Genomic DNA, 144,179 nt, shown 5'->3' with positions numbered 1-144,179 from the left:
AATTTGTATAACTGTTTAAAGTTTAGATGTTTCTGTCTGTATAAATTCGTTATTTCGAATTTATCCAAAAATAACTCAATTATACAAACTCACCCCGAATTATACAAACGAGTCAGCTTAAACTATAGTTAAGCTCGTAAATATGCAAATTGTAGCTAAAAAGTATAATTAAGATACTTAAAGCCCGGGGGTTTTAGGATTATCATTAACCCAGCAAATACATTAAAGTAGAAGATATATGAGATTTTTTTCATTTATGATTTTTAGGATAATCAGTAACCCAGCAAATACATTAAAGTAGAAGATATATGAGAATTTTTTCATTTATGATTTTTAGGATAATCAGTAACCCAGCAAATACATTAAAGTAGAAGATATATGAGAATTTTTTCATTTATGATTTCAATTTGAACCTTTTAGCAATCAAAAATCAAATCTTTAAAAATATGTATAACATCATATGCACGGTGGTTTCTAATTTGATTTTAATATGGTAAAACTAAACAATTCAATTCAAGGCATGTTTGAATGGAGGAGATTGGATTTCAAATTCATAGCCATAGGTTTATATGTTTTCATCCATATTTGGCTCAATATACATGATAAATTTTGGATTTGAAATATCAAATCGAATCTTAGTTCATTGCAACCCTTAATTTGATTCATTTCAGTCCCCAAAAATTAAGACATGGGATCCATTTTTTTTTCTTCCTACTCGATCCGTTCATAATTACATGTTTATGTTTTGATTTGGCACGCCTCTGAAGAGTAATAAATAAAATGGTGGTTTCACTACACTACCCTACCCTTAATTAATATGAATCAATTAAAGCGTTGATAATAAGGTAAAACAGGTATAAAATGATAAATTATCTTTTGATTTTTAGATTGAATATATTAAAATAGACGTTTATTTTTAATGTAGTAGACAAGTAAAAGTAAACGTAGAGAGTATTTCTTTTGATGTTAATATTCTTTATGTTCCTGAATAAGTATCGTTTAAGCTAATTTCACTCTCGTTATCCCCTATTTATTATATGTTTAGAATTGAGCATTATTATAAAAGAACAAATCTTTAATAAAAATATAATTAAAAATAATTGCTATATTTTTATTTTGAATTTTTAGAGGGACACTTATTTTGATTTTTTTTTTTTTTTGTTAAGCTATATTGGAACGGGATGCGTGTACATAAAGTAGCAAAAAGGATCGTGGGGAAGTTGCACCATAATAATTGTCAAAAAGAAATGGCCACCCCATTAACAAGAAAGGAATAAGAATATTCGTGGGATAGCAGACTTGTTCTTTGTCTACATGCATAGTTCGAACCTTTCGGTAACCAATAAAGTGGCAAATAATGATGGGATTGTAAATAATGATTTTTTTTTATTTTATTGAAGTGGCATTTATCGTGAGTGATTTAAATTTTCAATACAAACACCAAAGGAAATCAAAAAATAAAGCGAAAAATAATTACTCATACTTAAAAAAGAAATTTAGGAATCTAGAATAAAATAGAGGTTGGGGTGGAGTAATTCATTTATTTATTATTTTGTTGTAATTCAGAATTGTCAGTCTGTTTGCGTTATGGTCCATCCAGATATAGATTTCTGACCAAGAAATTAATAAATCGTTTGGTTAAGCGGTCAGATCTAATGATTCTTTTGCTAAAAAAATCATTAAATTCTTATATTTTCTTGTAAAAGACGCTCTTCAATTCTAAGTAGGCATTTGGCTATATATATTAAATATTTTAAATTTTTTTAAAAATTTATAAATGAAATTGGAGTTGAAGATGGGGTTATATTTTGTTATATTTTTTAAAAAGAATACTAGAAGTAATGTTTTTGTTTGAATAATGTATTTAAATACAATTTCAAAAGTAAAAATGAAATGAAAAAACAGGTTATTATAAGTTCTTTTAAAAATTTGGCATAGAATTTCAAGTTGAATTTGGAATTTTCATGACCAAACATTAATCTTTAAATAAAATGATTAAAAAATCAAAAAAAAAATATTATGGCTAAACGGGTCCTATTTGTTATTTTTATATAAAAAAATTGTGAAGAATTAATTAAGTGAATCATTTTGAGACACAAAGAAGATCAATCATATGAATGAAAAAGAATAATATAAATAAAAGTTCAGTGTTAGTCTCTCCGTTTCAATTTTTTTTCTTATTTTCTTTAATCCGTTAAAAAAATGTATCTTATTTTTTTAGCAATTTTTTTAATTTAAATTTTTACACATAATATATTTAAGATCATAAATTAAAAAATATTTTGATACATTTTATATATCTTTAATTTAAGATTATAAAATTTAAAAACTATTTTTATTTTTTTAAATTACATATCAAATTAAAATAAGACAAGATAAATTAAAACCAATTGCTTCTCCTTTTTTTTTTATTTTTCCTTCACTTTACTGACCTCTTGATGAGTAGTTCTGACCAAAGTGCAAAGGAACACACAACTGCACAAGTACCCATTCATAGAAGTCATAAAAGATGCACTTGTCTTAATTAAGATAGCCAAAGGTACAACAAGTGTATGACTAAGACTAAACTAATTGGACATTCCCATGTTGAAAGATGATGTGGGATTTGACCAAATTGAATGGACTTTGAAGTTGGCCTGTTTTGAATTTCCTCTAAGCAATCCAACTAATTTGCAAACTGCATTGCATCTTTTCCCCCACTTTCTTTAATCTTTACTTCTTTTGTTCAACTCAACTTGAAGTTTTCTTGAAATGCTCCAAGAAACAAGTAAAAATGTTGTTAGTATCAATTATTGCAACCTAAAAAATATATTTGAGTGTGTACAGATATTGATAGATAATTTCGAGTTTCTAATATTTATATCTTAAAGATTTTTCAAATTTTCATATTTCATCTCAAAGAAAAAATAATTCTTAAATATGTTAGGTAGAATTGTGCGCGCACAGTAAAAAATTATGGACTATTAAAGTGAATTAGTGTTGAGGCAGTTGTCGTTGAGTCCACAAAGTACTGAAAGTACAGGAATCGAAATGATTGTTAAATGTATTTTAGGTGAATCAACCTAACTAAGGTGAGACATTTACCAAATAGAAGAGAAACACCATTTGGGCAGCAAACTTGTTGGATAAATAATTGTTCAAATATAAGCAATTGATGTATTGTACGATTAGTTGGTGATGGGTTGGAATGAAATAATGTTTACTGTGAATTATCATAATATTACGAGCATTAGTCCCATAGGTCACAAGAAACCAAACATTATCTTGTTACATTTTTATTTGGACTCTTGGAAACCACCTCATTTTGTCTCTCTAGTTGATTATAAAAAATGCCCAAAATGATCTTAGTTTGACCATTTCTAGTCGACCTATACTCCAATATTTTATTTTATCTTATTTTATTTTCTACAGTTGGTTTACTACATTATGGTCAAATAGTTACTTGTTATTATAAAGTAAAATTAATTACTACGTGTTCTACTTTTCTTATTCATGAAATAAATCTAGTATTTAAGAAAAGAAAGAATACATCTAGCAAATAGCACAAAAAAAACGCAGAAAATATTCATTTTCAAAAATAAAAATAAAAAATTGAGGTACGTTAGACAAATTCATTGGACTAGAATTGAGTGTATGAATTTGCAAGTATTAATTGTACCATATAAACTGTTGTCGAAGTTGCAAAGTATATTTTTTTTCATTTTAATATACTTTTTAAATATTAAAAAAATTCTTATAATTTCTTTCCCTTTATTCTTTTCTTCCATCTTCTCTTTGCCCCACATGGTATATATATGGGGCAAAATTAACTTTTTTTCCTTCTATTTTTTTCTTCACCAAATTACTTTTTCCTTTCTACATCTGTTTTTATGCCTCGTTCACGTCGAAATTTTTATCCTTTTATTATTTTTTTAACGGTTGGAGTAACAATATATAATTATTAACTGTATTTCTTATTAGGTACAACAAGTGTTTTAATTATAAAGTAAGCGTTATAAATGATTACACACTACTGAAACTATTTGTGTTACACTTAATAAATGTTCTATGGAACTTTTTATTCCATTTAATAAACGTTTTACTTCTATAATACTTAATAGATGGTTGCTTTAAATCTTTGATTTTCATTTTGTCCTGCTTTTGTTTTGAGTTTTTCTTTAATTACGTCATTCTAAAAGTTAAATTCTTACCAACTAATATTATCTCAATATTTGCTTATGTGAAGATGCCACTCACCAATATATCTCATAGCTTCCTTTTACGTTTCCAACAGGCAAATATAAAATCGTGACCATGAAATAACACTTTAAATCATGGTGTTTAGGGGTTCTAATCTAATGACCTTTTCGCTAAAAATTCATTACATTTTAATCTTTTTTTTGTTTATTATTACCTTTCAATTATAAATATTAGTCAGTTTTATAAATTGAAATTGTCTGTAAAGTAATAATAAATCGATTTATTTGGACAAATATTTTTACAAGTAAAGCTATTAAATGTTTTGATAAAAAAAGTACATAAAGATCATAAAGACAGAGAATATGAAGCGACCAAGGTAATAACATTAAAAAAAATCACTAACATTATACAAACGATTCAAAGATTATTGTCTTTAAAATTCTTCTATATGTCACTGATCATTTCAAATAAATGACCGACTAACTTTTATCAGAGTTAAAAAAATAAATTAAATGGACTTTGAAGTAAGGTATTTATAATTTTTCAAGAACATTTCTTTGCTCCATTCCTTCCCCACCAGTGAACTGAAACTTTTTTTTTGTCTCTTTCTTCTTTTGTTTAACCAAACTAGCAAATTTCATAAAATACGCTAAGAAATATTATGCATTATGGCCAACATCCAATTATAATTTTGTTTTGTTAACAATTATTACTGAGAACAGTTTTGGGGTTGGTGGTTTAGAAACAAGTTATAATTAGTAAGGTAGGAATTGTAATACAGAAATTAGTACGCAATGCATGATTATTATATTGAGATTGTTTTATTTTAGGTGATCAGTATGGCTATACTGCATAAAAGAATTTGTTTTTATTATTACAAAGGTTAGTTTTGTCATTTTGGTGTTTAATTCATACATTATTACTACTTTATTCTTCTTTCACATTATAACTTTATAAATTAATACAACATAAATTAATAAATTCATGTGTTATTGAGTATGAAGAAAAAGTACTCCACTTGCATTAACTAATGTTGAATTTTATGTGAAACAAGGAGGTTTGACACTTATTATTTTGGCTTATTTTTGCTATTGTGACTTAAAAAATGATTACTTAAGAGTATTTTTTAATTTTATTCAAACACTATAAAATACTTAAAAGTTATTTTAGTTTTAAAACACTTAAAATAAGTCCATTCAAATCGGTTTTATATCTCCTTTTCAGATCAACCGCTTAGAACCATTTAGTTTGCAGAGTAAATTATACAAAATTCTAATATTATGACCAATAGTATCTAGATCTTTTATTAATTATGATTTGTTTAAGTTATGACATTAAAATAATTGTTTGTTGTATAATCTAAAATATATATTTGATTTAAATTGGATAAACTTATATAATTTTGATTTTTAATTTTAACCTTGATCTTTACCGATAGTTTTAAAAGACTTTATAAAACAACTTACTATTTTACTTATTTTGTCAAGGGATGGTCAATTTTTTAAATTGTTATCTCACGTTAGATGTGTCATATTATAGCAAATTTTTAGTATACAATCACATACGTATTACTTACAACAACAACAACAATCTAGTGTAATCTCACAACGTGGGGTCTGGGGAGGGTAATTGTACGCAGACCTTACTCCTACCAAGGTAGGACGACTGTTTCTGGGAGACCCTCGGCTAAAAAAAAAGCATAAAAAACGTTAGATAAGGCTAAAAAGTGAAGAGGAAAAAAAATAAGTTCAAAGTGAAATGATAAGACAAATAACGGGAGCGCTACAAAATAAAATAGAGTAATCAAAGTAGGGAAAGTACGGAAAGTAATAGATAATAGCAGACATCAGAGAACTAGAAATTATAGTTTGCTAAAACGTCTACTAATATGGTAGACTACCGTGACTATGAACTAGCATTCTATCCTAATGTGGGTCCTCCACACCCTCCTATCTAAGGTCATGTCCTCGGTCAGTTGTATCTGCGTCATGTCCTGTCTAATCACCTCTCCTCAATATTTCTTCGGCCTACCCCTACCTCTTCTGAAACTACCCACGGCCAACCTCTCACACCTCCGCACTGGGGCATCTGGGTCCCTCCTCTTCACATGCCCAAACCATCTCAGTCGCATTTTTCGCATCTTGTCTTCCACCGAGGCCACTCCTACCTTGTCCCGAATAGTCTCGTTCCTAATTTTGTTGCTCCTGGTATGCCCACACATCCATCTCAACATTCTCATCTCGGCAACTTTCATCTTTTAAACGTGGGAGACCTTAATTGGCCAACACTCCGCCCCATGTAATATAGCCGGTATAACCACCACTTTGTAGAACTTGCGTTTAAGTTGTGGTGGCACCCTCTTGTCACATAACACACCGGAAGTGAGCCTCTATTTCATCCACCCTGCCCCAATACGATGTGTGACATCCTCGTCAATCTCCCCACTTCCTTGCATGATAGACCCAAGGTACTTGAAACTACTTTTCTTTTGGATGGCCTGGTCTCCAAGCCTAACTTCCGCGCCAACCTCCTGAGGTATCTCACTAAACTTAAACTCTAAGTACTCTGTCTTGGTCCTACTCAGCTTAAACCCTTTAGACTCCAAGGTATGTCTATAAGCTTCTAGCTTAGCGTTAACTCCACTACGAGTCTCATCGATCAAGACTATGTCGTCCGCGAAAAGCATACACCATGACACCTTACCTTGAATTTGTCGTGTCAATCCATCTATCACCAAGGCAAATAAAAACGGACTGAGAGCTTATCCTTGATGCAACCCCATCACAACTGGAAAGTGCTCTGAGTCCCCTCCTACTCTCCTTACCCTGGTTTTGGCACCCTCATACATGTCCTTGATCACCCTAATATATGCTACCGGTACCTCTTTAGCCTCCAGACATCTCCACAGTATCTCTCGTGAAACTTTATCGTAAGCCTTTTCTAGATCAATGAATACCATATGCAAGTCCCTCTTCCTCTCTCTATACTGCTCCACCAGTCTCCTCATAAGATGGATGGCTTCAGAAGTTGAGCGTCCCGACATAAATCTGAATTGGTTCTTTGAAATAGACACTTCTCTCCTCACCCTCATCTCCACCACTCTTTCCCACACTTTCATAGTATGGATTAGAAGCTTGATACCTCTATAGTTGTCGCAGCTCTGGATATCCCCCTTATTCTTGTATAGGGGGATCAGTACACTCGACCTCCATTCTTCGGGCATCGTTGCCGTCTTAAGAATGACATTAAATAGCCTAGTCAGCCACTCCAAACCTACCGAGTCCGCGTTCTTCCAAAATTCCACAGGAACCTCATCAGGTCCGATCGCTCTTCCCTAGCGCATCCTACGAACAACACCCTTAACCTCTTCGATCGTAATACTCATGCAACACCCAAACTCGCGACGCCTCCCTGACTGTTCCAAATCTCCCAACACAATCTCTTTGTTCCCTTCTTCATTCAAGAGTTTATGGAAGTAGGACTGCCATCTATGTTTAATGAGGGTCTCGTCTACCAATACTTTTCCATGCTCGTCCTTAATGCACCTCACTTGATCCACATCGCGTGCCCTTCTCTACCGCGCCCTGGCTAGCTTGAACAATTTTTTATCCCCGCCTTTCTCTTCTAGTTCAGCGTAATAGCGTTCGAAAGCTGTCATTTTTTTCGTCGAAACCGCCAACTTCGCCTCCTTCCTCGCTATCTTATAAAGTTCCCCATTCGTCCACTTCTCCACCTCATCCTTGCTTTCTATCAACTTCGCATACGCCATCTTCTTTGCTTCCACCTTCCCTTGCACTTCTCCATTCCACCACCAGTCCCCTCGATGCCGACTACGACTATCTGTCGAGACTCCCAACACTTTCTTTGCTACAGCCCTAATACAACTAGCCGTCCTAACCCACATACTGGTCGCATCCCCACTACTATCCCGCGCCCCCATATCCTTCAATTTCTCTCCCATCTCCAGGGCACTAGCCGTGGTCAAACTCGCCCATCTGATCCTAGGTCGGTCATCCCCGACCCTCTTCTTCCTCGTCATCTTGATCCCTAAATCCATCACCAAGAGTTTATGTCGAGTTGTTAGGTTGTCAATTGGAATGACCTTAAAAATACAATAAAACTCATAATAAAATAAATACTCCTACTAAAATTTATGTCTAGCAGATTACGGCAATCAAACAAACGTTTGATTAGAAAAATGAAAAAAAAAAAGAATTTCCAAAAGTTGTACATCATTTCATATGATGTTTGGTTTCATTTTCTACTTTCCACAAAAGCTTCACTACGATGTTTGATTTTTTATTTTTTTTCTTCTATAATTAATTTTCGCATGAATTATGTGTGATAGAATGCGATGATTAACAATATAAGTATTGAAATTACTAAATGACCAAACAAACTATTCAAAAAGATCAATATTATATTTGCCTACAAAATAAAATTTCATTTTAAAATATGCCTATCATAATAATTTTTAGCTTGACATATCAAAAATCTAATAATAAATAACAATGATTCCCATTATAATCTCGACATTACAAATTATTGCACAATTAACTGCTAAATCAAACAACCCTAAACTCGATGGACATGTTCAAATTTTAGAGGAGTAAAAAAATTAGTAATTCCTTCTTATTCATTCACTAATGACAGACAGAGCTATTTAATATTTATATGGTTAAAAAATAAAAAATACCATATTTGAAAGTGCGCAAACCGTTGGATACTACAATTAAAAAAAAGTAAAAATAAGATTATCAAACAAATAAATTCATATAAGAAAACTTAATTATGGGCTAAATTTAATTTTCACGTGAATTAATAAATTAATACCATTTATTTAAGTAAAGTCCCGGTATACCATTATAATTTCTTTTAAAATGTGTTTTGACCCAAAATCAATATGAATGACAATTAAAATCTAATGAGTAAAATAAAATAAATTTAAACTACTTTCAATATATTAAAAATATTTTTGACCAAAATCGAGACTTCAAAGCTGTCAATGACAATTTTTGATACTATAATAAACAACACGGAAAAAAAATAAAATGAGACAGAAAAACAAAATACTAAAATGGACTCCATAAAACAGGCGGTATTGAGAAGTATTAGGAAAGGAGAAAGAAAAGAGGTTTGTCATTGATATTGAGGACTAGCTTTTTCCAGAATTTAAAGAACTAAATTAAACGGACTTTGAATTCATGATATTTAGATTTTGTTAAAAACATTTATTTTGCTTCATTCATTTCCAACTAGAAAATGCAATATATATTAATAATCATTATTGAATAATGGAGGCATTGGTGACGTAAAGCTAAAATTTAAAAGATGTCGGGTTATTTAACAATATTTTACATATTTTATTCTCATATATTTTGAAAATACATGATAGTTGGTTATAATTTAGTAATTAATTATTCTTTTTTTTTCAATTCTTATAATATTTTGTAAGACACGAATAGGCATATATAAATTATTGTACGTTACATAATAACACAAATATTTAAATAGTAGGTAAGTTTTTATTGATTATAGTTTTGAAAACCTTTTCAATTCAGTCAATTGTTACACAAACAATCAAAATTATTTTAGAAGTATTTAACATTAAATTTAAGATTTTACTTGGCTGAATATGCCAATTAGAATATCAATTTTTACTTGTATAATATTTCGTATTACTTTTAATTACAAATATAGGTCTAAATCATCAATATTATAATAATTATATTGTTACCTTTAGAAGACATTCAAAGTTAAGACAATGTCTTTTTAAATTTAATTACTTGATAATATATGGTTTAAAACATATGTTTGCATTTAAGCAAAATAAAAGTATTTACTTCTATTATTATGAAGGCTAGTTTTGTCATTTTGCTGTTTAATAATATATATATCATTAATACTCTATTTCTTCTTTCACATTATACCTTATATAAATTAATATACAAATTCAGTCTAACTTAAATATGTATTATTAATTATGAGGAAAAAATATCAATTAAATATTTTTTTTGATTTGTCATTCGGTGTTCAGTACCTGTATTGGAGTTCGATTAATCTAGATTTACTACGCGTATGATCTCATTCGAGAGGAAATTAACTCTTCCTACCAAATATGTTTCCATATCTAGAGCTCGACCTAAAACTTTTGATTAAAGGAGTACGCTCATCCACTTCACTACATCCGTTGATGCTTCAACTAGACATCGCATTAACTAATGTTGAATTTTATGTGAAAACTAGATATCCCTCCTAGACCAACCCTTTATAATCATTTGATTTGCAGAGTAAATTATACTGAATTATAATATAGAATTTGAATAGTAAGATTGATAATATCTTGATATTTTATTAATTATGATTTGTTTAAGTTACTACGTAAAAATAAAAAATTGTTGTATAATATAAAATATGTACTAGGTTTAAAATTGGATAAACTTATATAATTTTGAGTTTAAATTTCAACCTTGACCTTTATGGACAAAGCTTTAAAAGACTTAGCAAAAAACAACACACTATTTTACTTATTTTGTCAAGGGATGGTCAATTCTTGAATTGTTGTCTCACTTTAGATAAATCATATTACATCAAAATTTCAATATATAATTACATATGTGTTATTTATAACGATAACAAAAATATAATAAAACACTAAGTAATACTCTTACTAAATTTATATCGAGAAGATCATGATAATCAAATGTTACGTTTGAGCATTTTAATGTATTAAGTTGTCTCATATTTTAATTAGCCTTGATGGCCATTCTCGTGAAAAAAATGATGTAGAGAACGTTGGGGAGTAAATTGCTTTTGGCTCATTTTCGGCAGAACTTCTCTATTGAAACCTCGCATTATTTCACTCATTACTTTTACTTGTATCATGAGTTGTAACTTATTCTTTTTATGTGCAATAAAAATTTTCTCACTTATTTTAATGATGATCTTACTTTGTTTAGAAAGATCAGAAGTATTATTATATTGTGTTTATATTGAGGTTAGTGCAGTGAAGGATAAAATTGAAACAAAGAAAAATATTTTAACTTTTCAACTTATTTACTATATAAAAGAAAGTAATTATATGTTAAAGGAAAGTGTTCTTTGAACTTTTCAACTAATCCAGAGTTGTTTGAATTGCATGACGTTATTACGCCGTAGTATCCCGAAGGGACAAGTCAAAAAATATACTGCTGGATTGGTGTAGATTATGCCACAGTGAATTTGAATTTCCTTAAAGAGAGCGAGATATCTGCGCTTCAACCTGAATATATATATTGTTTTTATTCATTTTGTCATATTTTTTCTCTATTATAATTTATGTAATTATGGTATATACACCAACATCAAACAAGCGTTTGGTTAGAAAAATAGAAAAATCGATCTCGACGTAAAAGTTGTTCATTTTATTCTTTGCTTTCCACGAAACCTTCATTACAATGTTGGATTTTTCTTCTTCTTCATATGATTAATCTTCGCATAAATTACTAAATGATCAAAATAACTCTTCAAATCTAATAATAATAAATGTATTATAATCCCCACTATAATTTTGACATGACTAATTATTGCATAACTAACTATTAGATTAAACCATCCCAAACTTGATGGACATGTTTAAATTTTAGCGGAGTAAAAAATTTAGGCAATTTTCTTATTTGTTTAATAATATGAAACAAAATTAATTGATATTTATGTTGTTAAAATAACAAAACAACGAAAAAATGGCGAGAATGCACACAAACATGTTCAAAAAATATAATTAAGTGACTTAAATTTGCTCTCCTTTCACCTATTAGACCATACAGATTAAAAACACCTATTCTACTACCTATTAGACTCAAGTTGTCCTTAACGTTATTTTTCAATTCGAAATACCATCATTTAACAATGAGATGATATATAAGGCCTTAATTAAATAAGAAAAACTAATTTGCTAGTCCATGTAACTTCATTTATAAATAACACGATAACTTCATTTATAACTAACACGATCCATCCGATTTAACCTAAAATAATTAAAAAATTATTTGAGTTCAACATTAGTTATTTAGCTTCATGGGCTAGAAACCACTAAGTTCAACAACTAATATATTTCAAATGTAAACACCCGAAGAGGTTTAACCAATTTATGACCAACTCAAGAATTCAAGAAAACTGTGACTATAATTCATTTTTGTGTTGGATTCCTTGAAAAATTAGATGTTTTGAAGCCAAATTCCCATACTAAAAAAATATCAAATTGACCTCGTAATAAATTTTCAGGGACTGAAATTCAACTCATCTAATGATCGTTTAATCTTGACGATCCATAGTTTTCTAACATAAGTATAATTTTAAAAATAAGTATTAAAATGATCAATTTAATAGTAATTTTTGCAGCCTCACAAAATGAACAAAGTTAAACAAAATCACAAAATTCAGACTTGTTCGTACTTGATTCTTTGATGTTCCATGTTTTATAATAGAATGGATTTAAAAGACATCAACGTCTTCATTGTTCGAAGTTGCAATTTTGGTTCAAAATTGTTGCAAATTTCAATCAAGTTTAGATCTAAGTTCAATTCAACTTGTTTAATGTTTAACGGATATTGGTGAATTCTTAAAAATCCAGTCCAAATAATTGTCAAACAAATACATTTGATTAAGCGAAATTATTTATAACTTAAATTTAATATTCACATAAATCAATAAATCAACATCACATATTTAATTAAAGTCCTCTATATATCATCATAATTTATTTAAAAATAAGTATTTTAACCAAAATCAATATTAAGGTTAGTTAAATCTAATAAGTAAAATAAAATAAACTTAAATTATTTTTGACCAAAATTAAGACTTCAAAGCGGTCAAATGTCAATTTTCGATACTACAATAAGCAACACGAAATAAAAAAGAAAAAAAGCTGAAAAAGAATTCCGATTAAGCCAAAATATTTATGAATTAAATTAAATATTCACATAAATCAATAAATCACATCATAATTTCTTTAAAAATAAGTATTTTAACCAAAATCAATATTAAGGTTAGTTAAATCTCAATAAGTAAAAAAATAATATAAATTTAAATTATTTTTGACCAAAATTGAGATTTCAAAGCGGTCAATGTCAATTTTTTGATACTACAATAAGGAATAAAAAACAAAAAACAAAAGAATAAAATATGGTCCGTAAAACGGGCTGAGGAGAGAGAGGAAGTATTAGGAAAATAGAAAGAAAAGAGGTTCACAGTTTTTGTACAGCCTCATCCATCTTCTTTCCCCACCTATCCCCAAACCGCTACCCCTAACGCCTCAAAGTTCCTTTCATCTCACCTACACCCTTTTGCTTAGCCTTCGTAATCGGATTCTCATCTATTTTTTTTTTTCCTTTTGCTTTTAATTTATTTTTCGCAATAATCTGAGATACTTTTTTCTTCTTCATTTTCTTGCACTCAGGAAGAAAGATCAAGATAATATTACGATTTTTTTTGTTGTGTAAATTAAGGTAGGAGTAAAAAAAAGTTGTAGGTTGTTTTTTCCAGTAAATTATGGGATTGAACGATGTGGATCTTACGGATGACGGCGACGGAGGAGGAAGAGATGGTGGTGGTGGAGAAGATAAGGCATCGGCGGTTGCGTGTTCGATTTGCCTTGAAGCTGTAACCGACAATGGGGATAGATCCTGGTCTAAGCTCCAATGTGGCCATCAATTTCATCTTGGTTAGTTCGTTTACCAATTTTTTAAATTAATTAAACGTAATTGGTACTTCTTTGTTTCGTTAGTTAGCAAAAAACTTGTTGGTAATAAAATTTAGCTTTGGATTGTCTGAGATCTGATTATCCCTAAAGTTGTGGACTTCTGGACTTATTCGTTTGGGCAGAGCAGAATTTTGATTTTAATGAAGAATTGTTGGTTAAGTTTGTGCAATCTCTAACTTAAACAAGGGGTTCTAGCATGTTTTGTGCTAATCTAGACCACAATCGCCCAATAGAAGGATATGTAAGTGGAAACTTTGAGGATTCATCCTCATGTATTTTCCAAAATTGCGACAACTGGGTAATAGAAATGAATGGGCTTCATCACACGATGATGATTATTCCCTTTACTTATTACTTAGGGTAGCAGTTTCCAAAGCGTGGCATTGCATGCGTCAGTTGCCTGGGTGACTTGTGTATGTTTTAGAGCAGCTCAGCGGCTGAAGTTGAAGGTACTGGATTTCAGCTTAGCTAAATTGAAGAAGTACCAAGAATGGCTAGACAGTCTCAGAAATTATCAATTTGTTCTTTGTACAGTAGAATACTGTTAAAAAAAATTACAGTTTCAAGGATTTAGCAGAATTCTGTTGATAAAATTGAAGATTCAAGTAGGTTAAAGGAGATGAAGTACTTGTACAACTTTGAAGTTACAAGGAGCAAGAAAGGAGGAGGTCAATCCATAAAGCAAGAAAAAAGAAGTTGATTAATCAAAGGTTACACTGATTATCATGCCTGTATTGTAAAGATGCAGTCTTTCTTTAGACATTACGATACTAAACAAAAAAACTTCAATCATACTTCTTTGTTTGGGATTGGTCCTGTCCAGTTCTTGAGTCTTAAATCTGGGTTCAAGTAGCTGTTACAATGATATGATTGCATGAGACATAGCCAATTCTATGATTTCCGTATATGAAGAAGGTTTTAGATGAAAACCAGGGAATTAACTTATCAAATATGAAAATCAGGGAATAAAAGGAAAAGAAGCGAATGAATCTTCATGCTGTTGAATCTTAAGATACAACATATTCTTTTTATGACTTACAATGTGATTTATGAAAATTTGAAATAAACAAAACTACAATCTTTGTTCTTTTTAAAGAATTAGTATTAAGTTACTATTTGCACAATCTTTTCTCTTGTGGTCACTGTTGATGATTTTCTGCTGTCTCTTCTACTTCATTCCTTCTCATTGTCCTCTTTAACATATTATCACCCTCATTTTTTGATAATACCCAACACTTTGGCTGCTTCTCTCAATATCAGTCATAGAACATGCTCCCTTCAGGTGTAACAAAAATTGGAGAGCACGTAGTAGTTTAGCTATCCAAGTTTCTTGTGTTAATAGTATTGCTTTCTCATGCTCGTTTGTCGAGGTGATTGACATTCAATCATCCCAGAATCCTACTCAGAAGATTTCATCTTTTTGTCTAATCGTCTAGATTCTTGAAGATCACGTTGGGACTAGATCAGACGTAACCTCACTGGGATCAGTTTTCTGTTGTTGTAGAAAGGATCTGGGGTACATATAGTGGAGTAGAACCCAGATTTTATCCCTGGCAAAGAGAAATTTTTACCATCTGACCATATCCGTTATGTTACTTTACACCCCACATTAGCTAGGAAGTATAGCAAGGCTGAGGTGCATGTGAGCAGGCATGCTGAAAGACATATTATCCATTAAAGAAAAGTGTGCTCGCTTTAACAACTTAAGCTTTTAGATGAGATAGTCACACATTTCAACAGTTTCTAAATACAAGTTTAGTGAATTTTTTTTGTGCTGTCTCTACTTAATTACTAACATATCCATTCATAATGGTTCCTCAATAACTAAGTTTTCAGTTTTCACTATAGTAGTTATATTTATTTGTTTAGAAGATGGTCTACGGGCAATAAGATGCACGTGTTAGCATCTCTGTGTCTGCACCAAGGCGATGCCTATGTGAGATGAGGTGTCCACTCTGAAGTAAACTTTGTTTCAGTGCTTAAGCACATTTTTGGGTGAGCCTTTTCTGGAGCTTCCCTGATCTTCAATTGTAGACAAAGCAAGTCCAGTGTCCTGTTTACCGACATAAATATGTTTGCATTTGTTAATGGTATCTGGACCGAGTTGTCTTTTGGATCATGAAGTGGCCAACAAACTTGAAGTTCTACTTGTCTGCCACCATTTTCTTTTTAACAAAAGAAAAACATTGTAACCAGAGTAGACGAAGAAATGAGGAGCATGGCTATTTACTGTACTCTCTCTTTTAGGAGATTGTTGTGCTAATATAGCTGATTTTCGAAAACTAACCCTGTATCTTGTAGTTTATATGATGTTTAACAGTTCCATTTACCATATGACGTCTGCCATTTGTATCCACTATTCACTTCTTTGATATCATTTTACAGTTTGCTTAATGGTGGAAGCCATTATCTTCCTAGTAAGTTCCTTTCAGAACCCATTGTTTTTATTAAGCATCACTTGATGGATCTTTGGAAAATTTAGGATTATTGATCCTTATCAATTTTGGGTTCAGATTTTTTTTGTGTGGGGTGGAGGGGGGTGGGTAGGAATTGTGTGTAGTAATCTCTCCTTTTGATATCAACAATTATTGTTGTTGAATGTATTAGGGCAAAGAAGCAGGGGACTATTGAGTGTAGTAATGTTTGTTTGTGACGTTCTCTAATAATTTTTTAAAAAAATTATTGTTGTTGAATGTGTTAGGGCGAAGAAGCAGGGGACTATTGAGTGTAGTAACGTTTGTCTGTGACGCTCTCTAATAATTTTTAATGAGAAGAAAATGGATGTATTTCATCTTGTTGACAAATTCCCATTTTGGCAATTGGCATGCAGATTGCATTGGTTCTGCCTTTAACATCAAGGGGCAAATGCAGTGTCCCAACTGTCGGAAAATTGAGAAGGGTCAATGGCTTTATGCAAGTGGTTGCCGTCCCCTAACGGATTTCAACATGGATGATTGGGCCCATGATGAAGACCTATATGATCTGAGCTACGCTGAAATGGTAAATATGAGTCATCTCTTACCTACTGTTCAGTATCTTAGTCAGTCTAACCTATAAAAATATATTGAAGGTTCTGATCTATGTGGTTTTAATGTGAGGTTCATTGGACGTTCCTGTTCCTTTTTCCCCCCTGATAAGGAACATTGGGGACATCCCTTTATCTGGACTTCATAAGTTTCTTGTGGATTTGAATGATGTGGTTCTCCTACTGGGAACTGATTGAAGATTAGTATTGAAGAAGTAGATAGACATGCCTTATCTGACTCACAATTGCCTTTTCAGTTCTGTTCTTGTTTATATATGCTTTGTCTATTTTGGAGAGTATTGCCTAATCACTTCTCCTTGTCATGACTCATGATATCTGTATTCAGTCACCCAAACCTCTATTGTTGGTTTTGTCTCTTTTTGTTAAGAATAAATGAAGTTCTTTGAGTGTAGAATGTTAATTTGGTATTCCAAGAAATCTAAACAATCCGAGTAAAATATTTTTGATATATGAGTTTGCATTTGCTGGCTTTGACAATTTAGGGTTATATAAACATTATTATTAATACAAACGTCCTATTAAAGTGTTTTCGTGGGAGCTTCTATTCCTTATTGTCCCCTGATTAATAGGATAGACTTTTGTTAAGATATCCTGTCTGAAGTAGTTGTTTGTGTTATTTACAATTTGTGTCATAGATATGTTATTTAAATGCACATCTTGTCCACCTGGGTTTGTCTCTAAACCTTTCATGAAACTATTAGGAAAAATCCATAACACGGGATATCCTGATCTTTCACATTTTTAGAAAGTCATCTACAGCAACTTATTGATAGGGTAAATGTACACTGGATTTCTGAATAATTTGCCTAAAGAATTCCATCAGGTTACGAGGTTTGTAAGACCATATAAGTCTTAGGATTTGTCGACAAAGGTGCTCCATATTTTGGTCCATCATAATTGCTGATATTATCTCATCATGAACATCCACTTGAGAACACATTGCCTGTTAGTGTAGCAACTGTGATATATACACTGACTGCTACAAAGTTGGTGAGGACTTTTCGTTTTCGAATGTAGTTGCCAATTATTTTTAGTAGCAAGAAACTACTGCAAATGGCATGTGTAAAGTTCCATTTCTCCTGTACTTCTACAAAGAAATCTCCATTTCTCCTGTCAGTTGCAACAGGGAAAACATTAAAAAGAAAATTCCTGGTTGGCTCATGAACATTTGTTATTGCATTAATAGTGCCTAAATTTAGCTTTCGCTTTTCTGTTGCCTTTCTTTTCTTTGTGTGATCTGTTTATTGTTGGTTGCATTTGTTTTCAAGCAAATTTAAATTTTACTTACTGAATGCTTATTTCTTGGTAGGAGTAAGGTCTGCGTACACTTTGCCCTCCCCAGACCCCACGTTGTGGGATTTCACTGGGGGGTTGTTGCTGTTGTTGTTGTAATGCTTATTTCCTGTGCGTGGTTTTGCAGTCATTTGGAGTTCACTGGTGTCCGTTTAGTGGATTAACTCGACTACCATCATCTTTTGAGTAAGAACGCTTTTACTCTGAATTTTCCTTTTTTACTTTGCCTTCTTTGGGCCGAGCATATCAGTTTTACTTTTTGGGTTGAGATTGATTGTCTTTTAACCTCTTTGTGATTTTTTTACTAATAATGTTGCCTCATTATGGGAGCTTGTAATGTGGAAATGTTACTACAACAACATATCCAGTGTGATCACACAAGTGGGGCAATGTTGAAATGTCACTGTTCTGCTTATATAGTCTTTGAAAGAGAATACTGACATGCTTAAAGTGATTTGCTTGGAATTCTTTCTGTTAGACCTATTAATGGAGGAGGTAGATTTCCCTAATCAACAAAAAATTGAGGTAGATTTTGGTGTGAAGAAAAATATACTTGTAAGAAATGTGTTGGTGTGTGTATAGAGATGAGATACTGGTGATGCCATGATAGAGTTCATCAGTTTCCCTCTACATAGTTGGAGGGGAAATACTTTTGCTTTCTTGCTTCTGTGCATATTGTAAATATTACAGCACTATGCAAGTGCTGTCTTATTTACCTTGTCAAGAGAGATAAAGAGAGGGGACATATTGGTTTTATTTATATATATATATATATATCGATATGTCAATGAAATTTGCCTCTCCCCATCTTGCTAAATATATTACCAGCAAAAGGATAGAAGGTTTGGTCCTTTTTAGATATAACTATGTGGTGACTAGTAGTGTCCCCTGGGGGTGGGGTGGGTGAGGGGGTTAAAAGCAGGATGATTTTTTTATCTAACAAGAACTGAGAGAGCCGCATAGGTTAAGCATATGAGTAGTAGTCTCCGATCCATTATATCCTTTTGGTGCACCCATAAAGTTCCTTGTTGTATAGAACATCAGGTGGAGTTTGTAGAGAATCATGTCTTACCTTTTGAATTTTGAGTTTAGTTTTAATACATCTCTTTGTATGCTAATTGAGGCCGAGTTTTGAGTTAAGTTTGAATACATTGTGTGAGGTGGAAGTAAACCATTCATAGAACATTTTATATCTTCCTAGATCTAAATGCTGGCCTATTTAGCTAGTTTGAGTTCAAGATGTTGATGGGTTTGCTGTTGGGACTAATTTGCCTCAAGCGCCTAAGTAGCTCATTGTTTGCAGGGGTCTTGAAGTATGAAATGCCTTCAGATTGTTGCTTTCTTTTTGATGGGCAAAGCGTTGTGATTATCATTTTTTTTTGCCTCATTTGGTTCTAGCAAATTTGATGCAAGTCAGGATAAGGAGTATAATAAGCTCTTAGATTTCAGCATCAATTCAAGTGGATCAAGCTTCTATGCTGAGGCTACAATAGGCCCATATACAACAACAACATACCCTATGTAATCCCATAAGTAGGGTCTGATGTCAGTTCAGGATATAAGAGAAAAATAAGATTGAATTCTTTTAACTATTAATTAGCATATCAAAGTGAACAAAGTATGACACTGATGATGTTCTGCTCTCTTTCACTGAGAGTGTTCCCACTAACTCTGCAGTTGGCACCTTGCTATAAGATGTTGTCCCTAGAATTGGCTGTGATCTGTATTCTCTAGACTGAAGCTGGAATTGTACCTACATAACAGTCCCTCAAAGGAGACACCTGAGACCTTGAGGCTTGCATACAAGCTCATTGGCAATATGTTTTGTACTTCCACTATTAGAACTGTTCCATTTGGTCAATTAGTGTTATTAGGGTTTGCAATTGGTTGGGCGACATGTGTGCAAGCTTTACTCAGATGGGCCTGTGTGACTCTTAGTGGGGTTGATTGGAGAGGCTGGGCCAGTGCAGCGTAAGCTGATTGAGGGAAAAATGAATGGAAGAAAATATTAAATTTGATAAAAGAAGGAATAACTGGGGTGGGATGGTTCAATGGAGAATGAATTTTAAAATATCTAATTTGATAGGAGCAAAAGTATCTCTTTTTTGTTAAGGTAATTGAACATGATGAAGCTGGCAGGGCGGAACAATGTAGGGCTGTTTGTAAGGGTGAAAGTCAGACATGTGTGGATAGGGATATATCACCAGTTTTCACCCGCTGTCACGAGCCTGATATTTAAATGGGAGCAGGATAGAGGAATGGGTTCATAATTCTCTGAGTTTCGAACATGTGAGCCATCTAAGGCTGGACCAAGTTCACGCGAGAGCACGTTATTACCCCATTTTATTAATAAATGGGAGCAGGATAGAGGAGCTGGGTCATGCTCCTCCGAGTTTCGATGTGAGCCAACTAAGGCTGGACCAAGTTTGCGTGAGAGCAAGTTATTGTCCTGTTTTTTTTTCTATTAAGGCAAATACATTCATCTTTTTGCTTTTAAAGGAGAACGGTTAGTAATAATTGCTTTTGCTAGAATGTTAGATGGACTTCTGTTTATCTTTAAGCATATTAATTATTGAACTCTCCTATCTGTTCCAATATACACGACGCTCCGTTTTTGATGATGTGTTTAACACCATTCTACTAATAATATTATATTATACAACTTCTTGCAGGTTCCAAATTCAAAATTCATTTAAGTAATTAACTTTAAAATTTGACGCGATGATTACTCTTATCAAACTACCTTTTGTTAATTCAATTTCTAAATTAATGTTTTCACCACTACAACTTATAGCATGAAAAGGTCAAATCAACGTCTTTAATTCTTCTTGCTGTATCGCATGGGTGGAGAGTATACATAGGACTTCCATATATCCTAATGTTCCCTGTGACATTAGAGTTAAATTGCGGATGCTAATACTCTCTGTTCTGTGCCTGCTTGCCAATCGGTGAGCAAACATTATGCGCCTGCCCTTGAGTTTCCTTTTATTTAGACAGAAGAAAACAAAGAGTAGCTATGAGCTAATGATGAGAATTATTCCTCAACTTTCTTTCTGTTGATGGAGTAAGGTTTTTTTTCCCTCTTCTCTTGCTTTCGCTGTGCTGTAGATTTTGCTTCTTGTGTTATGTCTAGGCCTATTTTTCGCCTTTTGCTTCTCTTTTATTTTCTAATAATAATTCTTCTGACCACTACAATTCACATGCTTGCAGCGAAGGAGATCTTTCATCTAGTGCATGTAAGATTTTCAGACTCTCCGAACTGCTGTGTAGTAAATCTTTTTTGTCAAGCTTCAATAATGAGAGGGTTTCTGTTACTACTTTGTAGATCACGATCTTCTTGGTCAGCATGCTATATTTGCTGAACACACGGCTGTATCATCTGCTGCTCATCCATGCCCATATATTGCGTATGTTGGAATTCACCCATCATCCTCAAATTCGAGTGGAAGTATCAATGATGGTCCTAATTTCAACAATCACTGGACTAGTCCATCCGTTCCCAGCGAGATGCCAGCTTCTTATGCTTTCCCAGGAATGGATGTGCATTATCATAGTTGGGACCATCATTCATCTTCTTTCCCTATGGCAAACAGTCGTGTTGGTACTGCTGATCAGTCCTCGGTTCCCTCTGTTACTCAGAGAGTTGCCAGAGCCAATGCTGATATCCCAAGACCAGGATCTTTTGTCCCTCCATTCCTTGTTGGTCACGGGTATGATATGTGGAATCACAGGCAATTATTTTGTTTCTGATTAAAAATAATTATCAAATTCTGTTAAACATGGTCCAATTGTATCTCACAAAAAAGGTTCCTCCTACATTCCTTTACCTTTTTATTTTTCTTTTTGGATGGGAGGACGTGTTAAGGAAGAGTGAGGGGTTGGAGTACAGGGCCTAAAATGTAAGAAGAAAAAGGGGTATAGAGTTGGAAGGAAATATTGAAAAAGGACTTTTGAGTTTTTTCATTCAATTTGCTCCTGCTTTGAGATTACTTGAATCAAGTCATTGTGTGGTGCTCCTTTTGGAAAATCCAAGAGTAAACAAACTTAGCTTTTTTGTTACTGTTGTTTTTGCATTTTACTGTATTTTCCCCCACTACTTGGGGGTTGGGAGTGGGGGAGTAATGTTGTTTTTGTACTGATATTTGGATTTTGATGTGCATCGCTTTTGCAGTTCTGCTGCCAGAGCTGGAAGTTCAGTCGCCTCACCAATGATACCTCCTTATCCTGGAAGTGTAGCTCGGGCTCGTGACCGTGTTCAGGCTCTTCAAGCATATTTTCAGCAACCAAGTAGTTCACCAGCTGTACGCACTCCTGTTATGTCTGCTACTCGACGATCCAGCAATCATAGAGGGTTGGCTCAAGTGGGGCCAGCTGCCTCATCATCTGATCAGGCTGGTGGCTTCTACTTTTATCCTTCAGGTTCTTCAGGAAGAAACTTTCAAGAAGCTGAAAATCCAGTATCTAACAGATATCATGCTTGGGAACGGGAACACTTGCCTGCCTTCCCCTTGAGTCAGGTTGACAGAGATCCTATTTGGGGGCCATTTCATCACACAGGTGCTGGATCTGATAATGGTGGCCGATCTGGCAGCTTCCGCCCAAGGCATGGGTCTGAGAGGATGCCGTCCCAGAATCGGTCATGAATTTCTTGTGCTGTTTTGATGAGAACTGTGATTACTATGAATGAACCCAATTTATGTATGTTTTGCGAAAACGATCTATAATGGTTGGAGTCTTGTCAATTTGGCAGATTCAAAACTGTTTCGTGGCCATGAAATGATCCCTTTCTGATGGCCATGAATTTGTGTGGTGGGACTGTGGTGTCCTCTTGTTTCTGTGCTGTGGGGGTATAAATAACATCATAATGTTAATGGCAAAGTTCAAGCTAGTGGTTTGCCTCTTTATCTGCAGTGCTTGGTTACACAGATTTCTGTCAGATTAGTAAATGGTTGAAACTTTATACGCCATTGATGAACCAGAATATAGTGTTGGTCTACAGAGCCCGTTGTTCAGCGCACCCACTGCATCCTTGTTCCAAGGGTAACAAAGAATTAAGTGTTGAAGCTATTGGACTCTTTAATCGTCTTATATTAGTGATAATGGTTCTATGATATCTTATGAATGAAATAATGCTTATTCTTCGCAAGTCTCTTGCTAAAAGAGGTAAACATAAGAAAAAAAAATGTTCAATCATGTGTAGACTTTTGCAGTGATGTTTTTCCACGAGCACTGTTTCAACCTTGTGGAATTGCAAATCTTATTGCTCCAAACTACATTTGGTATGTACAAACGTAGACCTCAGAATTTGATAATTTCATAACTATCAGCCTATTTTCCTGAAGTAACTTTCTCTTGTTAATTTTTTACTACTGGTATTTTGTATAAAACTAAAATTCTTAGTGAAGGATTTGACATGATCCAAAATAAGAAAAGAGATTTAATAGAAGGGTATTTAACATACATAAGTCCCCTAGTTCACTGTCAAACATTGATGCACAAGAAGTCTAGTTATCAGTGAACTCATACGTTAAAAGTGCTGAAGGGTAGTTGCCACATGAACCTGTAAAATTTGAAAACGTTCTGTTGAGAATTGAGATATTATCTAGTGATTTTTAATTTTAAAACACAATTTAAAGGCATAATACAGCCGTCCTACCTTGGTAGGAGTAAGGTCTGCGTACATTCTACCCTCCCCAGACCCCATGTTGTGGGATTTCACTGGGTTGTTGTTGTTGTTGTTGTTGTAATACATAAATATGACCTTTAATGTCCTTCAACTTTGACTGTGCACAAGTAGACACTTAAACTTGTATAGAATTGAACAAGTAGACACACACATCCTAATTGGCGTCCTATGTGACAATTCACGCCCTGTGCAACATCCTATGTGGCATCTTAAGTGTACTATGCCACGTAGGACGCTTATGTCTACTTGTTTAACTTTATACAAATTTAAGTGTTTACTTGTACACACCCAAAGTTGAAGGGCATAGATCTCGGCCAAGGGCAAGTTAAAGGACATATTTATGTATTATGCCTAATTTAAAAGAGGTGGAGAATTAAATAATGGTGAATAATCTACAACACTATACAGTTGGGAGTGTATTGTTCTAAATTAACAATAATAAACGAACAAATATATATTTTTTCCCTGTGTTATAACATACAACAATATAGATTTAGGAGTACACGAGATTGTTCTCTTAGATATATGTTTCAGTAATGCATAGTCACAAAATTTGACAAACAAATTAGCCTCCTAATCAACTAAACAAACAAGCTGAAGGTTTTTTTTTTTGTTTTTTTTTTTAAAAAAAAACTAAGCAAAAAATTCTTCTTACTGCGAATCTTTGTGTAAGAGATGTGTTTGAAGTAATGCAAGTGGAAATTGTTAATTATCATTTATGTGTTATATTATGTGATCCTTTGTCTAGATCTCATTAAGTTTATTTGTTCTTTTCCAAACTAAAATAGAAAATCACATTACAAAAATACTTGAATATATAGTGCGATTTGAACTTGAAGAGTAATACTTATATTTCAAATTTTACGAAGAGAGATATCTCTCTAAAACTTGCTTTCGCACAATATTATGATCTCCAAAAACAATTTGGTTAATTCATAAAGACATTTGTGAGAGTTGTGATTTTGATTAACAATTCATTTGTTTGAAATAGATTCAAGAGGGTTTATTTAAAAAAATTGTGAATCAAACATTTTTTAATATAAATTGACAGAAAGGTCTATGTGATTTACTCTAAAATCCGACAACGAGCAAAAATAAAACTAGTTTATAGTTTAATTGCAATTAGTTTGTGGTAACGTATTGGCGAGCCATGTAACGGTGGATGTTTGATAAATGGGTCCAATAATGTGGATTCCGTTGGGCCTCTCTACTTAGAGCTAGGGCTGTTCACAGTTTTGGTTAAAACCAAAACCAAACCGAAAACTTAACCAAACCGAATAAAAAAACCGACATTCAGTTTGGTTTGGTTTGGTTTGGTTTTAAATTTGAATAACCGATAATATTTGGTTTGGTTATGGTTATAGAAAAAAATAACCGAATAAATAACCGAACCAAACCGATAATTATATACTTAAAATTTATAATTATTTATATGTATAATATTAGTTTTTCATAAATAATTAAAGATATTTTATACGTTTTAATTATTAATTTAATATTAATATACTTATTTTTAAGACCCAACAATCCAAACCCAACTCTTAAGCCCAATTATAAATTCTAATAAACACTAAACAACGGTCCAAGTCCAACAATCCAAGCCCATTAGCCCAACTCTCAAGTCCAATTCTAAATCCTAAATTTCTAATAAGCACTAAGCACTTGAGCAGCAGGCAGCAACATAAAGTAAAAGTTAAAACTTTAAAACCCTAGTATCTGTTTTCCTTTTACATTTTTGTTCCTCTCACGTTGGTTTCTCACAAAGTCACAGACTCACAGTCATAGAGTAACAGTGAAGGCTCAAGAGCAACCTCAACTCCTCAACCCCAAGTATAAGATTGTCAAATTTTGAGAAGGTTTGTAAGGAGTTTTTCAAATTTTAAATTGATTTAAGTTGTTTTCTTTTTTTTCCGAATGTTTAAGTTGTTTCATTTTCTGTTTTGAACCTCTGTGAGTCGTGAGGAAAAAAGAGCTTCATAAGAATTTGAAGAATGTAGAGAGAGAATATTTGAATTATCTCGGCTAGTCATAAACCGAATAACCGAATCAAACCGACCCAAACCGACAATAACCAAACCCGTGGTTATTATTTTACTTGGTTTGGTTATGGTTTTAGACATTTAATAACCGATTAAATTGGTTTGGTTATGGTTTTAATCAATAACCGACCCAAACCGAACCATGAACACCCCTACTTAGAGCTGTGGCATTAAAACTCTTATGGTTAATGGGGTTAAGCCTCGAGAGGCCCCAAAGTTGCGGGAATAACTAGTGGCCCAAATGGTGTTACTAATAACTAATAAGCATGCCTGTTGGATTCAATCTAACATACAACCACTATCCTTTCTTATCATTGTCCGTCTAAACAAAAGGTTGCTAAGATGTCTGGTGAACACATTTATAAATAAAACATTTTAAGGAAAAATAAGTAAATAGAATAAAAACATAGCGATCTCGTTTTAAGTGTTTTGCTTATTATAAGTTGTTGAAGGATTTTCTTTTTTTTGGGTCTTTTGTTTGAATTGGTCAAGAAGATCAAAGAATTATGCAACTAGCTCCATCCCTTTTAGGTAGACATAAGTCATTAGTTCAGTAATGAGTAGGAAATAATGTAGAGCTTTTATTTTGGTTGCTACTTGCTACTAATTTGTGTGGGGTTGGTGTTTGGTGTGTGTGTAACTGATGTTACATTTTGTGGGTCTTTTATCTTTCTTCTTCCTTAGTTTTTTTTGTTGAGGAAATTGTTTTGGCATACCGAATACTAATAGGGATGGCAATGGGGCGAGGCGGACAGGTAGGGGGCAGGTTTAGAGTTATGTGGGGCGGGGCAAATGCGGAGCGGGTTGAAGTAATTATTAAGTAATGCGGGGCGGGGCGGGTTGTGGGTTTAAGGTATCAAATAGAAACCAGAAGAAAATTAAATTTTTGTAATTAGTAAAAATCAAAGATATAAACTTTTTATATTAAACTTTGACTTTAATTTTAACTCCTTTTTTAAAAATTTAAACTAGATAATTATTAATTAGAGCTAATTAGCGATTAAAAAACAATTGTTGAAATGTTAACTAAAAATAATTAATTAGTAGTTGAGACGTTAATTAGCGAAAAATAATATTTTTTTTATGAATTTTAGTTTTCATATTAAATTCAATTAAAAAGAAAAAAAACATAAAAACTTTTGCGGTGCGGATTTATGCGAGGAGGGTCTATATGGAGATAGGACGGATTAAAAACAAAAAAAATTATTATACGAAGTGGGACAAAACAATTTAAAAAATTTGCGCTCAACCCGCCCCATTGCCATCCCTAAATACTAAGCCATCAGCTTTATATTTTGTGTTGTAGAAAGCTCAATGCTCCCACATCGAGTTATTTCAATAAAATGTACTTGGTTATTATAAAGTACTCCCTCCTTTCTGTATTATCCTTTTTTACATTACTGAAAATAGTTATTTCAAATTACTTGTCAATTTATAAAATCAATATAGACTTGATCAATTCTTTTTTAAAATATAAACAATATTGATCACCTTGTAAAGTTCCAAAAAAAAACTCTCCATGGTTAACCTTTTTCATGTTCACATTTAGACAAAATTTAGTACATTTAAAGTGGACAAGCAAATATAATACGGAGGAGGAAGTAATTTATACACATTTACCAAGAACATTGCAAAGAGATATTCTACCCCAAAAAATAATTATAGTGAGGGAGGATGCTATTATAGATGAGAAGTTACTATAAAATATAAATATTAGTATAAAACAAGCTTATAGGGAGGTAGCCACATTAGCTTATAGATGTACTTTTTTGTTTCTCCTCTTCCCTGCTTTACTGCTTACCAAGAATAACATGTTTATTTCTTCTTTTTTTTCCCTCGGTCAACAGAAAGGCTATTTGCTCCTCCATTCATACTATTTGATAGAATAATTCACTTGAACAAAGAATAGAAGTTAAACTATTATTTCACACTTTTTTCTTACCTAATCGTAATATGTTAAACTATTTTCCAAGGAACTTCCTTTTATTCTCTCTCAAAAGCAGTCAAAATATCCTGTTGGCACCACCCGGCTGCCAGTTTCCTCGCAACATTATCGCAGTTTTCCTCCACAAATCTGATGGCTTAAACCAAAAACATTTGATAATGTGTCACACACTTGTAGCAGCAACAACTGAATCACAAGACAAAAATATAACAGATCTACATCCTCGAGTTTCACTTAGCAGTTCAAAAGGCATGCATGGCGATTAACCTAGAACAAGTTTATAAAACACACAACTAGCTAGCTAGAATTCAAAGCTCCTCCTCTAAATGTTACAACTGAAGAAATTATATCATCATATAGTAAACACTACAGTTCCTTAACATCCAGCAAGTCTGCATAATACTTTATTTTGGCTACTATCTCCTTGTTTCTTGTAGAAGTCTCAGTTGGACATCCCCTGCATATAGCATCCTCAAATGACGAACATGGAAACAGGTCTAATGATGAAATGAATGCTACAACCACAAAATGACTATTCAATCATACCGAAGAGCGAGAATAGGATAGACTCCTGCTCCTGCTCCTCCTCGGGCTCCTCGCGTGCCTCCAACGAGGCGGCTACAAGGCAGCAAAGATTATGAAAGCATAATAGCACAGTTGAACTTCAATAGCCATTAAGAGGAGATAAAAAAGCTAGTGCTACTTACTGGTGAAAGTGGAGATCTGGATCTTGATAGAGATCTGCAAAAACCCCAGAAACAATTCTAGTTAGTATCATAGAATTGTGTGGCCAAAAGGTTCCAGAATGACCTTTCCAAATGAATCCATGCTACTTCCATGTCCACAATCATAGTATTTAGCAAGAGCTGCCGCAATCTCTAACACCATTCACCCAACGGGGTCAAATTGAAACAAAAACCATTTGCAACACTCTTCCTGGAGGTTGCTTGTCCAATTTATAAGAGCCATAACGATACAAATGCCTGCTCTAGTCCCACGCGCTAAAGCAAAACAATTTTTATTTGTCTATTGGATTGCATTCCCATGTTCAGACGGTTAGCCCCAAAACAAGTTGATATATTGCTGTGAGTTAGATCCACCTTAATAACATATTAGAATGGAAATTACCATCCAGAGTTTGCCGGAGGTGCTCATCCACTAAATCAGGTTATAGCCACAACCAAACGAGTTGTCTGAATTTGAGCACCATTAACCATCACCTGTCTATATAGCAATCCCCAGATCGCCGCGGAAGCCAGATCTAGAAAACAAAAAAGGCAATTTTCGTAATCATCTTACTAAACCAAAAAGCTAGTCCGCTCAGAAGAAACCCTCATTCAAAAGGAATGGGTAGAGGAAGAAGAGAACAATTGAAACAGGAACTGCATCTCAATTCTTCCTGGAATTTTAGAGAACTAGACAAGAAAATTTAGATTCATCCACCAATATTATTGCTTCAGAATTCTTTCAGGATGTCATTCTCTATTGGTTCTGGAAATCAATTTTTAAGTTGGAGAATCAAATTAAACAAGTCTATCCAATCGTTCAACTAGAAAGGCCCAACTTACAAAGTCCTCCCTCATAAATCAATTGACAACCAGAAAATCTTCAATGAGAAACTACGAATTCGTGCTGGTTATGCCCTGAACTCCATCTCCCCAATCCCCCACCCCACCCCCTAACCGCAAAAAAAAACATTAAATTCTCCTGCTGTTCTCTTCTTTAACTATTCCTCCCCTACACCCCAAAACAGAGGAAATTTTTAGTCACAACCCTATATTGTGGCGAGAACCGTGTCACTTTACGAGAAACATAAAAGGATGGCAATCTTTACTTAATAAAATGAAGTTGGTGTTGGGTGTTTGCCCTGACTTTACTAGTATAATTAGTTTTTTCTTTTCCTAAAAGGAAAACACAATGTCTCCATATTTGGCTAGTCCTTTTTCTTATAGGAAAATGTTTATGACTCGATAAATAAAGGTTTATTCCTTCTAACTTGGTAGCATTCACAATGTAGTCCTAGGAGCTTTGAGAGTTTTGTGTAGGGGGAGAAACGGTGAGACACAAGTGTTACGTTAGAACTTGTGTGAACCTCTTTTTATTCCGAGTGAATTGTGTGAGGTTGTTTCTCTCGATTATTTGTACTCTCATATTTATAGTGGATTGTTCATCTCCTCTTGTGGATGTAGATTGGTTGACCGAACCACATTAAATGCTTGTGTCTCTTTTGGTATATTTCTCGTTTGTCTTCTTACTCATGGTCATTCGAGATTTACTTTGCTAGCTTCCGCATGACACCTAATTATTTTCGTTCCTAACAGTTGGTATGCGAAGAACAATAGAATTTCTATACAAAAACTTCAAAATACATGGTTCCTAGATACATATAATGCAACCCCAACAACATACCCGGTGTAATCCCACAAGTGGCGTTTGAGGAGGGCATGATGTACGCAAACCTTATCCTACCTTTGGATGATTATGATGCATACACAACAATCAAAAAATACAAACAATTATAGTCATAAAAAGTTGAAATATGGCAATTAATTTAAAAAATATAAGTTAAAGTCGAACCACATAATCAAGTTCAGAACCCGTTTCATATAAACAGAAACCTATTTAGATGCAAATATGCAGTTTTAGACATCTAACTCAGTTTGAGGGACTAGCTTCTTACACTAAGTTTCTCCTATTTCTAGTCAATATCAAACTCTTTCATGACACTTCTTAAATGTCACTTTACAAGCTATCTTAATTGTAAAGCAATATCCTCTTTAAAAGAACCTCATAAATTAACTTTAGATCTTATACCAACGCATTTAGTTAGCTGGTTATGGTTAAGACTTGAGACCCACAATTTAGCAGCATACACCTAACCTTAAAACCTCAAGTGCCTCTTAACAAAATCGAGGAAAGAACAAAAAGTATGAGAAGACTGCAAAAGAAATTTAAATAGATAGATGTACTTGGCAACTGTAAAACTAAGCATTCATATGCTTCCACTACTTAGATTTCAGAATCTTCTTGATTAAAAGAAGTGGAGGCATAGAAGTACAGAAAATAGAAGGTACAAATCCATCAAACTTGAGCAAAAAAGAGAGATAGGTCATCTCATAGTCTCATTCTTAAAGAGGGACATCTCCTTATATAACTTCTCGTCCAGTAAGGACTTGGTTGACTCTGATAACTTGGTGCCTGTACACATAAAAGACCAATCTATAACTTAAAACATTCTCTCATTCCTCATTCTAATAGCACCGAATTCCCAATTCCTCATCTATCTACTGCACGATAAGTGTCAAATTCATATTCCTCCCCAAATATATATAATTATATGGTCACTGCCATTCCTACAAATTTCCAGTAATTATGATATCCTACTGTAGCTCACGAAAGATAAAGAGAGACAGTAGATGTGTACTTCTCCATACATTCTGGTGATACTACAAGTGAGTCTTTTCGACTCTACATATCTCCAGAAAATGAAACATCAAACAAAAAGAAGTGATTGATCATCTAACCAGACATCACAGCAGGAAATGTAGAAAACAAGCCACCGAATAGAAAATTGTGAGTATCCCTTTCTCCAATAAAGGTGTCAACTCTTTAACCAGTCAAAACCACGAAGATAAGAAGGGCTAAAGATGAAAACAACAAAGAGACTCCCAAGTCCCAATTCAAGATAGATTTTCCAATGTACAGTCAAACTGCTATTCCTCATGCAGAATTTCTATCAAACAAGCATAAAACCACCACCAAAGAGGGGATAATGCTCAAATGAAGGAAATGAGGATCCTAAGAAGAACACTAGCAAGCACACCACACCTAGCAATTAAGGTAGACTGCATCTGGTAGACTTACATAAAGAATTCAAATAGGACATGCTCATATGCAATCAAAACATGAATTAGGACTGTTTAAAGAAACATCTTCAAAACATACAGGAACACATGATAATTTCGGAAGCATAAAAAAAAATGAACCTTGATGTGAAACAAAAAAGTACCTTGAAAGAGAGCGAGCAGGGGAAAAAGACCCTGAGGGTGAGACAGACACAGAGCGACGATAGTATTTACCCCTAGGAGATAAACTGTTAACTGACTGTTAGTAAACATGCTAAATTTTGTGGAGGTGCAAAGATGGAAAAGACAGTCGAGAATTAAACCTTCTGCTCTGGCTGCTATAGCTTCGTCGAGGACTCCTGCTTCTTGAGTAACTTCTGCTTCTTGAATGATATGGACTTGGACTCCTTGAATAGCTATGCCTCTTATCATACTTGTCCACCTAAATAGTAGATAACTGAGTTAAATTGATGCATGAACACAGCATTGGACCCAGTATTTCTAGTACCAACAGAAAACAGACCCTGATATATGCTCGAGAGAATTGATTGCGAAACAGAGAGTCATCAAGTTTCTTTATCTGCAAAAGAAAGCATTATTACTACATAGAAGATTTAAAAAAACCAGTGATGATGTTATAGATCAAATAAGTAAATTAAAGCCTTTATTAGCCTACCGCATATCTCATATCATCATAGTTGGTATAGTCCACAATCCCTCTCATACCTGCAAAAATAGCAGGTAGCAGTTAACATCAACTGATTCCATTACAATGTTTACACATCCTAAAAATTTTGCGCTCAAACTAGAAATAATGGAGAACAAAAAGAATAGACATCTTCCTATAATTGTCAAAAGCCTTGGCATGAAAACAATGCACCGAGATCTCGTGCCATACGGTGTCTGATTAGGAATTGTTTGCTAACTGATCTATACAGTGCTTCCCAATACTAAAACTTCTATGTAAATTGAGTAAACATTAGAAGACAAAGAATACCCTTTAAATGCATTTAGATGCTATTGAGGAGTTCCATTGGGTAAATGTTTTTTCACTAAATATATCTTGAGAGCAAAGCGGAACATCAGACTTAACATCGTAATTTGCTACTAAATATTTCTTTATACTGATAAATCACGAAAAATATTAAGCAGAAAATAAAATAAAGGAGCTAATATGGAAGTATTGAGCTGTGGAGACCCTTTTTTTTTGTTGAAAATCAACATTAGCCTGTTCGATTACAAAAATAAACATGTCAGGTTTCTAAAGTGGAACAAATAATAACTTTTTTCCCAGCATCAACCACCACATATTGTCCAAGCGCCTATTTAGTAAAGTCCCAAATCATTATTGATAGCTTAAACTAGAACAGATCATGATATATTTGTATAACTATATTTCCTGAAGAACTTGCCCTATTGCAAGCAACACTTCCTGAGGGCCATGCTTCTCGAGTCTTTCTAAGATGCAAGCACAAGATGATTAAGAAGTAAAATGATTGTCTCATGTGTTGATCTGTTATGTTAGGGACTCCTTCAGCAAAAATGTCTAAAATACTACTCTTATGTTTCAATTTTTTTTTTCTTACTTCCTATTTTAGTATATTTTCCAAAAGAACACCATTTACTATATTTAGTATTACTCTTTACACCCAACATCCTATATGACATATTTAGGACCACAAGATTTAAAGAACATTTTAGTACATTAGACACATCTTTTGTTTAAGATCACAAGATTTTGAAGTCTTATATACTTTCTTAAACTCTGTGTCAAGTCAAACTAAGACAACAAATTGAAACATAGGGAGTATAACTTAGAGACAAATGTACATTTCCATCCTTGAGAACATATATGGATGAATCAAACACATCAAGAATTGAATAAATGCAACCATAGAAACTCCCACAATAAACCTAACTCACCATCACGATCTCGGAAAACTTGAGAGAAGCAGACATCTCCAGCTCTTCGCATGTGATCCTAGCAAGACCAAGTAAAAGAAACCACATTGATCCAAAGCTCTAGGAAGAACCTAAATTTTTTTACTGATCATAACATGACAACTGTAACAAATTCTAACCTTCAAGTCTTGCCATGAAGCAGAAGATGGTAGTCCAGAGACCAGTACTGAAGATATTTACATTTTACCATGTAAGTGTAACCATATGAAATAGCTTAACTTTCAAGGAGGCAAAAATCATGATAACACTATCAAAATCAGACTAACCGCGATAGTCAGAGCGCCTAGAAAGTCCACCACGACTCCCACTACTGTAACTACTGTAGCGATCATATGATGATGATCCTCGCCCATCACGTGCAAGTTCAACCTACAAAGATCATAATAAACAACAATACGGTGAACATAATCTGACTTCCAACGTCACCACATCACTAAAAGAGGGAAGAGGCGCCCCGGTGAGGGGGGGGGGGGACCTATGTTGGGCTGACTAAGCCCACTATCCTACAGGGCCTGGGGGTTGTGAGACAACTAACTCGCAAGCGATGCCCATCAAAATCATAGCCATCACGCCCACGGATGGCGTCATCAGCATCCCGAGGATCTTCGAACTGAAACATAACAAAAGAATGACACCAATTAGATCTATGAAACTCTGAAGCATAAAGAAACTAATGCAGAAAATTGAGCTCTCTGCCGATACAATAAGGGATAGTTTGGTTTAGAGGCTAGTTACACCGGGATTAGTAATGTAAAGATTAATAATACAAGGATTGCATAATCCAAGGATTATTTCTTGTTGGATATTTAGTTTGATAATATTACATATTAAATGTATAAGTGTGCAATTTAAAATATATGCTTACTTTTAAGCAAAATAATTTTCTTTTAACTATTATGAATGATATTCTTGGCATTTTTAATCCATATATTACAAATACCCATATTCTTATTTCTCATTCTATCCCACGTAAAATGATCCCCGCATAACTCATGCATGTATTATTTATGAGGAAAGCAAAAAGGGGAAAATTAACAGTGTATTAATTAATGTTTATTTTTATGTGGAGACTAAAATCAAACCCCAATCAAATATTGTGTAAACTAAAGTTGATTTTTATGTGGGGATTATATCTCCCAAAACCCCAACAGAATGATACCTAAGGGAAAAAATAACATCTTAGTGATTAAATTCTTAGCAAAGAACTCACCTCTACAAACGCATAACCAGGTGGTCTAGGAGGAACTTTCAGATCAATTTCCACAATGGGCCCATACTGCAGGAAATTCACCGAAAATTCAAAAGTTTAGCACTTGGCATAGGAACCCCTCCCCCCCAAAAAAAGGAGGGGGAAGGGATTACACAAAACTAGTCCAAACAACCACAAGGTAAGTATACATATCAAAAAATCCATAACTTATAATATATCTTCAGGCAACCATCCTAGAAAGTAACCAAAAGGAATTACATTACTGACAAATATAATGACAGAAAAAAAATTTAGCAATAAATTTAAAACATGTCTCATTTATATCGCAAAGTTGTCTGGCTTTTCCATTAGGAAACAAACACCAAAAGTACCAAATTAGATGACTTTCAGGAGCTTCTTGGAACGCTGAAAGGCTAAATGGGTACTGTGAGAGTGAGAAGCTCACTGGGTAGGTCCAGACCATTGCAGAGAGTATTCTCACCCTCTAGAAAACCAAAAAGAGATGACTGCGCTTTCACTAGAACATGAAGTTAGATTACACTCCTCTTATCACTTTATTAGTTTGATATGGGACGCAAGAAACCTGAAAGACTAAGAAAGATAGACAAGGTACACGGTTTACTAATCCACTTAGGCACAGCTTACACAGATGCAACCAGATAAACACCATATTACAAGAATGAAAACTTGCATTTTAACCACCCAAACTTCCCCTTTGTGTTAATCAAGTTCATTCCTCCAATCCACCCAAAAGTACAACTTCTCATAGAACCTATTGGCGCTCTTTTAGTTGACATTAACATAAAAGGAGCAACAAATTGAAGGTAAATGTATAGCTTAGTGATAAGCAGCGAGCATATCAAAATAGAGAAAATATGTATCTTCCAGCAGCTAGTAATTTATCTAAATAACCTTGTAAAACAAATCTTCTACTTCTCTCTCCCGAATATCACCAGGAAGATTTCCGACGTAAATAGTCGGCCTTAGACGACCCATATTGCCTGAAACCATTAAACAAAAGAATAAGCAGCTTGTTCAAACATTGGAAGTAGTAATGTGGCCAATTTTTAAATTCATTTAACAAGGTAAGATTAAGCGGTAGTGTGGACAATTGGAAATGCAAGTAAGAGAAGTTTCTTTTCTTTTGGTTTGGATGGAGGAGGGGATTACCAGAGTTGACCGAAGCTCATCAGTGAAAGGCCTAAAGGAATGGCCAAACTAAAGAAGGGTCAAACAAAGAAGAAAAGTAAAGTAACATTGCAACAAAATGACAGAAGATGATATGGAACTATAACCGTTTTTGTTTTGTTTAACAAAAGCTACTAAATAATGAACAATGTTACAACCATCAAAATCAAAATAAATTTATAGAATAAGCACCAGAGTAGCAAAAACCATAAAATGATCAATCTAAATCAATTCTAAAATATTACGCTTGTCAGCAATAGTAGTCACATCAAACACCAGATATACAGAGAAAAATCACAAGTTCTTTTTTCTTTTCAGTGTACATGGTACGACGAAGTTAAGGTTATCTGATAATTGTTTTTCAACATTTTCTATCAAAAGAGAGAAATAACTTCCAATCATTTAGGGTCACTCCCTCCAACTAACACTTGGGACACTATTATCAATATATATAACCAAAAATTTCATCAGAACAATACCAAAATTGTTAATATTATGATTAATGTTTACTATATATTTTTTTGGGAAAATATTCACCACTCAAACACGAGAAAACATTTTTTAGGAAATTGATTTCCATTAAAAAAAAAAAAAAAAACTTCGTACCAAACACACATGTTGTTCCTTTCCTCAAAACTATGCATGTAAAAGTAAAAGAAATAATCGCCGGTTAAAAGGTCCGCGAGACAGAAATCAAGAAATTCAACCAAAATCTTTACTGATATAAATTCTTTGGATATTTTTAACCCTTTTGTACAACTACTTGGATATGATTAAAAAAACAGACCAACAGTACAAAACCCTAGAATTTCTCAAGAACTACCAAATAAAAAATTCTAGAAAACAGAGAAACAGAATTTTGCATAAAAAAAACCAGAGAAGCAGTGAAAAATTATATGTATTTGATTATTTTTTTTCTAATAAATTAGATTAGGAGAAGAGAGGGAGGAACAGTTTACCTTGAGGATACAACAACGAGAGATTGCGTAGAAGAAGGAAAAAAGGATTGGAGTAGACGAAAACAATACAAATGGCTTTTGAATATAAGCGGAACTTATATATAAAGGGAATGGGAAAAAAGTTTCGCTATCGTACGCTACATCTAGAAACTTGTCCTAAATATAAAGACGTCAGTACATGACATCTGTCCTAGCACACTTTTGAATATTTAATGATAAATAACCCCTAAGAAAGAGATAAAAGGAAAATAAAATAGACTTTTCTAATGGTGGTTGTTTTTACAACAAAACCCACTACACGTCTACAAGAGATTGAATATGAAGAAATCATTTTTTAGGATGAGACTATAAATATTTTCCTCCCACTTAGTGTAATTTATCTTATTTTCTTTGCAAACAATCAAAGTACTGTATAAGCTCTCAGTTTAAGAACTTTATGGCTTAAAGTCAGCATTAGGCAAACACGTCCAAAAGCTAAAAAGGGGTTTTAAGTTGGTTTTGACCAACTTAAAGCCAATCCAAACGGGCTCATAATAAGATTTCTCTTACTCTTTTGTTCAACTACTTGATAATTGATCCTTCTTTATCTGTTTTATTGTTGTCTTTAAGCAAGCCCTTAGCATTAAAAAGTTAATATTTAATCACTATAATTTGGTATTCTTAATATACAAATATAAATTCAATTATTATTCTAAATAGTTATTTAGAAATAAGCAAACACCAATATATAAAAACTCTTTAAAATGTAGGCATACGGGGTTGGTTAAGGGAAAGGACAAAGGATTAGATGGTGAATTTCAATAAAAGGGTAGATTAGACGCAGAGTCGGATCCAAGCAGGTGCATTCGTTAAGTTTTTTTAAAAAAATGGGTACACCTTCTTTAATGGGGATAGCTAATTTCAAATTTGATGCCTCATAGTGCAAAGTGAAGTTCAAAACTATCACTCCACATAACAAACTTTATCTAATTTAATCATTTAATTTATATTTATACATTAGTACATTAATCTTATATTTCTATGTTTAATAAAATTATCACACGAATCAATATTGAATAACATACTTTAACTAACATGCATTAATTGTTGTTGGTATATCAATATCTTCAAATCTTTAGTTCGCCTCTAATTAAACATATATGAGCAAGTAATAAGATCACAATATGATCAAACAACTCAATCCAAGTGCATATATACAATCAAACAGAAGAAAATATTATCAATTAACTAAATCTGATCACACAAGTCATTCCTATGAATTTCTCCTTTTGCACCAATGAGAAACCACCAAACAAAGTCTTTTTAACAACTAAATTAAAGCATATATGAAATGATCTAAAGATCAATAAGATCGATGGAAAAATTAAAGCTTCTCTAATCTCGAATACTTCCGGAGAAAATGTAGAATAAGCTAAAGATAATTGTGAAACTCATAAACCATATGTGAAATTGTCAGCCATTTTTCTTTATTTTCAGGCACAAAAAAGAAAACTTTGAAAAATGTTATTGTTTAGTAATTTTATTTTGTAAAAAATAAGAGGACAAAAGTGTTTTGCCAAGTGAAGTCGTGGCATATTGAAAGAGAGCAACTTTTTTTTTTCTTTCCACATGCTAAAAAATATGTGGGTCCCGTTGCTTCTCATGTTGCAAATTTCACCTCTTCTTTCTCCTTCCATTTCTCTAACAGCAAATATAAAAAGCGTAACAGCAATACAAATTCATCATTTATCTGTTGTTTTTCCCCCCATCTTTCTCTGACAAAGATTAGATTCTCCATCTTTGTTCTGTTCTAAAGATGGAGGCATCTAATCAAAAATCTACATTTGAATCTGCTAGGGAATGGATTTCCGACCACAAACTTCGCACAGTCGGTAATTTTTCACAAATTCCTTTCAATTTTTTAAATCTATTTGTTGTTAATTTGAAATTCATATGTTGTAAAAGGACTAAACTGTAGGGGTGTTTCGGTAGGGAGGAGTGAGGATTATATGATTGATTGGTTGAAAGGTTCTGAAAATATAAAATAAGAGAGTGTTTGAATTGATTTATTTTAGTGATTTTAAATCAAAATAATTTTAAAGTATTTGAATAAAATTTAAAAAATGTTTAAATATTTATTTTTAAAATTAAAAAAAATAATTAAAAAGTTTAAAAAGTTTAAATTATGACTTTTGACTTGTAATTGATGCTGCTCTAAATTGGTTGAAGAATAGAAAAGGCATCTTCATGTTGGATATCCGATAAAATATTCCACAACCATGTCTCTTCCTCACCCCCATCCACCACTTATTGCTCATATAAATATTTGTCTAATTTTTATACAAATACTTTTGATAATATTTTCTATTTATTTGTCATATAAGTAAGTTTATCATTTATTTAGAAAAAGAATATTTTTTAGAAAAATATTTCCTTTCTTATTAAACACACCCTTAATCGCTTAGATCTCATTTTGGGGTCTCTTACAATAAATGTGGAGATAAATCATATTTGGACTAATGATTCGGCATACGAACAGTTATTCCATGCACATCTTATATAATTTTAAGTGCGTATATGATCGTCCAATATAGGCAGAATTCATCGATGGCCCCTCAAAGTTGGCACCAACTTTCACTTAGACACTTGAACTAAGATTTGTTCATTTTAGACAACTCAAGTAAGGTTTCGATGTGTCATTTTGACACTTTTTTTTACAATCACCCAAATATCTAAAGTGTGTGTAATACACTTGCCGCTGATGTGTCAAAGTGACCAATTAAATGAAGTTAATGACCACTTTTTTTCTAATCAAAAGTCATTATTTTAAAATTATTTTTGATATATCTGTCACGTTTCTTCATTTAATTGGTCACTTTGACACATCAGCGTCAAGTGTATTACACACACTTTAGATATTTGGATGATTGTAAAAAAAAGTGTCAAAATAACATATCAAAACCTTATGGGTTAGGCCTCCAATATATTTATCAGTACTGATCGATTTGTATGAATATTTTCCCAAGGAACTTTGTGGCTCAGCGGGGTAGCGGGATCGGTGGCTTACAATTGGTCAAAACCCAACATGAAAACCAGTGTCAGGCTCATCCACGCTAGGTACCAATTAATTTTATGAAATTACTATGGTTTATTGACTCAGTGCTAACATCATTTTTTCCCCTTCCAATTAAAGTGCCAATGAAAATAAACCATACACAAATAGTATAGCTTAGTTAAAATTGTCATTATTTTTGGTTGTTGATGTGAAATTAGGTTGCACGCACAAGCACTCACACTCGCCGCGTTGGCTGGTGCTGCAGCAGTTGAGTATTATGATCATAAAACCAGCAACAATGCCGAACGATATCCCAGATTCATCAACATGAATTCGTATGCACAAAAGAAATAAACCAAGGAAATTGGCTTCATCATACAGTAGGCTATCAATGAAAAAAGCAATATATTGTGCACACTATTCGACTTTTGTAAATTTTTCTGGGTTTACCTTTATGTCAAAATTCTTTATGGTAACACAAGCCCTATGCTAGCTTGCTAACATGATTTTTGTAATCTAAGTGTTGAATAAGAAAATACTAAAACATAGAGCATTTTTTCTATCCAAGTGTTTTTGTTTCTTTCCCTTTTCCTTTTCTCTTTCCGGTCCATCGAGCGAATGGGCAAAATTATCGTTGGTTGAGATTTTGAATGGCAAGAAAAATTATAATAAAAGTTGTGATAATTTCCTTTTGATTCACTTGGAATTTGGCTGTTAAAGGAAGTTAGAAAATAATCAAAATTCTTTCTTGATAAAAGTATAGAAAAGCAAAAGAGCAAAATAAAAGTATAGAAAAGCAAAAGAGCAATACATGAACAATCTTCATCCGGTGCTTTTGCCGGTCTTGGTGGTAGGGCAGTAGGTCGCTAAGAAGCTGTTGTTAAAGTAGTGTGGCAGGAAAGATGCAATAGCCGGGAACAAGCGGAGCTCGTAAGTAAAGTACGAAACGAGCCTTGTCTACAAAGAAGAGCGACCTCGTCTTGCTTGCTTCTGGCGAAGCTTCTAGCTCTAAATAATAGGAATTCAAGTATGGCAGGAATACTGTCGACCATTACGAGCGAAACTATTAATTGATTGACTATCTGAACTTCCACATTATTGGTGAGGGAAACCTGTGATTTCGTACTCAAATAGTCAAATGTGACAATTTAGAAGGGATATTTCCACCAGGCATAAGACATTGGCAATATGGTAAAAACAAAATCATTATAATATCCTTAAAACTCCTCCTAGAGCAAGGTTGAAAAACAGAGAAGGAATGAAAAAAAAAAACACGAAGAGCTTCTACAAGAAATGTACAATTTGATATTCTATTTTCATGTTCAGGAAAACAATATGTCAGAGTATATGTTAAGAAAAGTAAAGTGAAACTTTATGAAACTTCTTCGCAAATATTCTTGGAATAAAATCTGTGTGCGTTTGTGCATTATAAATTTATAGTTGTCAACCAACAACAATTGTAGCAAAAAATAAATCCTTTAATAATAAAATAAATACATATATTTAAGACACAAAACGATCGATAAAAAACAATTTCGTAGAGATGAAATTAAGAAAGTTTATCCCTTAATAAAAGTTTGGGAAGAAAATTTATAAGGGAAACATGGTAGGATAAATAACTTTTGTCTAGTTGAAGACATCTACAGTGATAACCACGCTACCTATTTGATTGGTGAAGTTCATTAATAATGAATTACTTTGGTTGATATGTCGTGCATTATTAAATATCATATAAAATAAATACATATATTTGAGATACAAGGTGATTGATAAAAAAAAATAAAAAATCTCCATGTGATGTGTATAGTAAAAAATTATTAAAAAACAGGTAAAATTCAAACAAACTTTTACCAAATTATACAAAAAAATAAAAATAAATTGTGTATTAACATATAAAATATACATGATCAATGAACCTATGTTAGTTTGTAATAGAATCGTTCCTATACCACAACTTGCTTATGACCTATTAGAGAAAATCATGAAAAACAACAAAGTTTGTAGGGTATAATGTAAAACAAGTAGAGTCCTTGGTTCATAAAGATTCAAAACTTCAACAATTATTTGAGTGGAGTTTTGGAGCAGCAGTAAAGTTCAAATTATACAAACAACTACTAATGTTTATATTAGAGTAGACTGTCTATGTCACACATTTTAAGATGCGATCTTTCTCAAACTCCGCTAATGTTGAATGCTTTGTGCACCAAATTATTCTTCTATATTTTAATGTAATTATTATTAATATCCAAAGTATTTGTAATTTGACCATCTTACTCTTTCTACCGCTCTTTTGTTATCCCCAATTTATATAGGATGGGCATGGTATGGTTTATACCGAATTACCATACCATATCAAAATTTTTGATATCTTGATTTTGATATTATGGTATTTAGTATGGTATATGGTATACATTTTTTTGGGTATTCTGTATGGTATTTGGTATTTAAAAATAACATACCGAAATATCGAACACCATACCAAAATATATACATTATTAAAATACTAACAAATATGTAACCTAATATTAGTATAAACTAAATGTTTAGAAGTTAAAACTCTAACTATTATATTTTGATTGAAATATATTTTAAATGTAATTGATTAACAAAATGAGTTGTTGTACTTTCTTTTGAATGTATATTTCTACATGTATAATATTTTAGTGTGATACTATTGAGGTCATTTTTTGAATCGTCGAAGTCATAATACTCTATTATATGAGTAAATATTAGTCAAAGTCAACAAACTATGGTTAGCGATTTACTGTATTGCAAATACCAAAATAGAACTTCAAAATACAAAACCATACTGAATCAAATTGATATGTTAATGATATAATAGTTTTAATACCAAATACCAAAATTACCATACCCAAATTTGAAATACCATATCATACCATGCCCATCCCTACTTTCTAAGGTACACTTGATTCTTACTAATATCAATGGGCCTGGGCGAGTGGACTCATAACATTAGCCCAAATGCTGATGGACCGCAATGACGACCATAGAGATATAAATCTCTCCCAGTAATATATATATACCCACGCTCAGAAACCCTAACCATTTATCTTCTCATTGTTCTCCCAAATCGCCGCAGCTTCTCAGGTCAGTTTTCTGATTCTCTATCCCTAATTTTGTTTCACAGTTCGATTCTTCGATGTGTAATAGTTATGTGTCTTTCGTGGAAATGCAGGTAGGGTATTTTTTTCTGTAATCGTCGGAGAAGATGAGTAAAGGAAGCAGTGGAGCCACCAAGGGTGGGAAGAAGAAGGGAGCCACTTTCGTGATCGATTGCACAAAGCCTGTTGAGGATAACATTATGGAAATCGCCTCCTTGGAGAAGTTTCTGCAGGAGCGCATCAAGGTTGGTGGAAAGGCTGGAGCTCTTGGTGACTCTGTGACCGTCACTCGTGACAAAACCAAAATCACCGTTACCTCCGAGAGCACCTTCTCCAAGAGGTATGTCTTTCACCTTTGTTGTTGACCCCTGCTTCTCTCATGTATCTGTTTATAGAGCTGCAGAACTGTTACTATTTAGAATACTGCAGCGATGTCAGGTTGTAAATTTATTGTATTTTGTTGTTGCCATTTGATGCTGAAGTGAGATATTTGGATAGTGTCAATGTACATAATTCAAATGTTCAATCCATTGCTAATTTTTAATATGCGGTAACTGATGAAGAAAAAAAATAATAGAATCAGATGTTATGATGATAACTTGGTGTTTTGGTTTAGGTATGAATAGAAATTATGTGAAGATGATAGACAGAAAAAAATTCTCAATAGAAGACAATAAAGTCATTTACTAAGGAGGGCTGTAACATATGAAATTACCTGTGTTGGATAATTGGATGGATTATCCAAAACAGAATAAAGTCCTTGTATAAATGAGCTCAGAAGGGTGACTGGTGGATTGTATCAAATCACTGGATAAAAGTGTTGGTTGGCATAATGGTGATTTGATGGAGGAAAGCAATTCATAGTGTAGTGCAGGGTAGAATAGATATACAAAAGTCAATTTTCATTGGTGTAGAGCAACATCTTTGTTGGATTCATCAATAGCTCGATTGGCAGTTCAATTTGCTGTTCTTTAATCTCGCACTGCTTAGTCGTTAAAATCCTCCTTGTATGTTAGGCTCATTTAAGTGAATCTAATCCTTATCAGATGAACAAAGCTCTCATTTCTCCTTGTTTCATTGTAATCATAAATCTGCTTGGTTAATCCAGTTGTATTCAGCTAATACTTATTTTGCAGTACATGGGTAGCTTAATTTTCTGTCATAATAGCTTACTATGGGCATATTTTCAATGTAATTTTAATATTTAAATTGTTGTGATTTGCCATATTTTGCTGGCTGATGCATTTTTGTTATAATATGTATTGTCAACCATTGTTTGTTCTATGTTGTGATAGTTGCTTGTTTGACCAGGTATTTGAAATACTTGACTAAGAAGTATCTAAAGAAGAACAGTGTCCGTGATTGGCTCAGAGTTATTTCCTCAGACAAGGACCGTAATGTTTATGAGTTGAGGTACTTCAACATTGCTGACAATGAGGCTGAGGAGGAAGAATAAGATGCTGGAATTGGTCAATCTTGATATTTCATCCTTTGTTGAACATTAGTTTTGTAGTTCTTCATTATCTGGAATTGTTTGCCTTATGAGACCGTTATTTACAATTTTGTCGGTGAAATTAGAACTTTGCACTTTGCACTTAAATGGAGAATGTGATTAGCTATCTTGTAGTTGGTTTATTTCTTCTGCACTGTTATGTTTTTGTGGTGAGCTATATCAATATTCTCCCATTGTTTTCTAAACATTCCTATTTAAAGATTACATCTGATCTTTATCAATCAGCTTGAAGTTCCTAAACTGTTCTGGGTGAGGACATCCTCTTGAATGCTTAAATAACTTTTTTTAGTCTGCTATGTTATGATTTCTTTCTGCTTATAAAAACTTGAATTCATTATAGTATTAATTGAATTAGAAGAAAAGCATTGAAGTTTAAGATTCCAAGTCTTTTTGGCTAGACTAAAACAATCACCAATAGAATAATATAAAACGTTGATTTCATGCAGTTTCTTTTTATTGCTACTTTTCCTCGATCACAAGTCTCCCGCTGGATGCATTAATTAATAATTTTTTAACCTAAAATTCTATTTTTGTTTTTATATTTTGGACCAAGTCGTGTCAAAGAAACTATGTGCCTACTGGTTTTTTTTTTTTATATAATTTTAATTTTACTAGTTCTACTTTGTAGGTTTCTGATTGTTGATAATTTTACAACCCATCTGAGCAAAGAAAACACGTATGTTATCAGATGAGAGTGTCAGCGATTATTAAACTTGTAATTTCTGTCTAGAGTAAATAAATGAGGAAGCTCTTCGTTACCTATAAGATTGGTATTTCTGGTAGATCGTCCTATTTTCCAGGCATGGGTGCATTCCGTCTGCGACCTGGTATGCAGTAATTTCGTGTTTTTTCCTTCATAAGATCTACAATGGAAATGATATCTTCACATGTTGCTATTACTATTGTTTAGGGGTGCCAAGACGGAGTTGCCACTTTTATTTTAGGTTACAGGACAATCGAAAGAATAAATGTTTCTATTTGAAACAAAAGGATTAGCCGATAGGTATATAAAAACCTGGTCCTAGAAGCAAATCAGTAATACGCTTCAATCTCTGTGGCATGAGTTGCAAGTGCTAATAATCTTTCAGTTAGCTGGCTGGAGCAGAGTTGACAAAGATTCCTTCTCATCAGTTTCTACTGCTTTGAATGGGAGAAGCAGGACAGAAGTGCAGGCAATGTAAAAAAAAGTGTAATTACCATATATACATTTTATGATGTCGTCTGCGCGTAAATAAACAATTCCAACAAATTTCAGTCACTGCATATTAGTTAGTTGTGTGAAATCAAATGAGAATTTTATATAGCTAAAACTCATGCTAGTAAAATTTACTACATAGCAAGAAATCTGCAATGCTCTGTAATAGTATGTATTAAATGAGATATCCCGCAAGTTGGATATATTCCATTAATCTATTTTACACATCCATTCCTTCATCTTTACCGTAACCAAATTATTTCTTCTATTTAATTTGTTGTCCTCACTGGGGGATCCATAATTTAAATGCTACAAGTTCTTGAGAGAGTGGCTATGTTATGTTCGTTACTAAACTTGTTGAAGAGATGAAATATAAAGATATATCTTTTTAATCAAATATAAAGATATATCTTTTTAATCAGAGGTTGATTGGGAAAAAATTAAGACAAATTCTGGAAAAATAAAACTTTCATTGAAGAGAAGCAAAAGAAAGAGTGCCTGACTCTCTATGTAATGTTGGATACAAATTCTGAGATGATTAGAGCGTCAATTTACCACTAAAATTTCATTTTTGCTGACAGTCCAAAAAATTGTTAGTTTTTCAATTTAACGATAATTTTTTTAACTTGTTTTTTGCATGACAAGGCAGTTTAAATTCCAATTTCAGACAGTAAAAGGTAAATTTGGATACAGGATTAAAGGATTGAAGTGTGTAAAAAGAGGAAAACGACAGAGTAAATTCATTAGAAAGTGACTTAACTGGAGAAAGACAATAAAAGGAAGAAACAGAAGCATTGATGGTCTCATCTGCTCTGTTGTACTATTTAATCTAATGTAAGCAACATTTAAGAGTTTACTTGCTTTTCCATATACATATATATCATACAGCTCACTGACTTGCTAACTTGGTTATTCCGAGCTAGTATCTCAAACCACAAACCGATCTAAAATAAGTTATGTCGTGATTACATATTGCTTTCAGCTCGAATTATGTATATACATATGTGAGAAAAAATTAAAATGTATTTGTATAATAAGATCAAGCTCATCCTGAACACGTTCATCGTAGATATCAAATTCATCTATCTCACATTGCTATTTTCTTCATTTCCATATCCAATTGGGTCCATAATTTCGACGTCTAGCTCTAGATGTAATTTGTAAGCATTTTTAAAAAAAATATATAACCAAGTTAAACCTCCTTTACGAAAAAAGTTATGATATGAAATGATTAATTAATTGTAAATTATTCTAAAGATATATGAGACGAACTGTATATGTATCTCTCATATCAAACTTGTACTGAGTTATTGCTATATATGAGTTATAGGCGGAATTAGAATTTAAAGTTTATAAATTTTAATTTCTAAAATAGTGATATCAAATGTTAGTAAATGGGTTCTGATTTCAACTTATATACATTTTAATGGAATTTTTAATACAAACACAAAATTTAAACTAAGGTTATTGAATTTGGTTAAATCCATAGCTAAACTTCTAGCTCTGTCCCCTGTGACCATGGGGAAAAAAAAATAAGTATATTGAGCTATCGGTATGATCCAAATTGTCAAAGAAGTTCAAAACAAATTGTTAATACTCAAATAAAACATCATCAACTTAAGGATTATTTTTCTTATGAATAACAATTGTACTTTCGGTGTCACTCAGTCGAAGGAGAAAATAAAATCGTTCAATACGGAGGATTCTTATTTCATAGAAATATTTAATACCCAACTACTCAATGGTAGGGGTGGCAAATAAGCAATTTGGATTGTATTTGCTGGGATCAAAATAGGCTGAATGAATAATTGAGTCATTGTCCAAACTTAATGTCCAAAAATTAATTAGACTAAGATAGAGTAGGTCAAAATGAACCAAACAAACCTGGCCAATTCTTATTAAATTTTGATTTTAAATTTTTGTTGTTTTCTCATAATTCGTTTAATTATCAACCAAAATTAATTTGGAATAATCAAAATGAGCTAGCCGAGTTAATAAATGGACAATTCATTATCGTCCAAACGTAAAGGGTTTGGGCATATCAAATTTAAATAAATATTACCTTTCAGTTTTAATTTGTATGACGCACTTTTTATATAGTTCATTAAAAAAAAACATTTCATATTTAGTAACAATTTAGTTTAAAAATGCTCATTTTACTCTTAATGAGATGATTTATGACTACACAAATATCTATGATTTATTTTAGGCTATAAATTTTAATCTTAATTTTTTTCTTGAACTCCGTATCAAGTCAAACAATATTCGTAAATTAGGACGAAGGGAGTACTATTTTATTTAACGTGAGAAAGAAGTATTGAGGATGTTCGTGTCAAGTCAAACAACATTTCATAAATTACGACAGAGGGAGTACTATTTTATTTAACATGAGAGAGAAGTATTGAGGAATAGGGGTGATTCGGTAATTTGATTTACCGTGGATTTTAAAAATACTGTATCATTACCATACCACATTAATTCAATATAGTTCACTATTTTAAAGTTCGATTTTGATATTTTGTGGTACGGTAAATCAGTGATCATAGTTTGATCAATTTCGACTTACATATATTCGTATAATAAAAATTTATGATTTTGTTTTTTCAATAAATGTCTCTATTATATCATACTATTAATACCTTACACAAGTAAATATATTCAAAATAAAGTACATACAATTCTCTTTGTTAATCAATCACCCAAAAAAATATTTAAATCAACGTAGAGTAGTCAAAGTTTTAACATATAAATAATTAGTTACTATTTTATATATTTATTAGTATTATATATATATGAATTTTATATATAACTACATATTTTTGTACGATATCGATATTCTGATATCATATTGAATGCCAAATTTCTTTAAAATGCATATCAAATATTATAATAGCCGAATCACAATATTAAAAATTCTATTTTGATATAATATTTGATATTTGCCGTACCATATCCATCCCTATTGAGGATGATTGATGAGAGGAAAGATTTAATGTGATAAAGAGAAAAGACATAAATTACCCCTCAGAATTCATGGGGGAAAAGTGCTTAGAGTTGGAGGTGGTATACTGGAAGAAGCAAAACCTTTCCCTTGCTAAACTTAGAGAATCATATCTATCTTGGGATTCTCCCTGCCTTCCTCAAAAACATATATATGCATTATGCACTATGCCAAAACAAATAATAAAATAAAAATTACAGTCTGCACTATTCAAACATCGTGTTTTACCCTCCACCCAAAATATAAATAAAAAAGAAATATTGGTTCGCCATTTTAATCTGTTCTTACAACTATATATGAAAAGGCATGTCTCAATTTAAATGTCTTATATATTTATTTTTTTTGAATTTTGTATCAAACTAAAATTAGAAAAATAAATTAAAATTGAGGGAGCAATTAATAGTGAAGTGAATAACTCGCGCAGAACACGCAACCCCTCTACGTGCATTTTCTTACATTGCTCAGGGAAGACTTGTATTCTTGCTACTCACCTCCCTTTTTCTCTTTTCTTTTCCTATATCTCTCTCTCCCTTTCTTGCAAAAATCAACGAGTCTCTCTCTTACCATCTAATCTTGTCAATCCAATTGTACAATTATTTTATGAAAATATGATCCGCTTAAGTTTAAACAATTAAATTCAGTTTATTTAGAGAGAATTGACGATTTATCGAAAATAATTTTTTTATTTTCAAAAAGATAGAGAAGATTGTTTGCAATAATTTTTTTCAACTATAAAAATATACTGCAATCACAAAACAAATAAAAACTATGATTTTATTTATCAAGATTATGAGCACAAATATGTGTATTTTCTTGATTCTTCTTTTTTAAAATTCCTCCGTGATTCGGATTACGTTAATGGCGTAAATCTCGAATTAGGATGATTGGACCTCCTTGAGATTTATTTGATCTCCATGAAAGGATTTTATGGACTTTCTTGAAGTATTTGATTGTCAAGAAAAGTCAGAAATCATTGTGATAATTTCGTGAATTAATGAAATTTATCGAGATGCCTCATTAAGGGAATTCATTACGTTTTATATAGGCATGAACTATAGTTTAAGATTGAGTAGCCTCCAACAACCCTAATTGAAATTAAATTCAACTTGTAGGGTCCCACAAAATTTCAGCATCTACAAAGATCAATGTATATCTCGTCCTAAATTTCACTTATAGAATTGCAGGAAATATGTTGGTGCTGTTATAGTCACCACTGAGGGTGACAATTTCAACCCATATAAGTAAAATGAATTCATTTATCCCATATTTATTTAAATGTATTGCTCATATTTTTTAAAATGGGTAAATATGAATTGACCTATTTCAAAAGCTCATACAAATATGGATAAAGTGGATAAAAATATGAGTATCTATATAGACCCTTAGATCACCCAAAATTTTAATTGCACTAAATTTTTTATTTTTCTGTTTTAAAAGAAAATTTAAGTGGGGTGGGGTAGGGGCAATTTTTTTTTTAAAAAAATATTATTTTTTGGGGGGGGAGGGTTTGTGGGTAGGGGTCCATGTAGGGGTGGGTGGGAGGGGGCTAAAAGAATTATTTTTTTTGAATTTTTTTGTATTTTTTTAAAAAAAATTGGGGAGGTGGGGGTGGTTTGGGGTAGGGTGGTTGGGGGGAGGAATTTAATTTTTTAAAATTCTTTTAATTTTTTTTTTTAAAAAAACCTTGTATTGGGGTGGGGGTAGGGGGTCCGATGGGGAAGGGTAGGATGGGAGAAGGGTCAAAAGATTTTATTTTTTTTAGTAATTATTTATTTTTTCTTTAAAAAAATTGTAGTGGAGGTGGGGTAGGTGGTCCGAGTGAGGGGTGGGTGAGAGGGGGATTGAGGTGGACAAATTGTTTTTTTGACTTTTGTTTTAAAAAAAAATTGAGGTGATGGAGGGGTTAAGCGAAAAATTTGGTCGGTGGATGGGTGTGAGGTGGGGGTTGGGGTTACGGAGTAGAAGAAAAATTAAATTTCATTTTTGTATGAAAAATTAATTATTTTAAGAATAATAATTTATGAGTGGATTGGGGATTGTAGGGGTTAGAGCATTAACAGTTTTATTTTAATTTAATATCTTTTGATTTAAATGATTAAAGTGGGTTAGAACCATTTATTAAAATTATATTTGATCAAATTTATATTTATCGATATTTTATATGAGTGGAGTGTAATTCAATTCATATTTAATCCATTCAAATTCGATTCAATCCAACCATTTACCACCCTTAATGAACATTAATAATAATTAAAAGTCGTAAATATATAATTGTTTGTGACACGGTTGTAGTTCTGAATTTGGTCAGTCGTGGCAACAAAATATTTATTATAGTTTGGCAGAGTGCAGGTTTAGCTGCAGCAGGAACATTCAGTACTCTTGTAGCCTTCAATATCCCTTTGCTTATAGATGTTGCCCCTCTTATTTCCTTCTCAAAATCTTCCTTTCTTTTTGCTATTTTTAGTACCATTTGGTTCAATCCTACACTGAAATCAATTAAGCCCAAATTTGCATGTTAATATAATTACTCGATTCTTATATTAATACAATCCCAATTTATGTGATATTATTTTGTTTGGTTCAAAGGAATCAAGACATCATGCGAACACTTATAATTATAAGAGTCCGTTTGGATGAACTTAAAAAAAGTAACTTTTATATATAAAGTGTTTTTTGAACTTTAAAGTGCTGAAAATTATTTTTATAAATAAGCAGTTGAGTGTTTGGATAAAAGTGCTTAAATGAGGAAAATTATGTGAATTTTAGGGTTAAAAAAATAAAAAGGGTAGTTTGGGAATTTAGTTAAAATATAAGGGATATAAAAGTAATTTTCATGGTCAAAGAAAATGAATTTAAGCACTTAGAAAAAAAAAGTTAGGAATCCTAACTTTTCATTTTGGACTGACTTTAAGAACTTTCTGGCTTAAAGTTAGCATTAGGCAAACACGTCCAAAAGCTGAAAAGGGGTTAAAACCAATCCAAACGAGCTCTAAATCATCTTGATGATAAATTAGATGAGAAAAATTATACTAAAAAGCATTATATTATTATGTGATTTGGACAATTGGCCTACATATGAAAACATAATCTAAAAGAAAATATTAAACTGTTGAGAGAAAATCTCCCCCTAAGCAAAACTCTTATACGACCACCTTGTAGATGTTAAATGTGTTTTTTATAATATGAGAAGATGTGTTTTCAATTTATAAAGTTCCAAACTTTTCCTCTAAAAAACAATAACCAGATATGGAAGAGAAATATATTATTTTTCATGAAAAGTTAAATCATTTATGGTAATACTTTGATTTTTTTTTCAAGAAAAGAGTAAAACTCAAATATGGTAAGAAAAAAAAAACTATAAAATCTGTTGTCTAAAATAAGTCAAAGATATTTGTGTGGATATAAATCATTTCATTACGAATAAAATAAGAATTTAAAAATTAAATTGTTACTCCTTCCTTCCCAATAATATCAAAGGTTTGATATAATTTGAATTAATTAGATTGTTTTTTTATCTCATCCCCGGACCCTGCGCATAGCGGGAGCCTTAGTGCACCGGGCTGCCCTTTTATTCAAATAAATTCAATTGATTTTTCTAATAATGAAATACTTGGCTAAACAATAGCTTGTCACAGCCACTCAAAGAAAAGCAAAGAAAATGGTCATAGACTCATATCCAATTTCAAATGTCATATGGATAAGAAGGAAATTAAAAAGAACTTCGCTAGTGTTGAATTGTGGGGGGAAAATGGAGGTGTCAAATAGAGGTCAAATCTAATAATATTTCGTGCTTTGATAGGTTTGAAATGCAAGCCATACACTTTGGACATGTAAACGTAAGCAACACGTCCACACAAACAAGGCTGCAACCAAAAGAGATTGATGTTTGGGCATTAAATATAATCTATAGTACTTGTGAATATTTTTCCCCTCTGTTTTGAAATCTCCCTTATCCCATCAATCCATTTTTTTTTCTTTTCTAGTAAGTTGTAGTAATAGTATAGTATAGTGTGGTAAGAGTTATAAAGAGTGGGGGATGGGGTGTTGTGTTTTAATTTTGTTGCAAAGTCATGGATAGACTTTTTACTCCACAGCATCAATTGGTATTGAAAAATCAAAATCAATGAGCCAAAAGACAATTGTGATAGTCCCTTTTCACTTGTTTACTTGATTGCTTCACCCATAGGGTCTTTAAAGATTTGCCCACTCCAAGACTCCAAGCTTTAACTCTTCTTGTCCCTCTTTACTTTAATTCTGTCTATCCTCTCTATAGAACCCCCCCCCACCCCACCCCAATTCTTAACACCTCCCATCTTTTTCCAGCTATAAATACTTGAGCTACCCCAAGTTTCTTATTTGTCACCTCAAGTTCAAAAATGAACAATTCCCTCCCCTAAGAAAATACCTTCTTTTCATTTTTTTTTGGCTGTTGAAGTTGTAGAGTTAGCTTTGGTACTTCATGGAAATTTTGGGATAATGGGTGGGTAACTCTGGTTGGAGAAGCAGGGCACGTGCAAATTCTTGAATTCAACTATATATATGCGTTACTATTCGTCCTGCATGAATTTTGCACGTGTTCTCCTTCTCCAACCCGAGTTTCCTACCTCCTCTGCTCTTAAAGCTTGTTCACAATTCAGACGAATTAATTATTTCTATAGGTAATCTCAACTTATTTTGACTTAATGTGACTCGAGACACGTCAATATTGTTTTCATAATTTCATTACTTTTTAAGGTATACTGTATATACCAAGGCAATATTAACGCTAACGGCATGCATGACTATGCCCTTAATTAAACAGAGTAGTGCAAATAATTTTCATTATAATATATTACAACTCTTTTTTTGCAGGCTTTCTATAGAGAATTGACAGTGGGAGTTTCTGTTAGTACTAAATATAATGTGTAGAAAGAAGGAAACCTATAGATCTATTGGTCATTTTTGACATGCTATTTTTAGGTGGCAATGAAGGGAGTTGGACCAAACATGGAGCTAGTGGTCCCATGCAGTATGGCTTAAAGCAGTCTGTCTAGGCTCTAGCTTAGCTACAACTTAATATGGCATTTGACATGATTTTTCGAGTGCATTTTGCTCTCAAGGATTCTTGCATTTTTACATCATGTACTTGGACTATAGTGTAAAAAATTCGTTCTATTCAAGTTGTATTTATAGATGTTAAACATAAACACTTAAATAATATGTTCCTTATATATACAACGCCCGTTCCAAATTTAGCAAGTTCTTGGTTTCAATTTGGAACTTCAGCTCGTTAAAATTCTGTTTTCTTTTCCTAGTGTAAATGTATTAGCCACTTCTTAATTGATAAAAACTTTAACAGAGAAAAAAAAACTTAAATGAAAGGCGTAAACTTCCAGATTCCAAATAAGCAATGGATGTAAGCGAAGTAGTTATTTTTTGAAATTTCGCTCATATAATTTTTTCAAGTAAAATACATATCGAAATACAATTTCAAGTTATTTTCGTATAAAGAGGATAAGTTTGTTGGTGGTCCACAAAGTATAGTGTATCTTTTGATAGATTTTGTTGGAGGGGAACAATTAAAGGCAGGGAATTTGTTGCACTCAAAGGTGGTCCACGAAGATCGAAAGCAGCCTCGTACGTACCTTAGCCAACATAAAACAAAGTTTCCTGCTAACCTGACGTTCCTATGCCAGTTTTTACATATATACTAACACATTCGGCAAAGTCATTAGAAACTACTGTATCATTTAATTCCCACTGACTAATGAATTAGGAAAATAATAAAAAAAAATTCTGAAAAAACAACAGATCAATTTCACAAAGATGGGTCTCAATAGTTTCTTGTGAATCTTTATTTTTTACTAGTTTGCAATTATCCGCTAAAAATATAGCAATCTATTTGCAATAGTTTTTTCGAAAAATTATATCAAGCAAAATTTTGTAGTTTCTTAAGTTTAGACGTCCTTCAATTTCAAAGCTGAATTAACAAATTTTTGGCATTTCTCTTTATATTGTTGTTACTATAGTATATTGAATTGTGTTTATTAGTTTAAATACAATATTTATTTTGATTATTATTTATATTTATTGTACCATATAGTAGATAACTACGAAAAGTTTCTTTTTGTATAACTTGTTACATTTTTCTTCTTTTTGATCTCATTTTAACTTTATTTATTATTTAATAATCTTATTTTTATTATTACCCATCTTTGGAGGCGAATTACATATCCATATTCACTATTTAAGAATTAGTGAGACTCCCTTTTTTTTATATCTCCAATCTTATTAAATTTTGGAAGTCAACTCTTATAGTAGCTAGCTCTCTACACCTTACTTTTCTCGTAGGTTAATCTTTCAAATTGTTAATGTCATTTATCTAAATATTATACACATTGAAAGAACACAATATAATACATTATAAAATAATTATAAAACAAACTGTAACAACCATCCAAATTAAACAGATCTAGAGTAAAGGTTATTGAACATTTTGACTACTCGTATTAGTTTTGGAGTGATGATTATATGAATGAAGTTGAAACTGATAATTAAGGTGGAATTTAAGAACTTAAAAGTATTCAGCATACTATTAATTGATCTTTTTCCAACTATTTAATTTGAAAAACTTTTATATTATACACATCTTTTTTATTTTCTGACAGGAACCTTTAATATCTTGTAGCAAATAAAACCTTAATGATTATGGGGGGAATTAGCCGATGTAACATTTTCTGTTTAGCTGCGAAGTACCTATATATATTAGATTAACTAATATAGTAATTTATGTAGTTAGTGGCATTGGGGGAAATTTAGTAATTAAGTACTACTGTACGTATAGTAATAAATATATTACATGTATATATAATTTTACACATAAATTTAATTTTAGCATTAAATTATAATTAATTAATATATATTGTTTACTTTATTGCATCATTTAATCATGGTAAGTTTAATTCATTAGGTATAAATAACAAATATGAGAAAATATTTCTAGACAGAAAAAGAAAAAGGTTTAGCCGTAGATAGTAATGGAGGGAATTCCCTCATTTCCATAAACCAATTTAAAGATTGCTAATAATACATATTTTCAATCGTATGCAAAGTTGTTATCATATAGAGAGGAGTTACTAAAAAACAATCCAGGATATTTTAATTGTTTCGATATTTATTATATTGAAAACAAAAACACATGGAGTAGAAAAACATTGCATTAATAAGTTTGTTTTAGGACAATTGTGATGTTTTTGTGTGATTTAGTGAAAGCCTTATGATTTTTATGTTAGAAAATATAATTAACCAAAGCATATTTTCCGACAGATCGGTATTGGCGATAGGTATTTTGTGATGGGCAGAATATTAGCAGAACCCGCGGTGAGTACGGACTGTCTATGAGCAAAGACACACGCTTGGATCTGTTCTATATTTGCAGGGATATATAATCTCACATATATATTTTCTCCGCTTCATTTTACTTCATCTCTATATTAAAAATATTTTATTTATTTATTTTAACAGATTAAGAAAGTTTTATCATTTTTTGTTCTTTCATATTATTCTTAGTACTTTATCTTGTCCATATTAAGAGAATTGTTGAAATATATATGACACACCCTTAAAAAATGTTTTAAAAACCCCTTTTGATTATTTTTAAATTAGTCTTCTAGAAAAAATAAAACAGTTAAGAACTTTATTAAACAAACAAACAACAACAAGAACTTTATTAAATGAATGATAAATATAGAGAAAAAGTCGAACTATGAAAAAAAAAAAAAAACCTTAATATGAACTTGAGGAAGTATTACAGTATTAATCAAATTTATATTTTTAAAATATTATTAATAAAGTTAATTTAGTAAAATATATTTCTAACAAATCAACATAAATTAAGTAATACAAAACGGATGAAATCCATATATATGCATTTCACTCTGGCTTGCGTAAGCAGCTATATATATAATCACATCTCACACCAGTCATTATTTTGTGACTTGATTTGGCAGTCAAAATGAAAGTGGAGGGGTTATTATTAGCCTAAGAAAGTGGGGGATTTTCTTGTAGCAGTAGTATCAGTGGAGACTGGAGAGGGTTTCTTTGCTATAGGGCCATTTACTTGTTGGAAATTGAAATGGAGTTAATTAAAATAATGTTGCAGAAGAGTTAGAATGAATGACGACCCCTTACAATAAATAAATAAATAAAAAGAAAATGGGAATAGCAATAGCGTAAAAAAGTGAAACAACAGGGGAAAAGTACTAAAGGTGCAGTTGCAGAAATGGGAATCAATGTAGTTACTACTCACTAGTTGATGTTTGAACACGCAATGCACGCACCTCGGGGCCTTTGCCATATATTTTCTTCCTATTATATTACTTGATTCTTATTGATCTGATAGATTCTTTAAATTTTTTTTATAATTAGAGGTGTATCTTGTTAAAGTAATTAATCTTATTAATGATATTTTTAAGTTTAAATTTATTTGATATTTTATATGATTGTTTAATATTAAGGGTAGTGTGAGGGAAAAAAAAATGAATAAGTAATATAAAACGGAGAGAGTATAATACAACAATACTTACTCAATCTATATTAAGTGAATTATTGAGATATGATCGGAAAAAATTTTCAAGAACATAAATTTAAAGTTATTTTCCACAAACTATTTTCTTAATTAGAGCACGTAAACTAGTTAAGAAGAATATTATAAATGAAGGATTATTGCAGCCATTGGACTAAATCCCAAAGTTTTTTTTTGAACGTAAAATAATTCGCTTATTTTGAACTATAAAAAAAAATTCTAATAATTTACTTAATATAGACCACGGGAGATAGTACTTTTTTGCTTCATCTTAATTGCAAAGGTCGATAGCTTCAACTGATGAAACCCAAATTTATTTTCCCTAGCCTTTGTTCATGAATCATGATTATCAACAATTATAGTATAGTATGTGCATTCAGCACACATACGTGCCCTTCCCTTTAATCATGTTCTTTGCCAGTCTCATTTACTTCTCTTTTGAAAATAGGAGTCTTGTAATTAAGTTTGCCCAGTATTAATCGAGATCGATTTAAGATGTAAAATATATATATTTGTATAGTAATTTTAAATTAATATATAATAATAATAATATTGAGTTTACAAATAAATATTGATAAATATGTAATGAATATTTTAATAAATATAGAAGTAAAATTTTAATAAATATTATTGGGTCCCTTGAATCCACGCACACATCGGGTTATATAATGATTAGGGATGTTCATGATTCGATTTGAATCGGTTATTGATTAAAATCATAACCAAATCAATTTAATCGGTTTTTAAATATCTAAAATCATAACCAAATCAAGTAAAATAAAAACCATCGATTTGGTTATTGTCGATTTGGTTCAGTTTGGTTCGATTTTTCGATTTATGACTAGGCGAGACAATTCAAAAATTCACTCTGTACATTCTTCAAATTTCTTATGAAGCTTTGTTTTCCTCACAGCCCATAAGGGCAAACTTTGCTGCATTTTGAGGGAAAGACATGCTGATGGCAAATCAGGTGGACCAAACTTGCAACGCAGTTTAGATTTAAAAAACAAGTCAAACAGAGGTTCCAAACTGCTTAGTGCTTACGACTTATTAGAATTTAGAGTTGGGCTTGGATTGTTAGACTTGGACATATTCTTTTAAGACATGGGCCTTAAAAATAAGTAGATCAAAATTAAATTAATGATTAAAAAGTATAAAATATCTTTAATTATTTATGAAAAGCTAATATTATACATATAAAAAATTATAAATTTTATGTATATAATTATCAGTTTGGTTCGGTTATTTATTCGATTATTTTTTACTATAACCATAACCAAACCAAATATTATCGGTTTTTTAAATTTAAAACCAAATCAAACCAAACCAAACCAAATGTCAGTTTTTTAATTCGATTTGGTTAAATTTTCGATTTAATTTTGGTTTTAACCAAAATTGTGAACAGCCCTAATAATGATAATGTAAATTTTATGTAAAATATTACTGTAATTTGTTAGAATAAGTTAGTTGTGTTATAAATTAACTAACTCGACAATTAATAAAGGAGAGGAGAGAAAGAGAATTTAGAGAGAGTAGAATTGATTTTCTTGTTTTCGTCTCTGTGTCTTTATATGCATAATAGCAGTGGCTTTTTATAGCCACTGCAGGAAGAAAATATAGCAAGTTGAGGGGACATATAGGAGGAAAATAAGGGGAAAAGAAAGTGGGAAAGGGACAAGAAGAAAGGAAAAAGGAAGTTAGTGGAATATCCACCTCTTAATACTCCCCCTTGGATGTCCACGTATAATGTGCCTCAAAAAACAGTTACAAGAAATAATTTACATAGTTATTCTGAACATCATGGATGTTGTGTGCCCCGTTAAAACCTTACTAAAAAAATCAGTGGGAAAAAGCCTAATGAAGGAAAAGAGTACAGACATCTGGTAATACGCCTTGATTGCTGCCTCATTAAAAACATTACCAGGAAAAACCCAGTGGGACAAAACCATAGTTAAGGGAAAAAGAGTGCAGCGCGTATTTTACTCCCCCTGATAAAAACTTCATTTGATATTTTGGAGATGATGCATTCCAATCTTATATCTTAGCTTCTCAAAAGTTGACGTTGATAATGTCTTTGTGAATAAATCTGCAAGATTATCACTTGAATGAACTTGTTGTACATCAATATCACCATTTTTTTGGAGATCATGTGTGAAGAATAATTTTGGTGAAATATATTTCGTTCGATCTCCTTTTATGAAGCCACTTTTCAATTAAGCTATGCACGCGGCATTATCTTCAAATATAATTGTGGGTACTTTAACATCATTTTCCAGACCGCTTCTTTCTTTGATGAACTGTATCATCGATCTCAACCACACACATTCTCTACTTGCTTCATGAATTGCTATTATTTCAGCATGATTTGAAGAAGTAGCAACAATGGACTGTTTTGTAGATCGCCATGATATAGCAGTCCCTCCGTGTGTAAACAGATAGCCTGTCTGAGACCGAGCATTATGTGGGTCTGATAAATAACTTGCATCTGCATAACCAATAAGGTCTGTGCAACCTTTGTTAGTATAAAACAAACCCATATCAATAGTACCCTTCAGGTATCGCAAAATATATTTGATACCGTTCCAATGCCTTCGCGTTGAGGATGAACTATATCTTGCCAGCAAATTAACAGAGAATGTTATATCAGGCCTAGTTGCGTTAGTAAGGTACATAAGTGCACCAATAGCACCGAGATATGGTACTTCAGGACCAAGAATTTCTTCATCCTCCTCTAGAGGTCGAAATTGATCTTTTTTCACTTCAAGTGATTGAACAACCATTGGAGTACTTAATGGATGTGCTTTGTCCATGTAAAATCTTTTTAAGATTTTCTCAGTGTAGGCAAATTGATGAATAAAAACTCCGTCTCTTAAATATTCAATTTCCAGACCTAGACAAAGTTTTATCTTTTCAAGGTCTTTCATTTCAAATTCTTTCTTTAGCTATTTAATTGCCTTTTGGACCACTTCAGGGGTTCCAATGAGATTTATGTCATTAACATAAACGGTGAGTATAACAAACTCTAATTTCATTTTTTTAATAAAAACACATGGACAAATGACATTATTTATATAACCTTCATTTATTAAGTACTCACTAAGACGATTATACCACATGCGCCCTGATTGTTTCAGACCATATAATAATCTTTGCAGTTTTATTGAGTACATCTCTCGAGACTTATTACATGATTCAAACAATTTTAATCCTTCTGATTTTCATGTAAATTTCATTATCAAGTGAACTATAAAAGTAAGTTGTAACTACATCCATTAGATGTATTTCAATATTTTTATATACAGCTAAACTGACGAGATATCAAAATGTTATTACATCCATAACAGGTGAATATGTTTCTTCATAATTGACCCTGGGTCTTTGAGAGAATCCTTGTGCAACAAGGCGTGCCTTATATCCTACAATTTCATTTCTCTTATTTCATTTTCTAACAAAAACCCATTTATAGCCAACTGGTTTTACACCTTCAAGGGTTTGGACTACAAGTCCAAAAACCTCACGTTTAGCAAGTGAGTTTAATTCTGATTGAATTGCCTTTTCACATGTGCGGGTACGTGAATCAAAATGTGATAGTGATGAAACTTTCCACGCAATTTCTTTTTCTTTTTCGAGTTCCTTTTTCTCTCTCCCTAATGGCGGGGAAATTGTTTCATCAAATCGAAAATCTGCAAATCGAGCAGTGAATAAATCTCCAGTCAACGGTTCAAGGTATCGAATTACGGAGGGTGAGTCAAACCCAACATATATGCCCAACCTTCGTTGAGGGCCCATTTTTGTACGTTATGGTGGTGCTACAGGCACGTATACCGCACAACCAAAAAATCTTAAATGGGCTATATTTGGTTCATGACCAAATACTAATTATGACGGAGAGTATTTATTATAATGTGTCGGTCTGAGACATACAAGTGCTGCTGCATGTAAGATAGAATGACCCCAAACAGTACTTGGCAATTTTGTTTTCATTAGTAGAGGTCTTGCTATCAGTTGTAGTCGCTGTATAAATGACTCTGCAAGACCATTTTGAGTATGAACATGAGCAACATGATGTTCAATTTTTATTTCAATTGATAAGCAATAATCATTAAAAGCTTAGGATGTAAATTCTTGAGCATTATCAAGGCGAATGGCCTTAATTGGATAATCTGGGAATTGCGCTCTCAATCTTATTACTTGTGCTAACAACTTCGCAAACGTCAGGTTGCGAGATGATAACAGACATACATGAGACCATTTAGATGATACATCTATTAGGACCATAAAATATCTAAACAATCCACTAGGTGGATGAATAGGTCCACATATATCTCCATGTATACGCTTTAAAAAGTTAGGAGATTCGATGCCAACCTTGAGGGTCGATGGTCTGGCAATTAATTTGCCTTGATAACAAGCAGCACATGAAAATTCATCATTTATAAGAATCTTTCGTTTCTTTAACGGATGTCCAGTTGAATTTTTAAGAATTCGTCTCATCATTATTGATCCAGGATGACCTATTCGATCATGCCATAACATAAATGTATTTGGATCAGTAAACTTCTAATTTACGATCATATGTGCTTCAATTGCACGAATTTTTGCATAATATAGGCTAGATTACAGAGTTGGTAATTTTTTCAAAATATATTTCTGGCCTGAGACACTCTTGGTTATACCAAGATATTCAATATTCATTTTATTTAGTGTCTCAATATGATATTCATTTTTGCAGATATCTTTAAAACTTAACAAGTTTCTTGGGGATTTAGAAGAAAATAGTGCATCTTATATAACAATTTTTGTCCCCTTAGACAGAATTATAGTAGCTCTTCCGGAGCCTTCAATTATTTTAGAATTACCAGATATTGTAGTAACATTAGCTTTTCTTCTAAGCAAATTGGAAAAATATTTATCGTCTTTAAAAATAGCATGAGTTGTTCTACTATCAATTACACAAATATCCTCTTGATTTATCATTGATCCAAACAAGATCTGAGGCATTTCCATATTTTCTTCAATAAAAAATAAAATAAGTATTAACAATGGTATGTTACACAAATTTTATTTATTTATATTGACTAGGAAAATACAAACATCATATTTAATACAGATAAAAAGAAAAATATTTACATATTATTAGTTATGTCAATATTCATATTTTTGTCTGGAAAATTAAAGAAATTAGCAACATTCAAATGCATGGGCTCAATATTATCTTCAGAGATAAAATTTATCTCTGGATTATTTTCTATCCTCTTTAATGATGCCTGATATAGCTGAACCAGACGTTTTGACGACCGTCAAGTCCGCGATCAGTGCCCACACCTCCACATTTATGACATACTCGTTCTGAATTATTCTTCGGTAAAACTTCTGACTTTTTACCCTGCCTTTTATATTGCTGGTCATTTCTCGGTGTCAGCCGAGCATCATGATTAAAATTTTTTCTTTCACCACGACCATGACTAGGGCTATGGCTTTTTTCTCGTTGGTTATAATTTATCTGATTCACTTCAGGGAGTGACAAAGAACCAACTGGCCGACTATCATGATTTTTCAATAATAGTTCATTATGTCTTTCAGCAATAAGAATGTGAGATAATAATTCAGAATATTTTGTAAAACTTTTTTCGCGATATTGCTGCCGTAGGAGCATATTCGCGAGTGGAAATGTGGTGTATATTTTTTCGAGTTTATCTTGCTCAATGATGTCGTATTCGCATAAATTTAACTGAGCTATAATTTTAAATAAGGCAGAATTATATTCAGTTAAATTTTTGAAGTCCATTAGTCTCATATTTAACCAGTCATGGCGTGCTTGTGGAAGCATGACCAACTTCAGGTGGTCATATCTTTCTTTTAAATTTTTTCCACAATTTCAAGAGATTCTTTAATGTAAGATATTGTAATTTGAGCCCTCGTCAAGATGGTGCCGGAGAAAAATCATAGTTTTTGCACGGTCTTGACTAGATGCCGTGTTATCATCTTTGATGGTGTATGCCAGACCCATCGATTCTAGATGAATTTCGGCATCTAGTGCCCATGAGGAGTAGCTTTTCCCAGAAATGTCCAGAGCCACAAATTCAAGTTTTAAAATATTTGTCATTTTATGAAAATAGAATTAAATAAAATTCTTACCACTTTTTTTTACCTTAAAAATAGCCGAAGCTTCGTGCTGATAACGTGTTATAAATTAAGTAACTCGACAATTAATAAAGAAAAGGAGAGTAAGAGAATTTAGAGAGAGTAGAATTGATTTTCTTGTTTTTGTTTCTGTGTCTTCATATGCATAATAACAGTGGCTTTTTATAGCGACTGCAGGAAGAGAATATAGCAAGTTGAGGGGACATATACGAGGAAAATAATGGGAAAAGAAAGTGGGAAAGGGGCAGGAAGAAAGGAAAAAGGAAGTTAGTGGAATATCCACTTCCTAATAAGTTGCTATTTTATTATATTTTCATCAATAATACTTATTAAAGATATCTATATGGTGTATATTATAGGCTGCCTATACTTATAAATATGTTCTCACGTTACCAATACGTCTTATACTTATATTCTTTCATTATTCTCCTTACAAATCGATTACCATTTAATTTTAAAAAATTTAACAAAAAAAATGACTTCCTGAGCTGATAGAATTATCCATGAGCTAACCATTCCTCATGAGATTTTGTGTAAAGTTGAAAGTGTCACTGTTCGTCTTTTCTTAGCATATCCACTTTATTTCCTCAGATTTTGTTGCTTTAATATTTTTCATGGGAAACAATGTCGAAGGAATGACACTGTTTATAACTTAACCAGTTTTTAAAAACTATTTCATAGAAACTATGCAATTTTTCAACTATAGACTTGAATGTTTGAAGTTAAGCCGGCCAAATTTTAAAGATTTTGTAAGTTTTGACTATTTTTTAAATATGTGCGTCATAAAGGCCTATTTTGTGCACTTTCCCAGTACTATATGATGCTTTTATAAACTTAAAAGACGGTAAAAAATAAATAAATTATGCAAGCATCTTGTTTTACAAATCACCCTGTTAACTAGTAGTCAATAACTAATTAGTCAAAGTTAAAAAACAGTTAAAACAATTAAGAAGATTATCAGCAAATAAATCGTTAGATTATTTCAATAACAACAACATGTAATGATGCAGTTTTGATGATTCAATAAACTATGAGATCTAGTAAGGGACCTGATCCCATGAGAGAATGAGAAGTCCTGGTACGAGAAAAGGACATCTATAAAAAGTACAGTTCACACTCTGCCACAACTGTAGTTTGTTGGTGTCCGTCGTTTTGTAGAGCGATAGACTCTCAACCAATGGCATTGCTCCAAGGGTTGTGTCAACCATCTATCTATGTTTCTTCTTCATTGACACAACCTAGTTTTTGCATTTGGATTTCACATATAGCAAAAGTCATTCTCTCAATAAAATATCTACTCGAAAAATAAGGGACCTGATTAAGTTATCATTGTTCTTAGTTGTTTTAGGGTTATATTTCAGTGCTCATTGTTGTAGATCTATTCCAAAATTATAAAGGAATTAGATCAGTTAAAGTCTTTCTTTATCATTTTGAGTTGTAATTAGAGTTAGTTATGGTGGTTTCCTGAAGTCTCAATCGACTACAGTTAGTTGATTTTATGGGCAATAGAGTTATTGTTTTGAGCTTCTGAGTAACAGAGGTGTTACAGTGAGGGAGAATGAATTAAGAGTTTAATTTCTAGATTGGATGAGCATGTAATCAGAACCTTTGCTCCTTTGCTGATAATGGAGTTTAGTTGAAATTTTGTGAAACAAATCGTGATTTTTTCCTCACTTGAGTAAATGGATTTTCACGTAAAATCTTTTGTTGTTTTACTTTGTGTTATTTAATTTTCTGCATTATTATTCTGTCGAGGGACCTGATCTTTGACTAGTAGTAGACGCATACATTTTATCACAACATATTCAATGTAATCTAATAAGTGGAGTATAGAGAAAATGATCATGCATATTTAGCTTTACTCCACATTATAAAGATAGAGATGGTGCTTCTGTATTTGACTCAAGTAAGAATCAATATAATTATTATATTATTAACTGTTACAAATTTTTATAAGAACAATTATTTTTCCTACTTACATATCTTTGCCAAACCAAAAGTTATCAATAATTGAAAGACCTGAATCTTGATTGTTTGTGTAATTTGGTCCAGAGACGTGTTAAGGCCCATCATAAAATTGTACCAGGGCCCTGCATCAGTCTTTCCTTCGTCTGTTGGAGCGGACCAACGTAGCTCGTTATTTTCATGGGGTTGGTCTAAAAGCGATGATAATAAATTATGTTTCGTAGTTTGTTAATAAAATACGTAAATAATCAAATTCTAATTTGTCTATTCAAAATTTGTTGTTTCCAATTATATCCTTAAGAATTCAAAACTAAAGTTGACAACTATTTTCAATTATACCCTTAACATCAAATACAAAGTTATTTTTAATACTATTCAATTCTCCAAAAACATATAATATACTGGACCAATTTAATAAATTATATATATATATATATAAAATTTTTCCTAATGAGCGTGAAAGAATTAAAACGACAATTAAAATAAAACGGATGAAATAGTACTTAATATAGGTACATTGGGATACTTTAATTGTGGACTTAAAAATTTGGTTAGAAAAACTTAGCAATGCTATCTTATAAAATTATGTTTTTGCATTTTGATTTTCGAATCTGAATTTTTAAAAATATATATTTTATTAAAAAAAGGCTGGGCTAGTCAACCCCGCGAGCCTCTTAGGGCTGGTCTAACATTTACAAGGCCCATTCAAAACCGACCCAACCAATCAATTTTAAAAGCCCACATGGACGGTTGGATTGGGTGTAGCCCGCCTTTATTTGATAGCTCCATTTCTAGTTACGGATGACTCAACATTTTACAAAAGGTCTTTAGTATCCTTCCACATGTAAAGCCAGATAAGAGTGACAAATTATCTTTGTTTGAGAATAATATTCCAAAATTTATTTGTGGAAGGAAATGTTTCAAACAACTAAAAAATAGCTTTGAAACATATTAATCAAATTTTTATGGTTCAAAAAATTTTTAGTAGATTGATTGATTATTTGAACTTTTACTTTTACAATCTTGGTATATATATATGTATCATATGATTATTTCTTTTTTTACGGACCTCATTTGTGTAGAATTACAAGTATTTTGTTGTTATTGGATGGTTATTTCTTTTTCTTTATTGGGTATGGTGTCAAATGGAGTATTAGAAAAAACAAAAGGGTGGTGGGTGTGAGGGATGGGGAAGAATTGTCTTCTTTAGGTAGCACTCACTATGATTAGACATAATTATCCTAATTATATCATCTTATCTGTCTTTGATCCAACATGTGCTTGTCGATTGGTAGGTTGTCAATTGTTAAAGCCTTGAATAGGAAGGACAATTTTCTTCCTACCATCCACCCCCTCCAAAATACTACAAGGATAAATATAAAATCAAGACTGCTAGCTGTTTTTATGTCGATAAACTTTTAGGATAGCCAATGGCGAGTGGCTTGATTAAAATGCCAATTATTACAACATTCTATCATCTGTTTAAGCATAATAGTTTTTTTTTTAGTTTTTCAAGAATCAATTTCAGTATCTATAAACACCTTTAAAATACTATTTTCTTCGTTCAAATTATTTATCGTAATTTCTAAATATACTTATCTTAATATATTTATTATTTTAAAAAATCAATACAAAATTAATTAATTTTTCCATTTTACCCTTAATTAGTGGTGTAATAATTATTTTGAAAATTATAGACGCGTTAATTACGACATATAATTTGAGACGGAGGAAATAGAGAAATATTGAAACACTTGTTTGAAACATATTTCAAGTGAAATAATGTTCTCCACTCTCAAGTCTTTTGATGTCTATACAAATCAAACTTATTTCCTAACTAAAATTCAAGTCCAAATTATATAACTTAAATTTTCAAATATATTTTTCTAATTACAACGAGAGACTTACTTCTTTTTCAACTTATATATAATTAATTAATGACCAAATAAGTTTTCTACTTAAAATTAATGCCTAATGTAATATATGAAGTCCTGGCGCGAATCTAAGTATATCATTTAAGGGTTCATGTGAAACCAAATCTTTTTTATGCATTATATATATGTGAATTTAATGTATTATTTCCTCCACTTCAATTTATTTGGTCTATTTTTTTAAAAAATTCATTTCAAAAAAAATAATCCTTTTGTTGTGAAATAGTTTGTGAGTTTGTGGTTGTCCATTATCACTTTTTCCTACCACTAATGTTTCTTCTTCTTTTTTCCTACATAATGATGTTATCACTTAATGACCATAATTGTGTTTCTATAGCTTTCTCCTTAACACATTTGGCTATAAATAACCTTATGTGTTATGGAATTAATACACACTGACATCTTCTCAACTCTCTCTTTTTCTTACTGTCTCCCTTTATTATTTTGCTAGGTTAGTTAATTTTATAACACGTTATCAGCACGAAGTCTCTCATAAAATATGTGAAGTTATCTGCATCTTAATATTTTTGAATGGATGATTTATTGTATACTGCAAGAAGTAGAATCTCTTCCCTCCCTTCCACCATTATGTTTCCGCAAATAATTTGGTAGAAACACAGATGACCGCATATTGAAGTGGTTAGATGAAACTTTCTCAATGCTTTAGTTAGATTTTTTTCTAAGACAGAACATAAACACCAGGATATTCCTTAACCAAACTAATTAGCAAACAAAGGCATGAATTTTTGCAGAACAACTGGAAGGTTCATTGTGCTGCAACAAATTAAGGCCTAATAACATGGTACTTGACTCATTGTGCAGACAAAAAATGTTGATTTAATACAAGGATCAAAAGAAACCACTTAGAAGCAGCAAGAGGAATTATGAAAAGTATAAAAGATAAATAAAATGAAAGGTCGATTATTAATACCGAAGACATATTTATTAAGTGACATGGAGTTTGAGATATATTTTCTTGAAATTTAATTCACTTATTCATATAATATAAGGTGGTAGTAGACTTTATTAATTAATGAAAATAAATTTTTTTATTAAAATACCATATAAGTTGTTCTTAAATTTCAATAGTTAAAATTTTATAACAAGTTTAATCTAATTTAAATATTTTTATGATAATTTTCATCATGTCAAACTTATCAAAATTAGAGTTCGTGACACTTGATATTTCTGGCAAAAATTATTTATCATGGGTACTTGATGCCGAAATTCACCTTACTGATGAGGGTCTTGGTGATGCTATAATCGAAGGAAATGAAGCATCAAGTCAGGATAAAGCGAAAACCATGATTTTTCTTCGTCATCATCTGAATGAAAAACTGAAGGTTAAATACTTGACAGTGAAAGATCTACTTGAATTGTGGAAAGGTTTAAAAGAGAGGTATGACCACCTTAGGGCAACGGTATTGCCAAGAGCTCGTTATTAGTGGATGCACTTACGATTTCAAGATTTTAAAACTATAATTGAGTATAATTCTGTTGTATTTAGAATAACTTGTCAATTAAAATTATTGGAGAAACTATAAATGATGAGGACATATTGAAAAAGACACTAACTACTTTCCATGCCTCTGATGTGATATTAATGCAACAATATAGTTAAAAAGATTTTTAGAAATACTCTGAATTGATCTGTGCCTTCTGGTGGCTAAGCAACATAATGTTCTTTTAATGAAAAATTATGAAGTCCGTCTAACTGGAACTGTTCCATTACCGGAATCAAATGTGGTAGAAGCACATGGCCAATCTTAAAAAAGGATAAAATAAAAATTGAGGCCACAATAAGGTGCGTGAACGTGGCAATGGCAGAAGATGATATAATAATCGTCGTGGTGATAGTCAACATAAAAAGGAGAACAATATGAATTACCAAAGTGGTCTTTCAAGAATGTCGGATGCCTGGACATTTTGTCAAGCTTTATCAAAATTTCTTCAAAAGAAAAGTAAATAAAAATGGTGCTTTTTCTTCTAATCCTTGGATAGAGTCACACTTGACATTTGAAAATAATGTTAAGGCAGGACCTTCGCAAGTATACAATGATAATATTGAAGCGAATTTGGCTTTTAAGGATGATGATTTTAATGTCCTCAATACTCATTTGGAGGCTGAAAACTTCTTTGGGGATCATAATTGATGCTCAATTTTATTGTATGATTTACAATATGTTGTTGTTTTTATATACTTTTGATTATCATATTTTACGTTTATTATTTAAAAGAGGGGAAAAATAGGACTTATGTTTTCTAACAATATTATTACTTATTTTATCTCTTATAATATATTTTTATTTTATGAAGATATATAAATTTTTGATTTCAATTGGATTTAAGATGAGTAATGGAGATATGTGTCTTTTGGATAGTGCTACAACACACACTATATTAAGAGAAAAAAAATATTTCTCCCATTTGATTATGAAAGGGGCCAATGTTAATACAATATTCGATAGTTCAAAAATTATTGAGAGTTCTGGAATAGTAGCCTTATCACTATCTGGGGAACAATATTGACTATTAATAATGTTTTGTATTGTAGTAAGTTTCAAAGAAAGATATTTATGTTTCAAGGTTATTCGTCAAAAATGACTATCATATTGAAACTACTAATGAAGGAAAAATTGAGTACCTTTATATTACTACAATAAAAGCGAGAAAAAGATTTATGCATGAAAAATTATCTGCACTTTCTTTTGGGTTATACCACAGAAGTATTGTAAAAGATTTATTGACCATAATGATTTTATCATTTGGTAGGACCGATTGGGCCATCTCGGTTATAATATAGTACGCAAAATTATTGAGAATTCATATGGTCACACTTTGAAGAATCAAAAAATTCTTCAATTTAAAAAATTCTTTTGTGTTTCTTGTTATGAAGGAAAACTAATTATTAAACTATCAGCAATTAAGGTTGGGATTGAATCTCCTGTATTTCTAGAACTTATACAGGGTGATATATGTGGACCAATTCACCCTTCATGTGGGTCATTTAAATATTTTATGATTTTGGTAGATGCATCTACAAGATGGTCACATTTGTGCTTATTATCAACTCGCAACATGATTTTTGCGAGATTGTTAGCTCAAATTATAATGTTAAGGGCTCAATTTCTAAATTATGCAATAAAGACAATTCATTTTGATAATGCTGGTAAATTTACATCTTAATCCTTTAATGTTTATTGTATGTCGGTTGGAATAAAAGTTGAACATCTGGTCGCTCATGTTCATATTCAAAATCGTCTAGCAGAATCATTGATTAAACGCCTCCAATTGATAGCTAGACCATTGCTAATGAGGACGAAACTTCCTCTTTCGGTATGTGGGTATGATATTTTACATGCAGCAGCACTTGTGCGCATAAGGCCAATAAATTTTCATGAATTTTTCCCATTACAGTTGGCTTTTAGAAGGGAGCCAAATATATCGCATCTTAGAATTTTTGAATGTGCGGTATATGTCCCAATTGCTCCACCGCACTGCACAAAGATGGATCCCCAAAGAAGGTTGGGAATATATGTTGGGTGTGAATCTCCTTCTATTATAAATATTTGAAACCTATGACTGGAGATTTATTTACGGCAAGATTCGCTGATTGTCATTTTGATGAATCAGTATACCCAACATTAGGGGGAGAACATAAGAGCCCAGAGAAATAACAAATGGTGATACCATCAAGGAGGTCCAAGTACCTGAAAATAATGAGAATGGAGAAATCTCAATAAGTTATGTCTAGACATGAAAAAGGTGGAACTGAAATGATATTGTGGTCGATAATATTTTTGCTTATAATGTTGTCATTGAAATAATGCAACAAGATGAGGATCTTAAACCAAAATCTGTCGATTAATGTAGACAGAGAAATGATTGGCGAAAATGGAAGGATGCAAATCAAGCAGATTAATTTCACTTGAAAAATGTGAAGTTTTAGGATCAATAATCCAAACACCTAAATGTGTCAAGCCAGTAGGATACAAATAGTTTTTTGTGCGTAAACAAAATAAAAAGGTAAAGTCGTGGGATATAAAACACGACTTGTAGCTCAAGGTTTTTCGCAAAGACCTCACATTGACTATATGGAAACATATTCCCTTGTGGTGGATGCAATTACCTTCAGGTATCTAATGAATTTGACAGTTAATGAAAAACTTGAAATGCACCTAATGAACGTGATCACTTCTTATTTATATGGCTTATTGGACCACGATATTTTTATGAAAATTTCTGAAGAATTCAAAGTTCCTGAAGCATACAAGGATTCTAAAGAAAATTATTCAATAAAGCTTCAGAAATCCTTATACGGATTGAAACAATTAGGACGCATGTGGTACAACCGTCTTAGCGAATATTTGCTACAAGAATGGATTAGAAATGATTCAATTTGTCCTTGTGTCTTTATAAAAATGTCTGAATCTGAATTTGTCATAATAACAGTATATGTTGATGATTTTAATATTATTGAAACTCCGAAAGAACTTTTAAAGGCAGTGAAATGTCTGAAAAAATAGTTTGAAATGAAAGACCCGGAAAGACAAAATTTTATCTTGGTCTACAAATTGAACATTTTGCAAATGAGATATTAGTCCATCAATTAACATATACATAAAATATTTTAAAGAAGTTTTATATGGATAAAGCACATTCATTGAATACCTCAATGGTTGTGATATCTCTTGATATTAATAAATATCCTTTTCGACCTCATGAAAATGATGAAAAACTTGTTGGTGTTGAAATACTATATCTTAATGCAATTGGTGCATTAATGTATCTTGCCAATAATTCTAGACCAAATATAGCTTTCTCTGTAAGCTTGTAAGCAAGATTTAGTTCTTCTCCAACACGAAGACATTGGAATAGAATTAAGCATATATTTAGATACCTCCGAGGGACCATTGATATGAGATTATTTTACTCAAATGAATCCACGTCACAATTGATTGATTACGCAGATGCAGGATATTTGTCTGATCCCCATAAAGGTCGATCGCAGACAAACTATTTATTTACATGTGGTGGTACAGCTATATCATGGCGTTTAACAAAGCAAACTATGGTTGCCATTTTTTCAAATCATGCAGAGATAAGTCATTTATGAAGCAAGTCGAGAATGTGTTTGGTTAAGATCAATAACTCAATACATTCAAGAAACATGTGGCATTTCTTTGAAAAGAGACGTTCTAACAATATAGTATGAAGACAATGCTGCATGTATAGCTCAACTGAAGGGAGGATGCATCAAAGGAGACAGAACAAAATATATATTTCACCAAAATTCTCTTTTACTCATGATCTTCAAAAGAAGGGTGAAATAGATGTCCAACAAGTTCGTTCAAGTGACAATTTAGCAGATATGTTTACCAAGGCATTGCCGACTTCAATATTTGAGAAAATGAGATACAAAATTAGAATGCGTCATCTTCGAGATATTAAGTGATGTTCTCATCAGAGAGAGTAAAAGACGCGTTGTACTCTTTTTCTTTAACCAAAGTTTTGTCCCATTGGGTTTTCCTAGTAAGGTTTTTAATGAGGCAGCAATTAAGGCGTATTAGCAGATATGTGTACTCTTTTTCCTTCACTATGATTTTTCTCACTGGGTTTTTCCTAGTAAGGTTTTAACGAGGTATAACATCTATGCGTGTTCAATATAACTATGTATATTATTTCTTGTAAAGTTTTTAATGAGGTACATTACATGTGGACATCCAAGGGGGAATGTTGTGAAATAGTTTGTGAGTTTGTGGTTGTCTATTATCACTTTTCCCTACCCACTAATGTTTCTTCTTCTTTTTTACTACATAATGATGTTAGACCACAAGATTCAAAAGTTTTTTTTATTTTTTTAAAATTCCGTGCCCAATTAAAATAGGCCAAAAAATTTAAAACGAAAAAAATATTATATACTAATTTGAAAATAATATATAAATTTTAAATTTTAGATCTACCTTTATTATGAAGTTGCACTTTCGACTATTAGCCAAGAAAAAAAAGGTATAAGAACCCACAAGCTAAAGAGTTTTGTGGTGGTGGGGTGGGATGGATCTTTAATTTATGCACAAACCTTGAAGTAGAATCTAAAGATCCATGAGCATGACATAGGACCTATATTGATAATGGCTATCACTTATAGTGTAATATGGAAGATGAACTTATCAGTGCCCTCAAAAGTCAAGTCTTCACTATTAAGAGTTGTCCAAATCACAATTTAGGTATAGTTGATCAAACGGTGGTCACAAGATTCTTGTGGTTTAGGGGGTCTTTTAAATGTCAAAGTAGTTGAGATATTGTTGTTTCCATTTATTGGTATATAAACTTTGAGGTTCATGATTAATGCCCCTTAGACATGATAAAAATTTATTAACAAGTCAGACCAAGCATTTGAATTTTATGCAATACAGTACGTAAATAATTGGACTCTAACGTTGGACTAAATGGGCAGACAATATAAGTAAAGTAGAATCAATAGGGAGATTATATTAATCAGGCTAATAACAATATATAATCATGAAAGATTTTATTCCATCAAACATAATGATTCTTCCTCCGCGAATGATAGAGAAAGAAGTAAAAATACGTTCAAAAATTCAAAATGTGCCCCAAATAGAGGGTTTGGACATTAAATTGTAAAATTAGTATTTATTTTCAAGTTGAAAATAGCATTTGAAAATAAATATCAATTAAAATTATTTTTAAATTTTTGTGAGTGATTTGGAGTGAAAATTATTTTGGACAAATTACACCCAGTGGCCATTCGGCCAAATTAATTATCAAAAAAATGGTCATTCGCTATATAGGCATGTATAGTCAAACTATATTCAGTTTTTGAATGTATCATAATATATATTCGGTGTATAGCTCATGTATAAATAATCTATATTGTATAATCAGTGCATAGTTACGGTATATTTTCTATGATTTTGACTATTTTTTATGTAAATAAAATATGAATATATTTATTTTTAATTAATTAGTTTATTATATAAATTTGAAATTATCTCTTATCTTTTTAAAAGTTTTTTTCAATTTTTAATTTGAATTCTGAAAAATTATCCATGGTTAAACGGGCAAGAAGTGCGGCCCAATGGAAGCTTGGTGGAGCTCACATGCTTGATCAGTATCCCGCAAGGCCCCAACAAGAGAGAATTTGAACCATAACTTGAAAGGTCGGTTTGCTTATAATTAAAGGTATAGCACCACTTGCCTAATTATTAAAACACATGTATAGCTTATATAAAACAAAAGGGCATTACTGATTAGGTAAGGATTTATATTAGAATAATAGAGGAGTGCATCTTTGACCTTTCTAAGCTATTGAAATGGTTTGCTCAGTTTTCACTAACAAAGTTTAAAATATAAAAAATAAATAGATAATTCAATATCTATTATATATAAATAAATAATTATTTTAATTATGTATAAATTATATAATTTTTCATCGAAAGAAGTTCATTCGCTTCTCTTTCGACCCTTGATAGATTCACTTCTACTTGGCCCTTGGTTTTACCAACAAGTGTTGTTAGGAATCGCTTTACCCTCAAAATAAAATAATTCGATATGAATCTAAATTTAATCGAAGCTCAATATAAATATCAAATATTAAAGAAAACAAAAACACACACAAAAGAAATGGTTTGGCCCTAAAAGGGACCTACACCTACTAAGTATGGCATGATTGACATTATTCAGAATTAATTTTTTGATAGATAAGTAGGTATACTGGTATAATATAACTTTGGTTAACATCAACACACAGCTTATGGAAAAAAGACGGCGTAGATAATGCTGTTTCTTTTTCCTTTTGAAATAAATATAACTACAAGTAGCATAATGGTCATTTTAATTATATGACGATACAAAATACAGTCCCCAAATTGTAATTTGCCTCTTGGGCTTGGCTAGATACTTTCTTCAGCCCTCCCTGGTAAATTCGTGGTTATGGACGGCATTTATTCTTCTGTAGTGGAATGTCTATTTTTTTATTCCTCCGTCAAAGTTAATTAATCAAAAACAATAAAGATGAAAAAAATAAATGCAAGTTCATAAAATTTACTGTATGTCCTTAAAAAAATTTAATCCCCTCACGGTATCTGAGGTTATGAATTATTTCCTCCAAGATAAAATGGATAAACTATTAAAGAAGTAGCGGTACCTCAAAATTCAATAATTTAAGCAAACTCAAAAGCCATAACGAAATCACACAAAGACTCAATTTTGTTTGTCGGAAAATATATCCAGAATAGGGAGAAATTCAATGTTTTTAAAATGAGAGAAAAATACTCTATCTATAAATAACAAAGGATAGTGTGAACATGTGTTTATTGTAGCTTATCAGGAAAGTCACAACCCTTCGCAAAAATCACAATCTTTCATAAAAGTTGCAACTCTTCAAAAAAATCACATTTTTTTTTGGAAAAGTCACAACCTTTCGGAATGGTCACAACTCTTTAAAAAATTCACAATATTTTGGAAAGTCACAACCTTTCGGAACGGTCACAACTCTTTAAAAAAATCACAATCTTTCGTAAATATCACAATTTTTTATTTTCCATTCACACCTTTAAAACTCTATATTCTGGAAGCATGCATGTCATTCCCAGTTGCAAAGGAGCAAGTTAATGAACTGCTTGTTTCTGTCGCTAGATTTATCAATTCTTGTTCTGCAGAGCAAATCTATTTGGCGCCCAATAAATTCATTTCTGTTTGTAAAAGGTTTAAGGATCAAGTTATCTTACTGGAAACTCCAATTCGTGGTGTGGCTCCAATGCTGACTGCTATTCGTAAACTGCAATCCTCCTCTGAGCAATTAACAACATTGCATGCCGATTTTCTTCTTCTTTGTCTATTGGCAAAGTGCTATAAAACTGGCTTCTCTGTGCTGGAGGATGACATATATGAGATTGATCAGCCACGGGACTTTTTTCTCTATTGTTACTACGGGTCAGTTGTTTCGGACTTTCAGCTTTGAAGTTATTTCAGTTGTGGTGGTTTCGTGCCCTTGCTAACATTTCTCTTAGTGATCCCTTTTTAAAAAAATTGGAATATTTTTTGTGGACATAGGATAGTTCAAGACATATTTAATTCATTAAGTCACGCTTTCCTATCAGTGTGTTTTATAATAACAAGAAATAGGAGAAACTTTGCTCTCCAATGAATATAGTATTTGCTTTTATAGTTATCTGGCAAAAGAATTAATTTTGTTCAAAAGCGTATGGTATTGGTATATTACATTTATCTACATCTGCCTTTTACTTTTGATATTGTTTACTTCTCCAAGCTAAAGACAAAGTTCTTAACAACCCCATCCTCAAAAATGTAATTGTTTGCTGACCTTGCCTTTGGTGAAGGTCCTTAGTTTGAAGTGGGTCATGATAAGGGTGAAGCTATAAGGGAGAAGGAAAGTGAATCACAAGTGATGCACAAATTTTAGAATGACATTTGAGTAATTCAATATTTTCTTAATTAATTTCTATTCTGTTGCTTGGATTTGAGGCACTTGAGCCGAGGGTCTTTCGGAAACAGCCTCTCTACCTCCTCGAGGTAGTGGTAAGGTCTGCGTACACTCTACCCTCCCCAGACCCCACTTAGTGGGATTCCATTGGGTATGTTGTTGTTGTAGAGTTATGTTAACCCTTAAAACGGTATTATTGTATTTATAGATGTGGCTCAAAGACAGAGATTGAGATGATAGAAAATATATGATTTGTGTATTTTCTAACGTACTTGATTAATGTGAACAAAATAGAAAAAATAGTGGATATGAAATTGAATAAAAATAGTAAAGTAAAAGAATAGAATAGAAGGAGCTTGAGGTCTGATATTGATTGTTGACAGTGTTTATTGGACGAACTTGGTTTTATTAATTAGACAATTTAGAACAATAAATTGCAAGACACAAGGGCTTAAGAATATAAAAGATCAATGTATTGTTTAGTGAGTCGATGATAAATTGATGATCTAAAATAGATGATTATAGAATCACTATTTATAACTAAACTCTATATATAGTGCAACATTCGTGAAACTCTTCCCTAAAGATTCTCACTTACTCGTGTTTGAATTAATTGAATAACGATTAATGGAAATCTCAGACCTTTTTACAACAACTGGACTGTAGATATGATTTCATGTTCTCGGAGTTAGATGGGCCAAAATGTGCTACACCAAACTCAGGTGTTTTGGATCCAAATCCTCTGAAAAAGTAATTAATACTTTTTTTAATGATAATTGTGGGAACACTTGGTGCCTGTGTAATGTTGAGTGGATCTTGACTTGTCCATATTCCCCACGTGATTTTTCCTAATTCGCCCTTTATTTAGCTCGAATTTCACCCCATATAAATTTATATACAAGGAAATTTCTAATTGGATGTTACAAATTCAAACTCACTAAGTGATTAAATAAATCAATACAAATGATGTACTTTATTTGTTTCAAATTTATTTGATAGTTTTAGATTGGTCAAGAATTATGGAGTAGTTAAAAGAAGAGAAGATCCTTAAGACATGTGACACTGAATATATGTTTAGTAATAAGTATAAAAAGTACACTTTAAAAATATTTATTTCTGTAACCATGTGAATTCTCTATCAGAATAATCAGTAAACACAAAAGTAGAATTGAATAACTAAATAGTTTCTAAAAAATAATGTTCATCCTTTTCAAAGGGATAAAATAAAAATAAGAGTGTTTCACACAATTGAGAATAACCTATATTATAAATAATAACAACCACCACAACAACAATAGATTTATAGTAATCTAACAAATAAAATTTGTGGAAAAAAAATGCACATACAATCTTATTTTTTTTATAAGAATAGATACGATTTATAGGTAGAAAAATCATTGACTCAAATAAAAACAAAGAGCTATAGCCTATATGTTTATGATATACGAGACGATTGAATGAAAAGGTAACGAACGACTTGTCCAGATTCCACAACATTTCCGGGTCAATCGCAGAAAAATGCAGTACCCGAAATCCAGTTCAACACCATTATCCGGATAAAATAAAGGACATATCCGACATTTCATGCAGATAACGACCGATCACGTGACATTCCCGATCAATTCAATGTTCATTAGCCACGTGGCTAAAAGCCAAAGGTAGAAAGACGCCGGCTTTGTCACGTCGATCTTATCTCCATATACGTGCTCTTAAATCTGACCGTTCATTTTCATCTCAGATCTGAAAGATGAAAGTCAACGGCCTGTAATCGATCTTATCTCACAAACCTGCAAAAGCCTTAACGCTTCAGCCGTCAATAAATATCACTCCCCATGGCATCACTTCCTCCCTCTGTAGAACAGAACAATACCAGAAAGTTCTATCTCAACGGACGTAGCTTTTTCATTTTTCTTTTTTCCTTCTCTTCTCCGCTTAAAGTGAGCCGATTCATTAACCTGCACTATGAGCTTACTTGACAAGCTCTGGGATGATACCGTTGCCGGTCCCCGGCCAGATAATGGCCTCGGGAAACTCCGGAAGTATTCTACGTTTAGTCCACGTTCAAATTCCGGCAAGGGTACGCTCTTGTAGCTATCTCTCGCCGGCGTTTGCTAATCTCTATTAACAAACAAAAAACAGTATCTATTATAATTCGTTTAGCAAATTCGTCTTTTTTTTTGTCAGAGTAAATATGAATTATCACTTACTATAACGTATTATATCTGTCTAGTAACGTTCACGAATTAGGGCGATTTATATAAATTTAAATGTAAGATCAATGATAGATGTAAAACTTATGGCTATCTATTATTTTCTCAAGGAGATCTGATCAGTAATTTAAGTTTAACTGGCTAAAATTGTGTGTATCTGAGGCAATTCATTTTTGTCTCAATTTGATTGCAGAAAACATAAAATTATTTTTTCCTCAATAAGAACTGGATGATATAACTTATCAAAAAGAGAAGAAAATAAGGCGATTTTGATTGATAATTTATATGAGGATTCTGCAAATTTGATTCTCATGAAGCATTTTTTTCCTTTTGCTTCAGAAACAGAAGTTTCGACACCGAGATCCTTCACTGAGGAAGCAACTGAAGATGCGGTGAAGGTGACGAGAAGTATCATGATAGTAAAGCCTTCCGGGAGTCAGAATAGAGATTCACCTCCCGTTTCTCCGGCCGGTACTACTCCGGTATCTCCTTTTGCCGGTAAGCTGCAACTTTTCATTGATAAGTTTCCGATCTGACTCGTTCCTATTACCTGTTTTTCCCGCCGTCACTGCATCGCCGGATGGTACCAATTCTTAACCTCCAGTACCCTCCAGTAAAAGAGGAGACGTAGAGATCTAGAAGAATCTTGTAGGGTTATTATTGTAAATTGAGGTTTAGGAAGAATCATTTGGGCGGATGGAGTATAGGGGTAAACGTGTAATTTCATATAATTGACGTAATTTAGCGGATAATGCGAAGCAATAATGCGTATATTAGGTGGACGCAATTATTTTAAGTTGGTGGTGTCCACTTTAGAAAGTGATTCTTTCTAGAGTCCATTGATGTGTTTTAAAAGACAAAATTGGTGTTCGGCCACACCCCTCCACATATACGTACGGTGACTACTGTGCATGGCTGCTTAGCTTACACATATACCCTATAATTGAATAACTAGCTATCCATATAACACTTTGGATATTGGTCCAGTTTACTTTGATTCCTCTAATACTGCTCATGACTAGGTCCACGTTTCCATTTTGGTCAAAACATCAATTTGTAAAAATCTATGTAGCTGAATGGATATTATATGCTGGAGTTCTTATCTTTTTTGTTTTGTTAAAATATAGTATTAATTGAGTTTTGTTAAAATATAGTACTAATTGATTACCTATGGGGGATCGAGACACAATCTAGGGGGAACAGAATAATTGAGGCGAACCATTTACTTTGTGATTAGTATAATACAAGGAGTTTCTACTAGCTAGTTTGTGTGTTCTAAAATGAAAATAGTTTTATATATTGTACTAGCATAGATTCCATAGTTTATGCTGGAGTTAGAGGTGTTATCTTATTTACATTTTAGAACAGTCTCGTGCGAGACACAGTCTCAAATGGGAAAATTAGATGCAAATTGATTGTCCTTTGATAATGGTCTCTACTAGTTTATGTATTCTTGGATTCTTGATCTCCCTTGCCGTCCTCTGACGCGGTAAGATGAACATTACAAACAATGAGGTCTGCAAGTCTTACATGGAATAATACTGAATCCTATAGTCTATGCAGGAGATATAGTTTATTCCCTCCCTATCATCAAAGTAATTGATTAGCGTAGGAAAAGTGAATGACCATACAAGGGCTGGGGTTTATCTGGCTGTTCATTCTTTACTGTTTGATTAATTAGTAGCATGTATAGCGAAGTGCGCAAAATGCATGATGCAGAGAAGTTTTAAATAATATCATTAATTAAACTATTTCTCATCAAGATTCAGCCCTGGAATAGTTCTCTTGAAACTCATTAGAAATTCAGCTAATTAACTAAAGAGATCCCAATATTAGCTTTTTATTCACTTGGATCCAAAAATTGACCTTTTGCATTAGGAATTAAATTTTTTTCATCGTTTAATTTGGACCTGGTTATGCAGAGTACTCTGTAGAATGAGAGACTAATTATTTGATGTGTAATGATGATGATGATCAGGTTCCGCTGGAAAAGAAGCATTTCGGTTCCGCCGACGATCAGCGTCATTTGCATACGAGAATGCCAGTGGGGTTGGACCCAGAAGCCCTCGTCCTCCTTACGACCTGTGATATATAGTCGGGTTTTCTTTGTTTTTTTTTTTACCCCTCTTGAGGCGTCTGAATGTAGTAGCTAGTCGACATCCTCGACGTGTTCCTGGTTGAGAATGTTGTTTTGTGTGGACTTGTGGAAGGTGCTGTTTTGTGTGCTTATAATTTTGTAAATAGTGTTAGTGGTTTTTGTTCTAGCGGATGATTCGACGAAGGTTTAGCTTAAGATGTAAGCGTCAAAGTTCGTCATGTATTCTGCTTTGTATTACGAGTTTTCCCTTAATGTTATTTTGGTTTCCTTATCTTACAAATGTTAAATGCTTGGACCTGTCCTTCAATTTTTTATTTGGTCACAATTGGTCTCTTGTGATGGCGAAATAAGAGAAAATATCTCAACTTTAGTCTAACTAGGAGTTAATGGGTGAAGAGAGAAAGAAGGGTACGCAAATGAGTAATGACTATGGAGATTTTATTGGGATCTTTGTCAACACACTTCATTAATGCGTTCTCTTTCCTCGTTAGGATTTGAAAAGTTATCCGTTGCTTACGAAAATCAGTCTATGAATTGCTAAATTGACGACGAGCCATACTAACTAGTTGTCCAATATCTGAATCTGGCATAATGAAACACAAAAAAATATATGATTTTTTTGTATTTGGGGAACAATAAAATAAAAGGTTATTTATTGAAATTGCTGAATTATTTGCCATTTCTATCCTTAGTTTCTGTTATTAGAAGTATAATTCTCCTAGATGACTAATATTTGAAATGTGGTTACAAATGTCAATTGTCAAATGTACATGTGTTGAAACGTATTGTTCGTTAAATGCATATTATTACACCATATGGGGAACTGAACTATTAATAGTATTGCAATGCAATATGAGGACTCAAAATACCATAACGTTGATATTACGGGTATGCGGTATATTTCTTACGTCCGCATTTTGGTTATCAGTTTAGTTGGGTACTCTATTGAGGATATTCGTCAGAATGAATGTGTGAATAATCTTATTCGTGCATGTTACAATTTTTTTTTATATTCAAGCAAAGCATTGAGCATGTTTCAATCAGATAAGATGCAAGTTTTTTTCTTTTTTTCCTTTTCCTTTTTTTGGGGAGGTTAATGTTGTTTCATTATTAAACATGTTCCATTACTTTTTCTATGGGTAATCAACTTTACGACTTCATCCAGCTAAAAATGCTTATAATGAGTTTGAAATAGCATGGTATGAGCACATAAATGAGAGGAAATAGACGCATACAATCTTCGAAATATGTGATTTTAAATTTTTAATCTTTACTTGTTTATGAATAAACCTTTAGGTTAAAAGACAATTTGTTAAATTTGAAATTTTATTCATGGAGCAAGTAATGTCGAAAGTTCATGACTATTCACGATAAATGATTGGATAAATAATTGGTGTATGAATGCTTCACTTGGATAAAACAAAATGATGACTTTAAAGGATGCCACTTTTCTGTGACCAAATTAGATGGCAATGACTTGACTTTTGGACGTTATAGGCAGGGGCGGAGCCACAGGGGTGCGAGGGGTAGCGACCGAACCCCCTTCGTCGGAAAATTACACTATATATATACTGCGAATTTTTTTATTCATGTACAAATATTATTTTTGCATCCCCTTAACAAATGAAGATTGTGGATCAGTGGATAAGATGCATGTTATTGAGCCCATGGTTGCGTGTTCGATTCTCAGCAATGACATGTTTTTTTCTGTTTTCATCAGTCCCTTAATTTTCTTGAACCCCCTTATCAAATATTCTGGTTCCGCCCCTGGTTATAGGGCTAAGTCGAAGCATGCCTGAACAAAACCTTTGGTTATTTGGATTACGAAAATAATTAAAATAAAAGAATTGATAATTATTCGTTGTCTTTTTATTTCTAATGTGATACACACACAAATTTCCATATATATATATATATTCATATCAATTATCATTCTTAAAAAATATTTATTGTTTTTCTAAATGTTTAGTCAAATACTTTAACTCTTTAAACTAAGTACTTTTTGAAAAAATGAAAACAATATGTTTGGCTTTTCAAAAACATGACCAAACATACTATTGTATTTGTTTGAATAAAAAAGAAAAATATCGAAATTGTGAACATTTGATTGGTGGAAGTTAAAAAAAAAAGGCTAATGGTTTTTACATATTTTATCAAATATGGTGGCATAAATGTGTTTATTAGCACCAACCATAGCTCTAAATTGCCTATAAATAGTCATCTCCACCATTTACATATAACAATAAAAATTTAGAGAAATACATGTGAGATTTAAAGAATTTTCTCTTGGAAATCTCTTTGGTGTAGTATTTTAGGTATTTGAAAGTGAGAAAAATATTGTGTATTATATGATTGTAACAATTTTCATATACTAAATATTTTTCTGAGTGGTCCGAGGTTTTTCTTCAATTGAAAAGTTTTCCACGTTAAATCTTTGTGTTATTATTTTTTTAAAATTTCTCTGTTATTTTCTGCTTGAAGACAGTCCAGAAGAGATGAAAAACAGTCGATGCTTTTTTCCAACACATACTCTATATATATCCTAATATTTTCTTTTTTAGCAATGAGGCAGTTAATTTGCCGATTGAGCTATTGGTTTATTAATAGTTTGATGACATAAGTATTTTTTTAAAAAAGATATATTTACTTCCAATTCATAGTGATGTGGAAATTTAGGGTCGGGCATATATACCGAAATATCGAATCAAATTGAAAAAAATTAGTTTTTTTATTTTCGGTACATATTATTTGTAATTTTGATTTTTCAATATCACATTTTGTTGTATTCGATATTTTGATTAACCAAAATTTAGAAAAGGTGCATTTATGTAAGTTTGCCTAACCCGTTTGTTAGCCCCAAAAAACTGAAAAATTTATTTTTGACACTACACAGGTTATTGTTTGAATATTGTAATAATATAAAAGGGTGTGTCAAACCTTCATTTAAATCATTTACTTAGAGAAGCAAAAGAAATACAAAGGAGAAAACTAAACGGCCTTCCTGCTTTATTTTTCTGCCAATCAAACAATGACGTTGAACTTTTGGTGAAGGGTAGAAGCTAAACTCTATGAGAACTGAGAAGCGAAGTATCTTTGTAATGTCTTATTAATCCAGATGTGGCAATAAGTTACGTAAGTTTGCCTTAATCTGTGTAGTGACCAAAACAATAATGAAATATATATATTTTGACAAACTAGAAAAGATACAAAAAAACTGAATTTAATAAATCGAACCGAATCGAATTATAAAAATTCGAATCGAACCAATTCGATTCGGTATTCCGAAACAAAAAAATCGAAATCGAACTGAATTATCGAATGTCCAACCCTATGTGAAATCCAGTAAAAGTATATTTATATTAATTGCTGAATTACTTATTTCCAAAAAGCTTATATTTAACCTTAATTATACTTTGTGGAAGAAAAAAAAAATTCCCTTCCGGTAGCAATTTTTTTAATTGTGTCCCTATTCCTAACCCATAAATCCAATAAATATTAATTTTTGAAAGTAGGAGTTTAATATAAAACATGATTAAACTATTTAAGGTTACATTCTAGATTCACTTTTAAATATTTTCCTCAAAGTCTAAAAATAAGAAAGAAAATATTATATACTTGATAAAAAGAAAAAAGAGGGAGGAAGGAAGAAAGCGGTGGTTAAATTAAAGAGGGAAGAAGTAAGAAGACAAGTGGTAATGAAGAATGGACTTGAATTGTCAATTCAGTTTGGTGCTGTTGCTGGTGGTGGCAACATCCCTTCACCTTCAACTACTCTACGTTTCAGGTAACATCCTTCTGGGCAAACTAAATGTCTAGCCCTAGATTCAAATGTCCCTTTCTTCATGATTTTCTGTAAAATCAGTAAATTATTTGGTTGAAATTTCCATAAATGAATGATTGTAGTTAGGGAATCCAATTAATTTATCAGCAATTAGGCAGTTAATTTTGCCGATCGAACCTATATTGGGTTGTCATTTTTTCGATGTATTTACTTCCAATGGTGGATTAGTCAACAACTGAGTAGTGTGTCGACTGCAATTTTATTCTTGATGAAAAGATGTTGATAAGACCTGCCTAGACTCTATCCTCCCAGAGTCTACGTCTACTTTGTGGGACTACAGTGGCTATGTTATGTTGTTGTTCTACTTATTCATCTATCTAGTGTATGTAGTGTTTTCTAAGGATGCATGAGCCTTCCATAGTGATATGATTTAGTATGTGAATATGTTAGTCTAATAAAAAAGTAGTATATGTGTAGACATTAGTTTTCACCTTTTCAGAATGTTAACCATAGCCAAACTTTTCACATGTGACTAGCATGTATAGTGGTCTACAAAACCAAACTCACAAGATTCTCACTTTATTTGGAATTCATATTATTATTAGCGAATTAGAAAGAAATGCCTAGTGTTTGGAGTGTTTTCTGGGGGTTATTATGGTCCTAGATCATGTGGATACATAATGACGTCAAAGGAGGCAGCATGCAAAAACTGATCAAATTCATCAAAAAGAGGTGGACTTTCCCAGCATGCCAGAATCAGATGGGTAATGGTAGTTGTGGCAAGGTTCAGAAACGTTGGGTAGAAATCAAGGGGCCGCGATGCAAATGCATTCCAGGTGTTAGAACTTAGAAGTTATATTATCAGCTAATCAGATTGGAAATTTACGTTAACTATGAACTACACTTCCTATTTTTAGGTTAGATACTTGTTGAAGAAGCATCAGAGGAAATATTGAGGACATTTTGTTGGAATGGATCCAAAAGTATATGTGCACATTAAGAGATTGCTAACACATTTGGTATTGTAGATAATAAGAAAGTTTGTTTGGGCATGAAGTTGAGGCTAAATGTGTTAGCATCACCTTACATATCTTTTTTTGATGGATTTCCTACCTCTCCATGAAACCAGCTTTCATAAGCTTGCTTGATATTGTTTGGCGCCTAGGAAAGTACGAAAACTGATGAAAACATATTCCAGATGTCAGCTGCTACTGTACGGTGTAGAAATATATGTGCCATACTCTCAGATTCCATTTAGTACTTACCACATCTATTAACAAGTTGAATGCTTCACCTGTTAAGATTGTCTTGAGTAAGAGTCAAGACAAGCTTCATATATAAGGTTGTCTAGATAAAACCAATTACTTTTGTGGGTAGTTTGGTTTTCCTAGTTGGTTTTCCATATAACATTCTAATATAAGTGCTGGCACTTTTGACAGAAAAGAGAAAGACAGAAGCACTAGCAGGTTATGCAAGTTCCTGGAACCTTATTTGGTTTGTGGGGTGGGTTTGGGGGTTGAGGGGGTTGGGGATGGGAGTGAGTGAGTGTGGGCATTAATATGTTCTTTCCTCAAAAGATTGCTACTATTTATGTTCTTTCCTCAAATGATTGCTACTATTATCATCTATAGATCTAGGTATTGGTTTGTACAGAGCTATAGAAAGATCTAAAATAGCTTCGCAGCTTCCAAAATATGTTTTAAATTTCATTGCAATGATGTGTATTACACCTACTTGCTTTATTCTTTATCTGACCTTTCCAGTTTGCCAAAAGATTTCTGTGATCAGCTTATAATACTGGACTAACCTGAAGAGGAAAGAACCAAAGACTCATAAATGCATCCACCTGCTTGTACATCTTTGGAAATGCTGGATGTTTTGGGTTTCCAGTGCTGGTCCACAATTTGGAACCTTAGGGCTGTGCCATAAGTTAGAGATTGACGGTATCTTTGTCAAATTGACTGATTGGTTCTTTTAGGAATTTTTCCATTTATGTTTAGTAAGGGGCTTTAAAACTCTTAGTGATGATTAAAAAATAAAAAGAAGGGGGGGGGGGGGTGCGCTCTTAGACTGTTGAAGTAACTCATTCCCGCCCCCAGATGTGAGAACCTTCTTTGACAGTAAAAGTCAATTGACTTAGCAACTTCCGTATGAGACTATTAGCTGTAACAAATGAAAAAAGGTGTGCACAATCTGTTAATTCTTCTTTGATCTCTTATGTACAGTTATGAATTGATGAGATTTTTTGTCTAGGCAGCATTTTGTTGTTATGGGCTGGAAGAATATTCGGGCTTCTTAAAAAACCTTCTCCATTAAGTTTCATAAGTGACTCCGTGCAAAGATTGAAACATATCATGGTTTTGAAATGAAGCAATTCAAATATATTTTGATGGTTCTGTCTCGTGAAGTGACTTCATGTTTCCTCATCTCCTTATCTTGTTTGCTCTTTTTATTTGGGCAGCGAAAAAAATTAATTTCATAAGATTCATAGGGATGTCATCAAGTTTCTTGATGATAGTTTATAGGGTGAGGAAGAAGGATCTACACATAATATTCATTGACCTCGAGAGAGTAAAATTTAATGAAGTATCAACCCATGTCCTCTGGTGGGTATTGTAGAAAAAAGAAAAGCATATTAAATTTGTAAACACTATAAATCATGTGTCAAGGAGATGTCACTAGTTTAAAAACGGTGGGTAGAGGGTATAAAGGAGTTTTCTTTTACCAGGGGCTTATTGTGTCAATACTTGTTTACCCTAGTTATAATGATCTAACTAACCAGATGGGGTCCCATGGCATAAACTATTTGCTGACAATATTGTGTTGATTGAAAAAACTAGTGAGGGTTTCAACCAAAAGTTTGACCTATGAAGCACTCTAGAGATAAAGTTGTTGGGATGAGTAGAAGTAAGAATGAATATATGCACTGCAAGTTTTGCTGACATAATAAGAGTGAAATGAAGTGAGATTATATGGGATTGGAGTGCATAAATGCTAACAATTTAGATACCTATGTTTTATGTTTTATGTTTTATGTTTTACGTTTCAGCAGAATGGAATGATAGAGGAAGATATAACAAGGAAAGTGCTACCGTAGAATTATGCAATAGGAGGATACCTACTAAAATTGAAAGTGCTACAGCAGATGCAAGTTGCACGCCTAGAGGTTAAATATTATATATAAAAAAAAACCTAGGAAATAAAATTAGAGAGGTCGCTTGAGATGGCGTTAGTCATGTCCTATGTCGACACAAAGATGCACTGGACCGTAGGAGTAAAAAATGGCGACTGAATATATTAAAATGGGATAGGTAGAGTGGTGGACCTAAAATCACTGGGAAGAAATTGTCTTTAAAAACATATGATCTCTTGGAACACGTAGCAAAGAAATAATGATAATGGAAGAAAAATTTCATATAGGTGATACCAAGTAATTGGGATTAAGTTCATGTTATTATGCATATTTAGGTTTGTTCGAAGTAGTTTAATCTTGTTAGATATTTATGTGTAACCTATAATAAAAAAGATATATGTATGCCAATAGCAAATGTGGTGACTACCCCTGTTAGAGAGCATAAATTATTTAATTTAGCAGGGTCTAAATATATGGGCTTGAATAGTGAGGATTCATATCTCCAACTCCAACTAGTTTGATATTGATGAACAGTTGTTGTGTAGGGATGTTCTCAAAGTTTCAACTGATTGTAATAAATGCGAAATAAATCCTAGTACTTCTTGGATATTGGGGGCTCAAGACATTATGATCTGATTGTGAAAAAAGGTCGAGAGTAGTATTTTTGAAAGATCTTAAAGAAAACATTGATGGGTCTCGATCAAGATTTTTATTTCTAACATCTTCTTTTCTTACAATGAGTTACTGAATCATTTAAATACAGGTAAAGATAATGGAGTTTGCATTTCACCTGGTGGTCGCTTCCCTAGATTTTCAAATGAAGGAAAACCTCCAAGAAAAGTTAAAAGGGGCCCGAGAGATTTGAACCTCTGTAGGGTATTTCGCGGAAAAACTTGCTGTGATGTAACACAGACACATCCTGCTTTTATATCCATTAGGAGGCTTGCTTCAACTGGAGAAGCGAGCCAGGAGTGCTTGCACTTATGGGAGATGTTAGAATGTTCAATCTGTGATCCACGTGTTGGTGTGCAGGCTGGACCCCCTGTTTTATGCACCTCTTTCTGTGACAAAGTTTACGAAGCTTGCTCCAACGCATACTTCTCCATTGATGCTAAGACACAGGTTTGTTTCCAGTTTGTTAACAGATTTTTTAGATGATTTATTCAGAAAAGTGAAGTATCAAAATCCACCAAACAATAAGCTTTTATTGGATATTTTGAGTTGGTATTCTGGATCTTGTATACTGTCTCAAAGAAGATGCTTTTTGCCTCTTTGGTTGAAGCTCAATGAAAGCTAAACCAATTATTTTCTCATCATGTTAGCCGTATCAGTTATTGTCACATTTCATATCTGATTAGAAATTACATGTCAGGTTCTAGCACCCTGTGCTGTAAACGACTTTGTCTGTGGTAGAGCATCTGAATGGATCTCTAATGGGACAGAGCTCTGCCACGTTGCAGGTTTTTCTGTGAAGTCTTTGTCTGATGATCCAGAAGAAGTTTCTTGCTATGGTGGAAAATCTAGTGTGGATTATATTGCTGATTCATGGAGGACTTCACGATCCAGGGTGCAAGAGAAAGCTGACAGTTCTGGATTAGTGGAAGATTTCAAGCAATGGGTGGAGGACATGACATTTAAAGAGAGAATATCTTGGGCTGTAGGAGGCATGGTTCTTACAGCAGGACTTCTATTTACCAGGTGAGGCAACTCGTTTTTAGTAGTTATTTTTCTGTTAATAGAAAAAGAAAAGATAACTAAAGAGGGTCTAATTTAAAGCTTTGTGGACTCTCGCTCGCACTGTTTGAGTCTTAGAATGTTAGTTGTTACTAAGAGCCGTATAATCATGTGGACTCTGATTCTTACTCGAACAGAGTGATCATCATGCATTTGAATGTTTGATAATGTCTGCATACTTGTGATATCATACTTCATCACTGTCATTTACGTTTACCATGCAGTCAAAGGAAAAGCCATAGGCAGCGCCAGAAACTAGCAGCCCTCCAACGTACTGCCAAGAAATTAGAAGGAAGGGGGAGTCCGAGATCTCCTACAACTTTAGGAAGCCGAAAGGGAAGTTAAAGATGATAACTAACTCCTTAGTTGGGAGGAATTTCATCTTGTTACTATACTCCATTACAAAGTTAACAATGAATACAGATTTTAATTGTTATTGTACTTCAAATGTAAACCAGTGAAGAAAGTTTTGGTGCAACTCTGATGTCGCTGCCTCTCTCTCCCTCTCTTTTATCTTGCTACATATGGTGCTTTCACAGAAATCATATTGATCTCGACATTTTTCTCTCTGTAGCATGTGTGTGTGTGTGGGGGGGGGGGGGGGGGTCCCTCTTTTGACTTGATTGAAAAGATTCAAAGGTAAGTTTGATAACACGGAAGCCGCTGGAACCTATTAGCCATTTTTAGTTGCATTGTGATAGCAACAAGTAGGTTCTCTATTGAACGGTGCAGGCACACGAATCCTATTGCAGAAAAAGATCAGTAACAGTGCTTAATTTACACTTGTTTTTATGAAGCGATGCTGATGTTTTACCTTCTTGTGCTTTAGATGGGAAGACAGGAATTTCAAGAATCTGATATGTTCTTGATGGAATAACCACATTATTATACGTGGATCTAAATAGTTCATCCTGCTAACTACAGATTCCAAATGAAATTTATGTTCAAACAGCTTAATACTCTTTTTCAGCTTCAATTTCAAATACTTTTAACTTCCAACTAAACACATCGTTCGGCTCTTTTGGCAAGTCTGATAATTAGTTAAAACGCCTACCACAGAGATCATGTGCCGCAGTTGAGGGCCTGAGGGTGATGGGCTTGTAACATTCTCATCACCAAGTCATTATATTGCAATTACAAAATAGTTGCGTTATCATTAAAACAAGTGATTCATAAAACTGGTAACCTTACATAATTTTGTAAACTATACGACGGTAAAAAGAAAAAGAGTGCAACTCATTCTCGATCAACAATTGTGAAATTTCTTAGTGCTTGTAAATACAAGTAGTAAACAAAAAGTGTCTAAATTAAACAACTGAAACATCTTACATCTTCTCAAGTTGCCGATTTACAGAATTCTTTTTTCCTTTAGTCGTAATAATAATGCCGATGGCCTATCCACAGTTCCAAAGCCGAAAAGGTATTTGGAAAGGATGGATTGTGTCAATAAGAGAATATAAGAGTAGTGCTTGTCATTCTTCGCTATATACTGGATAAATCTCCATGTACACTTTCTACTGTATCACATCCCTCCAGCCTTGGGTGGCTGTTCAAATGAAGAAATAAAACACGTAAGAAATCTAGTAAAATTTCACTGGAAAAGCTTACCAAGATCGCCACAGCTCAACAAAATCATTGGCCTAAAACTAAAACTTGATAAAATATCATAAATATTTTTATGAATTTCACTCTCTTAAATTTTTTAAATGCAATTAATTCATTCAAATATTTCTTTCATGGACAAATAAAATTAATTGATTTAGAAAAGATGAGTTTAGTTTGGAACAAATGTACAGGAACCAAAAAAATCAGAACCAACAGGATAGATATATATATAACACTAATTAATGAGAGACAAAAATATAACCCAATTTGCTAACCTATTTGAACAACTCAAACTAAAATCTAAAGAAATGAAACATTTTATTTATGATATAATTAGAAAAATTATATAATATATAGAGTTAAATACCACGTCTTTTTAATATAAAAAATTATAGTTTTCTTCTATAGTGACATTGGTAAAGCTTTAAGTTAAATGAGGGTGGAGCTTTTGTTTGATATTTTTGAACTTTTATTCATTTATTTTTAATTTTTAGTAAAATGACAGTAGAACTTTGTGCAATATTTAGAACATTAAATTAACCACTTAAAGTTTATTATTGGGGTCTTTGAATCTCGGGGGCCTGAAGCAGATTCTTATTGGCCTTATCCTTGAGCCACCATGAGCAAGACAAACTCTTTCATGTCAAAATCACAATGGTAAGTGGTAACTTGAAAAAATATATGCAAGATTATCATACCTTCTTAAGGGGTAGCTTTGAACTGCTGGATAACACTGGTTTCAATATTTCAAAGGAGCATACAAGTTGCTCATCAACGCTTAACAAGGCACCTGCATTATCAAATTCTCCACCATAATTGGGAGCAGAAAATAGAGTCACAAGTCTTCGCTTAGCAAAGAATTCATATCCATCCTCAACCACCTAAAACAAAATTTCAGGATCAAATTACATACGGGGCAAACATATAAGTTGAGCAAATTGAAATACTGACGGCTTAGAAGCAAACCCGACAACTACTACAGAAGTAACATTACTGAAGTGCTTCAACAATAGTTGTCGTTCAGAATTGTTCCAATATTTGAAAAGAACAAAACAGAACTCTATTAAAACTTTTCATGTCATAAACTCGATAAATGCTTTGCTAGATGTTTAAGAGTTTCTAGAGCGATAAAACTGGAAAATGAAAACAATTTTTTCATGAGAAACATATGAAATTCCGTAGCATAGACATTTTTAAGAAGTGGACACAAGAAATGCATCGAAAGCATTCACTTGTTAGTGAATAAGCTATTCATTTTAAGAATACACGGCTTTAGTAGATGTTTAGAGTTTCTGTAGCTTAACAACGATAATGAAGTTCTGTTTTTTGACCAACCAGAGTGTGGAATACCTGATGACCCCGGCAGATGAGGTCTAACTCATTCTTAGCCAAAAATTCAGCAACAACATCAGGTCCAAAAGTACAAGAAACACCTCGATCACTATCTGACCAACCCTTAATTCTAGGGTCAGGATCAGCCCACAACAGATCACACAACAAGCCACCATCTGGAATCTCAGCTGGCCGCTGAATTTCGTTTATTAGGTCCAGACTTTTTAGCTCTGGAGAAATCCCACCATGCATGCAAAGGATCTTTTCATCTATAAGTGCAGCAACAGGCAAGCAATTAAAGCAATCTGTAAATATCTTCCATAACCTAACATTGAATCTCCTTTTGCATTCATCATAAAATCCATAGACCCTGTTGATTTTCGCATCTTCATGGTTCCCTCTAAGAAGGAAGATCTTGTCGGGGTACCTTATTTTGTAAGCCAGTAGCAAACATATTGTTTCTAAACTCTGCTTGCCTCGATCAACATAATCTCCAAGAAAAAGGTAGTTTGCTGAAGGAGGATAGCCACCATATTCAAAAAGTCTTAATAAGTCTTGGAATTGCCCATGTATGTCCCCTGTAAGAATGGCAAAGGAAAACGATAAATTTACGAGAATATTAACCAGCAAGCAACATTTATGACATCCCAATTGCAACTAAGTGTTTTATTACAAGCAAAACTTTTCAAGAATCTGATAAAGAGCCTCCAAAAATTACATTTGAGATGATCAAACATTTTACCGACACCAGAATTTTGGCAATGCAAGTCTATTACTACCTAAGACGTCAAATTTACCCAATTTGGGAAAAAGTTACATTAAGTTGCATCAATTTTCCAACATAGTAAACCACAATTTGCCTACAGAATACCATATAACCAAACTCTATGAATACTTATCCTGTTATAAACCAAAATTTACCTTCAATCCAATAAATATCTTATTTTTGTACAAGGACATCAATCTTTTCAATCCAATATATAGCTTTTTAGGTCACAACAGTGAATTAGAAACATCCATTTTTAAGGAGCAGGGAGAGAATAGATGTTTTCTTAATCATGAAAGAATAGATCTGTCGAAATGGGAAGAGAAAGAAGGGACATACCGCAGATCCTAACGGGGGCACGAATCTTGAGGAGATTGGGCTGAGAAAGGAAAATCTGTCGAGCATTAACACAAAGCTGTCGGATCTCAGCCTCAGATAGCTGAACTTGTTTGCCTCCCTTCTCTTCTAATAACCTCCTTATTATATCATCCAATACCCCTTTTTCCATCAATCCCTCCATTTTTCCTTGGGATCTACCAAAACTCTTTTCACCAAATCGAATTGACTGACTCAACAACCCACCCACAGAGAAACAAGAAAAGGGGTATTACGTATAAGTAGGAAAAACAAAATGGATTTTATGATTAAGGAAAAGGGATTGTGGCGGGGAGGGGGGGCGGGTGTGTGTGTATAAGGCTTAAGAATGAAGGTAGAAAAATGGGTAATCTCTAGGATGCGTGCTATGCTCGTCTCTTCTCCTATTATCTCTCTTTATTTTTCCTCCATTCTTTTCTTGAATATTATTTTTGGTTGATCATTATTTAAAGTTGGAATCAAATATACCAAACAAGATTCAAAAGGGTTGAAATCTTCAAATTGGGACTACTCTCGTTGTCTTCTTGTCTATAAGGAGCGGCGGGCACGATCGTTTTGGCACAAACACAATTTAATACTTACATACACGTGCTCACTTCGTGGGAATGAGAATGTTGTATCATCAACCTCTTGTCTTTTATTATATGTTTTCTCTTATTTCAATTTATGTGATGTTTGTTTAAGTTGATTATATCTGTTGGATATAGAAACAAGGAACAGTTCCAATATCAAATTGAATAGAGACCGAACCAATTAGACCATTTTCCTGTCTTTGGACAAGTGGGATAGTCCATAATAACATCATTGGGCTTTTTACAATTTCAAACAAAGGAAGGAATTGCTCCCATCTTATCCATTCATGAGCAATTAAACAGTCCGAATTGTAGATAAATTTTCTTGCATGACTTTGATTGATTCAGGTGAGTCATCAAGCCTGTGAGTCAATGTGATAAGATAAGGTTGCATATTGTAATAGGCCTAGATATAACAATTTGGACAGTTGACGCCTTTGATTGGTCCTTGTTTTAACTGGGACATTTGAAAATGTGGCACCATCTTGATAGCTTTGAATTTGACTGAGATAAAATGCGACGTTGAATATGTCGCACAAGCTTGGATTTCATGATGAAACGAACTTTGGGCTTGAAAATAATAGAACAAAGTTATTTAATTACTAGAGTCCATATTAACGGTTCAACTCAAATGAAATTGTATGCAAACATGTAAACAATAGGCGTTTGGCCATAAAAAAATTTCATGTTACTTCAAGAATTGAACTCGAAAAATATGTTTTGTCATAAAATTTCAAATTTCAACTTGAAGTTGAATATCAAATTTTCAAGAATTTGAAAGAACAACAAAAAAGTGTTTTCACCTTTTCCACTCCAAATTAATTACTCATAAAAAAGTAAAAAACAATTCCAATTTATATCCATGGTCAAAGCCAACTCCAATTTTCAATTATAATTTTTCATTTAGAAAACAATTTATTTTTTTTAAAAAAAATCTCAGTGAAACATGATCAAACGCCCGCTTAATACTCTTGGGTTGAGCTGGAAGAAGGTGGCAGCAGGCATTCCGTTTGGTCTTCTAATTGTTCGACGACTTGCTTAGATGAATTGGGGTTCCGGTAAATGGCATATATAACCAGCTGCACTGCTCCCAGGAGCCATCCCATAACATTTGGTACCTTTATGAAATCGCATTATATGTGATTAATTACCAGTAATTAAACTTAATTAGGGCATCCATATATATATACAAGGCATTGTTGATTGATTGTACTATTTTTGTAATACCAAATTGTGACAATATATAATATAACCTAGTAATTAATATAGTTGTATAATAGAATGTACGTGTAGAAACTTATCGTGCATACGTCTGTTAAATAAAACTAAGTACTTGTAATTTACCAATACTATAGACCATATTATAATAAAACCAACTTGTAGGTAGCTGAAAAGAGAAGTCTTCATTTTTAATTACAAGTGGCCTGTGTATTCGGTACAAAGGTCTTAAAAAATGTTTTCTAGTCTAGGAAAATGAGTGGATTTTTTACCTTCTTTTTTTATTGGGTGGATAAGCAAAAAATTATAATCCTAAAAATATTTATTCATAATTTATACAAATATTATGAGAGGTTGATGTAAGAAGGTAAGGGTGTGATCAGTGGCGGAGTCAGAATTTTGAATAAAAAGGTTCAAAATCTGAATAAGTAAACACACAAACTAGTCGAAGGGGGTTCAACATTTATTTTATATACATAAAAAATTATTTTAACCATGTATAAATGATATAATTTTCAGCCGAAGGGGTTCATCCGAACCCCCTCGGCACAAGGTGGCTCTGACACTAGGTGTGGTCGGGCGGAATGGTGGGGATGAGATGTATTGGAGGACGAGGAAGACATAATTAATGTGAAACTTGTTTTTTTCTACTTTATTTACGCAAGTTATTTACCTCATTTTTTAGATTGAGTTAGACTCAAAATACATTTCGCGTGCATAAACGTGATAAGGATTTTGCAAAATATATCATAATCAGATTTTCTACTAATTATAAAGCTATGATGAGGAAGTTAAGAGAAAACTTACTCCAAGAAACCAATCAGCCATAAGCAGGGCGTAGAAAGTCCAAATGGCACCATTAAAGAATAGGAAAAGCGAAAGAAGAAATGGCATATACTCTACACTCTTGCTTGTCACCACTGTTTTCTGCAAAAATATTGTAAAAGTGACTTCAATTAAATGAAATTGAATTTAACTTGTTTAAATTGCTTTTATAAAGCTGGTTCCCCAAATCTAGGCTAATTAATTTGGATTTTATGTTGTAATCAGATCTGAACATCTAAATTTTGGTAATATATATACTTCATTTAGAACATATAGTACAATTCACATTGCTTATGATGCATAACAAAATCAGAAGAATTATTTTGGAGAAAAGAGCTAATTACCATAACACCAAGTGGGGAGATATACATCATGATATTTAGAGCTGTTGACAAGAAACCAATAACGTTAATTCTCATCTGACCATGTAATAGAAAGTGTGCCAATAATATAGCTGTTCCTATAAGCACCACATTCAGAACCCCAACTAGGATGGCTGTCCTATTCTGTGAAAAAGGAAAACAAAAAAGGAGAAAAAGATAAATAAGTTCCAAATATGTTTTTTTTTAAAAATAAAATCAAATGTATAAGTTAACGAGATAAATAATTATGCAATAAGTAGTTATTACGAACATTACTTTTAAAATGTAGTCACTAGATATATAAACACACACACTGGCTGATAAAATTATTTGTTAATTTGCTGAGTGAAGCTGGCCTTGATTATAAAAAATCATTTAAAGTTATAAATTAATAAATTTATTTTCTTCTTATTTGTCATCTTGTATTTCATGGAGTTATAACTACGAGTGGCAAAGCCAAAATTTTCTCTAAGGATAATCTAAATATAAAGAAGTAAACACGCAACTAACTGAAGAACATTCAACATTTACTATATATACATAAAAAAAAATTAACTAGGTATAAATAAAGTAATTTTCCCCAAAGGTTGTTCAGCTGAAGCCCTACAATCTGGCTCCGGCCCGGTATATAAATGAATATTCTCTATGAAAAATTGATATTCCACGTAAAAGAACAATTTCCTTCCCTAGGAGTAATTTTTAGGTTAATCCACCTAAATGAAAAGCCTCAAAATAGTGTAGGAATTTTAGCATATTTTTTTCCGTGTAAAACAAAAACAAAATAAGCTCACTTTTTTTTCTACCCAAAAGAGGAAATATCAGAATGTCAATTCTTCCCAGAGTCAACTAAAAAATAAGAAATCGTTTTCTAATAAAAAAATCAAATGCTGCGTTAGAAAAAAAGTAAGAATAATATAAGTAGAATAGATGATAGATCTGGCAGGTTAAGAATAATATAAGTTGAATAGATGATAGATCTGGCAGGTTAGATATTCCCTTCCGTCTCAATCTAACTTGGGTAACTCTCTCCTTTTTTCTTTTTTTCAGTATCAGACTATTTTTAGTAAAAAAATAATTTAGATATTTTTAATTTACGTTTAATGAGATAATTTATAGTCACAATAAATATGTATTATAACTCATTTTGATGGTAAATTTTAAAAATTATACTTTTATTTATAAAATTCAGCGTCTAATCAAATTAAGTACAATCACATAAATTGAGACGGTAATAATTTAGACTGACTCTCATTTTGGGGTGAGCAAATTGAAGGAACAAAGCAATGTAGACAGTCTGAAAGATGACTCCAAAGCCATTGACAGTGGCAACAAGGTAGCTTCCTGGCTTAATAATTCCATAGTAAGTCCACAAAGATGTATTGAGCAATATACAAATATATGGAAGGCTATCAAAATCCTCTGTTGATCCATTCTTTACTATTCTTCTGAATGTTCCTCTGCACATACATTTTTTCACAAATCAAACTACTTCATCACAAAGGGATCAGAAGAATAAACAACTTTAACTAACATTATGCTAAATTTTTTTATGTCTTGTAATTAATTAATTACTTACACTGGCGAAAGAAACATGAGAACTGAAATTATGTTGCCTGAAATTGGAGAAAAATAAACACATTTCAGCAGAAAAAAGATATATCATCAAATTAGTGATCATTTGAAATGAAATGCTATAACAGTATAACCTATGACTCCAATAATGAAAGAAAGATTTTCCATCTTGACCCTTTTGGAATTAAGAGGAGCACCTGGCAGGACAAATGTGTGTGTGTGTTTGTGAAAGAGAGAGAGAGAGCAAAATGAATGGTATATATGAGCTATAGCTACTGTTTTTCTGGCTTTATAGATATATTTGGTAATTGACTTAGATTATATATGCACCAATGGAATGTTGAGTTAGAAGGAAAATGTTTTCTCATAAAACAATTTGATTTTTTACTTATTTTTGGTGATAGGTAAGTAAACACACAAATATTATCTCAAAAATATTCAGTTGTAATATACTCCCTCTGTTCCATTTTAGAAAATTTTGAATAATTCTTAAGAAAATATTAATTAGGAGTGTTATTTGATTAATATACGCTTTATTAATTTTTTAATCCTTATCTATTGACGCACATCTTAATTTTAAAATAATTAATGCTAAGAACAAAATTAGAAAAAAATAATTAATTATTTTTTAATTATTTAAATTAATAATTATTTTGAGACAAGTATTTTAATAAAATGATAATTAATATGAGACAGGGAGTAACAAAATAATATGGGGTGAGTGTGGCAGTACGAGGGTGGTGGGAGTGGGATACATGGACCAATGAGCAAGGGGTTGGGGATAACACCTGAGTTAAAAAAAAAAAAAAAGTTATTGTTTGTGGGGATCATTACAGTTGTTATTGAAAATAACAATTTAATGGCTATTATATAATTGGATCTCCATGAATATATACTAAATATCTCCTTTTCGTGAAAAACAAAATTTTACTGAAATGATATTTGTGACATCAATAATTAGCAGTTGCCATGAAAAAATAGGCGTGGTTATTTTTGTATTGTGGTTCAACTAATTTAACTCACATAATTATTTTTCTCAAACCATGATGGAGTTAAATCATTGCAAAGGAACCCATTGCCATAATTTGATGGATTGCTGTCAAATTTTATTGCTGGCCTGTTTCACTAGTGGGGTCGGACAATGGTGGAGCCAAACCTTCCGTGAAGGGGTTCAAAGTATAAAGAAGTAAACACGTGAAAACCACAAGATGAAAAATAAATCAGGATAGGAGGGAAATAGCAATTTTAACTCGCTAAATTTAACTTGTCTTATCATGCCGCGTTTAGGCTCTTCCTACATTTACATTGCTCCATAGCTTTTTTATATTTCTTCAGGGTTTTTTTTGTACTGTTCTACCTTAGTTTGAACTTTTTTAAAATTCTGAATTAGTATCCATTTAATCATATGTTACTTTAAAAATTACTAAGATTCTTTAATAAGGTGTAAGAACTGAGTTACTAATATTATAATGTATATTCAGAAAATAAATAAATGACATCGTCAATTTTTTTAGTTCATTTCATTCAATTTACTAGGTTAATCATCTGTAAAAAAGACAAATGAATAATAAATCAAATAAGTTTAGTTTAGTTTTCATTTTTTAGAATCGAATTGAAAAAAAAATAAGAAAGAAATACTATAAAATTAAGAAAAAAAATCAATTAAACAGATTTTGTTAAAAGAATATTCACGACTTTTAAATTTCTTCATTCGATTAATTTTAATTTACTTTATTTTATATACTATTTTTTCTAACTCAATTCAAATTTAATAATAATTCATCATTTTTTAAAAGAGTTTCTACTAGTTAGTACATGGAAAGAGAGTTATATAGAAGCAAAATGAGCAATATAAATAAGAAAAATAAAACACAAAAATTATCAAAAATGTATCTAATAAATTTAAACAAAGACAAATTAAGAAAAATAAATAGTATAGAGAGAAAAACAATGAAAAACAAAAATAACCTGGAGCTTTATGGTAAAGAATGAACCCCTTAGCCATTGAGCCATTCATTTCTTTAGATTTGAGGGGGTCCATTTTAATATATATACTTATAAGATCAGAAATTGACATTATATATACAATGTAATTTTCGTCGAGGAGGTTCGGGTGAACCCCCTCAACTTCACGTAGCTCTGCCCCTCAGATCGAAATTGAGTCTCAGGTTGTGTCAAGGGTCTAATATACCCCTCAACTTTGTTATTTAGAGTTGATATGCTCATCGTTATTAAAGTGACTCATGTATACCCATATTGTTACACAAATAACTCACATATATCCCACCCAGCTGGTGGCTCCGACCCTGCCTATTGTTGACCAATTTGTATCAGAAACCACTTAGAACAAAAAAAATTGTGCAACAAAAACTTTTGTAGAACAAAACTTTTGTATAACAAAAAATTTTGTAGAACACAAGCTTTTGTGTAACAAAAAACTTTTGTTGAATAATTTTTTTTTTTGTAGAAATAATAAACAACAAAGTTTCTTGCAAATTTTTCTAAACCAGAATTTAAAACTAGTCATTAAAACAAAATATGTAAGAGAAACAGGAAACAGTATAACAAGAAGAAAATCGAGCCCACTGAAAGCACAGTGCGTCTTTAAGGAAATTATTCCCCTCAAGCACTCGAGGTTAACAGAATATATCCTCTTACGATAGAACGATTATACTCACCAGTGTATCGATTGTGTGAAAACTTTATCCAAAAAATAATCTCTCGATCATTTTCCAAATCTAAAGTCAAAGTCAAAGCCAAAGCCGAGCGATAACGGCGATGATTTATTAAGTAGTAAAAGTGTTTTCTTATTTAAACACGTGAACTTTTCTTTCCACCGAGGGAGTATTGTTTCTTACTAAAGCACAAGAGAACTCTTAATATTCCCTCCTTTCATCTTTCCTCCATTTCCCATTTATTCTTACTATATACCCAACACTTATTACATTATTACTTGCTCTTTTAATTTGTATGTGGCTCCTACACATGTTTATATATATATAGGAGAATCATAGAGGAGGTGATGTGACACTTTTTTATGACCTCCATTCATATTTATCTTTTTTCTCTTTTTTTTAACCTTTTTTTTATTTAAATTAATTATTTTTTTATTAAAATAAATTACTTAATTTATTAAAAATAAATATTTTATTAATGGAGAAATAATTACAACTAAAACTCTTCACATGCCAATGAATAACTATTAATAACTCACATCTCTCTAATTTCCACTCTTAATAAATTTATTTTTCTTTTTTCTCCTTTTTTGGAACTTCTTCTAATTATAAAATGATTAAAAAAAAATTAAAGATTTTTCTCTTTATTATTTTATTTATTTACAATCAATCTATCTATCTATATGTGTAATTTTTAGGTTTTCTAATATACATACTTAGGAGAGGTGTGCGGCATGCTTCTAAACCCAAAAATAGCATTTATCTTTTTTCTCAAATTTTTAATATTTTTTCTTAATTTTTATTGGTTTATATGATTTGTTATAAAATCTAAAAATCATTTCTTAATTACATTCTCTTAAATATCCATCTAAAATGTTCAGTTTAGATAGTGCAATAGTCATTGTCATTATTTGTGATTGTAATGATCATTTATAATATACTAATAAAAGAATATTATTACTTTTTCATTATTTTTTGTTTTGGCTACTCCCAGTACCACCGTTTTTTCCTCCTCCTGTTTAATAGTGCAAATTCAACACCTAAATGTTTATCCTATTAATTACATCTCATTTTACCTCAATTATGTCATTAATAAAAATGAGATTATTTCACATTTATTTTGTTATTATTTTTTATTCTTTTCATAATGTTATTTTAGTTTAAACCCTCATAAGTCATAACTCACATCTATTATTTCCATAATTTCTACTTATTATATGTAACTCCAACACCCTTCATGTTCATAATCTCCAAAAAATTATTGTGTAAATTTATAACACCTTATGATATTTTCCTATGAAGTAATCATATAAATTCATATTTTCTAATTATGTTGCAAAGCAATTTTATTTGTGGTAATCTTGAGAATGCATCATTTTGAATATCAATGACATGTACCGAAGTTTGGTAATGTGTCTAATTGATTTTCTTGAATCTTCTCATCATGGAAGTTTGCAGGTACACCTCCCATATCTTATCTTCTATCCAATTGCATATATTTTCTTTTGTTAATTAGTTATGGATTCAGTAATATCTAACACACTATAATAAATTAATGTAAATGTATAAGAAAAGTTCGTAAAACAAGAAAAGATGTGTTATCAAGGAATTAAGGTTCACTTCATCAACAGTAAAAAAGGTCTTGTGGCTTTGTTTTTGTTTTTTTGTTGAATGTTTTTACCTCAAATAATAGAATGAATCTCCAGAAATATGAAAAATCTCCTTACAAGTCGTACACACAAATTTCACAAAATCTTTATTCTCTAAAAATGTATGATATTTAGTAGAATGAACGATGTGTATATTTTAAGGATAACGAAGAACTGAAGGAGCATAGCGTGATTTAATAAGATTTGTTGAATTATCAAATACTCAATGACGCCGTCTTTTTAAATAAATTAAACTTTAATTCATAACAAGATTCAGGGGTTGAAGTGAGAAATTAAAGGCATTTCACTGCACAGAAGGCCAAGACTATGATGGATGCAGAGTTTAGCTTCTTACCTGATAAAGATAAATTGTATCTTCTATATTATATATAAATATAAATATAAATAAATGAATGCAAAGTTTACTGATTTTAGTAAATAGTACTGCTATTTTTTTAAAAAAAAATTATCATGTGAAAGAACAAACTTTATTGCATAGTGACGATTGAATTTTCACATTTTTTATTGTCACTCAAATATTCTAATTTATTTTTTCATAACTAAGTACTAAGCAAAGTTTACATTATAATATTAAATTAGTTTATTACATTTCTCACTCAGTACTAACCATGCATGTGACAAGGAGAAAATATATTTAAACATAATGGTACAGTGGGTGGGGAGATATTTTTAAGTGAATTAGAGAGGAAGCAGTAAGTTTCTACATTTACTTACAAATTTTAGCCACAAACGATTTAAAATAAATATATAATTTGTCGGAGGATGAAAGTAATAGAATTTTCTTTAAAAAAATAGAAAAGGAGGAAAATGAATGCTAAAAGAAACAAATAAAAAATATCGTATTTACATTTTGCCTTTTTACTTTGTCTTCCACTTATCTTTTTATTTATATATTTGAAAGGGGATTTGTTAAAAAAACTAAAGTTGTGACTATCATATAAATAAATGAAATCAAATATTTTATACATATAATGAATGTATATTAGATATACATATATATAGTTGAAACATAAAATTTTAAATACAATATTAATTTTAAAAGATTTATAACTTTGAATATTATATAAATAATAATTCATAAATTTAATAAGATTGATCAAGACTGCGGAAGTGCGGTCAAATTTACTATTTTATATAACACGTTGGACAAAGCTCCCTGCAATGAAATCATCCGGAGCTTCACACAAGAAAAAGTAGAGTAAAGTGGACGAAGACGTACTTATTTTCATGGTGTCTTCTTTTTTTTCCTTCTTAATTTTAGTGTGGATTTGCTTTCTAATTGGTCAATGATGACAACTCAGCAGTGGGTGATGTTCATGCATTTTTTGTTGTTGGCTGATTGCGTTCAATAGACACATTATGTCCATGTATCAAGTGTCTAATAAGTCATTTCCTTAATAAGGTACGTAAATGAAAAATCGTGACAAATTTTAAAAACTATGGATGCAAATTAAATTTTAAGGGATTGTTTAGATTGATTTTTTTTAAAGTATCTTATAAGCTAAAAGCAATAAATTGGTAATATATCTCATATTCACATTTTTGCTTTTAACTTATTTTGGTCTAAAAGTAAGTGCTTAAAACACTTTCTGTTTGTTCCAAACAATACCAAAAATAAAAAAGAACTTAAAAGTCAAAAACTATGTACTTAAAATAAGTCAATGCAAATACCCTCTAAGTCTGGCCTAAAGTGCAACTTCAAACTCTTATATCTGAAGTTTGTAATTTCATTTTCAAATTTTTAACTTCATTCCTATCAATTTAGAGTTGATTTTGAAGCAGCATAACATTAAATATTATTAAATGTAATTATATATATGGTAAATATTGATTTTGTATAGATGGTGTCCGACACCTGATTATTAAGATACATATTTTTGAGTTACTTCAGGTCAAATGTGTACGTACATGGGTCCATCTTTTTGAAATATATCAAGAAAAAGTTCCAGATAATATTAGAGCAAATGAAATATAGTAATTAATACATGTTACGTACCTTCATTCTTCGAAGTAAATAAGAAAAATGTTATCTCAAAAAGATACCAACCTTAATTAGGCGGCCACGGTGACACTAAAATTCAAAGCAATTTAAAATGAAGAATTTAATGACATACAAGTATTCATGTTTCCAAATTCTTGACAACATCAATTCATTTCATGTAACAGCTATCAATAGAATAGAGTTATTCATCTTCTCTTTGCTTCAACATAAAATAATTACCCTATTCACCATTTGACCTTATGTTTTTACTCTTGAGTTTGTGAGCTGGAAGAAGGTGGCAGCAGGCATGCCGTTTGGTCTTCTAAATCTTCGACGACTTGTTTTGATGAATAATTAGGGTTCCGGTAAATGACGTATATAACCAGCTGCACTGCTCCCAGAAACCATCCCGTCCCATTTGATACCTATTGTGACAATATTGCATTATATATATATATAGTTAATTTAGTAATAAAAATTAATTAGGACGAAAATCATCTAATTTGACTATTAATTGTGCATTACTAACATGAGAAAACAGAATAGTATTTGAGAATCTCGTGTAACTTGGCAAAGCCGTTAAAGTCACTAAAGTAGTGATAAATCATGTTATAATTAAATGGATCCTATGAAAAGTCCTTCTATTCCTAATTTCCGATGAAAGTAAAAAAAAAATGATTCATTTATAATCCTTCACTAGTTAGATTAATAATAAGTGGTAACTATCTTGTTAGGTTTGAGAGTAATATAATACTCTTTGACTCTATTGAACATAATGAAGATTAAAGGTGACATTTTACCAATGTCAAGTCGATCATGACATATATAGTACTTTTATTGAGAAATTAGCTTCCTATGATAATAAAGCTGATCCCAGCCCATAAAAATGTAACGTTTTCAGATAAAATGCCTACATTAATTACTTGTCGTGCAGAAACGTGATGATAATTAAATTGCAAAATATATTATCAGATTTTTTGTCTACTAATAAATGATGAGTGAGTATTATATTGACAGAAAACTTACTCCAACAAACCAGTCACTGACAAGCACGGCGTACAAAGTCCAAACGCCACCATTTATGAAAAGGAAAAATGATAGGAAAAATGGCATATACTCAACACTCTTCGTTGTCACCACGGTTTTCTGCAAAAATATTAGTCATCCAAAAAAAAATGAAATTAGATATACCTTTAAGTAATTAATTATTTCCCAACTTAAATCATTACACATTTAAATTCTGAATATGTCGTTGTATGTCTGTACTTAGGTAAAACGTACATAGTTATTTCACATTGTTTATGATGCTTAATAAAATTAGAAGAATTAATTTGGAGAAATTAAAGAGGCTAATTACCACAACACCAAAAGGGGAGCTGTACATGATGATGGTTAGACCTGCGGTAAGGAAACCAATAACGTTAATTCTCATTTGACCATGTAAAAATAACTGCCCCAATAATAGAGTTGTTCCTAAAATGCCCACATTTAGAACCCCAACTAGGTTGGCTGTCTTATTCTGTAAAAAAAAAATATAAAAAAAAGACATCAGTTTGTATATATAGTATAGTCGTTACGAATATTACTCTCTCCGTTCATTTTTATTTGTCACTGTTTAATTTGGCACATTCATTAAGAAAACAATTATTGATATAAATATTTTAGCACACTATCCCTATTAACTAATGTTTAGTACTCCCTGTATTCCATATTAATTGAATTTTTGAGAGATTTTTTATTATTAAAAATAATTGAATTGTTCAGAGTTCAAAATGGATGTTTGAATTTTTTTCCATATTTGCCCTTTTATTTATTGAAGTTTTATATTTTCTAGGAGAAAAATCACATTACTTCAAAGTAAGTGAAAAGTATAGTTCAAATTATATCCTTAAATGTTTTTCTTAATATGTGTGCATTATCTCACAAATTCAGTTAATATGAAATAGAGGGAATATTAAGTCTTGAAAAATTATTTGAAAAATAGTATTTAATGCTAAGGCTAAAACATGAAAAAAAAAATTATCTTTTTTTAATATGTTAAAAGTGATAAAAGTAAAAATAATACAAACACACTGCTGATAAACAGTGGCACGACCATTAACTTACTACTATATATAGACGAGTATTTTGTAGTTCCTCTTCGTTTATTTTCTTGATAGTAGCCTATTATAAGAACTACTAATACAAGGTACCAATTAATTTTTTAAAAATATCTTCTTTCTTGTCTTAACTATCTTGTATTTCATGGAGTTGTAACTGAGATATATTAGTAATATTTTATTTTATGGACTCACATATGAATATATTTATTTATAGATATGTTATTATTAAAGAAGCCCATGGTATGATCTACTGCCTCTAGTTGTCTAATACATGTTAAGTGAATTGTTGAGACTTTTTTTATAGTTTAAAATAGACTTTTTCAACTTGTGATCTTAAATTAAAGTTATGTCAAATATATTAAAATATTTTTTAATTTTATTATTTTAAATATGTCATGTGAAAAATTAAAATTAAAATTTTATCAAAACAAAATTATTTTTTTAAACATATTAAAAAGGAAAGGAGACCATTTGTTTTTTAATGGAGGGAGTACATAAGAATGTGGTCCTTAATTCTGATATAAAGCTTCTTTTCTTTTCGAACTACACAAATTAGAGCACTATCAAGATTAGAAAATATTGACTTTCTTCAATCGATTTTTCCAATGAAATAAGGTTAGTCATGTTCTTACCATTCTTCTAAATTTATTATATTTCTATCTAATAATCCACTTGTGATCTTTTGTGGAGCGTATAAAGTTTTCCAAAAATATATTCATGTATAAATTATTTTTCTTTATGAAAATTTTGTCGGTTATGCCTGGTGCAGAATTACAATCTTCAGTTTGTATGGACACAAATAATGAACAGAACCGACAGCCTTTAGTAGCCTAATTATAGCACATTGGAAAGAACTTCAAAATATTTTTCTGTTGCCACAAAATCTTCTCCTTCAATAAACTTTAATTATTTTTGACTTGGAACATATACTGGTTACTAATTATTATTACTAACGACCACATATGTGTAGTGTCGGTTCTAATATTTAGAATTCGTAATGTCACCTTCATGAGAGCCTAAAATAGCTCCAAACAAACGTTCCAAATTATTAAACTAACAAAAGCAGGGTAAATACTTACTCATATTGAGGGTTCACATCAAACTACAAAAATTTATTACTATCTCTATCCATTTTTGTTTTTCCACTATACTAAAATTATAGGTCTAACAATATGTTTCTAATTTATGAAATCAAGAGATAATTTATACTTAGTTCATAATTTATTCCTATCATTAATTAGTAGTCATTTTCCTATTACATTTTTCAAGACATTGTTTTTATTATATTCAAAGGGTGATATGATAAAATTACCCTTCTATTCATAATTTTTTAAAAATGGTACAAAATCAATAATGGACAATAATTGCTGGACGGAGGGAGTATTCTTGATAAGGTGAAAATGCATATTAATTGATGTATCATTAACTGCATAGAGTTTATGTGGAAACACATGATGTGTGATCTGTAAACTTAGAGAATAAGTTTTTGCCCAAATTAAACAACTCATTTAAAACGTAATCCAAATTTTTGCATTTGTTTTGTACCCAAAAAAAAGGTATATCAATTTTCCAAAAATAAACTCAAAATTAATCATTCTCTAGTCAAAGTGCATCTTTAGAAAGAAAAAAAAAATTATAAAATCACTTGAACATATAGATCTGTCAAGTTGGATATGTTTCACATAAATTCCAAATGTATTACGGACGGAACTAGAGAATCAGAAGCATGTTTGGTATAGCACCCAATAGTTTTGGCTGAAATTTTTGTTTTTCCTTAGAAAAAATTCTTGTAATATGTACGAATTATTAATTTAGAGCCAAAGGACTAAAATTTTAAACTTATAAACCTTAAATTTTAGTAAAGCCCGTAATGCAAGATTACTCACTCTCATTTTTGGATGAGCAAACTGGAGGAACGAGGCAATGTAGATAGTCTCAACGATGACACCAAAGCCATTGACGGTAGAGACAAGGTAGCTGCCTGGCTTAATAATTCCATAATAAGTCCACAAAGATGAATTAAGCAATGTACAAATGTAGGGAAGGCTATCAAAATCCTCTGTTGATCCATTCTTTACTATTCTATTGAATGTCCCTCTGCACATTTTTTACAAATTAAAAAAAGTTTATTGTACAAATTAATTAGGGACCAGAGCCATAAAACATAAAGAATTAACAACTTTAAGTAAAGAATACTCATAAGTTGAATATTCTTTGTCTTGTAAATTACTTACACTGGGGAAAGAAACACGAGACCTGAAAAGATGTTGCCTACCAAAAAATTAAAGAAGCAAAATTCAGCAAAAAATAAAATAAAATAAAGAACATTTGTATTAATCCCAAATGATTCTTTCTTGGCAAAAAAATAAATCTCAAAGTGCTGTGAATGATTTAAGATGAAATAGTAATAATACCTATGACTCCAATGATGAAAGGAAGATTTTCCATCTTGACCCTTTAGGAAGACGAGCACCTAGCTAGCAGAACAAATGTGTGTGTGAGAGAGAGATATCTAAAGAATATATGGTACCATAGTATTTTTTATGATTTGATATGAATTGGCTAGTTGACTTACATTATGCACCAATGGGAAGTAGAAATATGTTCCTGGTTGTTTAACCAACAGGGGGGATTTTCTAATCACTTAATAGCAAAGAAAAAGTAATTCTTTTATGACTCGTAGCATTTGGGATAACTTGTATTTATCTTGATTAATTCTTCTAAATATTATCTCTTTTACTAGCATAAATATCTAAAAACTCTATGTCCATTAAAATTTGAACACCTCATAAAAACAAAAGAATTTAGTAAATATACATTTTTAAATGTATAAAGTACTATCTCAGACTATGTGATTTTATTTTATTTATTTTGACCATGAGATACACATTATCTTTAATAATTTCTAATACTAACATTCTTTTGATCGGTTGCATTGTTGTATTGTACATGTATAAGTTAGTGTTGTACTGTTTTGAATTGTTAATTATTGTGACTAATTAAATATAGTATTTTTTGTATAGTTTGCACTTTGCAAATAGGTAATATTATTTTTAAAAATTATTTGTCTGAATTCACTTTGAGCATTAATTAATACCTTAGTACTATGAATCAAACCAAACAAATTGAAAGAGATGAAGTACATATGCAAATATCTTTAAGGCACGATAAGAAACGGGATCATAAAAAGTTATTATTTTACTGACAATCGTTACAGTTATCATGAAAAATAACATTTCAATGACAACTATAATTAGATCGCCATGGACATATACAAAATATATCTTTCTCGTGAAAAACGAATTTGTTTGGAAAAAAAATCTCGCGATCAATTAATGGTCACCATTAAAAAATATTTTTGTGGCTATTTTTTATCTTGTGAAATGAAAATATGCAAGTTCCTTGTTTGATTTTATCATACTGAAAGGGTAAATGTCTTTTTACTCTATCTGCTCGAGCCTCTTTGAACCCCTTTGAGCACTTCTAGCTTTACAAATTGACTATAACTCGTTAATAACAAACAAAAGTGATCTGGTTGCATAAAATATTTTTTTTTATCAAAGATATATATTATTTAAATTTTACGACCACGTTTTAAAAAGACTTGCGAATAAATATTTATCTTTTGAATAATTTAATAGTGTAAAAAAAAAAAAACTTACCTAAATCACGTAGTGTAAAAGACTAATCATTTATCATATATATGATCGTTAGTACTTGATATCACAAACTCATCAACTCTTGTATTTTACGTAATCAACACTGTTGGGAAATATTACGTGTTGTCTTTAAATAAAATTAATTTTAAAAAAACATAATAATTTCACCAAGTTTACACATAACAAATACACTATTTTACTCCAAAATTAGCAATATATAGTCATTAATATTGTGTAGGTTCTTAAATCCGAGCTAGAGCAGCTGTTAGGGTAGATCGAAAACATTGTTTTAAGAGGAATTTTTAAAAATAGCAAAGACTTAAAATATAATTAGGCTTCTTAGCGATAGTTTGCCTAATTACGTTTCATACTATAATTTTAGTTGTTATGACAATTTTCGTTTATATATCTCGCTGCATTATACAAATTGGGTTTTTTCATATGTATATCTCGTTGCATTATACAAATTAGGCTTTTCCATTTGTATATCTCGCTACATTATACAAATTGAGCTTTCAATTAAATTGTATATACAAATACAAATTTACTTTAGAAATTTATATATGAGCCCCTACAGATTTGTATATGAATCTGAAATATACAAATACAAAAGAAAATACAAAGTTGTTCTAAAGATTTGTATATGAGCCCCTAAATTCATTTCCAGATTTGTGTATATGAGCTCGCAAATTTGTATAATAACAAATTTCATTAAACTGTAATCGCGATTCATAATTATGTGAAACTATATCTATATTAAATAATACACTAGTAATATTTGTCAACTCGGCTAATTTATCCTTGTTTTAACGACATTACTGGACTAATAGCGAGGCCACTTTTGGCAAAAAGCGAAACGAAGGATATAAGTAATTATCACAATATTTAATTAGAATAATTAGAGTAAATATAGGTCAATATTTTTTGATAAATCATACAAACAAAATTTCGATGCAATTTAGACAAAATGAAATAGTACATATGTTACATTCAAAGAAGAAGAAAAATGGTATCCCACAAAAATACTCACAGCAGATTAAAATGAATATTGTGTGTATGTGTTTACTCTTGAGTTGGGATGGAAGAAGGTGGAAGCAAGCGTTCCGTTTGGTCTCCTTCCTCTAAATCTTCGACAATTTGCTTTGATGAATTAGATTTCCGGTAAATTGCATATATAACCAGCTGCACTGCTCCAAGAAACCCTCCCGTTCCATTTGGTACCTGTTGTGAAATCGCATTAATTAAAAGATAGTTATTTAACTTAATTAGGTTATTCATACATACATCTATTCAGATATATTTGTGTTTAACGCGTTGTTGATTGATTGAACGTAAACTCCTTCTTTTATGATACCAAATTGTAACAATATATAATAGAACTAGTAACTACTTTAATACTGTTGTATCTGAAAAAAGATCAATGTGTAAAAGAAACATTGTGCACACCTGTGTACGTAAGACTAAAAAAATTGTGTGAAATCTATCGTGCATACGTGTGTAAATAAGATTAAGTACTTGTAATTACAAATAATATAGACCAAATTATGATAAATCCAATTTGTGGTAGCTGAAAAGAGAAATCTTCGTTTTTTTAATTACAACTGGCCTAAATGTCAAATAGTCATAAATATATATAATTATATAAATTGATTGTGTATATATATATATGATCATTTTGAATTAAAAAATTTTCTTCGTGTTCCTTATTCCAAATAATTAATTATTAACAGGATTACGTTGATTGCTTGTAGTGTAGATCGAAACGTGACAAGGACTTAGCAGAATATATATATATATATATATATATATATATATATATATATATATATCATCATCAAAATTTTCTACTAATGAATAAAATAGATATTTTGATGAGGAATATAAGAGAGGACTTACTCCAAGAAACCAGTCACTCACAAGCACGGCGTACAATATCCAAACGCCACCGTTTAAGAAAAAGAAAAATGAGAGAAGAAATGGCATATACTCAACACTCTTGGTTCTCACCACTGTTTTCTGAAAAAACAAAAAATGTTGCAAGAGTGACTTAGGTTAAAAGGTAGCCCACATAAAACTGAATTAGTTTTTAATTATTTTTCTTTGGCTTTATAAATTATTTGACTTTCGAAAAATAAAAAGCGTGACATAACTTGAAACAAAAGGAGTAATTCGTTTAGACCATAATTTATGTATAAAACATATAGTACAATTCACATTGCTTATGATGCTTGAAGAATTATTTTGGGGAAAGAGGCAAAAATGAATTACCTTATCACCAAGAGGGGAGCTGTACATGATGATGTTTAAACCTGTGGACAAGAAACCAATAACGCTGATTCTCATCTCTCCATGTAGAAGGAACTGCGCCGACAATAGAGTTGTCACTAAAATCCCCACGTTCAGAACCCCAGCTAGGATGGCTGTATTTTTCTGTAAAAAAGGACAAAAACAAATAAAAAATCATAGTTTTTGAGTAACTATGAGTAATTTTTATTTATTAAATATTAAGTCTGCAAAGCGATGATAACTAATGTATATGAGTTTTTTTCAACCATTTAGTGATATTTCTCACGACAAATAGAAAAATAATTTAAAGAAATTTAAAAAGTCGTTTAAGATCATATTATTGGGAACATTTCCCCTCGTGCTTAATTTTACTCTTATCAAAATCAAGTGTGCTGTCATTTGTGACAAAAAAACACTGTTCTTATCAAAATTAGGAACAAGTCCATTTGTGTGGATATATTAATGCCCACAGAAATGTATAGTCCAGCTGGACATTAACTGAAAATAGTTAGTTATAACTAACTAGACACTCAACTCACATTGTTAGGAGTGAATATGTTAGTAGGGGTTAGTTGGAGCAAAGTTAGTTAGAGCAAGTTGTTACAATAACTTGTAGATTGAATTGTATAAATAGTACTTAACAGCAACTCACATTTTTTGAATAAATAAACTATCTTTTCTTCTTCTCTAATCAAACTCTATCTAGAATCAATGTAACTTAGCTTGTTCTATGAAATTTCATGACAAATTCTAACATGGTATCAGAGCAGCGATCATGAAGGACTGATCGATCTGCGAAGAAGAAGAGAAAAGAAAATCAGAAGTTGATGTTGTGAAGCTCTGAACAGCTCCTACAGTCGAGCATCAATGGCAGAAAATGAAGTAACGAAATTAAATCATAATCATCCTCTTTATCTCCAGGCATCTGATACGCCTGGAGTTGTTCTTATTTCAACTAAACTGACAGGACCAGAAAATTATGCATTATGGAGTCGATCGATGAAGTTAGCTCTCAGAGGGAAAGGGAAGCTTGGATTCGTTACTGGATCATGTGCAAAAGAAGATTACAAAGGAGTGTTAGAGGAACAATGGGAAAAATGCAATGCAATAGTGTTATCTTGGATTGCAAGCACTGTTACAAGTGAGCTATTGCCAGGAATCATGTATGCTTCAAATGCGAAGAAAGTGTGGACAGATTTTGAAGAGAGGTTTGACAGGTCAGATCTCATAAGGACTTATCATCTATGGTCTGAAATTGCATCTTTGAAATAAGGTACTGACTCTATTACTTCATATTACTCGAAATTGAAAGATCTGTGGTCAGAATTAGATGTGATGATTCCATCACCTGGATGTAATTGTGAAAGTTCAGCTCCCTATGTGGAGCATCTGAAGTCTCAGAGATTACTTCAATTTCTGATGGGAATGAATGAAAGTTTTTGGAACATTAGAAGCAGCATTTTAGCTAGAAAGCCTATAGTAACTGTGAATGAGGCATATGTTGTGGCTGCACAAGAAGAAAACCAAAGAGCACTGGGAGTTATAGATAAAACAAGGGATGCATTGACACTTCTAGCAGATAAATCTCAGGAATACAAATCAAAGGCTAAGAAATTTGTATCACCTGGTACAATTTGTGATCATTGTGGGTTCAAAGATCATTTTAAAGCCGATTGTTATAGGTTGGTTGGCTATCCACCATATTTCAAAAGTAAAAGGAAGGTTGCAGGTGATTTTAAGCATAATTTCAAACCTGCAAATGCACATCTCACAAAGAATGCTGATGATTTTATCAATACTGGAAGATACATGGAGAATTAGATGTCATCAACATATATATCACCAACTCAGTATCAGAATCTAGTTGACAAAATAGATAAAACAGGAACATCAGATTGTACTGCTAATATATCAGGTATCATCTCCTTGCTCTCCAAAGCTAGTAAGGTTTACGAGTGGATAGTTGATAGCGGAGCTACTCATCATATAACACCTAATAAAGTTTTACTAAATACCATTAGAAGATTAAAAGATGGTGATTCTAGTGGTGTACAAGTCCCAACAGGTAACAGATGTGATATCAGTGGCACAGGAACCACAACCATCTTAGAAGGCAATGAACTTAAGAATGTCCTATATGTTCCAGACTTCAAGTTCAATCTACTGTCAGTCTCTAAGCTAACTAAGGAACTTTCTTGATCAGTTTCATTCTTCCCTGATTTCTGTGTATTTCAGGGACTCTTCAATGGCAAGGTATTGGGGATTGGTAGGAAGAAGGAAGGTCTGTACATACTAAAGGAATCAATAAAGTCCACAATAAATACAGTAGTTGCTGCGAATGAAAATGCAGATGCAAAGCTATGGCACTTGAGGCTAGGACATCCACCACATGGAGTATTACAACATATTCATTCATTAAAGCACTTATCAAACAAGAGTGTCCAACATAATTGTGAGATATGTCCTTTAGCAAAGCAATGTAGATTGAAGTTCCCTGTCAGTAGCAGTAATATATCTAGACTCTTTGAATTAAGTCATGTTGATGTATGGGGTCCATATAGCAAGCCTACTCATGATAAAAAGAACTATTTTGTGATAGTAGATGATCATAACAGGTATACATGGATATGCTTGATCAGTTCTAAAAGTGAAGTCATTGTAGTGTTGAAGGATTTCATTGCTTTAATAAATACTCAATTTGCCTTGTCTTTGAAAACACTGAGATCTGATAATGGATCAGAATTTTTCAACTCCTCACTTACTGATTTACTTGCATCTCATGAAATTATACACCAAAGTAGTTGTGTTTATACTCCTCAGCAGAATGGGACAGTGGAGAGAAAATATAGACACATTCTAGAGGTAGCTAAAGTACTAAGATTTTCGAGTTTATTGCCTATGCAATTCTGGGGGAATGTGTTAGAACTGCAGTATATCTGATCAATAAACTACCCACTGATGTGCTTGGAGGAAAGACACCTTATGAGATGCTACATAAGAAATCACCTAGTATTGATCATTTAAGAGTGTTTGGTTGCTTATGCTTTGCAACTAGGCTTTCAAGAGGGGATAAATTTGCACCCAGAGCTAGAAAGGTCATTTTTTTAGGATATTCAGAAACTCAGAAGGGATATAGACTTTATGATTGGATTGACAAAGTGTTCTTTGTAAGCAGAGATGTCTCATTTAGAGAACATGTTTTTCCTTATCCTGAAGGCAACTCAGAAGTTCATCTTGACATGTTTCAGTTAGTTACTTCAGGGGACTCAAATCCTTACTCTAGCTGTGATAAGCCTATTGTGTTGGATCAGTCAATAGAGGTGGATAATGATGATGATCCCCACCCTGATACTATTGATACTGCTGTTGAAGAATCAGATCATGCAAAAAATTCCATTGACAGATGCCTAGAAGAGGCACCACCAGTGGTTCCTAATTCCATTCCATTGGAGGTCCAGGTAGCAGATCATACTAGACAGCATACCAGGCCATCCAAGAGAACTAAGCAGCCTAATTGGCTCAATGACTATATTACTACTTCACGAATTTCTACACCATCTGCTAGTTGTTCCTATCCCCTTTCAGATTACATAGGTTACTTTCATTTGTCCTCACCTTACCAAGATTACTTGTGTGCTTTTTCTTCATCAATTGAACCTAAGTCTTTTAAGGAGGCTTCACAAGATGGCAAATGGATTGCAGCAATGACAGATGAGATAAATGCCTTAGAAAATAATCACACTTGGGAAGTAGTTGACTTACCTCCTGGCAAGCGAGCTATTGGTTCAAAATGGATTTTTAAAATAAAGTACAAGCCAGATAGGACTGTAGATAAGTACAAAGATCGACTAATCGCTAAGGGCTATAGTCAGAAAGAGGGTTTGGATTATCATGAAACATTCTCTTCTATTACAAAAATAGTGACAGTGAGAACTGTTATCAGCATTGTAGCTTCCAATGATTGGCCTTTGAGGCAAATGGATGTCAATAACGCTTTCATCCAAGGTGATCTCAATGAAGATGTTTATATGTCTTTACCTAAGGGATTTCACAAGCAGTGGGAGACAAGGGTGTATAAGCTTATGAAATCTTTGTATGGTTTGAAGCAAGTGTCCAGACAATGGAACATAAAATTGGCCACAGCCTTGATAGAAACAAGGTATATACAGAGCTCACATGATCACTCTTTGTTCACCAAACATGCAGACAAGGATATTGCAATAATGTTGGTATATGTTGATGATTTGTTGATCACAGGAAGTATTCAACAGATGATGGATGAAGCTCAAAGGACTTTACATAACAAGTTCAAAGTGAAAGATCTAGGACAACTCAAATATTTCCTAGGAATTGAAGTGTTGAGATCAAAAATAGGAGTCTTACTTAATCAAAGAAAGTATACATTAGAGTTGCTTTCCACAGTGGGATTGAGTGGTGTCAAACCAGCTTCTACCCCTATGGAGATAAATATGAAACTCACTACAGTAGAGTATGATTCAGTAGTTAGTAGAACTGATGATCCAATTTTGGATGATATTCACAGTTATCAACAACTAATTGGGAAGTTGATCTATTTGACAATAACCAGGCCTGACATATGTTTTGCAGTTCAAGTTCTTAGTCAATTCATGCAGAAACCAAAAAAAATCACATTGGGATGTAGCTTTAAGAGTCCTTAGATACTTAAAGAAATCACCAAGACAAGGAGTGCTACTGAAGAGAGGTTCAATCACTACACTAACAGCCTTTTGTGATTCAGACTGGGCAGGTTGTCCTAACACCAGAAGATTAGTGACAGGTTATGTGATACAACTTGGTGAATCAGTAATCTCATGGAAATCGAAGAAGCAACATACAATAAGTAGAAGTTCAACAGAAGCTGAGTATAAAAGCATGGTAGGAGCAGGAGCAGTAGCAGAGATTATTTGGTTAGTAGGATTGCTCAAAGAACTCAAAGTGGAGGTCACTACACCAGTTAAACTTTGTTGTGACAATAAAGCAGCTATGCAGATTGCCTCTAATCCAATCTTTCATGAAAGAACTAAGCACATTGAAATTGATTGCCATTTTGTGAGGGAAAAACTCAAAGATGGCTTGATCAAGACAGAATATGTTGGGACCAAGCTTCAGTTAGCAGACTTACTTACAAAGGGACTGGGACTAGTACAACATCAGTTTTTGACTGTCAAACTAGGAGTTCTCGATGTCTTTCATCCTAGCTTGAGGGAGAGTATTAATGCCCACAAAAATGTATAGTCCAGCTAGACATTAACTGAAAATAGTTAGTTATAACTAACTAGACACTCAACTCACATTGTTAGGAGTGAAGCTGTTAGTAGGGGTTAGTTGGAGCAAAGTTAGTTAGAGCAAGTTGTTACAACAACTTGTAGATTGAATTGTATAAATAGTACTTAACAGCAACTCACATTTTTTGAATGAATGAACTATCTTTTCTTCTTCTCTAATCAAACTCTCTCTAGAATCAATGTAACTTAGCTTGTTCTATGAAGTTTCATAACAGATTCTAATAGGATATAAATGAACACAACAAAAGATGTACGCAGTGACAGCCCTCTCAGGGCTCAGGTGCCTGATTAGGTATATATAAATATTGTAGTATAATATTTGATAGCATATTTGTAGAGAAATAATTATCATATAATTCTTTATATATTTGGTAGCATATTTGTAGGGAAATAATTACCATATAATTCTTTATATATTTGATAGCATATTAAGGATATATTTAATTTTCTTATTTCAATATTGTATCACATATATATTCTCGCTTGGGCTTGGGGAATGAATAAAGAGGAGTAAAGATTGTAAATTTCTTTTCATGGTATCTGAGCCAAAAAAAAATTCTTCATCATAAATTTCCATGACTGGTGACGATGTACCTCCTCCACCACCATTAAATACCGCTATCGTGGGTCAGCACTTTACTTCCGATCAATGGAAGGTTATTACGGGATTGTTTGGTAATGCTATAATTCTAGAAAATTGTCTGAATGGTAAGTTTGACGTTTCTTCTTGGATTATTGACAGCGGTGCTACTCATCATGTTACCGGTGAGAAATCTTGGTTGTTTGATGTTCATACTGTTGATTGTCCTGTTGGTTTGCCTAATGGTGAAAATGTGTTTGTTTCTTTGGAAGGTTCTACTCGACTGTCAGATAAAATCACCTTACATCATGTTTTTTATGTGCCTTATTTACGTTGCAACTTACTCTCCGTCCCCTAACTTACTGATAATTTATGCACTATTGTCTCTTTTAATTCTTATATGTGTGTTATTCAACATCCATTGAAGGAGCTGATTGGAACGGCAGTTAGGAGGGACGGACTATACTATTTTAGCAAATCGGACGTGGTGCAACATGTGTCTACTGTCATGATAGCGTCTGCATTAAAATTGTGGCATCGACGATTGGGGCATCCTTCCGAGAGAGTAGTTAAGTTGCCTTATCATATTAGTAGTGATAAGAGTAGTTTAGCAAAGGATTGTGAAGTGTGTTTCCGTGCTAAGCATCCTAGATATAAATTTCCTTTAAGTGATAATAAAGCGTTTAGAATATTTGAGAAAATACACTGTGATTTGTGGGGTCTATATCGACATACTTTTTCATGTGGAGCTCGTTATTTTTTAACAATTGTTGATGATTTTTTCCGAGCTATTTGGATCTACTTGTTGGTTGATATAACAGAAGTGTTTCAGATGTTTATGGCTTTTGTTGCTATGGTCGATCGACAATTTAATCAAACAATTAAAGTTGTACAATGTGATTATGGTACCGAATTTAATTATTTGATCGATTATTTTTTCGCTACTGATATTATGCTTCAAACCTCTTATGTGGGTACTCCGCAATAGAATGGGAGAGTAGAGAGAAAGCATAAACATGTATTGAATGTTGTGAGGGCTCTAAGATTTCAGGCTAATTTGCCTATTTTTTTATGAGGTGAATGTGTTCTTGCTGCATCTCATATCATAAATCATACCCCCACACCCAATTTATAAAATAAAATACTATTCAAAATTTTATTCAATAAACCTCTTTTTTCGATGTTATTCGTACCTTTGGTTGTTTGTGCTTTGATCATAATCAAAAAACTCAAGGTGACAAATTTGCTAGTCGAAGCTGAAAGTGTTTGTTTGTGGGATATCCGTTTGGTAAGAAGGGGTGGCGGTTGTTTGATTTTGATATGAAGGAATTTTTTGTCTCTCGTGATGTGAAGTTTGTGGAGGATTTGTTTCCTCTAATGATGTTCATATTTCGTCTAATTTTTTTGATGTGGTGCTGAAATCAATAGTGATTTTATGATGTACGGGGATGACTTAGGGGGCAAAGTTGATAGTTCGGAGACTTCTAGGCAGCGACCGCAAGCAACAGCCTAACCAGCGCCTGCTGGCAGCCAGAATGAGCTGCGGACTCCAGCCATTGCCCAGCCCGCTAGCAGCGAGGGGGGAAGCAACACCACTCCGGCTACGGATGTGGAAGGTGGCTTGGGGCATAGTTTTCGGGAGAAATTTCCCTCTATTTTGTTTCATGATCATGTGACATACTCAGTTTTTCTCGGTAAATTATCGTAAGTTTCTTGCAGTTATTATTTCGGATAAAGATCCTAAGACCTTCAAAAAAGCCATGAAACATGAAGGTTGGAGACATTCAATGAAAGAAGAGATACGTGCATTGGAAGACAATGGTACATGGACTTTGGAACATCTTCCTCCGGTTAAGAAAGCACTTGGTAATAAATGGGTGTACAAGATCAAGTTTTACTCAAATGTAGATTTGGAATGGCTCAAATCGCGCTTGGTTGTGTTGGGAAATCATCAATAAGCAGGGATTGACTACAATAAAAAATTTGCTTCGATCGCCAAGATGACTACTGTTCGAGCATTCCTAGCCATTGTAGCATCCAAAAATTAGAAATTTCACCAAATGGATGTTCATAACGCCGTTTTACATGGTAACCTTAATAAGGAGGTGTATATGAAGCTCACTCTCGGGTTTGAAAGTCCAGATCCTATGTTGGTATGTCGTTTGCGCAAATCGCTGTTTGGGTTGAAATAAGCCCCTAGATGTTAGTTTGCAAAATTGGTGACTGCTTTGAAGGGGTACGGTTTCTAAAATCTTATTCTGATTATTCTCCCTTTACATTTACTAGAGGGAATATTCAGATTAATATCTTGATTTATGTTGATGATCTTATTGTTTATGGGAATGATTCTGCTCCACTTGCAACTTTCAAAGCCTATTTGAGTGATTGTTTCAAAATGAAAGACCTTGGGTCTCTCAAATATTTTTTGGGTATTGAAGTAGCTCGTAGTTCATCAGGGTTATTTTTGTGTCAACGCAAGTATACTCTTGATATTGTCTCTTAAGCAGGGTTGTTAGGTGCAAAGCCAAGTGGGTTCCCTATTGAGCAAAATTATAAACTCGGTCTTGCAAATGAAGATTTGTTGTCGAATCCGGAGGTCTATCGTAGATTAATCGGGCGTTTGATTTATTTGGGGGTCACTCGATCGGACTTGGCATACTCTGTTCATATTTTGTCTGAATTCATGCAAGAATCCCGAATTGAATATTGGGAAGCGGCCTTACGAGTGGTCCGTTATTTGAAAGGCTCCCCAAGACAGGGTATTTTGTTACGTGCCGCCAGTGAGTTGATTTTGCAAGGATGGTGTGATTTTGATTGGGCGGCTTGTCCTCTTACTCGTCGTTCGTTGACAGGTTGACTAGTATTTCTAGGTCAATCTCCCATCTCTTGGAAGATAAAGAAGTAGCACACAGTTTCTAAATCTTCTGCAGAAGCTGAATATAGGTATATGGTTGCGTTCATTTGTGAGTTGAAGTGGCTGAAAGGTCTGTTGTTGAGTTTAGGTATACAACACCCCAAGGCGATCAAATTGTTTTGTGATAGTCAGTCCGCTTTGCACATTGCAAAAAATCCGATTTTCCATGAACGAACAAAGCACATTGAGGTAGATTGTCACTTTGTTCGTGATGCAATTAATGAAGGTTTGATCTCTCCGTCTCACGTTTCAACATCTTCAGAATTGTCAGACATTTTTATCAAAGCTCTCGGCAAAACTCCGTTTGACTTCTTGCTTTCCAAGTTGGGCATTTTTTATTCTCATGGTCCAACTTGAGAGGGGGTATTGCAGTATAATATTTTGTAGCATATTTGTAGGAAAATAATTACCATATAATTCTTTATATATTTGATAGCATATTTGTAGGAAAATAATTACCATATAATTCTTTATATATTTGATAGCATATTAAGGAGATATTTAATTTCTTTATTTCAATATTGTATCACATATATATTCTCGTTTCAGTTCTTTTCAATAAAACTTTGAAAGCAACTTCTAAATAATTTTCTATTGACACTCTTCAATAAATTTTACGTATTTATTTTTGGTTTGGACTTTGGAACATATAATTATACTAGCAACCACATACATATATTGATTAAGCCTATCATGTTACCTCCCATATTATAGATATTACATAACTCTGTCCATTAAAACTTGAATAGATTGAAAAAAATTGTCTTGCCTTAGTTTGAGATTTGAAATCAAAACCGCTTAAAAGAAAAAAGTTAACTAAATATAATTTTGTAATGTATGAAGTACTATTTTCAGACTATATGATTTTATTCTTTTTTATTTTGGCCATGAGATACGTGCGATCTTTAATAATTTCTGAATAATATTCTTCTGGTTGCGGTGTTTTATTGTAGATGTATAAGTTCATATTGTACTGTCCTTGAGTCCTTGTTGAAATGCTGCCAACTCTACTAATTGATTAGCTTAAAGTAAGAGGACAATATCCATTAATTGAAAACAGAACAGATAGAGTTAGTTGATCTCTAGAAAAAGGATTTTTCTCTCTCTACAATATCCTCTCTCTTCTCTCTATATTCAAACGCCGACAACAAACAGAGCTGTCGGAATGGCCCTATCGCCGCCGGCGGCACTCCGCAGACCACCGGATTTAGTCCAAGAGGAGGCTCTCTCACCCAGGAACAAGACCCAACTGGAATCAACACCTAAATCCATTCGTAGCTCTTCGGATATCGGCTTCAACGCGACCCCTGTAGAGATTTCGAAGGAGCAACTAGCTTGGGCACAAAAAATCATCTTCTGGTCACAAAATAGAAGCAATGGTGAAACTCAGGGTAAAGACGCGGAGTCTGATTCTACACAATCAGATTCACAACAAATCTCAAACGATTTCACACTCCCAATCGGAAAATCTGGGGATAACCAAGGTGACTCGGATAGTGAGAGTGTTTCCTCTGATAAAGAGTTCTCTAACTCAGATGAGAACTTCTTGAATTTGAAGAGATTCGACACAGGTACACAAAATGTGGAGGACTCGGCGACTGGTGCTGGAAATGCCTCACAGGAAAGGATCTCGAAACAGTCGAATATCGAGAGTGAAGAAACGACAAGGAGCAATATCCAAATCAATCCAGGTAAGAGTGTATCTATTCCGATTGAACATAAGTCGAAAGAGGTAAATAAGGAAAATAAGGGTGAAAATGAGTTTAATCCTATCGCTATAGAAACTGATACTCAGGACAAGCAAGGAAAAAATGATGCAGGTAATAACAGTACCAAGATTAATCATAACAATTCAACATCTAACAAGACTCAACTCCCTCATGATCTTACCAAGCTAACATCCAACTTTGTTAAACACAACCCTCAGTATAAACCAAATATCCAGAATTCAAATGACAAACCTCCCACAAAACCAAAACAGCTACCGCAGTTGCAGGGCTCCAAAATAGAGTCTGTCCCAGAACCAAGTCCATTTACAGTTATACAAACTTATGCGACTAGACTAAGAGTTAACCAAAATAGAACTGAAGCGCCTATTAATATTTCACCTCCTGTCTACACCACAAGACAGGGCCTACCAGCTATAATCTATAAAAAGGAAGACTTTTTTGTGAAACTTGCATCTAGATGTAAGTATACTTTAATAGGAAAATTCACCAATACAATGCCCAAGATAGAGCTTATCAGAAGAAGCTTTATTCAGCAGACTCAACTCACCGGAGGTGTCAAAATTGCTCATTTCAATGCAAGACACATTTACATTGATCTTGATAATGAGGAAGATCATATTTCAGTCTGGAATAAACAGAAAATGTATATTGATGGGCAACTTATGCGACTACAATTGTGGACTCCAACCTTTAGGCCAGAGGAGGAAACTCCTATCGTACCAGTTTGGGTCATACTACCAGAACTACCGTGGCATTGTTATAATAAAGAGTTTATAACCACCCTTTTAGACCCGATTGGTAAAACCCTGTACCTGGATGCAGCATCTCTTAAAAAAACTAGAGGCAGTATTGCAAAAGTAAGGATACAAATGGATATCACCAAAGAAAGGCCTCAACATGTATGGTTAGGAATTGATGAAGAGGATCACAATAAAGGCAGATGGCAAGCTATACAATATGAAGGTTTACCTGAATACTGTTCTTACTGTAAGCATCAAGGACATACTATGACAAGATGTAATGTCAAGAAGAGAGATGAAGAAAGGAAAGACGCTGAAGAAGCAAGGAATAATAAAACCAGGAAAGAAGATGACAACCAGGTATGTCCCTTAACCACTGTACAAATGCCTGAGAATAATATATCTTTAACTAATGCAGGTACAAAAGAAAATCAAGCTGGGAGACAGAGACAACACCAAAATAGGAACAAAAACAAGGAGGAACAACAAGAATGGCAAATTCAGAAAAAACCAAGACAGAAGGAACAACAAAAGAATGTTCAATCAAAGCAGAATCTAGCAAAGCAAACAGGTATTGACTTATCTCTCCCATCCCCCCAAATCCCTATTAATGGCTTAGATGCTGATGCAAATGACACAATGGATGACGACTGCAACAACAAAAAAAGGAAGGATTCAGGTATTGACTTATCTCTCCCACACCCCCAAGTCCCCATTAATGATTTAGATGCTAACACAAATGACACACTGGATGATGACTGCAACACGACAAAAAGGAAGGATTCAGGTATTGACTTATCTCTCCCACACCCCCAAGTCCCGATGATTGGTTTAAATGCTGACACAAATGATACACTTGAGGATGACTGCAATATTACAAAAATGAAGGAGCCAGGTATTGACTTATCTCTCCCACAGCCTCATGGCTCCCCCAATAATTTTAATGTTGTGAATGATGTAGCTGTTGTAGTTTATGGAGGTGAGGATGGGGGAATACAGGAGGAACCCACTAACTTGCAGGAAGGGGTTACCAGAGGGAGGGAAAGTACTTTGGTTGACCATAGGAAAGACATTAGAGCTCCTGCTACCACAGAGGTAACTACTACAACTGTAACCAGAAAAGAGAGGTACAATGAATACTCACAACAAGAAGAGGACTGCTACACAATGGATAAGGAACCTCCGGATCCGAAAAGGCAAAATGAGAGTCCTCAGGCGTTTAACAACAAGTCTACAATAGCACTTAGTAAGAAGAAAAGGGATGCGTTGAAGAAGAAAATTATTAAAGAAATGCAATCAGGACAACAGAGCTTACATGATGTACTGGTGGTGGAACATGCAGGCATCCATGTGACAGCTTTGCAAATTCAGAAACCGAATACTGGAAAATGTGCCCTTAACAAGGAAATTACTCCACACGAACTAACAGATGAATATAGAGTCACACATTCTGAGGATGAGGAAGATCCTGACCAATATGATGAGGTTCAAAAAGAAGAGGAGGAAAGGAGGGCTCTTTCTACCAAGGGTCAGCAAGAAAATAGGAAAAAGAAGCAACAAGATAACACAACAAGTTCTGATAATGCTATTTGTAAAAGTGGCATCAAAACAAGGTCCAAATCAAATAAGTCTCAATGATTAATACCCTATGTTGGAATGCAAGGAGTATTGATACTCAGGGTTCACTAGATAGACTTCAAAAACTCAAAGACTATCACAAAATATCTATGATGGCAATTCTGGAACCATTCTCAAACCAATCACACCTCAATTCCCATAAAATTCAGCTTAATATGGACAGTGCTATTCATAATTCCAACAACAAAATTTGGCTCTTCTAGAATAAAGATGTAGCATGCTCCATTATAGATCAGGATGAGCAGCAGATTACCTGTGAGATCAAACATGTTACATGGCATATTACCTATCTCACAACCTTTGTTTATGCTAAATGTAAAGATCATTTGAGAAGAGATCTTTGAGATAAACTACTGCTATATTCCAGTGTAGACAAACCATGGTGTACAATAGGGGATTTTAATGTAATCACTGGCATTGAAGAGAAGCTGGGGGGCATACCCTACAACATGAACAAAAGTTTTGAATTCATAAGTACTATTGAAGCTTGTGGACTCATAGACTTGGGTTTTCATGGTGCAAAGTATACATGGTGTAACAACAGAGATAATGATGCCAGGATTTGGAAGAGACTAGATAGAGCTATGGTAAATGATAAGTGGTTAGACATGATGCCCATGACTACTATTACTCATTTAGCTTCCACTGGATCAGACCATTGCCCTTTATTTATGGAGTGTACAGAGAGACAGAACAATGCCCCTAAGTATTTTAAGTTTCTACACTGCTGGGTTGATAATGATAGCTTCCTTGATGTAGTGAAAACGTGCTGGGGAAAACCTGTCGCAGGAAATCCTATGAGAAGATTTCAGGAAAAAATGAAAAGAGTGCGAAGCACTCTGAGTAAGTGGTCAAGACAAGAATATGGTGATATTTTCTCTTCCATCACTGATTTTGAGACAAAAGTTAGAGAGGCTGAGGATGCAATAATCAGTGATAATTCCGAAGAAAATAGAACCAAGTTGAACTTAATCAATGCCAAATACATCAGGTATCTAAAGATAGAGCAATTCATCCTCAAACAAAAAACTCAACTCCAATGGTTTAAGGAGGGGGATGCCAACTCCAATTACTTCCATGCTATCATTAGAGGGAGAAGGAGAAGACTGTATATTCACAAAATTGAGGATGATCAGGGTAATAGTATTCAGGGAAATGAGGAAATTGCCAAGGCTGCATGTCATTACTTTGAAAAGATATTTACTACAGACAACAAGAAAATCAATGAAGATTTCCTTAAGTACATACCTAGAAAGGTCAGTGACAATCAAAACCACATGTTGCAAAGGGTACCTACTAAAGAGGAGTTACAGAAAGTGATTTTCTCTATGAATGGTACTTCTGCTGCAGGTCCTGATGGGATGAGTGGCAAGTTTTTCCAGGTATGCTGGGACATTATCAGTGAGGACCTTTTGGAGCTGATTATGTTTTTCTTTAATGGCCATGACATCCCAAAATACGTCTCCCATGCATGTCTGGTTCTACTCCCAAAAGTTGAACATCCTAATAGACTATCTGAATTCAGACCTATATCTCTCAGCAATTTTAGTAGCAAAATAATCTCCAAACTCCTTAGTAGCAGACTGGCTCCCATCCTTCCACATCTTATTTCGGATAATCAATCTGGATTTGTCCAAGGAAGGAGCATATCTGAGAACATTATGCTGGCTCAAGAAATTATGCATAACATAAACAAACCCAAAATTGGAGATAATGTGGTTATTAAACTTGACATGGCCAAGGCTTATGATAGAGTCTCATGGTCCTTTATCTGTCTTGTCATGAGAAAGATGGGATTTGGGGAAACATTCATAGACATGGTATGGAGAATAATGTCTAACAATTGGTACTCTGTCATCATAAATGGCAGCAGGCATGGTTTTTTCCACTCAACAAGAGGTCTCAAACAGGGAGACCCACTCTCTCCTGCTCTCTTTGTTATTGGTGCAGAAGTACTGACCAGAATGTTAAACAACCTTCATCAGCACTATCTATACACTGGTTTTCAAATGGAGAAAAGGGGTCCTCAAATTAACCACTTGAGTTTTGCAGATGACATTATTATTTTCACCTCAACTTCCAAGTATTCCCTTCAACTCATCATGAAGACTCTTCAGATGTATGAAGGCGTTTCTGGGCAGCTTATTAATAAGGACAAAAGCCAAATCTTAATCCCTACCAATACCCCTGATGATATAATGGATAGAGTAGCGACCATCACTGGTTATAAATGCACTCATGGGCCTATGACATACTTGGGATGTCCATTGTACATAGGAAGACAAAGGGTCATATATTTCACTGGTATAGTTTCAAAAGTGATTGCTAAAATTCAAGGGTGGCAGACAAAGATGCTAAGCTATGGGGGGAGAGCCACTTTGATCAAATCAGTGCTTCAATCACTTCCTATACATCTGTTATCTGCCATAACCCCTACCAGAACCACTTTGAAACAAATAAAATGTCTTATTGCTGACTTCTTCTGGGGTTGGGATAAGGAGAAAAGGAAGTACCATTGGGCCTCTTGGGAAACCCTTAGTTTACCATATGAGGAGGGAGGTATTGGTGTAAAAAACTTGGAAGATATATGTCTGGCAATGCAATACAAACATTGGTGGGTGTTCAGAACTAAGAGATCTTTATGGGGGGATTTCTTGAGAGCTAAATACTGCCAAAGAGCTCACCCTGTCACAAAAAAGTGGCACACAGGTCAATCCCTCATGTGGAAGAACATGATGAAGAACAAAGGTGACATAGAACCTCACATTAAGTGGACCTTATGTTCAGGGAACTGCAGTTTCTGGTGGGATGATTGGCTGGGTATTGGCCCTCTAGCCAATCACTATGAATATATTCCAAGATTCAACAACTCCACTGTCTCCATGTTCTTGACAAATGGAAAATGGAATGAAGAGAAAATCAGGCAACAGGCCCCTCAACACATGATACACACAATTCTCAATACTAAAATCATGTACCAACAAAACACATTAGATCAAGCTCAATGGAAGCTGCAATCACATGGAAATTTCACTTGTAAATCAGCTTGGGAAAATGTGAGAAAGAAAAAAAACAAGACATTGATAGATAGGATGACATGGCATACTAACATCCCGTTCAAGGCTTCATTCTTACTGTGGAGAACATTAAGACACAAACTGCCAACCAATGATAAACTGATTTCTTTTGGGAGAGAAACTGCAGAGTGCTCATGCTGCTACAGGCCTGGTTTGGACAACATAGAGCACATATTTGTCTCCGGAAGCTTTGCTAAACACATCTGGACATATTTCTCCAACTGGGGGGGAATCAGGCAGGACCACAACTCTATTAGAGACATCTTGATGAGATGGTGGACCTACAAACCAAACAATGATGTACATAAACTCATGTTGCAAGCCCTCCCTATATTTATTTGCTGGAATGTCTGGAAGAATAGGTGTGCAAGTAAATATGGAGGAAAGAAATCTAGTACTACTAGGGTGAAGTTCAATATAATCAAAGAAATATACATGCTTATTACCACAGTTTTTCCATATATCCAATGGCCACCAGCTTGGAAAGATCTAATTATTTGGATAGAAAACTGTAAGCATGACATAAAAGTAACCCAGGTTAAATGGCTCAAACCCCCCCCCCCCCAACATAGTTAAACTTAACACTGATGGGAGTGCCATAGGCAACCCAGGAAAGATAGGAGCAGGAGGAATAGTAAGGGATCATAAGGGTAATTTGATATATGCTTTTGCCTCTCCTTTGGGAGTTGGAACAAATAATCAAGCGGAAGTGCAGGCAGCCAGTTTTGGCATTAATTGGTGCATTCATCATGGTTATAATAGAGTAATATTGGAAGTAGATTCGGAACTTGTGATCAAGTGGCTGAATCTGGACATCAAACCACCCTGGAACATTCAAAACTACGTTAATGAACTCCAACAACTGGTTCAACTGCTAGAATACTTCCAATGCAAACATGTTTTTCGGGAAGCAAATTTTCCAGCTGATACATTATCTAAGTACAGCCATACACTTGATAATACACAACACTTCTACAACCTTCAACAACTTCCACAAGAAACCAAGGGCCACATAAAGCTAGACAAGATAGGAATGGCAAGCTTCAGGAGAAGAAGATTAAAAAGGATAAAACAACCTTCTTGAACATGTTTATCTCTAATTTTACCAACTTGGCTACGATTGGTGTTGCTGCAATTTTCCTTGGACCTACTTGGTACGACATGTCTAAAAAGAGCAAAGATAAAAAGAATTTCCCCAACCCATGCGAGATAGAAGGTTCGTGTACTGGTTCTTGAATAGGACTAGTGTAGGCTACTTTCTTGTATTCTCATGGAAGGGGAGAGTCTCCCTCATTTATGCTTTCTTAGTTGATTTGTACCGAGAGGAGTCCTCTCACAGGGTTAATGCTTTCTAGTTATAGTTAGTCTCTTTTTGTATCGGGGATGAGTTAGCCGACCTTAAGAGGTTAGCCGACTTATGAACCACCATAGGATCGGAGGTAAGGTTTATGTCCCCCTCCTTGTATTTTATTTTGATTATTTATGGTAAGGCTTGGGGGTGCGGCTCAATCCCTGACTGTGCACGAGAGGTGGGAGCCTCGTGTAGGGTCTGTTCCCAAAATTTAAAAAAAAAAAAAAAAAAAATATCCATTAATTGCATTTTACATATCATTGACTAGCATGTACCACACAGAATGGGAGTTGATTAGTTAAATCACCAAGTTGCACGTCGTATAAAAATATTTAGGGTCATTTGCATTTGTGCCTTATGTTTTTTTGTGCTCGTTTTTAATTATGTTCTTCGGAATTAAAAAAAGTACTGTGTAAATATATTTTTTCGTATTATAATATCTCCCACTTGCATGAATTTAATTATTAAAGAGCGTATGCTTCACTTGGCATAAACTAACTAAAGCAAAAATCAATCATTTTAAAGGAAATACCTGCAATTTTATGAAATATTTGTGGTTATGTTTCGTCCTGTCACAACAAAAGGATTTTTGTTGCATTTTTAGAAATTAATGCAAAAAGTATAGACACCACAAGACAGTTTATAAAAATAATTGACAGAAACTTGTTTCCAACAAATACTATCTGGAATAAATAATTGTTTTCAGAAGTTGACATTTTCACGAGTGTGTTTGGCATGTATAATTGTTTATTTTGTATTTTACGTGATCTGTATTCAATTTTAAACATATTTTGGAAATTAAGTATTATGTGTTATTTCCTATCGAAAAATAAAATTAGTCAAAAAGTAACATTTTTACCAAGTGTACACACTGAAATAAGACATCTTATTTTCCAAAATTATGAAATTCTCATCAGCTGTGTAGACATCAAATTTTATTATGTATATTAATCTTCTCTCAACACATCAAAAGAAAGAGAAAAAACGCGAGCTCAGATTTAGAGCTTCGGCTATCATTACAACATCATCTTCTTATACATAAAGGCCCAACACAAATAAATATATACTTGGGCCTATTTGGTGGTCCGAAAATTAGAAATTTAGTGGGCTTCTTTGAGGCCTTTTTCAATATCGTGTGAGCCCAATGAAGATGGGGTATTAGAAAGTGTCTTCATTAGTCTCTCACTATACTGACGAACTAAAGATGGCTTTGGAAGGCTTTTCCCTTTGTGAAGATTTGGATTGTTCTCATTCTTATGGGCTCCATCAACGTCTTTCATTTGGATCATCAGATGGGCCGACCCTTTTTCTTCTTTTTCCTCTGTCGATTTTGTTGGGGTTGACTTGTAGTACATGAAGTACAGGATCAGTTGGGCCGCTCCCAATATGAAGCCTATCCCATTTGGCACCTGAACAAAACAGAAATATTTATGGAAAAACTACCTTATTATATATGTACATTCATATCATACATATTAATTTTATCTATACTTTCAAATAATTACATATTTTATTACTAATTAAGAGTTTCAAATCATATATTGAGAAAGATACACCTAAATATATGTATTTTTGCGATCATATCCACTAAAATAGCGAGAGAACCGAGCGATATAGTCATATATCCCAAATACATGCGAAAAAACACTAGATACATCTATCTCTATGTATCTATCTAGTGTGTTCCAGATACATGCTGATCCACTTGGATAAAATATATCTAGAACAAATTACATCTTATTTTGACCCCTCATATTTCGAGATATATATATCTGAACGTATCTAGACTCACCAAAATCCGATAAGATTCGTAATATTGCAAATTAAAATGTATCTAAATAATTAGCTTCTAAACTAGTGTAATTTCTCTAAGTTTCCAATATTTATCATTACTCATATAAAATACAACTTTCAATAATTTCAAAATATTTGTCCCACCATTTCAATTTGTTTTTCTTACTTCTTTTTTTTAATTTTCTTTTTTTAAAATGTTCTTTCCTTTCATGGTAACTTTTTTATTTCAACTTTTTCACATGACATTTATAAGATTACAAGATAAAAAAATATTTTAGTACCTTTTAAATATCTTTAATTTAAAATTCAAAATTTAATTTTTTTTTATACTTTATTAAATTTTATGTCACGTCAAAATAAAAAAATTCAATTTGAAACGGAGGGAGTACATTGGTGGAAAAGAATGGGACCAATCCTTTAGTGGCTTATAAAAAGAGGTGATGTTTATTGAAAATCAAAAGAGGAGCATTGCACATGTGACATGTGTCCTAACTCCTAATTAGTGGAGGTCCAAACTTCTCAATCTATCTATTCAAGTTTCCATTTTCTACTACTTTTTATTTAGGATATTATTTCGATCGTTTGATTGACGCGCACCTCGACTGGGATATCAATCCTAGCTACTATATACTAGAGCACATATCACTGATAATTCTATTTAACAAAATATAGAGCGAGAAAAAATAATCTAGTTTTTTTGGTTTCTATTATTTTTTTATTTCAATTTGTATGATACAATTTTTCTGAATGATTCCAAAAATAAATAAATCACATTTCTATAATTATAAACAATCTTGCCCAGAAAAGTTTTAGGGGTTCTCTTTTATTTATGTGTGAGAACTTGTTTTACTTGTGTTAGTTCATTCTCACTTTACATGGTTCACGACTCATCAAATATAGGAGTATTAAAATAAGTGAAAATCCAGAGGTGGAAAATTTTTATAAAAAAATAAATAAAAAGGAAAAGGAAAACTTACTCCAATATAATAATCTTTGACAAGAACAGCATAAGCAGTCCATACCCCTCCATTAAGGAACTGGAAGAAGGAAAGTAAGAATGGCATGTACTCCACACTTTTCATCTTTATCACTGTCCTCTGTACATGTTCAATTAACAACTTCAATTTCGATTTGTCCAAACAAAAAAATAACTTATATATATATATGTTATTAGTGTACTTTAAGGAAGTAACTTTCCTTATTTTCAAGTATATGAGACGTGATTTCATCTTTTATAAACGATTACCTGTAATTATTTTTTGATAATTCGATCGATAAAAAATTCGTTTACGCGATCTGTCGAGAAAAAAAGAGAAAGAGGAGAAAAATTAATTACCGTAGCGGCGAGAGGAGATGCATACATGCCAATATTCAAAGCAGCGCATAAAATTCCGACCAATGTGAGCCGAGTGGTACCGTGTACAGCTAGTAAAGTGATTGCTATAACAGCCCCAAGGAATGTTATATTTATAATTGCCACCAGTTTCATTGATTGAATCTGAAAAACAAAAATCATAATTAAAAAGTGAAAAGGAATAAGAGAAAATAGAAAAATTATATTTATTCTCCATTTACCTTGAGAGTTTTGGGAGCATACATGAGAAAGAGAGTGACATATAGGATGTGCAAGAAGATACCAGTACCATTGACTGTGACCACTAGCAAACCTCCAGGTTTGAGCAATCCATAAAATGTCCACAAACTTGTGCTCAATAGTGTTGTGATGTATGGTATTCCTTTAAAATCCTCTGTTGATTTTTTCTTGATTATCCTTTTGAATGTTTTTCTGAAATATTTATAATTATTGAGAAAAAAGACAATGAAAAATACATTAACCAAATGTTGCGACTATATATCATCGATTAAAAGAAATGTGGAAAGTATGAAAAGACATCTCGTTATTTGCTTAATCAGAAAACTGATTATGCTTTGTCAAAATTATCTGCTCGTTACGAATATCATGTGGTCATGATGTTCAATTTTAACATGTCTCGACTCTTGAGACAGGCTTGTTATCATGGATGGAGATACATTATGAGGTACAAGTTCAGAAGAGTCTATTGATCATTTGCCCTTTATTTGTATTAAAAAATTACTAAATATAACAAATTCAAAACTCATAAACTTCAATTTTTAACTCTTTGTCTCCGCTTGTTATAGAAAATTGAAAAGTAATTTAAGAAGGCATGCACGTTATAATTAGCTAATTAAAAATACTACCAAAAAAAGTACTCGATATATTACTCCTCTATAAATATTGTTGGCAAAGCCCCTGCTTTACCATACGACTGCCACTAATTAAGGCAAAGCCCATGCTTTAGTTGTTACGTTAAGATTTTACACAATTCTTAAGAAAATATTAATTAGAAATATTATTTGATTAATATATCCCTTATTAATTCTTTAATCTTTATTTATTTACGTGTCTCTTGATTCTAGAATAATTAATGCTAAGAAAAATGTAATAAATTAATTAGACTTACAATGGAGAAGCGAACATAAGTATGGAGATGACATTCCCTGCAGAAACATAGGGGTAAAAATAATATCTATCAGAAGAAGAAAAACGATTTTCATATTAATTAACAAACTAGAATTTCTCATTAATTTTTCAAAAATTACACCTTTTTATGTGTTTAAAGATTTAATTACACGAAACTTACCAATTATGCCGAGAATGAAGCTAAAGTTAGCCATGAAGGAAGTAGAATTAAGCTGGAAAAAACCAAAAGAGATGAAAGTAGAAAGGTAACAATTATAGTAAGAGTTACGTGAAGGATAAAGAAAAAGTAGTGGATGAGGAATAAGAGTTATAGAGAAAGAAACTACTAGTTGATGTACATAAACTATAAATAATGCTGGCAAAGCCCCGAAAGTTTGTGGTCTTAAATATCCAAAAGACCAAAAGGTCACATATATAAAGAGCAGGCGATATTGAATGTTACCACAACGAGACACGTTAGCTTTTTGTTGATTGGTACCTCTTACTATATTTAATTAGAAATTGTCACCGACATGCGAATTCATAATTTAAAGTGAATTTATTATCTTTTACTGTCAGATTTATCGTACAAAATTAAATATTATAGGTTTAGAATTAATAGAGAAATTAGTAAATTTTTGTATACATATACATAGAATTAATGGTATAATTAGTATATGAAATTATATTTCACTTAATTCATTTAAATTTAGGTTTATTGACACAACTATTTACGTAGCTCTATTGATTTGAGCCCATTAAAATTTCAATTAACATTTAGCCTAAATTGATTTATTAAAATACTTTTAATTAATTTTCTTATTTGATTATATGTTATTTATAGTTATAATAAATAAATAAAAATAACTTTATTAGATATTAAAAAATCTATAAAAATAATAAATTAAATTTAAATTTAATAAAAATTAGATGGATTGAGTTTTGATCCGTTTTTAATGCATTTCAGCCCACGCATATTTATATGCATTCCATCAACTTTCCTTTTCAGAGACAAAATAATTTTTTGTATGTCCTTTGTTTTAGTCGTCCACATTTTTGTCATGGGGCTATTATGATGTCTCATACTGAGATTTGGATTCCCGACGTTGAATATAATTAATGAGTGTGACCAGTCTAATATGAATTATGATGGTAAAAATGACATGTCGGTCTCCTAGAGGTTGATTGGTTATTTTTCGAAAGATTAGTTTCTCAAAGAGTGTTTAAATCACTTTGATAAACGTAATGTTCGTTCTTGAATATATGTTATTTTTCGAGAAAATATTTTTGTCCATTTTTATTTTTGAAAAAGTATTTCACTGATAAATTCCCATTAAAGTATGGTCCACATATTAATAATTAATTTATATTTATATGCATGAAATTATATAATTATTTTATACATATTATTTGATGATAATTGTTACATTCCGTATTTTTGCATTTTGGATTATTCGTAAGCTAACGATTATAAATTCAAGGACTTTTAATTTTGAATTTTAAAAGGACATGATTTGTTGTAGATGCCAAGTTATATGAATAATTTATGTGTAGTAAAATACATCTCAAGAAGGACCCTTAAGCCAAATCAAAATAGAAGCCATCAAATATGTTTTTCTTAAAGTTACGTTTCGGGTAAGCTGACTTCGGGAGGCCATAACCTCTTTATAATTTGAGAATTTGGGAAAACTCTTTACATGAAAGTTGTAGATAATTGAAATATCTTTCCAACCATAGGTCGTGGGACGAAATGTGATATCGGAATAATAATATATAGACGTTTTAAGTCTGACAGGCCAAACTAAATAGTGAATTCGGCCCAACCCAATTTTAATTCGGGTCAGGCCCAATACCCACGAAATTAATCTAAATTCTATGTCTTCCTTCATAATTTAGACTAAGAAAATATCCAGAAAAATTTCTAGAGAGAGAGAGAGGGGAAGTTCTTGAGAGAAAAACCAAATCCGACCAAAATTCGAGTCCCAAAATCTGAAGCTCATGAAGAGAAAATTATTGTACGTCGCGTTGGCTTCAATTTGAGCTAGAAATCAGCCAATAAGGAGAAGATTTTATGTGGTGCTGCAAATTTAAGGTAATATTAAAGTCTCCTTTTCATTGTTAACAAGTTTAGTTAGAGTTTTAACGGATTAGAACGGAGAAAATAGTATTATAAACTAGTTTGGTGATTTGTTGAGAGTTATGGGTTAAGGGGTTGTTTTAGGTAGATTAAATAGATGGAATTATCTTAGTGATGATGTATAATAATGGTTGATATTGTTTTGATGTTGTTGATGAGTTGTTGTTCTTGAATTTGGAGGAAAAAGGTGTATGAAGATTGTGAATGTTCAAACCCGTATTTGGAATTGAGTAGCTGGTAGTAATTCTAGAATATCTCATTGTGTAGACCTTTGATTTTAGATATTAAACATGTTTTGGAAAGCTAATACACGTACCTACAACTCTTATGTTTATGTCTTAGTCTATATCTGCTGTTATTAGGTCGAAAACTGAGCATGAATCATAAGACAAATTCTGTCCAGATTCTGGATTGAAAAATCTTTCATGTATAGCTGTTCGTATTTTGATGATATCTCTTTGTAGAAAATGATTTTTGAGTTGATTTCTTTTGCATTGGAAACTTAAGACAGAGATCTAAATGTTTTATGAGGTCATAAAGTCCAGTTTTGCCGTTTTCATTTTCAAAATTTAGATACAACGTGAGGTACTTGACTTTCCGAATTTACTGCTTTGGTAACATGAGTCGGGTGGAAATATTCTAGGCTTATTGTCAATAATAAATCTTATTTTGTGTCAATATTTTGGATTGTTGATGTTGATTGATGATTATATGGCTGGTTTAAAAGTGGAAAAAGTGAGCGGTATAGGGGAGGTGCTGTCCAATTTTTTTTAGAAATAACCTACTAACGATAGACTACGTTTTATTCTTGTCCATAGCTTAACCATAGTGCTTAACGTTTTAATATAGGTTGAGACAATATTGGACAACATATACGTATAAACGCTAAAGGTATGTAAAGTTAACATTTTCTTCTTTTGGCATGATCCATATGAAACGAACGAATGACGTATGCTTAAATTCCAAAGAAACTCTTATTCGTAGATATACTCGAATGGCTACCATTCTTGATTTTCAAAAATTTATATTGTTATGTCTTCACTCATGTGTATGATTCCAGCCATCCTAGTTGGTATAACTCATGTTGTGGTATAATTCATATTTTAGTATAATCCATAATTGGTGTGATTCATAATGACTATTGTCTTGGTTTTCAAATGATGGACTGTTTTGCTTATTCTATTAAGTCTTCGATAATGATCAAATTTCACAAGGTTGCTAATAATACCTTATTCGTGCATATTATTATGGTATTATTCACCGAGTCCTACGATAGGCCGGGTATGTTATCATGTATGGATTCTACTACATTATTCACCGAGTCCCTTACTAGAGGGCCGGGTACGTGATATGATAATATGATATTATGATGATATGACGATATGATTATGGCACCGAGTCCCATAATGGGCCGGGTACGGTATTAGTGTACACTACTCTATTCACCGAGTCCCTTGCTAGAGGGCCGGGTATGGTATATATATACATATGACGATATATTGATATAATTATGACATCGAGTCCCATAACGGGCCAGGTACGATATATGATGATGATATGCATGTCTTCATTTTATAAGACACAGGTACAGTGATTTATTGATTATGATACTTGACTCCTGAATCTTTATTTCAGATGTGATCTCCTTTACGATATTTTATGCTTTATATACTCGGTACATATTTCGTACTGACCCCCTTCTTCGGGGGGCTACGTTTCGTGCCCGCAGGTACAAATACTCATTTTGGAGAGCTGCCACCTTAGGATTCTACTCAACGGGTTGAAGTGCTCCATTGTCTCGGAGCCTAAACTTTTGGTACTAATCCTTATAATGTATATATTTATGTATTTAGGGGTACGGCGGGGTCCTGTCCCGTCATATGCTATTGTTAATCCTCTTAGAGGTCTGTAGACACATGAGTGGGTTGTATGTAGATGTTGTCTGGTGTACTAGTATGGCTTATGTTTTTGGACATTTACATTCGGAGTGAAAGCCTTGTCGGCTTACGTATTATGTTATCTTATTTTTGACAATTAAGACTCCCCAAGAAATAGCTAATTTTGGTATATATATAAGTGACCGTTTGAGACAACGTGCTACCCATATAAATTCTATATCGTGTTTAATTGTCGATTGACAATAGATAATATGTGTGTATATGAGTGTCCAATTCGGACACTAGTCACGGCCTACGGGGCTAGGTCGTGACAATAATATTTGGGAAGATTCTAGAGGTTGGACCTTATAGATGACTTATCCATCTTACTAACTATGAGGTTCAAGACTTTTTGGTTATTTAATCTCGTGTTATCATCGTATCAAATTATTACAATTATACAGTTTTTTTAAAAAAAAACTCCACAAATATTTCTTTTTATAGTATTTTCAGGTTTACATATTTTCTCCACCTAATCATCATGACTAAAGATAATCTTGAATTCCGCTCTAATAAATATGTATATAGTTGTAATTATGCATTTGTTTCAGTCTATAATTTTTTTACATTTCTTGTTGTAGATATTTTATTCGGTACACGTTAATTTCACCTGGTTTTAATTAGTTCATTTCATCCGGATTATTTTTTTCTTAAAATATTTATATTCGGAAACCATGCATCTTGATGGTTAAATTGAGGCTTTCCCCTATTCAAATCATGACGAAGAGTTTCTTAGTATGAGCAAGTATGAAGTACCATCGACGAATTAATTATTGCGACTTTATCTTCAATGCATGCTCATATAGGAGTACTATAGTTTGGTAAACACGTAGCTAGCCATGTGTTATGTTTAAAGTCCAGTAAATGGTGCTAGCATATAATGTGACGATTGGTTTTTAAAAAGTTGTTCCATCTTAAATTGATGTCTGTATTATTTTTGAAATTTCCTCACAAATATCGTATCAACTCGAACTTTAAGACGATTGTTTTATTTGAAGCATTTTCCGATATGAAATCCAACCATAAAAATAGTGCGGAACGGGGGGGGGGGGGGGGGTAAAGTCTTTGCATGTTTGCCCTGTTTGCCATCTCTACTCCCTAGTCATGTGTTTAGCATATATTAAACTTTGAACCGAAACTTTAGTTTAAGTGCAAATGCATTGGATTAAGATTTTCCGTTTGTTTCTTGAATACAAAGCAGAGGATTATTGTTTCTCGTGGATTGTACGCTCTCACAACTAACACTCGATCTGATTCTTTATTACAACAAAAACAATATAGAACAATAAATAAAGATACGAGTATTTAACGTGAAAAACACGCACCTCGCTCAAGAGAGGAAAAATCACGATTTGCTCACAGGATTTCAGCAAAATTCCATTATCATCAAGGAGCAACAATGATTACAAACTCATACAATCCCAAGGATTAAACTCTTAATCCCTCCTCCTTACTATAATAAATTGAAATCTTCAACCACTAAGCAACACCTTTATTGCCCACTAAACTAATACCCTCAGATTAATTTAAACTTCAAAGTTCATCCTAGTTGACACTAGTTACGGATTATAGAATGAGAAAAATGATTCAAGATGAACACCAAGTTTCTTTATAGATCAGGACTTGGTTTACATGATATGATCAAAGAAATAAAATTTAGAAACAACAAACAATGACAATCTTGAGCTCCATTGCTATTCCTTCGTCAATATTTCTTGAGAGTAAATATTCTGCCCTTTTTGGTTGTGAAAGAGATAATTTCCCAAAAGCTTGTTTGTGCCTATATTGATTAAATATAATATAGGATGACCATGTCCTTTTGGAGCAATTATATTGGTCAAGAGGCCTGCCACACCTGAGCACACACAAAAGGTAGTTACTGACAGTAAACTATTTATAGCTGTCAATTTTAATTTGCACAAAACAGTTCTATCATGAGATCAGGCCTCATACTAGATCCCAATTTGTTAAATCATCAAAACTACAATATAACAATTTAGTATAAGAAAACACTACTAGTGAATAAGAGAAAAGCTTACTCCGTTAATTACCATGCAACACTTATTAATTACAAAACCTAATCAATTAGTATTTAATTTTTAAAAAAACTAACACCAATTATGTAAGCTAAAGTTATTGACCCACCTAACTTTACATCGACCCCAGTTTGAAATCATTTATATAGATAATTAGGATAATGACTGTAGACATTCCACATGGTTAATTTCTATAGTGAGGTAATTCATACCCGCAAAAGTTACTAATAGAAAAAGGAAAAAAAAAAAAAGACAAACATGATTGAAGAAGTTGCGTCGTTTAGTAGTACTTTTGATTGGTAAAAAAAAAAAAGTTTGAATGTTACACCCACTAACTTGGAGTCTTTCCCATAAATGTACCTGTTGGCACCACCAGTTGCACCTTCTCTACTTCTTGCCAATTCTTGATCATTATGTTACCTTTTTTTTTTTCATAATGTTACCTAACTTTTATCTCAAACAAAAGAATGGTTGTTATCATAGCTCATGATTCTAAGAGATTTTGTATAAGATCTTGGTTTTTGTAATCGGTTCTTATTTTATTTTTTTGCAACAACTTCTAAATTACTAAGGCTAGGCAGTTAGGCAAGAATGAAAGGGGAAAAGGAAAGATAAAGCAACAAGATCATACGTAATATGCATAGTCGTTCTACTTAATCTGGAAGTGTGATGGAATGTGAATTTGGGCATTTGAATTTTCTTTTGATAATCTCGTGATAACAACAAAAATTAGGTGGGACGGTTAGTTTTTGGGTGAGTTTTAGGCACCTTTTGAAAAGTAAGAGGAAAATATAGCCATACTTCGGTGAAATAAAATTCGGACATAAATACTCCTTACTTAAAATATGACAATTTATAATGATTTGAACTACATAAACCATTTCTTGGTTTTGAACTTGTAAATATTTGTACCCTAGGAATTGTTCGTTGGTTTTCAAACTCCAACAATTTTTTTAACCTCGTGAATCACTCCTTTAGTTCCACCACCATTTGCTAGAGTTGTTCCGTATTTTAGTTGAAAATTTTTTGTCAACAACTTTTTGTGTAAAAAACTGGACGGTGTATTTGTATGAATGAAAATACTTTTTTATGAAAAATATTTTCTAAAAAAATAAGTGAGTATCTTATTTATTTATTTTTTGTTTTCGATATATAAGCAAAAAAAATTATTCTGAAAACATTTGTATATATCACTTGTTGTGCTTGTTTTTCTTAAGAAAAATCATCTTTCTTACTTTTATGAAACTTTTTTTTCTAGACAAAATATATATATTTTTTAACTAATCACATATAAAAACTTAAAAAATATTTTCCTCCGTACGGAACACACCTTAAATGTAAATAGTTTTAAAACTAATGGCTAGTATTTGATGGCAGGTATTAAAAGTAGCTAACTTTAGAACTAAAATTCGATAAAGTGAGCATTCCTTTACCTTATTACCTAGAACACGTGCTGCCATGTTATGGATTTTGTGTTTAATTTGTTGATGTTTTAATCAAACAAGGTAATTAAGTTGGTTTTGAATTATTCCTTAGTTGACTAATGACTAAATTGGCAGACAGAAAGTAACCTAAGATCACAAAAGACAGGATTTTATAGTTTTGAATCTTCTCTAAAGTTGAACTAGTATATCTTTACGTCTACATCGTATTATCATGATATTGGTAACAACAACGATCCAGTGAAATCCCATAACGTGGGGTCTGGAAAGGGTAGAGTGTATGCAGACATGACTCTTACCCAGGTAGGACGGTTGTTTCCGAGATTATCATGATATTGTTATTTAGTACTTAATTTGCTTTCCGCATGCAATGTGAGATTTAAATTTGTCACACGATGAATCATGTCTTATAGTTTTTTATTAAAATAATTTTCATTTTTACAAATGGTTTTCGTAGCTAGATATATATTGCGCGCTATGTTCAATAACACTCGAATTCAAACTCAAGAATAAAATAGAAATCAAGATTCAAAGAGTACGAGTTTATATTATTTGTCATTTTAGTTAAATACAAGGTCATCGTTTGTGGCAACAATAAATTCAAAAACAAGTTCAAAAACTCTTAAATTTATTTATGAAATGAAGAATCAAAAGAAATAGAAAAATAACAATTTTCATTATATTTATATAAAATATTACATTTATTACAATGTATTCTAATTTTATTATTTTCAGTCACCTTTTCATTTACAGAAAGATGGCGCATGGGCGGTGGATGTGGCAATTAGTCGTAGGTATTTAGGTTCAAAAGGTTTTATACGTATATAATTAATTTGTATAGCAAATTCTAACCTAACATAAAGTATTGCTAAAGCTTATTTTAGTTATCACTATTGTGAGAAATCAAATTTAAAAAGAAAACGAAACTACTAGATGGAGATCAAAAGTGTCGGCAAGAAGTAGAAATTGCTAATGATGATTAAAAGGTGCAAATACATGAACCATAAATATCTACTCATAAATCATAATGATCATGAATAGATGTATTGTGTTGAATTACTAAAGTAATAATTATTTTAGGAAAAAATATTTATGCTAATATAATACTAACTTTTAAAAAAAAAGAATGACTTAATTTGACTTGACACATAACTTAAAAAAATAAAAAACTTTTTTCAATCTTATGCGACTAAATAAAAGTTATGTTAAACGGTATAAATGTTCTTTAATTTTATGATCTTAAATATGTCACGTAAAAATAAAAATTAAAATGTTTCCAAAAAAAATAGGTATTTTTTTTTAAAAGTAAGTCTTTTTTTTTTTAAATGGAGGGAGGGAGTAATTTTGCCGACCCACACCCACGAATCACTATTATTTTCACTTTCGCATACCAGATTTTTCGATCTCCTTTTTGAATCTTCCAATTCTACTAGGGATTTTTGTATAAATAGTCACTGAATTTATTATTTTAATTTTTTTAATTAGTATATATAAATTATATTGTATTTATATATTTATTATATATGAATTGGATAAGTATATATTATAAATGACGGAGTAAGTGATTATTTATGTTAATTTTATCTCTTATTGTACTTTTCAACTCTATTCTCACTCCGTATTTACACCAAATGATATATATTTTCAAACACTTTTATCATTATAATCATAGTTAAATAATATATAATTTTTACCCTAATATATTACTTAATTGTAGCAAAACAGTACATCTTCTAATATAAACATCGATTGGAGTAAAAAAATCATAATTTTTACATTAATGTGGCTTACCATAACTTGTAAATTAAATTGGGATTAATTAGAGTTTTTGGTCAAAACATCTTTAAACTATACTCAAAACTTAAGCTACATCCTTAAACTATCATAGTTAACAAACAACATCCCGGAAGTATTTAATACTTCGCAACTTTCAGTCTTTTGTTTGATACCGTTAGAAAACTAACGAAACCACTCACGTGAATACCTACACCAATGAACACAAACCAATATTATAAGATGTTTTCATAAGCAGCC

General features: G+C 32.5%; 12 protein-coding genes across 15 annotated transcripts; 6 read left to right on the top strand and 6 right to left on the bottom strand.

The window, feature by feature from the left end:
• The first annotated feature begins 13,353 nt into the window (after nt 1-13,353).
• On the top strand, nt 13,354-23,161 carry LOC129886141 (E3 ubiquitin-protein ligase RFI2). The gene is made up of 6 exons (XM_055960692.1): nt 13,354-13,879; nt 16,749-16,918; nt 18,385-18,443; nt 21,468-21,493; nt 21,583-21,967; nt 22,429-23,161. The coding sequence occupies exons 1-6, from the start codon at nt 13,708-13,710 to the stop codon at nt 22,898-22,900; spliced, it is 1,284 nt and encodes a 427-aa protein (XP_055816667.1). The 5' UTR covers nt 13,354-13,707; the 3' UTR covers nt 22,901-23,161.
• A 4,473-nt stretch (nt 23,162-27,634) lies between these two features.
• LOC129886140 (serine/arginine-rich splicing factor SR30) lies at nt 27,635-37,198 on the bottom strand. Of its 4 annotated transcripts, XR_008766181.1 has the most exons (15): nt 37,092-37,198; nt 35,857-35,945; nt 34,945-35,010; nt 34,270-34,344; nt 34,001-34,103; nt 33,854-33,900; nt 33,696-33,753; nt 32,449-32,498; nt 32,296-32,352; nt 32,096-32,214; nt 31,937-32,020; nt 29,056-29,188; nt 28,635-28,668; nt 28,474-28,545; nt 28,099-28,384 (listed from the first exon to the last, which is right to left on the bottom strand). XR_008766181.1 is itself a non-coding variant. In XM_055960690.1 (14 exons), the coding sequence occupies exons 2-14, from the start codon at nt 35,938-35,940 to the stop codon at nt 27,986-27,988; spliced, it is 927 nt and encodes a 308-aa protein (XP_055816665.1). In that variant the 5' UTR covers nt 35,941-35,945; nt 37,092-37,198; the 3' UTR covers nt 27,635-27,985. The 4 variants fall into 4 exon arrangements, 2 of the variants coding, with proteins under 2 accessions (XP_055816665.1, XP_055816666.1); XM_055960690.1 differs by lacking the exons at nt 28,099-28,384; nt 29,056-29,188 and adding an exon at nt 27,635-28,063; XR_008766180.1 differs by having other exon boundaries at nt 28,635-29,188.
• A 1,571-nt stretch (nt 37,199-38,769) lies between these two features.
• Nucleotides 38,770-40,712, top strand: LOC129884663 (uncharacterized). Its single transcript, XM_055958950.1, has 3 exons — nt 38,770-38,962; nt 40,097-40,187; nt 40,344-40,712. The coding sequence occupies exons 1-3, from the start codon at nt 38,887-38,889 to the stop codon at nt 40,477-40,479; spliced, it is 303 nt and encodes a 100-aa protein (XP_055814925.1). The 5' UTR covers nt 38,770-38,886; the 3' UTR covers nt 40,480-40,712.
• Nucleotides 40,713-43,110: 2,398 nt separating this feature from the next.
• LOC129886138 (60S ribosomal protein L22-3-like) lies at nt 43,111-44,866 on the top strand. Its single transcript, XM_055960689.1, has 3 exons — nt 43,111-43,233; nt 43,322-43,587; nt 44,559-44,866. The coding sequence occupies exons 2-3, from the start codon at nt 43,355-43,357 to the stop codon at nt 44,701-44,703; spliced, it is 378 nt and encodes a 125-aa protein (XP_055816664.1). The 5' UTR covers nt 43,111-43,233; nt 43,322-43,354; the 3' UTR covers nt 44,704-44,866.
• A 31,280-nt stretch (nt 44,867-76,146) lies between these two features.
• Nucleotides 76,147-76,854, top strand: LOC129884662 (COP9 signalosome complex subunit 3-like). The gene has a single exon (XM_055958949.1). The coding sequence runs from the start codon at nt 76,162-76,164 to the stop codon at nt 76,540-76,542; it is 381 nt and encodes a 126-aa protein (XP_055814924.1). The 5' UTR covers nt 76,147-76,161; the 3' UTR covers nt 76,543-76,854.
• Nucleotides 76,855-78,865: 2,011 nt separating this feature from the next.
• On the top strand, nt 78,866-81,604 carry LOC129886137 (dormancy-associated protein homolog 3). Its single transcript, XM_055960688.1, has 3 exons — nt 78,866-79,102; nt 79,575-79,733; nt 81,214-81,604. The coding sequence occupies exons 1-3, from the start codon at nt 78,988-78,990 to the stop codon at nt 81,321-81,323; spliced, it is 384 nt and encodes a 127-aa protein (XP_055816663.1). The 5' UTR covers nt 78,866-78,987; the 3' UTR covers nt 81,324-81,604.
• A 3,318-nt stretch (nt 81,605-84,922) lies between these two features.
• Nucleotides 84,923-90,465, top strand: LOC129886136 (folate-binding protein 1). The gene is made up of 4 exons (XM_055960687.1): nt 84,923-85,117; nt 89,011-89,369; nt 89,620-89,945; nt 90,206-90,465. The coding sequence occupies exons 1-4, from the start codon at nt 85,036-85,038 to the stop codon at nt 90,324-90,326; spliced, it is 888 nt and encodes a 295-aa protein (XP_055816662.1). The 5' UTR covers nt 84,923-85,035; the 3' UTR covers nt 90,327-90,465.
• Nucleotides 90,466-91,115: 650 nt separating this feature from the next.
• LOC129886135 (serine/threonine-protein phosphatase PP1 isozyme 9) lies at nt 91,116-94,704 on the bottom strand. Its single transcript, XM_055960686.1, has 4 exons — nt 94,024-94,704; nt 92,937-93,496; nt 92,285-92,467; nt 91,116-91,527 (listed from the first exon to the last, which is right to left on the bottom strand). Exons 1-4 carry the CDS (start codon nt 94,202-94,204, stop codon nt 91,504-91,506), a joined length of 948 nt encoding a protein of 315 aa, XP_055816661.1. The 5' UTR covers nt 94,205-94,704; the 3' UTR covers nt 91,116-91,503.
• Nucleotides 94,705-95,434: 730 nt separating this feature from the next.
• On the bottom strand, nt 95,435-98,884 carry LOC129884661 (bidirectional sugar transporter SWEET17-like). The gene is made up of 6 exons (XM_055958948.1): nt 98,743-98,884; nt 98,613-98,649; nt 98,283-98,493; nt 97,019-97,180; nt 96,657-96,776; nt 95,435-95,749 (listed from the first exon to the last, which is right to left on the bottom strand). Exons 1-6 carry the CDS (start codon nt 98,774-98,776, stop codon nt 95,594-95,596), a joined length of 720 nt encoding a protein of 239 aa, XP_055814923.1. The 5' UTR covers nt 98,777-98,884; the 3' UTR covers nt 95,435-95,593.
• Nucleotides 98,885-105,023: 6,139 nt separating this feature from the next.
• LOC129884659 (bidirectional sugar transporter SWEET17-like) lies at nt 105,024-109,625 on the bottom strand. Its single transcript, XM_055958947.1, has 6 exons — nt 109,451-109,625; nt 109,271-109,307; nt 108,923-109,133; nt 106,292-106,453; nt 105,961-106,080; nt 105,024-105,359 (listed from the first exon to the last, which is right to left on the bottom strand). The coding sequence occupies exons 1-6, from the start codon at nt 109,482-109,484 to the stop codon at nt 105,201-105,203; spliced, it is 723 nt and encodes a 240-aa protein (XP_055814922.1). The 5' UTR covers nt 109,485-109,625; the 3' UTR covers nt 105,024-105,200.
• A 2,132-nt stretch (nt 109,626-111,757) lies between these two features.
• Nucleotides 111,758-113,380, bottom strand: LOC129883977 (bidirectional sugar transporter SWEET17-like). Its single transcript, XM_055958372.1, has 4 exons — nt 113,354-113,380; nt 112,964-113,125; nt 112,592-112,711; nt 111,758-111,916 (listed from the first exon to the last, which is right to left on the bottom strand). Exons 1-4 carry the CDS (start codon nt 113,378-113,380, stop codon nt 111,758-111,760), a joined length of 468 nt encoding a protein of 155 aa, XP_055814347.1.
• Nucleotides 113,381-131,184: 17,804 nt separating this feature from the next.
• On the bottom strand, nt 131,185-134,972 carry LOC129886134 (bidirectional sugar transporter SWEET16-like). The gene is made up of 6 exons (XM_055960685.1): nt 134,775-134,972; nt 134,595-134,631; nt 133,687-133,897; nt 133,448-133,609; nt 133,089-133,208; nt 131,185-131,726 (listed from the first exon to the last, which is right to left on the bottom strand). Exons 1-6 carry the CDS (start codon nt 134,806-134,808, stop codon nt 131,418-131,420), a joined length of 873 nt encoding a protein of 290 aa, XP_055816660.1. The 5' UTR covers nt 134,809-134,972; the 3' UTR covers nt 131,185-131,417.
• Between the last annotated feature and the right edge of the window lie 9,207 nt (nt 134,973-144,179).

Source organism: Solanum dulcamara, chromosome 4, assembly GCF_947179165.1.
Source record: "Solanum dulcamara chromosome 4, daSolDulc1.2, whole genome shotgun sequence".
Lineage (NCBI taxonomy): Eukaryota > Viridiplantae > Streptophyta > Magnoliopsida > Solanales > Solanaceae > Solanum > Solanum dulcamara.
The sequence above is the reverse complement of the archived record's forward strand: the minus strand, read 5'-3'. Positions and strand labels throughout refer to the sequence as shown.

Bases quoted from the DNA above. Each gene is read 5' to 3' on its own strand.
- LOC129886141 (XM_055960692.1), top strand. From the start codon at position 13,708: ATGGGATTGAACGATGTGGATCTTACGGATGACGGCGACGGAGGAGGA. The intron at 13,880-16,748 runs GTTAGTTCGTTT...ATTGGCATGCAG, and splicing joins TGGCCATCAATTTCATCTTG to ATTGCATTGGTTCTGCCTTT. The intron at 21,494-21,582 runs GTAAGATTTTCA...ACTACTTTGTAG, and splicing joins AGATCTTTCATCTAGTGCAT to ATCACGATCTTCTTGGTCAG.
- LOC129886140 (XM_055960690.1), bottom strand. From the start codon at position 35,940: ATGGGTCGTCTAAGGCCGACTATTTACGTCGGAAATCTTCCTGGTGAT. The intron at 32,353-32,448 runs GTAGGCTAATAA...TTTCTTTTGCAG, and splicing joins ATGATGATATGAGATATGCG to ATAAAGAAACTTGATGACTC. The intron at 28,546-28,634 runs GTAAGTAGCACT...GCTGCCTTGTAG, and splicing joins CCAGATCTCCACTTTCACCA to CCGCCTCGTTGGAGGCACGC.
- LOC129884663 (XM_055958950.1), top strand. From the start codon at position 38,887: ATGGAGGCATCTAATCAAAAATCTACATTTGAATCTGCTAGGGAATGG. The intron at 38,963-40,096 runs GTAATTTTTCAC...TATTTTCCCAAG, and splicing joins CCACAAACTTCGCACAGTCG to GAACTTTGTGGCTCAGCGGG. The intron at 40,188-40,343 runs GTACCAATTAAT...ATGTGAAATTAG, and splicing joins GTCAGGCTCATCCACGCTAG to GTTGCACGCACAAGCACTCA.
- LOC129886138 (XM_055960689.1), top strand. From the start codon at position 43,355: ATGAGTAAAGGAAGCAGTGGAGCCACCAAGGGTGGGAAGAAGAAGGGA. The intron at 43,588-44,558 runs GTATGTCTTTCA...TTGTTTGACCAG, and splicing joins GAGAGCACCTTCTCCAAGAG to GTATTTGAAATACTTGACTA.
- LOC129884662 (XM_055958949.1), top strand. From the start codon at position 76,162: ATGTCATTCCCAGTTGCAAAGGAGCAAGTTAATGAACTGCTTGTTTCT.
- LOC129886137 (XM_055960688.1), top strand. From the start codon at position 78,988: ATGAGCTTACTTGACAAGCTCTGGGATGATACCGTTGCCGGTCCCCGG. The intron at 79,103-79,574 runs GTACGCTCTTGT...CTTTTGCTTCAG, and splicing joins ACGTTCAAATTCCGGCAAGG to AAACAGAAGTTTCGACACCG. The intron at 79,734-81,213 runs GTAAGCTGCAAC...GATGATGATCAG, and splicing joins TCCGGTATCTCCTTTTGCCG to GTTCCGCTGGAAAAGAAGCA.
- LOC129886136 (XM_055960687.1), top strand. From the start codon at position 85,036: ATGGACTTGAATTGTCAATTCAGTTTGGTGCTGTTGCTGGTGGTGGCA. The intron at 85,118-89,010 runs GTAACATCCTTC...ATTTAAATACAG, and splicing joins TCAACTACTCTACGTTTCAG to GTAAAGATAATGGAGTTTGC. The intron at 89,370-89,619 runs GTTTGTTTCCAG...ATTACATGTCAG, and splicing joins CCATTGATGCTAAGACACAG to GTTCTAGCACCCTGTGCTGT.
- LOC129886135 (XM_055960686.1), bottom strand. From the start codon at position 94,204: ATGGAGGGATTGATGGAAAAAGGGGTATTGGATGATATAATAAGGAGG. The intron at 93,497-94,023 runs GTATGTCCCTTC...CCATTCTTACAG, and splicing joins TGCCCCCGTTAGGATCTGCG to GGGACATACATGGGCAATTC. The intron at 91,528-92,284 runs GTATGATAATCT...TCATTTGAACAG, and splicing joins CAAAGCTACCCCTTAAGAAG to CCACCCAAGGCTGGAGGGAT.
- LOC129884661 (XM_055958948.1), bottom strand. From the start codon at position 98,776: ATGGAAAATCTTTCTTTCATTATTGGAGTCATAG. The intron at 96,777-97,018 runs GTAATTAGCTCT...ATATTTTTGCAG, and splicing joins TCTCCCCACTTGGTGTTATG to AAAACAGTGGTGACAAGCAA. The intron at 95,750-96,656 runs GTAAGTTTTCTC...GATTTCATAAAG, and splicing joins TGGCTGATTGGTTTCTTGGA to GTACCAAATGTTATGGGATG.
- LOC129884659 (XM_055958947.1), bottom strand. From the start codon at position 109,484: ATGGAAAATCTTCCTTTCATCATTGGAGTCATAG. The intron at 109,308-109,450 runs GTATTATTACTA...ATTTTTTGGTAG, and splicing joins TTTCATCATTGGAGTCATAG to GCAACATCTTTTCAGGTCTC. The intron at 106,454-108,922 runs GTGAGTAATCTT...TTTTTTTTACAG, and splicing joins TTGCTCATCCAAAAATGAGA to AATAAGACAGCCAACCTAGT.
- LOC129883977 (XM_055958372.1), bottom strand. From the start codon at position 113,380: ATGACAGCACACTTGATTTTGATAAGA. The intron at 113,126-113,353 runs GTAAAATTAAGC...CCTTTTTTACAG, and splicing joins CACACTTGATTTTGATAAGA to AAAAATACAGCCATCCTAGC. The intron at 112,712-112,963 runs GTAATTCATTTT...TTGTTTTTTCAG, and splicing joins GCTCCCCTCTTGGTGATAAG to AAAACAGTGGTGAGAACCAA.
- LOC129886134 (XM_055960685.1), bottom strand. From the start codon at position 134,808: ATGGCTAACTTTAGCTTCATTCTCGGCATAATTG. The intron at 134,632-134,774 runs GTAAGTTTCGTG...ATGTTTCTGCAG, and splicing joins CTTCATTCTCGGCATAATTG to GGAATGTCATCTCCATACTT. The intron at 133,898-134,594 runs GTAAGTCTAATT...TAAATATTTCAG, and splicing joins CTTATGTTCGCTTCTCCATT to AAAAACATTCAAAAGGATAA.